Source organism: Salmo trutta, chromosome 37 (genome assembly GCF_901001165.1).
Source record: "Salmo trutta chromosome 37, fSalTru1.1, whole genome shotgun sequence".
Lineage (NCBI taxonomy): Eukaryota > Metazoa > Chordata > Actinopteri > Salmoniformes > Salmonidae > Salmo > Salmo trutta.
The window spans coordinates 31,674,183-31,818,361 of record NC_042993.1 but is presented as its reverse complement, the minus strand read 5'-3'; the positions used below and the strand labels follow the sequence as shown (position 1 = coordinate 31,818,361).

The 144,179-nt window shown below is 42.9% G+C and overlaps 2 protein-coding genes and 1 long non-coding RNA gene across 6 annotated transcripts; 1 reads left to right on the top strand and 2 right to left on the bottom strand.

The window, feature by feature from the left end:
* Window positions 1–32,754: 32,754 nt before the first annotated feature.
* LOC115177377 (2-oxoisovalerate dehydrogenase subunit beta, mitochondrial-like) lies at window positions 32,755–142,994 on the bottom strand. Of its 2 annotated transcripts, XM_029738096.1 has the most exons (11): window positions 142,761–142,994; window positions 124,796–124,873; window positions 124,575–124,643; window positions 121,862–121,995; window positions 114,378–114,533; window positions 113,210–113,318; window positions 105,220–105,317; window positions 103,714–103,824; window positions 62,338–62,424; window positions 34,014–34,175; window positions 32,755–33,230 (listed from the first exon to the last, which is right to left on the bottom strand). In XM_029738096.1, exons 1-10 carry the CDS (start codon window positions 142,954–142,956, stop codon window positions 34,035–34,037), a joined length of 1,179 nt encoding a protein of 392 aa, XP_029593956.1. In that variant the 5' UTR covers window positions 142,957–142,994; the 3' UTR covers window positions 32,755–33,230; window positions 34,014–34,034. The 2 variants fall into 2 exon arrangements, with proteins under 2 accessions (XP_029593956.1, XP_029593957.1); XM_029738097.1 differs by lacking the exons at window positions 32,755–33,230; window positions 34,014–34,175 and adding an exon at window positions 57,016–57,496.
* On the top strand, window positions 54,954–56,392 carry LOC115177380 (uncharacterized). 2 transcript variants are annotated; one of them, XR_003872395.1, is made up of 6 exons: window positions 54,954–54,988; window positions 55,367–55,481; window positions 55,519–55,560; window positions 55,840–55,881; window positions 55,919–56,002; window positions 56,329–56,392. It is a non-coding gene; the product is annotated as an uncharacterized LOC115177380 (long non-coding RNA). The 2 variants fall into 2 exon arrangements; XR_003872394.1 differs by lacking the exon at window positions 54,954–54,988 and having other exon boundaries at window positions 55,309–55,481.
* On the bottom strand, window positions 76,062–83,159 carry LOC115177373 (uncharacterized). Of its 2 annotated transcripts, XM_029738091.1 has the most exons (3): window positions 83,128–83,159; window positions 82,420–82,936; window positions 76,062–82,389 (listed from the first exon to the last, which is right to left on the bottom strand). In XM_029738091.1, exon 3 carries the CDS (start codon window positions 82,362–82,364, stop codon window positions 76,323–76,325), a length of 6,042 nt encoding a protein of 2,013 aa, XP_029593951.1. In that variant the 5' UTR covers window positions 82,365–82,389; window positions 82,420–82,936; window positions 83,128–83,159; the 3' UTR covers window positions 76,062–76,322. The 2 variants fall into 2 exon arrangements, with proteins under 2 accessions (XP_029593951.1, XP_029593950.1); XM_029738090.1 differs by having other exon boundaries at window positions 76,062–82,936.
* Window positions 142,995–144,179: the final 1,185 nt, after the last annotated feature.

Below are 144,179 nucleotides of genomic sequence, written 5' to 3'. Positions count from 1 at the left end.
AATGAACTAAATTGCTATTTGGCCGTCAAAAGGGAATACAAATTGGCAGAATATTTTTACTTTGTCAGAGATACACAACAGATACAGATCCTGACCAAATACATGCTCAGAAACCCCCAATTGGCTATAGAAAAAGAGAGACACAAAAATACATGGCTACCCAAAGAGGAGTGTCTAAGTGGTCACTGCATGACAGAGGAGCAAATATGAACATGTATGCACTCCCTACTGTAAGTCGCTCTGGATAAGAGCGTCAGCTTAATGACTAAAATGTAAAAAAAATGTTAAGTAGGAACAGATGCACTTTTTCCTCTATTGTGAGAAATACTCCCAAATAAGATTTAAAAAAAAGACAATTTTTACGCGCTACACGCTTCAGCAATCGGAGCTCACAATTCGCAGCTGAGCTGTTGTTGCTCCTAGATGTTTCCACTTCACAATAATAGCACTTACAGTTGACCGAGGCAGCTCTAGCAGGGCAGAAATTTGATGAACTGACTTGTTGGATAGGTGGCATCCTATGAAGGTGCCACGTTGAAAGTCACTGAGCTCTTCAGTAAGGCCAATCTACTGCCAATGTTTGTCTATGGAGATCGCATGGCTATGGGCTCAATTTTATACACCTGTCAGCAACTGGTGTGGCTGAAATAGCCGAATCCACTACCTCTGTATATATGGTGTATAGGTACGATTATTACTACTCCTGAATTAACTGTATTTCATTACCCTTATTGTACTGTAGTGTATTTACTGAAATGCTGTACCACTCTACTGCTTTGGCAATATCTACCAATTGTATTTCATTCCGAATGAAGCAATCTGAATTTGAGAGAGAGAGAGAGAGAGAGAGAGAGAGAGAGAGAGAGATAATGGACAGTAAGAGATAATGGACAGTGGCCCAGCTGTATTTTTTATTTTATTTATTTCACCTTTATTTAACCAGGTAGGCAAGTTGAGAACAAGTTCTCATTTACAATTGCGACCTGGCCAAGATAAAGCAAAGCAGTTCGACAACATACAAAAACACAGAGTTACACATGGAGTAAAACAACATACAATCAATGATGCAGTAGAAAGAAATAAGACTATATACAATTTATATATACAATATATACAATATTTAGTGGCATGTCACACAAGGTAGGTTGAGATGGGGAGATGCTTTCTGATCTTGAAACAGTGCAGAGATAAACATCAAACAAAGACAAACATTATGGATAATAGGGCTTAAGAAGAGAGAGCATGCAGCAGTGAAAGAACAGGAGTCATAAACAGAAAGAGAGGAAGGTAGCCTACAGTATGGACAAGATTGAGCACGGCCTAGTCCTGGACTACGAAGCATTTTTATTCTAACCCTAAACTTAACCCTAACCGTAACCCAAGCAATCGATTACATAGCAACAGAGTTGCAGTTGATCGTTTGTTGATAGTGTGAGCATGTGTAGATCATCTATACGGGACTATTCAAATAAAGCTACCAGAATTTTCCATAAAGAATCTCGGGAAACGTCCCTAAATGTATACTGCATACATACATGTTTGAGAGAGGAGATGACAGAGGCCTGGAAAGTCTGCCTGCTCCCTCAATACCTGGAACATACCAACAGCGGTTTCCCCCCTATCCAGGATTTCACCATTCCTCACCTTTCTTACAACCTCCTAACAGCCACTCTGACTTCTGAGCTGGCATTGCTGGTTAAGGAGGAAGGGGGTAATGTCCAGTGTTATTAGGAACTAAGAGGTTAGCTAACACCACTTACAGCTGCATTCTCCAGAATGCCACATTGCTTCCTGGAAGCACAGCATTCTTTGAATAACTCCTCAGGGAAAATGGGAAAGAAGCCATTCCCCTAAATATTTACCCTGCTGGGAGATGGGCTGGTCCGGGCCAGGGTCCGGGGGTCCGGGGGGTCAGGGGATGAGGGGCTGCGTGGAGAGGGTGCAAGGGGCGTGACCATCCAGTGTCTATGCCTAGTGTAAATAGCAGGGTGAGATCAGAGCCCTAATTACCCGTGTTTATCCCTAAACATCTGGGCTGCCCCGCTGCGCGCTGAGCGATGGCTTACATTACATTTTTATTATGGAAACTGTCACCACCAAACCAGTGGGAAACAAATGCTACCAAGCTGTATGGCAAGGTTCCCCTTTCACATAAAAATGTCAGTGGGGGAACGTGATCAGACCAAACAATGTTTTAAAAAGGGAAATTGAAGAACGTGTCTCAGCCAAGGTATCATTGAACTGCGTCTCCTCTTCTTATAGGAAATTAAAGCAAAGTGTAGGCGAGTCACATCCGTACTGCAGCTACTTTATAATCTTGATATAAAACCACCTCAGTCTGAGAGTGGAGACATCTATCGCCATCAGCGCTTTTGCTTTCTAAGGCGTCTGCCAAGTGAGCGAAGGGAAATGTCTCCCGGGCTCACCCACACTTCCTGTACAAGCCTGCCTTGATGGAGATAACGCCAAAACCAAATCATTATCAGGATGAAGACACAGCTTTCTCACATCAACACCACTGTAGAGGGATTCTTATTGCCTGTTCCTGTACCAGAGCTGCTATTATTACACTGGAAATCACTGTAATCATGTTACAAACGAGGGAGAGAGACTTCCACTTGGTAAATGAAGTCTTGATTACAGACAATATGCATTTAAAAAAATTCAATAGATTGAATTTTGAGAGGATTTTACTGATCTGATTCAGGGGTCTAGATATGAAAGTGTGTGTGGTAAGTCTGGCAGCTGATAGATAATTAACAATAAACATAAAACATCAATCAGTTTCTTTCTCCAAGGAGAGGTTGATAGCTTACATTAGACCTCAGATCTAGTCTGCTGAGCAGGTCTGTACGTATCGACTCAGTAGGCTAAATAAAAAATAAAAAACCTCTTCTACAGGCATCGTTTCCTCCATTGCACTTAAATAAAAGAGTCTCCCAAAAGCCACATGGTTCTAAGTATGTATTTCTGCTGTTCTAATTAGAGTCTCTCGCTCTCAGCCGGGCAACGGGCCCAGCATCAGGAAGAGCTAAATACACCCAAATGAAAACAAATCTCAGCAAATTAAAATTATAAACATTTTGACAAAATAAATCACAGGCGAAACCCCAAATAAAACAAGATGGGGATCCTTTTGAATATGTGTATCTGTAAGTTGCATTTTCTTTCTACTGAATTCGTTTCAGGAAGCAGTAAATATAGTTAGACTTAGGGCGATGGAGGTGTCCTGTGCTATGTCCTCAACTGATCTATAGGTTCTAAAAACCACACTACTTTTTCTACAATCCATTGGAGCCACCAACGATGTCTCCAATTGTTTTCAATTTCTTTCTCTTGTTTCACTGACATTCGGATCTGATGATCTGAACGAACTGGGCTGATATGCCTTTCCTCTATTGTGACAGTCGGAATGCAAATAAGTGAGCTTCTAATGTTTTTACTGAACTTTTCTAAAAGGTTTATTGGCAAACGGATCTAATGAACTGAACGAAATGGTCTGAAAACTTGCAAAGTGAGCCGATAATGAGCTGCTGTATATGAATATCTGGGCATTCCGGGTTTTTTTGCGTGTGGCTAGTACTGTACAGTTTTTCAATGATGACAGTGATGAGGATGATGATTGCATTGTTGTTGATGTTATTATCATTATTATTATTATGTTATTACTATCATTATACACTAGTTATATGATCGTGTTTATGATTAATATTAGTATTACTATTAATATTATTATTACTAATCGGTGAAGATCACAAGCGAAAAATTGTTAGGATCTTGGTAGGGATTAAGGTGTAGATGGTTATTGTCATTGTCAGTATTGGTATTGATCATATTTATACCCCAACAACAGTAATGGTGATATTTGTATTATTATCATTATTATTATTATTATTATTATTATTATTATTATTGTCAATGCTGTTAATGGCGAAGAACACAAGTTAATATGGTAGAATAATGAGAAGATGAGTACTGTTGTTAGATTATTGTTGGCATTTTTTTATTGACAATATTATTAGTATGATTATTAGAACTATTACTATTGATATAATTAGTGATTGTTATCATTGGTATTACGTTCCAGGTTTTGCTGTTATCTGGGTATCTGTTTTTAGGTCTTATTGTCCGCAGTACTATCTAATTTATTATTCTCTATTTCTATGTTCTTTTTTTATTCCCGTTTTTTTCCACTTTTTCTTTTATATGGCTAATTCCAAAAGAAGATGCACCTCTCATGGTCATGCAATAGGCCTACAGGGTTATTGGAGGTCTGTTGGAGGTCTACTTTGAGTCCGTTGCTGCTACAGTACGTTTAGCAGTGCATATATTATGGCACAGATACATGGCTAGATGTCAGGCATTGATTCTGGTAGTATTAATAAGTATGAATAAATTCAGGGTGTCTAGCAGCTTGATCATCATGGTACTGTTTGGTAGTAAGTTTACGGGCACACTGTACAGTATATTATGATAAGCATAATTGAAACTTGTATCTCATTATGGTAAGTGGTGAAATAAGTACAGCTAGTTATAATTGTAATGGTTTAGCAGATTGTAAATAAAGACGATCATTCTTTAACTGGCTAAAAGATAAGGAATATAATATCTACTGTTTACAGGAAACTCACTATTGAATTACAGATGAGGTTTGTGGGAAAATAACTGGGAGGGAGAAATATACTGTACTTGACTACTTTCTTATATCCTTTTCGATGACACCAAATTTAAAAAAAAGTGTTGATAGGAGGCAGAATGTGATCGGACCACCATCTAATTGGTATCCACATAATTCTTATCGAATTTCCACGTGGGCTGGGATATTGGACATTTAATCAAACACTATTGGATGACAAGCTGTTCTTAACCAAGACAAAATCATTTATAACTGACTTTTTCCTGCATAACACTGGTACAGCAGATCCCCTTATTGTATGGGATACTTTCAAATGTGTCTTCAGAGGCCATGCAATTCAATACTCCTCTTTAACACAAAAACTATTTAAGTCAAAAGAGATTAGAATAATAAAGGAAATAGAGGAACTAACAGCATATGGATGCATAGTTGAATGGCAATAAAAACTACCATAGAGGCACAGAATAAGTTAGAGGGAAAACAAAAAGTTTATTCAAGAATGATCAAATGTAACATATTACAAAAATAAAGCAAACTACATGGAAAATCGTGAAAAATGCACACAATTATTTTTGAATCTTCAACATAGATATGCTACCAGGGTCAACCATGATTCATCAAATTAAATTTTGAAAGAGGAAGCAAAATATGTTCTCTTTTCAGTGTCCTCCATCTCCGCTGAATGATGTTCACTGTAATGACTTTTTTCCTAATAAAAATGTAAAATGAACAACTGTATAGAAAGACTGGTGTGAAGGTCAAATTATGGATGAGGACTTCTTGGTGCAATTAAATCATTTCAGTCAGGGAAAAACTCAAGGGCTTGGTGGCATACCAGTTGAGTTATATCTAACCTTTTTTGATGTACTCTAAGATCCACTGTTAGCATGTGTTAACTACTCCTAAAACAATGGTAGATACACAGCAAGAAGGTCTGATTTCACTATTACTGAAAATGGACCCAGGTGGTACAGTGGCTCTTCCTGTAAAAGTTGCGTCATACTGCAGCACACCTTGTGTGCTGTTGCAGAATTCTACGGCACGTTATTTCATTGTCAACCATTGTTGCCATTAATGCTAGTTAGTGCTAGTTTGACCACCAGAGGGCATCTTTGAGAAGCATTTGATAGTCTTCAATATTGGCTATACTAGAGAATTTAAAACCTTTTTTGTAAGAACATAGTATATGGGAATGATTTTAAGAAATGTTGCTTAATTCATTTGATTAATATTATGGTGTTTCTATTCCAAGAAAAAAACAAAAAGAGACGAAACCCTCAGGGCTGTACAACGTGACGGCCGGGAGTAGGCTACAGTACTAAGAGCATAACATTTCCACACCCTAATTGTAGTCTAACCAATACCCAAATCTCATTGATTTATCAAGACCAGTCTCCATGCTTGTCTCAGAGCAGCACAAAACGGTGCTGCAATAGTTGACCATACGCGGGTAGGCTATTGATTAAATTCTATTGCTTCTAACTTCAATATGCTTTTTAAATAAATAAGACCTACACTTAACAGCACATTACTCAACACTAGTGAGACTCATGTCGCCTATGGTAGACCTACAGCATACCTACAAATATTTTTTCAATGACGTGACTCTCCGCCAATAATTAGATTTAGAGGATTGGAGGATTCTAAATTAATATCTAAGAGGCATTTTTCGATAGGGCAAATCTGATCTGTGAGAATATCTAAGGGGCTTTTATGTAATTCTAAATTAATTAATTAATAATAATAATCAATTTGTTTAAAAAATAACGACATTTTGGAGATTATTTAGTTTTCAAGTAACCGAAAGTGAGCAATTGTAATCTGAATAAATGCCTAAATAATATTTATAAAGACCAAAATATTTATTTATGTTTTTAGAGGGAGAGAAACCAAAGCCCAGTTTGCACTGCGATGCAGTGCCTTAGACCGCTGCACCACTCTGGAGGCCCCATCCACACATGTTTTAATGCTGATCAATTGCCGTGCACAAAGTATCTATTGTCCTGCTAATTGCCCATAATGGCGCTGTACAACGTGACCGGTCGGGAGTAGGTCAGCACTACAGTGAGAGCAAAATAATCCTAACTTTTCCACACCCTAATTGTAGTCTAACCAATACCCAAACGGAGACTCAGTGAAAATAAAAATCTCATTGAATTATCAAGACTAGTCCCCATGCTTGTCTCAGAGCAGCGCTGTCTTGACCTCTGAATGATGTCTTTTTCCCCCTTTCACTTGCCTCTTCCATTAATTTTGAAAGAATATTTTCCAGTAAGCATAATCAGTGCTCTAACTCCCCCTTGCGCTGGTCTGGAGCAGTGACACAGTGACACAGGGCAACGTACTAAATCACAAATTACCTCTAAATCCCGCAGAATAATCTCAAAACTTTTAGTTGAGCAACACTGTAAGTATAAAGATCCAGTCCATTTAAAAAAACTGGAGGACCCTCACACTTCAATGTCATGAAGAAAAAATCCTGGCAAAATGAAAAGGTTATTATTCATTCTGATCAGACAGGTTATTTAAATGGACGATACATTGGAGATAATATAAGATAATAACTTGAAACAATAGAATACTATGAAACATCGAAGAAACCAGGCCTGGTCTCTAGGAAAAAAATGACATTTTGAAAAGGCCTTTGTGTCACGACTTCGCCGAAGTCGGTTCCTCTCCTTGTTCGGGCGGCGTTCGGCGGTCGACGTCACCGGTCCTCTAGCCATCGCCGATCCACCTTTCATTTTCCATTTGTTTTGTCTTGTTTTCCCACACACCTGGTTTACATTCCCTCATTATTTGACGTGTATATAACCCTCTGTTCTCCCCATGTCTGTGTGGAATTGTTTGTTGTAAGTGTTTGGTGCATTTCTGACTGGTTGGCGACGGGTTGTTACAACTAGTATTTTGCTGTTCTGGGTGCCGTTTGTTTTTGCATCATTAAAGTGCTCCGGCTGTTACCCATATCTGCTCTCCTGCGCCTGACTTCCCTGCAGCCAGTTACGCACCGCTTACACTTTGATAAAATACAGTCGGAAGTTTACATACACTTAGATTGGAGTCATTAAAACTTGTTCATCAACCACTCCACAAATTTCTTGTTAACAAACTATAGTTTTGGCAAGTTGGTTAGGACATCCACTTTGTGCATGACACAAGTAATTTTTCCAACAATTGTTTACAGACAGATTATTTCACTTATAATTCCCTGTATCACAATTCCAGTGGGTCAGAAGATTACATACACTAAGTTAACTGTGCCTTTAAACAGCTTGGAAAAATTTTGAAGCTTCTGATAGGCTAATTGACATAATGTGAGTCAATTGGAAGGGTACCTGTGGATGTATTTCAAGGCCTACCTTCAAACTCAGTGCCTCTTTGCTTGACATCATGGGAAAATCAAAAGAAATCAGCCAAGACCTCAGAAAACAATTGTAGACCTCCACAAGTCTGGTTCATCCTTGAGAGAAATTTCCAAATGCCTGAAGGTACCACGTTCATCTGTACAAACAATAGTACGCAAGTATAAACACCATGGGACCACGCAGCCATCATACTGCTCAGGAAGGAGACGTGTTCTGTCTCCAAGAGATGAACGTACTTCGGTGTGAAAAGTGCAAATCAATCCCAGAACAACAGCAAAGGACCTTGTGAAGATGCTAGAGGAAACAGGTACAAAAGTATCTATATCCACAGTAAAACGAGTCCTATATCGACATAACCTGAAAGGCCGCTCAGCAAGGAAGAAGACACTGCTCCAAAACCGCCATAAAAAGCCAGACTACGGTTTGCAACTGCTCATGGGGACAAAGATTGTACTTTTTGGAGAAATGTCCTCTGGTCTGATGAAACAAAAATCGAACTGTTTGGCCGTAATGAACATCGTTATGTTTGGAGGAAAAATGGGGAGGCTTGCAAGCCGAAGAACACCATACCAACCGTGAAGCACATGGGTGGCAGCATCATGTTGTGGGGGTGCTTTGCTGCAGGAGGGACTGGTGCACTTCACAAAATAGATGGCACCATGAGGAAGAAAAATTATGTGGATATATTGAAGCAACATCTCAAGACATCAGTCAGGAAGTTAAAGCTTGGTCGCAAATGGGTCTTCCAAATGGACAATGACCCCAAGCATACTTCCAAAGTTGTGGCAAAATGGCTTAAGGACAACAAAGTCAAGATATTGGAGTGGCCATCACAAAGCCCTGACCTCAGTCCTATAGAATATTTTTGGGCAGAACTGGAAAAAGCGTGTGCGAGCAAGGAGGCAGTTACACCAGCTCTGTCAGGAGGAATGGGCCAGAATTCACCCAACTTATTGTGGGAAGCTTGTGGAAGGCTACCTGAAATGTTTGACCCAAGTTAAACAATTTAAAGGCAATGTTACCAAACTTCTGACCCACTGGGAATGTGATGAAAGAACTAAAAGCTGAAATAAATAATTCTCTCTACTATTATTCTGCCATTTCACATTCTTAAAATAAAGTGGTGATCCTAACTGACCTAAAACGATTGATTTTTACTGGGAATAAATGTCAGGAGTTGTGAAAAACTGAGTTTAAATGTATTTGGCAAAGGTGTATGTAAACTTCCGACTTCAACTGTATCTGATATTGGCAGAAAGCTTAAATTGTTGTTAATCTAACTGCACTGTCCATTTTACAGTAGCTATTACAGGGAAATAATCCCATGCTATTGTTTGAGGAGAGTTTGCAATTTTGAACATGAAAAGTTATTTATAAAAAAATTAGGCACATTTGGGCAGTCTTGATACAAAATTTTGAACAGAAATGCAATGCTGCCATCTAGTGGCCAACATTTAAATTGCACCTGGGCTGGAATAATACATTATGGCTTTTCTCTTGCATTTCAAATATGATGGTACAAAAAAATACAAAAGAACGGTTGGTTCTTTCTTTGTATTATCTTTTACCAGATCTATTATGTTATAATCTCCTACTTTCCTTTCACATTTCCATAAACTTCAAAGTGTTTCCTTTCAAATGGTACCAAGAATATGCATATCCTTGCTTCAGGCAATTAGATTTGGGTATCTCAATTTAGTCAAAAATTGAAAAAAGGTCCTAATCCTTAAGAGGGGGGGGGGTGGGGGTGGATAGATCAGCTTTAACATTGCAGATAGATTGTGGCTTACATCAACGTAATTGTCTGCATCATTTCCAATCCATCATAAACTCAGCAAAAAAAAAATCGTCCTCTCACTGTCAACTGCGTTTATTTTCAGCAAACTTTGTATGAAATATTTGTATGAACATAAGATTCAACAACTGAGACATAAACTGAACAAGTTCCACAGACATGTGACTAACAGAAATTGAATAATGTGTCCCTGAATAAAGGGGGGGTCAAACTCAAAGTAACAGTCAGTATCTGGTGTGGCCACCAGCTGCATTAAGTACTGCAGTGCATCAGATTTGTCAGTTCTTGCTGTGAGATGTTACCCCACTCTTCCACCAAGGCACCTGCAAGTTCCTGGACATTTCTGGGGGGAATGACCCTTGCACTCATCCTCCGATCCAACAGGTCTCAGACGTGCTCAATGGGATTGGGATCTGGGCTCTTCGCTGGCCATGGCAGAACACTGACATTCCTGTCTTGCAGGAAATCACACACAGAACAAGCAGTATGGCTGGTGGCATTGTCATGCTGGAGGGTCCTGTGAGCATGAGCCTGCAGGAAGGGTACCACATGAGGGAGGAGGATGTCTTCCCTGTAATGCACAGCGTTGAGATTGCCTGCAATGACAACAAGCTCAGTCCGATGATGCTGTGACATACAGCCCCAGACCATGATGGACCCTCCATGTCCAAATCGATCCTGCTCCAGAGTACAGGCCTCGGTGTAACGCTCATTCTTTCAACGATAAACGCGAAATTGACCATCAACCCTGGTGAGACAAAAAAAAGAGCACTTTTTGCCAGTCCTGTCTTGTCCAGCGATGGTGGGTTTGTGCCCATAGGTAACGTTACTGCCGGTGATGTCTGGTGAGGACCTGCCTTACAACAGGCCAACAAGCCCTCAGTCCAGCCTCTCTCAGCCTATTGTGAACAGTCTGAACACTGATGGAGGGATTGTGCGTTCCTCGTGTAACTCGGGCAGTTGTTGTTGACATCCTGTCCCGCAGATGTGATGTTCGGATGTACAGATTTTGTGCAGGTGTTGTTACACATGGTCTGCCACTGTGAGGATGATACGCTGTCCGTCCTGTCTCCCTGTAGCGCTGTTTTAGGCGTCTCACAGTACAGACATTACAATTTATTGCGCTGGCCACATCTGCAGTCCTCATGCCTCCTTGCAGCATGCCTAAGGCACGTTCAGGCAGATGAGCAGGGACCCTGGGCATCTTTCTTTTGGTGTTTTTCAGAGTCAGAAGAAAGGCCTCTTTAGTGTCCTAAGTTTTCATAACTGTGACCTTAATTGCCTACCGTCTGTAAGTTGTTAGTGTCTTAACGACCGATCCACAGGTGCATGTTCATTTATTGTTTGTGGTTCATTGAACAAGCATGGGAAACAGTGTTTAAACCCTTTACAATGAAGATCTGTGAAGTTATTTGAATTTTTACGAATTATCTTTGAAAGACAGGGTCCTGAAAAAGGGACGTTTATATATTTTCTTAGAAATATATACATAAAATATATATATATTTTTGTACACATTTTCCTTTATTCTTTTTCCCTAACCCTACCACCCATCCCTTAATTGGAGTAAACTAATGGACAACAACACTTGGGCTTCTACTTCCAGCTTATACATACTATATACATTTTACTGACACAGTTTATTTTACAATAGTTATCTTTTGTTTGTTTTTAATCCCATCCTTCATCTACTCTCAACACCTTCCCATCTACAGTGCATTCAGGAAAGTATTCAGACCCCTGGACTTTTTCCACATTTTGTTACGTTACAGCCTTGATTAAATATTTTTTCCCCTTCATTAATCTACACACAATGCCCCATAATGAAAAAGTGAAAACAGATTTTTAAACGTTTTTTGCAAATGTATAAAAAATACAAGAACAAAAATACCAAATGTACATAAGTATTCAGACCCTTTGCTATGAGACCTGAAATTGAGCTCAGGTTCATCCTGTTTCCATTGATTGTCCTTGAGATGTTTCTACAACTTCATTGGAGTCCACCTGTGGTAAATTCAATAAATTGGACATGGTTTGGAAAGGCACACACCTATCTATATAAGGTCTCACAGTTGACAGTGCATGTCAGAGCAAAAACCAAGCCACGAGGTCGAAGGAATTGTCTGTGGAGCTCAGAGACAGGATTGTGTCGAGGCACAGATCTGGGGAAAGGTACCAAAAAATGTCTGCAGCATTGAAGGTCCCCAGGAACACAGTGGCCTCCATCATTCTTAAATGGAAGAAGTTTGGAACCACCACGACTCTTCCTAGAGCTGTCCGCCCAGCCAAACTGAGCAATCGGGGGAGATGGGCCTTGGTCAGGGAGGTGACAAAGAACCCAACGGTCACTCTGACAGAGCTCCAGAGTTCCTCTGTGGAGATGGGAGAACATTCTAGAAGGACAACCATTTCTGCAGCTCTCCACCAATCAGGCCTTTATGGTAGAGTGGCCAGACAGAAGCCACTTCACGACAGCCCGCTTGGAGTTTGCCAAAAGGCACCTAAAGGACTGTCAGATCATGAGAAACAATATTCTCTGGTCTGATGAAAGCAAGATTGAACTCTTTGGCCTGAATGTGAAGAGTCACGTCTGGAGGAAACCTGGCACCATCCATACGGTGAAGCATGGTGGTGGCAGCATCATGCAGTGGGGATGTTTTTAGCAGCAGGGACTAGGAAATTAGTCAGGATGGAGGGAAAGATGAACGTACAGTAGCAAAGTACAGAGAGAAATTCCCCAAATACAGGTGTGCCAAAATTGTAGCGTCATGCCCAAGAATACTCAAGACTGTAATCTCTGCCAAAGATGCTTCAACAAAGTGCTGAGTAAAGGGTCTTAATACTTACGTAAATGTCATATTTCAATTTTTTTGCTAAGATTTCTAAAACCTGTTTTTGCTTTGTCATTACGGGATATTGTGTGTAGATTGATGAAGAGAAACTATTTTATACATTTTAGAATACGGCTGTAACTTAACAAAATGTGGAAAAAGTCAAGGGGTCTGAATTCTTTCCGAATGCACTATATCTCTGAAGACCAAGTTTTGATTTCTATTTGCCATCTATTTTTCAGCTGTGCTGTTTCACAAAAGTTCTGAACCTATACACATTTTACAGACACAGTATATTTTACATTAGTTATCTTGTTATTTTTAGTCCCATCCTTCAGCTCTACTCAACCCCTCCCATCTATCTGTGAACATTATCCAGTTTACTATTTTACAGTTTACTACTATCCAAACACTATTTCTATTTGCCATATATTTTTCAACTGTGCTGTGATGTTTCACAAAAGTTCTGAACCTTTCTATTCTCATAGTTTCTACAGATTGTAAATTAAAGATAACATATTTTGGTAAGAGTATTATTATATTATTAATCAATTGACTATGACTTGTTAAATCACACAGCAGTGAGTGTTGCAGCGTTAGCTCCATGTAAATGGTACAATTCTTCAGCCATTCCTAAACCTGCGACCAAAAACAAGCAACATACGGACAGTACCAAGTTTTAAAATTCAGTGTCATTTTGTGTAACAGTTCCTAAACCATGTGCCATGGAATCGGTACATAAAAAATATCTTCCCAACTATTTTGCAATATATATGGCACAGCTGTCAATGTTTTGGTCCTTAAATGAAACTGGTATACTTTTTAATTCATCACAATTTTCTTCAACCAATTTTGGTCTTTAATGAAGAGCCGACAGACAAGTTCCTTACTTTCTCCCCCTTCCACTTGCCTCTTCCATTTTTGTGGTAATGATGCAATTAGTTGGTTGTAATGTTGAGTAGAGCAGACTTTTCCATAAATGTTTCTTAGCTGCATGTGTGACACAACTCCACCAGTCTTATTTATGATATAATTTACAAAGATTATACCGTTTTTTGTTGATTTTATTTTGTATATCTTTTTCAATTAGGATATTTGAGTTTAACCATAATATTTGTTGTAATATTTTTTCTGTATTTTCTGGTGGATTAAACTGAAATTATAACCAACCTTCTATGGCTTGTTTTAAAAATAGCAATATTTTGGAGATTATTTCATTTTGAAATAACCGAAAGGTGAGAGGTTGTAAAAAAAAGAAGAAGTACTTAAATGATTGAGTGTCCATATAGGATTGCCATGGTACTGAGTAAACCTCCAACTGCCATGGTACTGAGTAAACCTGCGCCCGACTATTCCACCTGTTAAAACCTCCCCCCAACCCAAGTTAGATTGTCGTCCCAGTGACTGGCAGACCATCCCTGTCCATCCTAGGGCCTCTTTAAAAAGAGCACACAGTGCCACTCAAAGAACAGAAACAGATTAACTGCCAAAAGCATTTCCAACGCCCTCTCTTCGATTGTATTGTATACAGTTATTAAAAAAAATATATATACACTACCATTCAAAAGTTTGGGGTCACTTAGAAATGTCCTTGTTTTTGAAAGAAAAGCACATTTTTCGTCCATTAAAATACCATCAAATTGATCATAAATACAGTTAGACATTGTTAATGTTGTAAATGACTATTGTAGCTGGAAACGGCTGATTTTTAATGGAATATCTACATAGGCGTACAGAGGCCCATTATCAGCAACCATCACTCCTGTGTTCCAATGGCACGTTGCGTTAGCTAATCCAAGTTTATAATTTTAAAAGGCTAATTGAACATTAGAAAACCATTTTGCAATTATGTTAGCACAGCTGAAAACTGTTGTCCTGATAAAAGAAGCAATAAAACTGGCCTTAAGATTAGTTGAGTATCTGGAGCATCAGCATTTGTGGGTTCGATTACAGGCTCAAAATGACCAGAAACAAATACCTTTCTTCTGAAACTCGTCAGTCTATTCTTGTTCTGAGAAATGAAGGCTATTCCATGCGAGAAATTGCCAAGAAACTGAAGATCGTGTGCAACACTGTGTACTACTCCCTTCACAGAACAGCGCAAACTGTCTCTAACCAGAATAGAAAGAGGAGTGGGAGACCACGGTGCATAACTGAGCAAGAGAGTGTCTAGTTTGAGACGCCTCACAAGTCCTCAACTGGCAGCTTCATTAAATAGTACCTGTAAAAACACCAGTCTCAACGTCAACAGTGAAGATGCGACTCCGGGATGCTGGCCTTCGAGGCAGAGTTCCTTTGTCCAGTGTTTGTGTTCTTTTGCCCATCGGAATCTTTTATTTTTATTGGCCAGTCTGAGATATCACTTTTTCTTTGCAACTCTGCCTAGAAGGCCAGCATCCCGGAGTCGCCTCTTCACTGTTGACGTTGAGACTGGTGTTTTGCGGGAAACCATGTGTTTGAAGTATTTGATGCCATCCCAATTATTCCATCACGATTACCACGAGCCAGTCTTCCCCAATTATGGTGCCACCAACCTCCTGTGGCATATACAGTTGAAGCTGTTTGAGAAGGCATGCAAAATTGAGAAAGAATGGGAAGATTTCATTAACCAATGTCATGTCCTAGCTGATGGAGCTCAGATACACCACAAACACTGGTCCCCCCCATTGTGACCATTTTACCAAGCATCTCTGTGCAGTCGGAACATTTTATTATTTTGTGCCACCAGGGCCACAATAATTTGTCCCCTTTCTGTTAGTCCGAGTGTCACCTCCTCCCCATGGGTTACCGCAGCTAGTGTTGCCAGCACTGCCACTTCCTGGGTTGGGGCTCCCCACTGAAATTCCCACCGGCTAGCTACAAGGTCATCAAGGTTCTCTTTAGCAGCTTTGAGAAATTCCTTGTATATTATGCGCACCCATCCAGGAGCTTTGGCTTTGCAGGATCAACCCTGCCAGACAGGCTCAGACTCTTGAGGGGGAAGTTTTGTTTTAGTGGGTCACTGACCGCGTTTATCTTTCTGTCTTGGCTGCGCTAAGGTGGTGGAATTAAGTCAAGGTCAGAATATGGCTTATATGTAGACACACCTCCACCATTCCTTCATTTCTTAGTTCTCCACCACAAATGAATAGTGGGAGAATAGTATGCTATTCTCATGCTTAAATTCAGGGTGAGAATACGTATATAGAGAAAAGTGCATGAAAAGGGAATTGCGTTCCTTTTACACATGCTCAACTCGGGTCGGAATCGGGGCAAAAGTGAAAACATGTTTTTAGACATTTTTGCACATTTATTGAAAATCAAGTACACAAATATCTCATTTACATAAGTATTCACACCCCTGAGTCAATACATGTTAGAATCCCCTTTGACGGCAATTACAGATGAAAGTATTTCTGGGTAAGTCTCTAAGAGCTTTGCACTCCTGGATTGTACAATATGTATTATTTATTATTCTTTGAAAAATTCTTCAAACTGTCAAGATGGTTGTTGAACATTGTTAGACAGACAGTCTTGGCATAGATTTTTAAGCCAATTTAGGCCAATCAGGAACATTCAATGTCATATTGGTAAGCAACTCCAGTGTTCATTTGGTCTTGTGTTTTAGGTTATTGTCCTGATGAAAGGTGAATTTGTCTCCCAGTGTCTGTTGGAAAGCAGGCTGAATCTGGTTTTACTTTCGAATTTTGCTTATGCTTAGCTCTATTCTGTTTATTTTTTACCCCCCCCAAAAACTCCCTAGTCCATGCCAATGACAAGCATACCCATAACATGATCTAGCCACCACCATACTTAAAAATATGAAAGTGGTACTATGTTGTGTTGGATTTGCCCAAACATAACACTTTGTATTCAGGATATGAAGTTAATTTCCAATTTTTTGGAAAATGTACTTTAATGCCTTGTTGCAAACAGGATGCATGTTTTGGAATATTTTTATTCTGTACATGCTTCCTTCTTATCATTCTGTCATTTAGGTTAGTATTGTAGAGTAACTACAATGTTGTTGAGCCATCCTCAGTTTACTTCTATCACAGCCATTAAAAACTCTGTAAATGATTTATGGTAGAACAAGTCAAGGGGTGTGAATACTTCTTAAAGGGACTGTATCGCCTTTTCTAAAACAAGACAAGTGCTGTGCCTTTTATGAAGTGTTCACACCCCTTGACTTGTTCCAAATTTTGCCGTGTTACAGCCTGAATTTAAAATTGTTAAAATTGAGATTTTGTGTCACTGGCCTACACACAATATCCCATAATTTCAAAGTGGAATTATGTTTTAGGAAATTTTGACTAATTCATAAAAAATCTAATGCTGAAATGTCCTGAGTCAGTGAAAATTAACAAGTCACATAAGTTGCATGGACATATTTTGCGTGCAATAATAGTTTTAACATGATTTTTGAATGACTACCTCATCTCTGTACCCCACAAATACAATTATCTGTAAGGTCCCTTAGTCAAGCAGTGGATTTCAAACACAGAATCAACCACAAAGACCAGGGAGGTTTCCCAATGCCTCGCAAAGAAGTGCACCTATTGGAAAATGGGTAAAAATAAAAAAGCAGAGATTAAATATCCCTTTTAGCATAGTGAAGTTATTAATTACACTCAATACACCCAGTCACTACAAAGATATAGGCGTCCTCAATTGCCGGAGAGGAAGGAAACCATTCAAGGATTTCACTATGAGGCCAAAGATGACTTTAAAACAGTTACAGAGTTTAATGGGTGTGAGAAGAGAAAACTGAGGATTTTTTTTATTTAACTAGGTAAATCAGTTAATAACAAATTCTTATTTACAATGACGGCCTACCGGGGAACAAGGTTAACTGCCTTGTTCAGGGGCAGAAAGACAGATTTTTACCTTGTCAGCTCAGGGACTTGATCCAGCAACTTTTTGGTTACTGGCCCAACACTCTAACCACTAGGCTACCTGCTGCCCCAAATGGATCAACAACATTTTAGTTACTCCACAATACTAACCTAATTGACAGAGGGAAAAGAAGGAAGCCTGTAAAGAATAAAAATATTCCAAAACATGCATCCTGTTTGCAACAAGTACTAAAGTAATACTGCAAAATATTTGGCAAAGCAATTCACTTTTTGTCCTGAATACAAAGTGTTATGTTTGGGGCAAATCCAATACAACACATTACTGGGTACCACTCTCCATATTTGCAAGTATAGTGGTGGCTGCATCATGTTATGGGTATGCTTGAAATCGTTAAGGACTGCGGAGTTATTCAGGATAAAAATCCTAGAAATAAACCTGGTTCAGTCTGCTTTCCACCAGACACTTAGAAATGAATTCACCTTTCAGCAGGACAATAACCTAAAACACAAGACTAAATCTACACTGAGTTGCTTATGAAGAAAGACATTGAATGTTCCTTAGTGGCAGAGCTACAGTTTTGAGTAAATCTACTTGAAAATATATGGCAAGACCTCAAAATGTTTTTTCAGCAATGATCAACAACCAATTTGACACAGCTTGAAGAATGTTGAATAGAATAATGGGCAAATATTGTACAATCCAGGTGTGGAAAGCTCTTAGAGACTCACCCAGAAAGATTCACAGCTGTAATCGCTGCCAAAGGTTGTTGTTTTTACAAAGTATTTACTCAGGGGTGTGAATACTTATGTGAATTAGATATTTCAGCCTTTCATTTTCAATACATTTTCCAAAAATTCTAAAAACATGTTTTCCCTTTGTTATTATGGGGTACTGTGTGTAAAAATCTATTTAATCAATTTTGAATGCAGGCTGACACAACAAAATGTGGAATAAATCAAGGGGTATGAATACTTTCTGAAGGCACGTGTATGTCACATGTGCAGTTAACAAAAACATATGGACATTTTTGCTCTATCCAAAATTACAACCAACTGATTGCAGCATTTCCACAAAAATGGAAGAGACATGTGGAAGGGGGAGAAGGTAGGAAACTTGTTTGTCTGCCTTTTATTAAAGACAAAAATTGACAAAACATACCAGTTTCAGGACCAAAATGTTGTCAGCAGCGCCATACAGGTTGCAAAATAGCTGGGAAGAGTTTCTCAATATTCTGTAACACAAAGCAACACTTAATTCAAATCGTTTTTTCAACAAAATTCTTGCCACCAACAGAATGTTATGTATATAGGGCATACAACCATCTCAGATCTGCAGATTTTGCTGCGAAAATACAGAATCATTACAGTAGATCACTTATTCTGGTGTTTCCTCTATGTAGCTTGTGTCTGGTCACAAGTTCAGGGGACGCTGAAAAATCATAACATTTACCTGAAACTAATCCTACAAATAGCACTGTGGGGAGGTTTGGAAAGCCATAGTCAATCAATCAACAATTTAATAACACTCTTAGTAAAAATATTCATCTTTAATTTACAATCTGTAGATAGTATGCGATTAGAAAGGTCAGAATTGATGTGAAACATCACAGGAGCCTCTGGCCAACTCGTTGACATGTGTGACACTATTCGAAGACAATGTCCCTGACGTAATGCTGCACATACTGTACTAGTGTGTTACATTCCTGTCTCATACTGTCACTGGGTTTTATAGTAAGAGCGTAATGACATGCATTGTGTCTTCATTTCCATTTGTATGTGAAAGATCTTTGCAATGCATTGTCATTACTATGAGAATCTTTGTCAAAGAAAAGGTTGTTGATAGTATCGTGACCATTCAGTGCGTTATAATATTATAACGCACTGAAGGATCTGTATTTTGAGGGTCGTCCAGCTGGCATTGATTTCTTAAACTGATTTCCACACAGTCTACTGACAGACCTCTCCCTGACCTTGATTTGATGACTTTGTCAAATCTAGGATGATCCCTTACTTAGGGCAACAAACATGTACATGTCTTATCATCCAAACAACAGCTGTATTTGTCCCCCTGCAAATATGTCATATTTACTCACTATTTGTGCCTTCTCAGAGTCTCTAAAGTTAAGCCTCTAAAGTTTTTCTAAAAGAAGTTCCCTGTGTGGATATTGGCAGGGGGTGATAATGTAATTCTTCCCTCCAGCACAAATCTCCAGTCTTTTCTTGGGTCAATCAGTTCCCATCATTCCCAGCTGTATTTGGTAACTCTGTGTCCGCCAGTATCTGATTCGAGTGTCTGTGTGTCTCAGTCCCCAGGAAAGTGGAATGTTTGGACTGTTCACACATTTCTCTCCTTCCCTGACCTCAGATAACTCATCCCTCTCTATTCTCCTCGCAGAAATCACGTCCCTTTGGATCCTTCAGCACCGTGATCAGTAAGTTAAGTCTGACAGATCTGTGGATTGGGAGAGGATCAAGTGGTCTGTGTTTATAACAGTGTTTGAAAAGTGAAAGTACATAAGCGAGTGGCAGGAGAATACAAGCCTCATGCCACAAGCCTAAACTGGCAATGTTCTGCAGTGGTGAGAATATGTGACAAAAGCGTAGAAGCAGATTGAGAACAAAGAAATACTTTTTTGAATGCAGTAGAATGCATATGTAGGGTAATTTGGTATAGGGTTAAACAGAATAAAAAATACAGTGCCTTCGGAAAGTATTCAAACCCCTTGACTTTTTCCACATTTTGTTACATAGTATTCAAAATGGATAAAAAAATAAAAATCCATAGCAATCTAATCCTCAGCAATTTACACACAATACCCCATAATGACAAAGTGAACACAGGTTTTAGAATTTTTTGAAATGTATTAAAAAGCTTATTGTAGTTAGCTTATTAACATAAGTATTCAGACCCTTTGCTATGAGACTCGAAATTGAGCTCAGGTGCATCCTGTTTCCATTGATCATCCTTGAGAGGTTTCCACAACTTGATTGGAGTCCACCTGTGGTAAATTCAATTGGTTGGACATGATTTGGAAAGGCACACACACCTGTCTATATAAGGTCCCATAGTTCAAGGTGCATGTCAGAGCAAAAATCAAGCCATGACGTTGAAGGAATTGTCCGTAGAGCTTGGAGACAGGATTGTGTCGAGGCACAGATCTGGGAAAGGGTACCAAAAAATGTCTGCAGCATTGAAGCTCCCCAAGAACACAGTGGCCTCCATCATTCTTAAATGGAAGAAGTTTGGAACCACCAAGACTCTTCCTAGAGCTGGCCACCTGTCCAAACTGAGCAATCGGGGGAAAAGGGGCTTGATCAGGGAGGTGACCAAGAACCTAAGGGTCACTCTGACAGAGCTCTAGAGTTCCTCTGTAGAGATGGGATAACCTTCCAGAAGGACAATCATCTCTGCAGCACTACACCAAACAGGCCTTTATGCTCTAGTGGCCTGACGGAAGCCACTCCTCAGTAAAAGGCAAATGACAATCCGCTTGGAATTCAGACTGGGGCGAAGGTTCACCTTCAACCTTCCAACAGGACAATGACCCCAAGCACACAGCCAAGACAATGCAGGAGTGGCGTTGGCACATTTCAGAGGCATTTTATTGTCACCAGCACAAGGTGCACCTGTGTAATGATCATGCTGTTTAATCAGCTTCTTGATCAGGCGGATGGATTATCTTGGCAAAGGAGAAAAGCTCACTAACAAGGATGTAACCAAATTTGTGGACAAAATTTGAGAGAAATAAGCTGATTGTGTATATGGTAAATGTCTGAGATCTTATATTTCAGGTCAGGAAACATGGGACAAGCACTTCACATGTTGCGTTTATATTTTTGTTCAGTGTACATCTGTGCATATCAATCATATTCAGATGACTTTGGGTTTAAATTAAAACAATCCCAGTGAGCATGGCTGCAGATGGACATCAAAGCTTGGAAGGAGATGAGATAGCCTTCCTCCTCCATTTTTTCGTCAACATCTCACAACATCTGACTGCTTCACTTGACCTCTTACCTCCACTTGGCCACCCTTAACACCTCTGACGCAGACTGCTGGAGTGCATCAACACTGACCATATGCTGAACACTGATGCTCTCGCTACACAATGCACACACTACACACACTTTGCAAGGTTTGTTCTGTCGGAAGTTTACATACACCTTAGCCAAATACATTTAAACTCCGTTTCCACAATTCCTGACATTTAATCCTAGTAAAAATTCCCTGTCTTAGGTCAGTTAGGATCACCACTTTATTTTAAGAATGTGAAATGTCAGAACAATAGTAGAAAGAATGATTTATTTCAGCTTTTATTTCTTTCATCACATTCCCAGTGGGTCAGAAGTTACATACACTCAATTAGTATTTGGTAGCATTGCCTTTAAATTGTTTAACTTGGATCAAACGTTTCGGATAGCCTTCCACAAACTTCCCACAATACATTGGGTGAATTTTGGCCCATTCCTCCTGACAGAGCAGGTGTAACTGAGTCACGTTTGTAGGCCTCCTTGCTCGCACACACGCTTTTCCAGTTCTGCCCACAAATTGTCTATGGGATTGAGGTCAGGGCTTTGTGATGGCCACTCAAATACCTTGACTTTGTTGTCCTTAAGCCATTTTGCCACAACTTTAGAAGTATGCTTGGTGTCATTGTCCATTTGGAAGACCCATTTGCAACGAAGCTTTATCTTCCTAACTGATGTCTTGAGATGTTGCTTCAATATATTCACATCATTTTCTTCCTCATGGTGCCATCTATTTTGTGAAGTGCACCAGTCCCTCCTATAGCAAAGCACCCCCACAACATGATGCTGTACCCCCGTGCTTCACGGTTGGGATGGTGTTCTTCGGCTTGCAAGCCTCCCCCTTTTCCCTCCAAACATAATGATGGTCATTATGGCCAAACAGTTCTATTTTTGTTTCATCAGACCAGACATTTCTCCAAAAAGTACGATCTTTGTCTCCATGAGCAGTTGCAAACTGTAGTCTGGCTTTTTTATGGCGGTTTTGGAGCAGTGGCCTCTTCCTTGCTGAGCGGCCTTTCAGGTTATGTTGATATAGGACTCATTTTACTGTGAATATAGATACTTTTGTACCTGTTTCCTCCAGCATCTTCACAAGGTCCTTTGCTGTTGTTCTGGGATTGATTTGCACTTTTCGCACCAAAGTACGTTCATCTCTAGGAGACAGAACTCGTCTTCTTCCCTGAGCAGTATGACGACTGCGTGGTCCCATGGTGTTTATACCTGCGTACTATTGTTTGTACAGATGAACGTGGTACCTTCAGGCATTTGTAAATTGCTTGCAAGGATGAACCAGACTTGTGGAGGTCTGCAATTTTTTCCTGAGGTCTTGGCTGATTTCTTTTGATTTTCCCATGATGTCAAGCAAAGAGGCACTGAGTTTGAAGGTAAGCCTTGACATACATCCACAGGTACACTCCAATTATTGACTCAAATTATGTTAATTTGCCTATCAGAAGCTTCTAAAGCGATGACATCATTTTCTGGCATTTTCCAAGCTGTTTAAAGGCACAGTCAACTTAGTGTATGTAATCTTCTGACCCACTGGAATTGTGATACAGTGAATTATAAGTGAAATAATCTGTCTGTAAACAATTGTTGGAAAAATGACCTGTGTCATGCAACCGACTTGCCAAAACTATAGTTTGTTAACAAGACATTTGTGGAGTGGTTGAAAAACAAGTTTTAATGACTCTAAGCCTAAGTGTATGTAAACTTCCGACTTCAACTGTACACTCCAGACTGCTGGAGAGGGATCAACATTGACTGTACACTAAACATGCTGCTCCGATCAAGAGCCTAAAACACAAGCTACAGGTCTTCATCGACTCCTGCCTCAGACAAATCTTGCGCAAATGGTGGCCTGAGTGGATCTCTAATATAGACCTGTGGAAGAAGCCTGCCTCGAGCACCATAAAAGAGCGGAAGTGGAGATGGGTTGGTCACACGGAATCCACAAGGAAAGCGAAGAAGAGGACGTCCAACAATGACCTGGCGCAGGTGTAGACTCAGAACTGAAGAAGATCCGCTTGTCATGGCCTGAGGTAAAGAAAGCAGCCCAAGACCGGCAACGTTAGAAAACTTTAGTACAGGCCTTATGTTCCTCCAGGAATGAGACGGATTAAGTAAGTAAGTAAACACAGCTAGTCTGAACACAAACTGCACACACAATACACACACCAGCTATGACCACACTCCACACACTACACAGGGATGTCCTAAAATGTACACTGTAATGCCTCACTCCTAGTCCTAGGTCTATGGTGTATTTCGTATCATAGGCCACAGAGAGTAATGCTGCTCAGTCTGACTTTATTATGACCAGTTTCCCAAAACTTCTTGAAAAGTTTGTTTACTCACTGAAAGCATGAGTTTGTGTTTACACGGTCAAACCAGTGCTGGTGCTTCTGGCTAAACCTTTTCAAACACTATGTTGCCTTCTCAGTCCTGCACAGATGGTAGGCATTTCTATTGTATCAGCTTTCATACACAATGCTCGTTCCAGGCAAAGCTAAACATTTAAAAGCTTGTCCTTGGTGTAGAAAGATGTTACACACACACACACACACACACACACACTCTCCTCACTACTTCAGAGCGACTGTTGGAAACCTCACATTTCTTGTTTGCCATGGGGCTTAAGTGGGAAAGTGTGGAGCACGACATGCCAAGTGTCCCTCAATTAGAGCTGGAAATGATTTCATTGCCACACAAATTAGTGCCACTTACGTCATGAGACTGAGCTGCCCTCTGTCTCAAACAGGATGTCATTATTAGAAAAACAATGACACCGTCAAACGGTCAGCCAAGCCAAATGACCTGACAGTGTTTTTGAGTCCCCCTAGCAACCATTCATTATCCCCGTCAGCCGGGCATTACAGGACAACATGCAAACGGACTAGAACTCAAGAAAGGAAGAACACAGCAGTGGTGGATAAAGTACCCAATTGTCATACTTGAGTAAAAGTTAAGATACCTTATAAGAAAATGACTTGAGTAAAAGTCTAAAAGTATTTGGTTTTAAATATACTTAAGTATCAAAAGTAAAAGTATAAATTATTTCAAATTCCTTATATTAAGCAAACCAGACGGCACAATGTAATAAGTGTTTTTATTTACTGATAGCCAGTGGCACACCCTAACACACAGACATCATTTATAAACAAAGCATGTGTGTTTATTGAGTCCACCAGATCAAAGTCAGTAGGGATGACCAGGGATGTTCTTTTGATAAGTGTGTGAATTGGACAATTTTCCTGTCCTACTAAGCATTTAAAATGTAACGAGTACTTTTGGGCGTCAAGGAAAATGTATGAAGTAAAAAGTATATCATTTTCTTTAGGAATGTAGTGAAGTAAAAGAAAAACTTGTCAAAAATATAACTAGTGAAGTAAAGTACATATACCCCCCCAAAAACGAATTCAGTATTACTTTAATGTATTTTTTTCTCAAGTACTTTACACCACTGGAACACAGTAAAGAAAGAAAGACATAGACAGACAGACATGTGTAATGTATGTATTATTAGTGTGTGTGTGTGTATTCAGTTGGGGTTTGATAATAGCAGTATGCTGCTGCTAGGATACCTGTGTGCCCACTGAACCTCTTCTGTTGCTCTTTAAGTTCTGCCATCAGTGCCCTAATGGGCTGAGAGAACAATGTGTGTGTGTCCGATTTCAGATATATGTTTGATGAAGTAATGGAAGTTTAAATAATCCGGATGAGGACACACAGTAAGTCCCCTGTGACTCCAGTCAACACACGGAAAATGAGAGTGTGTGTGTGTGTGTGTGTCCATGTCTGTGTCTGGAGGGGAACAGATGAACAGCTGGTTAGCGGGTTTTCTCCTGTCAATGCTCATTTCACTGAGTTGAAATGTATTTACAATACATTCAACCCCAAGAGGTTTCAGTCTTGGATCAACATCCTTAGCCTATTGGTCTTTCTTTAGACGATGTACATTGGAAACTGATGTGTGGATTTAACGCTGGAGTTTAAATGAGTGACCTCAAGAAAATATCTTAGTGTTCCAACAGGATCTGCAACAGATCGAAGGAATCATGGGATGAATGGGAATGAGGAAGCTGAAGAAAACAGCAAAACGTCTTGGAAGAGGATGCGGTGTGAACGTCTGAGAGCTTGTGACCAATCAGAACAGGAAAGGACTGGCATCTGTGAGTTTCCTCACTGGTTCAGCTGTAGTCTGTCTGAATGCACCAACATCAATGGGGAAAGGGGATATCTAGTCACTATTGAATGCATTCAACTGAAATGTGTCTTCCGCATTTAACCCAACCATTCTGAATCAGAGAGGTGCGTTAATCAACGTCATCGGCACCCGGGGAGCAGTTGATGTTGGGGGATAAGTGCCTTGCTCAATGGCAGAACGGCAGATTTTTACACCTAACTGGCTCAGGGATTCGAAACATCGACCTTTCAGTTAAACCGCTAGGCTACCTGCCCCCAGTCACAGAGGCATCTTACTAAGGCCGAGAAATGGGGCATCAAATCAACATCAAAACGATGCCAATGGTACATGACGTGATCATCACATTGTATCTTGAGAATACTTTCAATATTGGGCTAGAGTATCTAGCTCTGCAACATTTATTATGAACCAGTCACAATTGTGACAAATTGGCTTCTAGTTAATTATAAATAATACACAGGAGGGAATATATCAAGTGTAAAGACGTGAACATGTTTCTTGAGGATGAAAGTTGTGGTGCAAGACAGACCTCATTACTCACGAGGCCATAGATAGCATGGTTTCAGTGCTTTTTTCATTAGAATCTGTTGCATCACATATGGAAATAAATGCACTATTTTATTGACTTTCTTAGTCAATTCAACTTTCTATGTATTTGAAACACTCACCAAAACTTTGAAGTGTTTATTATGTGAATAATAACACTGTAATAATACAATATTACAGTGATCCTTTGACTTTGAATGGGGTGGTGAAGGCAAGGAGGATTTATGTGACAGTTAAAATTTCACCGGATTTTGTCATAAGCAATATTTTTTATTTTCAATGACACAGAGGTCATATGACATTGTACATGAAAAGCTTGATGTTTCCCCCCTCAGTAAACACAAGATAGAGTTGAAAAGGGACCATAGTGGATCCTTTCCCCCTTGCAGTGGAGGGATACACTGAACGGTGACCAGCCCTCCACCGGGTGGTTTCGTGTTTCATGTAAATATAGTGCCTAATGACACAGTGTCAGTGCATAGATGCTATTATACCCTCCCAACCAGAGGTCATCTCTGCTGCCTGCCACGCCCTAGGGTGTGGCCACCTCACCACCGCGGTTACAGGCCTGGCTTTTGCCCTAACCAAAATGACAGACGTTATTTTATCTTAAACATTTCTCAGGGGTTTCTCAGTCGGGGAGTGCTGAGAATTCTCAGCGAAGCGACCATGAGGTTGGTAGAGGCTGGGTGATTAGTGGCATTGTCTCAATGGTTCAACGTTCGTTACTTTCTCCGTTTATTTGGTCGCCTTTGAAAGCCAAAGTCGCAGCTTCTTGTTGATGTGAACCGCAATAACTTTATGATAGGTGGTGTTGAATGGTTGCGGAAGAGGTCAAGGCATCCATCCATCTTACATTGAAGTGATTGTGAGAGACATCGCCAACAGAGAATAAATATATTGCTCTCGGCAAAGCCTTGCTTAGAATAAGTCCTAGGCACTGTAATACTGCCAGCAGCATACCACCCTGCATCCAACTGCTGGCTTGCTTCTGATGCTAAGCAGGGTTGGTCCTGGTCAGTCCCTGGATGGGAGACCAGATGCTGCTGGAAGTGGTATTGGAGGGCCAGTAGGAGGCACTCTTTCCTCTGGTCTAAAAAATATCCCAATGCCCCAGGGCAGTGATTGGGGACACTGCCCTGTGTAGGGTGCCGTCTTTCGGATGGGACGTTAAACGGGTGTCCTGACTCTCTGAGGTCATTAAAGATCCCATTGCACTTATCGTAAGAGTAGGGGTGTTAACCCTGGTGTCCTGGCTAAATTCCCAATCTGGCACTCATACCATCATGGCTGTCTAATCATCCCCAGCTTACAATTGGCTCATTCATCCCCCTCCTCTCCCCTGTAACTATTCCCCAGGTCGTTGCTGAGAATGTGTTCTCAGTCAACTTACCTGGTAAAATAACGGTTAAATATAAATAAAAATACCTCAACTAATGTCCTTCAACTAATGTTCGACCTGCTTTTGTTCAAAAAAAACAAAACAATGGGACATCACAGCAGGCAAAGAAAAGCAACACATTGAAAACATTTGCTCTCAACAACACGTCACTCCAATGTGTGGCCTACATTCGAAAAAACACAGAAAAAGCCAAAAGTGCATATTGACTAGCAGTCGCAGTCCTTTCAGAACAAAGTCCAACGCGTTGTGTTTCTGATTAAGCCCACGAGACACTTCCCCGGTGTCCAGATCTCCTAAGCCCAGCTGTCCAGGGCATCATAAGAACAAGGCAGATCCAGCTCCGTCCGCTTCATTTGATCTCATATGGTGCTGGCCATGAGGAAAGAATTACTGTACGCTAAGTGCTTGTTAGTGCTGCTTTGATGTACGATTCACCTTTCTCCTCCAAAGCGTGCCGATGGTTTGAGTTTTACACTTAGAGAGCAAATTAATCCTCAGGATGAGGCCACGTACAGTATATTTGGCCGTGGGCACAGCAGGCCACTCCTTCATGCACTTAGTCACCGTGTGTAGAGGTTTCATCGTTGCAAAGTGTTTGAGATGATTAATCCTAACAAACACACAAATTTCTTCACCCGAAAACATACATCTTACATAATCTCAGGATGCTTCACACATTCTATCCCTAATCTTTCCAAAGGCTCATACTTTACGTGTAGGGGGAAGCTGGCCCTGTTATTTGGGTCAAAGGGATAGTTCGGGATTTTGGCAGTGAGGCCATATATCTACTTCATGGATACCGTTTTTACATACTGTATCTTTGTCCAGTATGAAGGAAGTTAAAGGTAGTTTCGCAAGCCAATACTAACTGGCTTTAACACAAGGACTGGAATTCTACAGGAACAGCTATCAAGCTAGCTGTTCCCATAGAATTCCAGTAATTGCGCAATTGCTAGAAGGAAAGTTCCTTCAAACTACACACAGAAACATTAATTCCGAACTTTTCCAGGGCCGGCCAGAACGAATCAGTTGGACGGGCATTTGATTTCCATAGGGCTCGTTTTCTTTCACGGGACCTCCTCCATTTTTTAAATGGGTTTTATAGTAAAGACCTGTAATTTAACTGTAAAAATATTTGACCTTTTAAAGTGGCATGAACACAACCAGTCATGATGTTTTCATCTCACTGTCAAACAAATCACTTCAAAAAGTAGGTTACCTTCGCTCGTTTGTCCAAAAATAATTCCAGCATCCGAACAGTGCACTGTGCTCCTGCCAACTTTCTTTCAATTCGCTGAAATTAATTTCACCAGAGAAAGCATCCGAGTGAACGAAACAGCGCCCCTCTGCCTTACTATACTATATGTAGCCCAAGTAATCTGATGTTGTCCAGAAAGCATCAGCTACATTAGCTACACATACTGAGACAGAGGGGCGCTGTTTCCTTCACTCAGATACTTTATCTGAGATTGATGCGTCTTTGTTGGTGCGCATCTTGGTCAAATCAATATTAAAATATTTTATTTGGATGGGCAAGGAGATATGGAAGAGTTGGCCTCCCAAGGCCTGCCCATAACTCTGGCCCTGAGCCTAGTGAACATCTATCAGACAGTGACACACTGACCTCTAATACACTTTCACTGCTTCTCAACTAAGATGTAATTTGTAAACATAGTATCTACTGCAATCTAAATTGCAATTTTTTACTGAATACTTGAAACAATTTAAACCTAAGTGTAAAAATAATAGTAAAAATACACAAAACATTGTGTATGTACATATTATAAATCACACATTTTCATGTCAAGTTCATGATTTATGAATCAGTTTTGGCATGGACTTTATTGTACGCACAATTTAAGATACGATCTATGCATTTTATTATACTGAACAAAAATATAAATGCAACCAGCAGCAATTTCAAAGATTTTACTGGGTTCATATAAGGAAATCAGTCAATTGAAATAAATTCCTTAGGGTCTAATCTATGGCTCTTCCCATGACTGGGAATCACAGGTATGCGTCTGTTGGTCACAGATACCTAAAAAAAAAAAAAGTAGGGGTGTAGATCAGAAAACTAGTCAGTATCTTGTGTGACCACCATTTGTTTCATGCAGCGCAACATCTCCTTTGCATGGAGGTGATCAGGCTGTTGATTGTGGCCTGTGGAATGTTGTCCCATTCTTCTTCAATGGCTGGAAAACGCTGTTGTACACGTCGATCCAGAGCATCCCAAACATGCTCAATGGGTGACATGTCTGGTGAGTATGCAGGCCATGGAAGAACTGGGACATTTTCAGCTTCCAGGAATTGTGTACAGATCTTTGCAATTTGGGGACGTGCATGATCATGCTGAAACAGGAGGTGATGGCGTCAGATGAATGGCATTGACATTGATAAAATGCAATTGTGTTAGTTTTTGGTAGCTTATGCCCGAGAGTGGCCTTATATTGTCCCCAGCACAAGGTGCACCTGTGTATGAGCATGCTTTAATCAGCTTCTTGGTCAGGTGGATGGATTATCTTGGCAAAGGAGAAATGCACATAAACAGGAATGTAAACAAATTTCTGCACTAAATTTAAGAGAAATAAGCTTTTTGTGCGTATGGAACATTTCTGGGATATTTTAATTCAGATCATGATACATGTCATTAACACTTTACATGTTGCGTTAATATTTTTGTTCAGTGTAGTTTCATGAATGAGGCCTGAGCTCTTTCAGATCGTATTACTCTGTGGGTGAGACAAATGAGCACTGGAGGCCCAAAGTGAAATATGCTGCAAAGTGAGGTGCTGTTGCAACATGCACCCTGATAAGGGAAAATAGATAGAAAGGCTGAATACTCGGACTGCATGGGAGTTAACTGTACACTAGTCTCTGTGTGTGTGTGTGTGTGTGTGTGTGTGTGTGTGTGTGTGTGTGTGTGACTCTGAACACCTATGTTTGCAGTTACAGATTCTCAGGGTACTTTGTAGGAACACCTAAAAGTTATGGGATTTGGTAGTATTTAATCGAAACACCATCTCACTGTCAACTGCGTTTATTTTCAGCAAACTTAACGTGTAAATATTTGTATGAACATAAGATTCAACAACTGAGACATAAACTGAACAAGTTCCACAGACATGTGACTAACAGAAATGGAATAATGTGTCCCTGAACAAAGGGGGGATCAAAATCAAAGTAACAGTCAGTATCTGGTGTGGCCACCAGCTGCCTTATGTACTGCAGTGCATCTCCTCCTCATGGACCGCACCAGATTTGCCAGTGCTTGCTGTGAGATGTTACCCCACTCTTCCACCTAGGCACCTGCAAGTTCCCGGACATTTCTGGGGGGGAATGGCCCTAGCCCTCACCCTCCGATCCAACATGTCCCAGACGTGGTCAAAGGGATTGAGATCCAGGCTCTTCGCTGGCCATGGCAGAACACTGACATTCCTGTCTTGCAGGAAGTCACGCACAGAACGAGCAGTATGGCTGGTGGCACTGTCATGCTGGAGGGTCAATGTCAGGATGAGCCTGCAGGAAGGGTACCACATGAGGGAGGAGGATGTCTTCCCTGTAACGCACAGTGTTGAGATTGCCTGCAATGACAACAAGCTCAGTCCGATGATGCTGTGACACACCACCCCAGACCATGACGGACCCTCCACCTCCAAATCGATCCCGCTCCAGAGTACAGGCGTCGGTGTAACGCTCATTCCTTCAACGATAAACGCGAATCTGGCCATCACCCCTAGTGAGACAAAACCGCGACTCATCAGCGACGGTGGGTTTGTGCCCATAGGCGACGTTATTGCCGGTGATGTCTGGTGAGGACCTGCCTTACAACAGGCCTACAAGCCCTCAGTCCAGCCCCTCTCAGCCTATTGCGGACAGTCTGAGCACTGATGGAGGGATTGTGCGTTCCCAGTGTAACTCGGGCAGTTGTTGTTGCCATCTTGTACCTGTCCCGCAGGTGTGATGTTCAGATGTACCGATCCTGTTACCCCAGGTGTTGTTATACGTGGTCTGCCACTGCGAGGATGATCAGCTGTCCGTCCTGTCTCCCTGTTGCCCTGGCCACATCTGCAGTCCTCATGCCTCCTTGCAGCATGCCTAAGGCACGTTCACGCAGATGAGCAGGGACCCTGGGCATCTTTCTTTTGGTGTTTTTCATAGTCAGAAGAAAGGCCTCTTTAGTATCCTAAGTTTTCATAACTGTGACCTTAATTGCCTACCATCTGCAAGCTGTTAGTGTCTTAACCGTTCCACAGGTGCATGTTCATTAATTGCTTATGGTTCATTGAACAAGCATGGGAAACAGTGTTTAAACCCTTTACAATGAAGATCTGTGAAGTTATTTGGATTTTACGAATTATCTTTGAAAGACAGCGTCCTGAAAAAGGGACATTTCTTTTTTGCTGAGTTTAGATACCGTAATAACGATGCCTAGCTCCATCTGTGAGACTGTTCCACCTTCAAAATCACATAGGCCTCCTTCAAGCCCCATTAAAGCTCATCTCTAGTCTCAGGGTCTGAGCTGTGGTATGTTGATTAAAGTGGATCAGGCTGTCTACGCGCCCTAGGAGCCTTTTTAAGGTCTCTTTTCATGTGTGCATCTGGCTGGAGGGTTGGGACATCAGAGGGTGATTTATAGGGTACTTGAAGGCATTGGAGAGAACATGTGGTGACACACACTTTGTCCCAGGACCTGATTCCGTCATCCTTTTCTGTGTTCAATCCGCCGCACTCATGTTTACTATCATTTATCAGGGTCGTGTTCATTAGGCACCAAGTGTAAGAACGTGGATTGAAACAGGAGGGACTATTTGGACTTTGCCCTAATGAGCACAACCCAGATGGACTGACCATCCATTATAAAAAAAATTGTAGTAACCATGTTGAGTCTATACAGTGTTTGTTTACATTGACTGTGTTTACAAACATTGGAGTAAAATAAGCTTGTACTGTGGGTTTTGATGGGTTATGACAGTTGAACTCATAAATGTCTCATATGATATATTCTTCAAGAATCAAATGGGTACATATCATTAATTTCTAAGTAAAAAAAATGGATGTAGTTACTTCAGATTGCCCCTTTAAAGAACTGTCAAATATAATGCGGCCGAAGGTCAATTACTTTTATTTTCATAAAAAACCACAGGTCCATTATTTTTAGTACAGTCAACTTGATGTCAAACAAAACTAAGATTAGAAAGGCAAAGAGTCATTCAAAGATTAAAATTAAACGGGGAAGACTGAGGCAGACACACATTCAACTATTCTAACAGTCAGAGTTCCTATAGAATAACAATTACTGGTACTCACACTAGTCTTTGTGAAACTGTCTGTGTGGATCTGATTTACCATGGAAGCTAGAAAACGTACGAGAGACGACCAAGAGGACACCTATTCCCCATTTACAGAAAACGTTCACTAAACCAGAAGTAACAGTCTGTGCTTGCACAGGGAGGGCCAAGAGCTCCGTCTGGATGCTGCTTCCTGATTGGATGGCCGGCAAAGTGTATTTTTCTGCATGATGTCCATTGGTGAGAACAATGGCGAGAGAGAGCTCGGAGTCTAGGTCCTCCGAGAGGTGGCTCTGGGAAGAATAATGAGAAGAGAAAGGTTCAGTACGTCAGTCCAGATATCTTACTTGACATAGCAGAGGGAGAGAGAGTGAAAGAAAAGCGGGGGTTGACTCCTGTAGAATTCAATTTACCATCCCTTTATTGACTTCTTTCCAGGCTCGTTTTTACAACATGGTGCTCAAAACGACACAGGCAATTAAAAAAAGGATTAAACACAGCCGATCGAGGCGAATGACAACAGCGCTCTCCATTTCAAAGTGAATTACTCATAAATTCTGCCACAAGTAAAGATAATCATTTGCTATACACAAACTATAAAATAACAGCATGGAGCTACACAAGTTAAATTGGAGACATGAACCATAATCATTAAATCTAGATGGGTTGTCAGTCAGCCATAGTGCGATGTTTGAGGACAATTGCAAGGAGCACAGAGATCAGGATTGTGTTCAGTGGGGTGTAATGTTTGATATTTCCGATAGAAATATAACATGCAGAACAGGCGTGTTCCTCAGTCATGTCAAATATGGAATCATGTCAGCTCTACAAAATACATTTCTATTGGCAACGTTCTAGAATATTGCGACTCCTGAACGCATACCTGATAAGGCTTCTGATATAATCTTCATTGTTCTTTATCAATCCATGTTAAAAAGTGGTTGGAGGCGAACATATGGTCTTGATTTTTGATCAGATTTATTTTTGGCGGGGGGGGGGGGGGGGGGGTTCAAAAAGCTGCACAGTTAAAAACTACAAACCCCAGAGGACAGACAAACTTCCAACGTGGTACTCACCTGGGGATCAGTAGTTGGAGATCAGTAGCTGATCAACTTCTTGATAGCATCAAAGCATTTCCACTTGTCTGGGATGTAGAAGGGTTCGAAGATGTGGGGAAAGGGAGTGTCGTAGCCGCAGACTCTAGCGATGGGCGCCTCTAGGTTGAGGAAGCACTCCTCCTGTGGACACACAACGGGTACGTGGTCAGTTTCACTCTCTCTCAGCACTCATATTACATCCCTCTACATCCCTCATCCCTGGACAACAAGCTCTGCAGGTGTTTGGGTAATTGCAACAATGTGTGTTCAATAGGGCATACAGTGAGGGAAAAAAGTATTTGATCCCCTGCTGATTTTGTACGTTTGCCCACTGACAAAGAAATGATCAGTCTATAATTTTAATGGTAGGTTTATTTGAACAGTGAGAGACAGAATAACAACAAAAACAATCCAGAAAAACGCATGTCAAAAATGTTATAAATTGATTTGCATTTTATTGAGGGAAATAAGTATTTGACCCCCTCTCAATCAGAAAGATTTCTGGCTCCCAGGTGTCTTTTATACAGGTAACGAGCTGAGATTAGGAGCACACTAAATGAGTGCTCCTAATCTCAGCTTGTTACTTGTATAAAAGACACCTGTCCACAGAAGCAATCAATCAGATTCCAAACTCTCCACCATGGCCAAGACCAAAGAGCTCTCCAAGGATGTCAGGGACAAGATTGTAGACCTACACAAGGCTGGAATGGGCTACAAGACCATCGCCAAGCAGCTTGGTGAGAAGGTGACAACATTTGGTGCGATTATTCGCAAATGGAAGAAACAAAAGAACTGTCAATCTCCCTCGGCCTGGGGCTCCATGCAAGAACTCACCTCGTGGAGTTGCAATGATCATGAGAACGGTGAGGAATCAGCCCAGAACTACACGGGAGGATCTTGTCAATGATCTCAAGGCAGCTGGGACCATAGTCACCAAGAAAACAATTGGTAACACACTATGCCGTGAAGGACTGAAATCCTGCAGCGCCCGCAATGTCCCCCTGCTCAAGAAAGCACATATACATGCCCGTCTGAAGTTTGCCAATGAACATCTCAATGATTCAGAGGACAACTGGGTGAAAGTGTTGTGGTCAGATGAGACCAAAATGGAGCTCTTTGGCATCAACTCAACTCGCCGTGTTTGGAGGAGGAGGAATGCTGCCTATGACCCCAAGAACACCATCCCCACCGTCAAACATGGAGGTGGAAACATTATGCTTTGGGGGGTGTTTTTCTGCTAAGGGGACAGGACAACTTCACCGCATCAAAGGGACGATGGACGGGGCCATGCACCGTCAAATCTTGGGTGAGAACCTCTTCCCTCAGCCAGGGCATTGAAAATGGGTCGTGGATGGGTATTCCAGCATGACAATGACCCAAAACACACAGCCAAACAATGTATACGAAATGCTTCAGTCTGGTTTTAGACCCCATCATAGCACTGAGACTGCACTTGTGGTGGTAAATGACCTTTTAATGACGTCAGACCGAGGCTCTGCATCTGTCCTTGTGCTCCTAGATCTTAGTGCTGCTTTTGATACCATCGATCACCACATTCTTTTGGAGAGATTGGAAACCCAAATTGGTCTACATGGACAAGTTCTGGCCTGGTTTAGATCTTATCTGTCGGAAAGATATCAGTTTGTCTCTGTGAATGGTTTGTCCTCTGACAAATCAACTGTACATTTCGGTGTTCCTCAAGGTTCCGTTTTAGGACCACTATTGTTTTCACTATATATTTTACCTCTTGGGGATGTCATTCGAAAACATAATGTTAAATTTCACTGCTATGCGGATGACACACAGCTGTACATTTCAATGAAACATGGTGATGCCCCAAAATTGCCCTCGCTAGAAGCCTGTGTTTCAGACATAAGGAAGTGGATGGCTGCAAACTTTCTACTTCTAAACTCGGACAAAACAGAGATGATTGTTCTAGGTCCCAAGAAACAAAGAGATCTTCTGTTGAATCTGACAATTAATCTGGATGGTTGTACAGTCGTCTCAAATAAAACTGAAGGACCTCGGCGTTACTCTGGACCCTGATCTCTCTTTTGAAGAACATATCAAGACTGTTTCAAGGACAGCTTTTTTCCATCTACGTAACATTGCAAAAATCAGAAACTTTCTGTCAAAAATTATGCAGAAAAATGTATCCATGCCTTTGTTACTTCTAGGTTGGACTACTGCAATGCTCTACTTTCCGGCTACCCGGATAAAGCACAAAAAAAAACTTCAGTTAGTGCTAAATACGGCTCCTAGAATCCTGACTAGAACCAAAAAATTTGATCATATTACTCCAGTGCTAGCCTCCCTACACTGGCTTCCTGTTAAGGCAAGGGCTGATTTCAAGGTTTTACTGCTAACCTACAAAGCATTACATGGGCTTGCTCCTATCCTATCTTTCCGATTTGGTCCTGCCGTACATACCTACACGTACGCTACGGTCACAAGACTCGGGCCTCCTAATTGTTCCTAGAATTTCTAAGCAAACAGCTGGAGGCAGGGCTTTCTCCTATAGAGCTCAATTTTTATGGAATAGTCTGCCTACCCATGTGAGAGACGCAGACTCAGTCTCAACCTTTTAAGTCTTTACTGAAGACACATCTCTTCAGTAGGTCCTATGATTAAGTGTAGTCTGGCCCAGGGGTGTGAAGGTGAACGGAAAGGCTGGAGCAACGAACCGCCCTTGCTGTCTCTGCCTGGGGGGTTTCCCCTCTTTCCACTGGGATTCTCTGCCTCTACCCCTATTACAGGGGCTGAGTCACTGGCTTACTGGTGTTCTTCCATGCCGTCCCTGGGAGGGGTGCGTCACTTGAGTGGGTTGAGTCACTGATGTGGTCTTCCTGTCTGGGTTGGCGCCCCCCCTTGGGCTGTGCCGTGGCAGAGATCTTTGTGGGCTATACTCGGCCTTGTCCCGGGATGATATGTTGGTGGTTGGAGATATCCCTCCAGTGGTGTGGGGGCTGTGCTTTGGCAAAGTGGGTGGGGTTATATCCTACCTGTTTGGCCCTGTCCGGGGGTTTCGTCGGATGGGGCCACAGTGTCTCCTGACCCCTTCTGTCTCAGCCTCCAGTATTTATGCTGCAGTAGTTTGTGTCGGGGGGCTAGGGTCAGTCTGTCACATCTGGAGTATTTCTCTTGTATTTTCCGGTGTCCTGTGTGAATTTAAATATGCTCTCTCTAACTCTCTCTTTCCCTCTCTCTCTGGGAGGACCTGAGCCCTAGGACCATGCCTCAGGACTACCTGGCTTGATGACTCCTTGCTGTCCCCAGTTCACCTGGCCGTGCTGCTGCTCCAGTTCCAACTGTTCTGCCTGCAGCTATGGAACCCTGACCTGTTTACTGGACGTGCTACCTGTCCCAGACCTGCTGGAACCCTGACCTGTTCACTGGACGTGCTACCATTCCCAGACCTGCTGTTTTCAACTCTCTAGAGACAGCAGGAGCGGTAGAGATACTCTCAAAGATTGGCTATGAAAAAGCCAACTGACACTTACTCTTGTGTTACTGACTTGTTGCACCCTCGACAACTACTATGATTATTATTATTTGACCATGCTGGTCATTTATGAACATTTGAACATCTTGGCCATGTGCTGTTATAATCTCCACCCGGCACTGCTTGCTGTTTGGGGTTTTAGGCTGGGTTTCTGTACAGCACTTTGAGATATCAGCTGATGTAAAAAGGGCTATATAAATACATTTGATTTGAGGGAGCTGAAGGTTTGAGTTGCCAAACGTCAGCCTCGAAACCTTAATGACTTGGAGAAGATCTGCAAAGAGGAGTGGGACAAAATCCCTCCTGAGATGTGTGCAAACCTGGTGGCCAACTACAAGAAACGTCTGACCTCTGATTGCCAACAAGGGTTTTGCCACCAAGTACTAAGTCATGTTTTGCAGAGGGGGTCAAATACTTATTTCCCTCATTAAAATGCAAATCAAATTTATAACATTTTTGACATGCGTTTTTCAGGATTTTTTTGTTGTTATTCTGTCTCTCACTGTTCAAATAAACCTACCATAAAAATTATAGACTAATAATTTCTTTGTCAGTGGGCAAACGTACAAAATCAGCAGGGGATCAAATACTTTTTTCCCCTCACTGTACGCTGGAAAAACGTAGCAAGGGGGAAATCCGAAAGTACTTCCAGTCAGACAAGGTCAAAAAGTACGTCCCCGTTTTACTAGGTTTCTATCCCTCTTGTGCCTAAACATGGCCCAGTAAATGCAACTGTTTATCTGACTTTGCGGTACACACATAAGGCCAGAGTTTTTCTTGATCACATTCCCTATGTTCTAGACCTCAGCTGAATCTGGTAATGAATTGTGTGGCTGTTGAACAAGTTGAGGAGACCAAATATCTTGGCGTTACCTTAGATTGTAAACTGTCATGGTCAAAACATAAAGATGGGGAGAGGTCTGTCCGTAATAAAGAGATGGTCTGTTTTCTTGACACCACACTCCAAAAAGCAAGTTCTGCAGGCTCTAGTTTTGTCAAATCTTGATTATTGTCCAGTCGTGTGGTCCATTGCTGCAAGGAAAGACCTACAGTTTAAGTCAGAAGTTTACATACACCTTAAACAAATACATTTAAACTCAGTTTTTCACAATTCCTGACATTTAATGCCAGTAAAAATGCCCTGTCTTAGGTCAGTTAGGATCACCACTTTATTTTAAGAATGTGAAATGTCAGAATAATAGTAGAGATTTATTTCAGCTTTTATTTCTTTCATCACATTCCCAGTGGGTCAGAAGTTTACATACACTCAATTAGTATTTGGTAGCATTGCCTTTAAAATTGTTTAACTTGGGTCAAACATTTCAGGTAGCCTTCCACAAGCTTCCCACAATAAGTTGGGTGAATTTTGGCCCATTCCTCCTGACAGAGCTGGTGTAACGGAGTCAGGTTTGTAGGCCTCATTGCTTGCACACGCCTTTCAGTTCTGCCCACAAATGTTCTATAGGATTGAGGTCAGGGCTTTGTGATGGCCACTCCAATACCTTGACTTTGTTGTCCTTAAGCCATTTTGCCACAACTTTGGAAGTATGCTTGGGGCCATTGTCCATTTGGAAGACCCATTTGCGACCAAGCTTTAACTTCCTGACTGATGTCTTGAGATGTTGCTTCAATATATCCACATAATTTTTCTTCCTCATGATGCCATCTATATTTTTTATAGTGCACCAGTCCCTGCCGCAGCAAAGCACCCCCAAAACATGATGCTGCCACCCCCATGCTTCATGGTTGGGATGGTGTTCTTCGGCTTTTAAGTCTCCCCCGTTTTCCTCCAAACATAACGCTGGTCATTATGGCCAAACAGTTCTATTTTTGTTTCATTAGACCAGAGGACATTTCTCCAAAAAGTACGACTTTTGTCTCCATGTGCAGTTGGAAACTGTAGTCTGGCTTTTTTATGGCGGTTTTGGAGCAGTGGCTTCTTCCTTGCTGAGCGGCCTTTCAGGTTATGTCAATATAGGACTCGTTTTACTGTGGATATAGATACTTTTGTACATGTTTCCGTCTGGGATCTTCACAAGATCCTTTGCTGTTGTTCTGGGATTGATTTGCACTTTTCGCACAAAAAAGTACGTTCATCTTCCTGAGCGGTATGATGGCTGCGTGGTCCCATGGTGTTTATACTTGCGTACTATTGTTTGTACAGATGAACATGGTACCTTCAGGCATTTGGAAATTGCTCCCAAGGATGAACCAGACTTGCGGAGGTCTTCAATTGTTTTTCTGGGGTCCTGGCTGATTTTGTTTGATTTCTCCATGATGTCAAGCAAAGAGGCACTGAGTTTGAAGGTAGGCCTAGAAATACATCCACAGGTACACCTCCAATTGACTCAAATGATGTCAATTAGTCTATCAGAAGCTTCTAAAGCCATGACATCATTTTCTGGAATTGTCAAAGCTGTTTAAAGGCACAGTCAACTTAGTGTATGTAAACTTCTGACCCACTGGAATTGTGATACAGTGAAATAGTCTGTAAACAAAAATTTCTTGTGTCATGCACAAAGTAGATGTCCTAACCAACTTGCCAAAACTATAGTTTGTTAACAAGAAATTTGTGGAGTGGTTGAAAAACGAGTTTTAAATGACTCCAACCTAAGCGTATGTAAACTTCCAACTTCAACTGTAGTTAAGCTGCAGCTGGCCCGGAACAGAGCCCAGCAAAAATGGTTTCAAAAAACAGATAAAGCAACACCTCACGGCACACCGCCTCTCCCCTATTTGACCTAGACAGTTTGTGTATGCACTGATATGTAGGTTACGTTTGCCTTTCAAAAGAAATGTATGTAGTTGTGTGATTGTCTATTAATGTTCTGTATTATGTCATGTTTCATGTTTAGTGTGGACCCCAGGAAGAGTGGCTGCTGCTTTTGCAACAGCTAATGGGGATCCTAATAAAATACCAAATACCAGGTAAAACTCCAGGCCCCTGCTCTAGTGCTTGACAGCGAGACAGTGGAGTGGAATCAGTTTCACTCATGGCTGTAGCCACAGTAACACTGGAAATGCTTCACTGGAACATTGCCAACAGCTTCAGTGAATTCACTACCACCACCCTTAAAAGTTGGAGACAAATGGCTTATTTAAAATCACAGCTCAGAGCTAGCCAACGCACAGCTTGTGTTTTGGCAGCGCTGGAAAACAAGCCATCGCTCATGTCTCTATTGGCTTTTGACCTCCTCCCACAGCATCTAAAAGCAATGGAGGGGCCAATAGCCTCCACAGGAGAGAAGAGCCATCGCTGAGCCAAATTAACCATAGGGTCTTAGTAACTAGCATTCACACACACAGACAGACACACCACACATTCACACACCCCTCTTACAATGTGATGTGTGCTCACAGCCCACCCAATCAAACATACACAAGACAAAATCAGTCACAAACTTGAAAACTGAGACAAAGACGAGTAGGGAGTCATTTAGCTTTTAGAACAGATTCTGCAGACACCTAGCTAAACTAAGGCTAGCCCTACTCTGTGGACATTGTGTTGTATTTGCATGTTTCTGCAGTAATATGTTTTTCATCTCCTCCAAAACATCTGGCAGGGTTCAGAAGGAAGTCAGACTCCATGAGAAAGCCTTTGTGTGTCTCCTTATTTCATGGGCTGTAAAAACAACAGAGAGCCTGTAGATACGCGTCGGCTCCACGTCCCCAGTATCATGCCAGGCCCGCCGGGTCTAATTTACAGATACAGCTTTAGCATTGCCAGCAGCGGCATGTCTCAGGTTGCTTTGATATGTTAAAAAGGAATTAGCAGACGGACAAAATGGTCCTCTGGGTCATTAGGGTTTACTGTACCACGAGACGGGAATACATATGCAGTATACATTATTACCACAGTGGTACAACAAAGGTCATACATCAGTGTTACAAGCTGTTTTTTTTTTTTTTTTACAGGTTTACAGCGTGCAGGGAAAGTGATGGGCTCATGTGTATGGCTCATGGCCCAATGTAGTGTATCAAAAGGGGGTTGGGGGTGTCATTACTCAGCCCACAACAGGCAGCCCCGCTCTGCCTCGCTAATTAGTGGTGATTAGCTTTAAAGGATGCCCGCAGTTAGTGCCAGCCAGCATCCCCTCCCCATCCAACCCAACCCCACCCCGCCTGCCCCTCCATGGCCAAGTGGGCCAAACCGTTTCCGTGGGGAATTCCTTCTGTCCTCTCCAACAGTCTAGGGTAGAGCTGGGAGACTGGACATGATGCATTGTATGTATAAGACAATAAGTCCACATATTCTATAGTCAAATATCTCTATTCCCCTATTGCACCTAGTTGAGGCAAGAACTTGAATCAATTTAGCCTCTAAGGTCAAAGTCTTATAAGCAGAAAATTAGTTTTCACAGTCCTAAAGAGCTTTTATAGCTCTTCAACACTTGGAAGGTGGATGATTTTCTTGATGCAGAACTCTCAGAAAGGACGCTCACAATGTCTGGCAGTGGCTAAGGAAAATAAAAACATCTGAGCTGCGATGACTAATTATATTCTTTGACTAGGTTTCCTTGCCATGTTGCTCAGTGGTTAGTTATTCCTGGTCATGGGGGCTAGGAGTGTTAACAGGCAGACACTTGTGTGGCAGCTGGAGGGGGCCTACAGTGGACTTCAGTGACAGATTGACAGGACACTTAATCATGAAGATAAAGCTTAAAACAAATAAGATGAGTCTGGTCAGGCCTGCATTTTTGTAGAGTTACATCAGAAGTGTAATAAATCCTGTCAGACTTTTTGAAAGAACGGAAACATGTAGCATAGGCCATCTCTCCCAATGTACTGTCATGATAGAGGAACATCCGTGTCTCTAGAGTGCACAGCATTAAGGGAGAACGTCTCATGAGACAGTCTATGATCCACAGGGAGACAGAAAGACAGTACTAAAGGCTTTTTCCTGTAAGATTCCTAACTGTAATCTCCTCTAAATACACATACTGGAAGCAGGAAGAAAGTAGTCTGGTTGCTCGTCACCACAGCTAAATGGTGATGTGCCACAGAACTCCGATTTCAATCAAATCGCTGTTTATCTTTGGAGAAAACACATCATTATACGCAATCTGACTTAAATGTCTGCATATAAATATGACAAAATGGCAGAATAAACTACGGACTGCATCTCTCGAGGAGGCAATATAGAAAAATGTAAAAATACCAACCGGCGGGGGTTTAGATTTGCAGTTGCGCATTTTGTCTCCTGTCACACAGAAAAAGTTTGTCAGCGACAGCCACAGATTGAGTAATTCCAATATTACCAAACGGGACTGCCAACAATGACAAATCACACACTGCCCTCTGGGCACACAGTAGCTGAATCCGTATTGTGACTTGGAATCAACGTGGAAAATACATTGGATTTGAAATAAGTAATGAACCAGTTGTTTTGATCTAATTTGAACCAGCGTTGTAAACATTGACATTAGGGTAAAACTTTCACTTAAATACATTGACTTAACCTGTTAGTCAGGTTACATGAATCTAATTTCAACATTATCATCAGAACTATGTATGTTGAAATTGCATTGAAAGTTCCATGTAGAAACATAAAAAAATCTTTTTCATCCTATATTCAATTGGGTGGTTGAAATGATGTTGAATTTCATATGAACTTTGGACATTTTTAGGACTGACCCTAGTTAGTCGACTGGTCGATTGTTTGGTTGATAGGCTGTTGGTCAACCAAGATTAGTCGAGCAGTCACAAATATAGTGCCTTTGGAAAGTATTCAGACCCCTCGACTTTTTCCACATTTTGTTACTTTACAGCCTTATTCTAAATGGATAAAATAAATAAAAAATCCTCAGCAATCTAAACACAATACCCCATAGAGAAAAGCGAAAACAGGTTTTTAGAAATCTTTGCACATTTATTAAATATAAAAAACAGAAATACCTTATCTACATAAGCATTCTGACCCTTTAACATGAGACTCGACATTGAGCTCAGGTGGATCTGGTTTCCATTGATCATCCTTGAGATGTTTCTACAACTTGATTGGAGCAAAAACCAAAACATGAGGTCGAAGGAATTGTCCGTAGAGCTCAGAGACAGGATTGTGTTGTGGCACAGATTTGGGGAAGGCTACCAAATTATTTCTGCAGCATTGAAGGTCCAAAAGAACACAGTGGCCTCCATCATTCTTAAATGGAAGAAGTTTGGAACCACCAAGACTCTTCCTAGAGCTGGCAGGCCAAACTGAGCAATCGGGGGAGATGGGGCTTGGTCAGGGAGGTGACCAAGAACCCGATGGTCACTCTGACAGAGCTCTAGAGTTCCTCAGTGGAGATGGGAGAACCTTCCAGAAAGACAACCATCTCTGCAGCACTCCCCCAGTCAGGCCTTTATGGTAGAGTGGCCAGACGGAATCAAATCAAATCAAATTTATTTATATAGCCCTTCTTACATCAGCTGATATCTCAAAGTGCTGTACAGAAACCCAGCCTAAAACCCCAAACAGCAAGCAATGCAGGTGTAGAAGCACGGTGGCTAGGAAAAACTCCCTAGAAAGGCCAAAACCTAGGAAGAAACCTAGAGAGGAACCAGGCTATGAGGGGTGGCCAGTCCTCTTCTGGCTGTGCCGGGTGGAGATTATAACAGCACATGGCCAAGATGTTCAAATGTTCATAAATGACCAGCATGGTCAAATAATAATAATAATCATAGTAGTTGTCGAGGGTGCAACAAGTCAGTAACACAAGAGTAAGTGTCAGTTGGCTTTTTCATAGCCGATCTTTGAGAGTATCTCTACCGCTCCTGCTGTCTCTAGAGAGTTGAAAACAGCAGGTCTGGGACAGGTAGCACGTCCGGTGAATATGTCAGGGTTCCAGCAGGTCTGGGACAGCAGGTCTGGGACAGGTAGCACGTCCGGTGAACGGAAGCCACTCCTCAGTAAAGAAAAAGGCACATGAGAACCAGCTTGAAGTTTGCCAAAAGGCACCCAAAGATTCTGACCATGAGAAACAAGATTTTATGGTCTGATGAAACCAAGATTGAACTGTATGCCAAGCGTCACGTCTGGAGGAAACCTGGCACCATCCCTACGGTGAAGCATGGTGGTGGCAGCATCATGCTGTGGGGATGTTTTTCAGTGGCAGGGACTGGGAGACTAGCAAGGATCGAGGCAAAGATGAACGGAGCAAAGTACAGAGTACCTTGATGAAAACCTGCTCCAGAGCGGTCAGAACAACGACCCTATGCACACAGCCAAGACAACGCAGGAGTGGCTTCGGGACGTCTCTGTCCTTGAGACAAGTTTTTTTTTTTCACCTTTATTTAACCAGATAGGCCAGTTGAGAACAAGTTCTCATTTACAACTGCGACCTGGCCAAGATAAAGCAAAGCAGTGCGACAAAAACAACACAGAGTTACACATGGGATAAACAAACAGTCAATAACAATGCCCTTGAGTGGCCCAGACTTGAACCCGATCAAACATTTCTGGAGAGACCTGAAAATAGCTGTGCAGTGACGCTCCATATCCAACTTGACAGAGCTTGAGAGGATCTGCAGGGAAGAATGGGAGAAACTCCCCAAATGCAGGTGTGCCAAGCTTGTAGCATTATACCCAAGAAGGCTCAAGGCTGTAATCGCTGCCAAAGCTGCTTCAACAAAGTACTGAGTAAGGGTGTGAATACTTATGAAAATGTCATATTTCAGTTGTATTTTTTATAAATTTGCACAAAAAAAAAAAACTGTCTTTGATTGTCAATTTATTAATTGTCTTTTGTTTGGTGCGCTCCTGTCAATCTTGAGAAAGGAAACGCACCTGACTACGTATAGAAGTAGGCCTAGGCTACCTTGCCTGCGAGCAAATGTAGGCCTATAAATGTGCCCAGATCTGGGGATCTGATACCATTTCTGATTGTCTTAACTCACCATCACTGTGAGGCTTCTCAAAGTATTTTTTTCTTCGCCTCTAACAGCAAGTAAACAAAGTCTGTTTTTACATCCATTGAAAATGATAGTTGTTCCTCAACACAGCCTATTTGAAAAATCTTTCCAGCTCTCTCCCTTTCGATAACCACTCAGCATGAAAGGGGAAGAAAATGTCATGCTCTGATCGATGGAAACTTCATAAAATAGGCCTACCCGATTACTTCTTATCCCTTACGCAAATAGCCTACAGCTGTGTGTCTGGAGCTCACTGGCATGGGAAACTGAGCACCCAGAACATTTTATATAATGTTGTAAGTTTGCTAGCACAAGCTTCGGGCTGGACCAAGTTAATAGTTGGCTACACAGGCCCATGTGTAGCCAATATGATTTATAGGATATTTATTTTTATCAGGATATTGGCAGTAGTGGAAAAAATATCCAATTTCCATACTAAAAGTAAAGATACCTTAAAATAAAATGACTCAAGTAAAAAAGTCACCCAGTAAAATACTACTTGAGTAAAAGTCTAAAAGTATTTGGTATTAAATGTACTTAAGTATCAAAAGTAAAAGTATAAATAATTTAAAATATCTTATATTAAGCAAACAAGACAATTAAAAAAAAAACTTTTTTTTTTTAACGGCTAGCCAGGGTCACAGTGCAACACGCAGACATAATTCACAAACAAAGCATTTGTGTTTAGTGAGTCTGCCAGATCAGAGGCTGTAGGGATGACCAGGGATGTTCTCTTGATATGTGCGTGAATAAGACAATTTTCCTGTCCTGCTAAGCATTAAAAATGTAATGAGTACTTTTGGGTGTCAGGGTAAATGTAAGGAGTAAAAGTACATTTTCTTTAGGAAAGTAGTGGAGTAAATGTAGAAGTTGTCAAAAATATAAAATAGTAAAGTAAAAATACAGATACCCTAAAAAACGACTAAAGTAAAAATACTTTTAAGTACTTTACACCACTGGATATTGGCTACCTGCAGGCTGCTATTTTTACATATTGGCAATGGCAATAGAAAGTTACAAATCTAAAAGTATATTTTTCATTTAGAATTTTGATTAACGACATGACATTGATTTTGAGATACGAAGACTATTATTAATGAATTGAAACTGTTCCACGAAAAAATTTGCATATAAAAATCATAACTGGTATGCAGATCAGTAGAAACGGTATGATAAATATGCACTCCAAATTGAAAAAGGTTGCAGACCGCTGGTGTAGCCTTTTACCAGCAACTTCAGGAGCTTAATGGAAGGCCAGCAGCAGCGGGAGGAGAGGTCAGGAACAGATTCTCTTCTAGTTAGGCTATATTGAGCTCTGGCTCCCTCATTAGTCATTTTTTGCCTCTTCATTTTTAATTACAATGCTTAAAGCATCAAACAAGCTCAGTAGCGTACATATAGTTAATTCTATCAAAACATAGGGCGTGTCTATTATACATGGATAAATTCACGTTTTAAAATGTTGACAGAGCGATTGAGTCGGGGACAGTTGATAGCAAAATGGTATGTTTGAATCAACATCGTTTCAGTGTCATGCCTCATGAACCTAAATACAGAGGTATATTGAAATAAAATGTGTAAGCAAAATCCAACGATTCCTGACTGAACAGTGACTCCTACTGGTATACAAGGGGCAATGCACTTCAGTGAGAACAAGTCTATCATCCAGACACCTACCTCGACGTACTCTGCTTAGCTTTATACACAAGCTGTGTTCCATTCAGCAGAGCTACCCTGTCAACTCATTTAGACATTGATCAGCTTCCATACTCATTTGAGTAGACTAACCAAAATAACATTGAATAGTTGAAAGTAACTCAGCTAACTTTTCTTACACAAGTTGTATGTGAAAGTCAATTTGGAGTAAGGTTAGGTTTATGTAGCATACATTGACATCTGATTTGCCCAACAAAGGACACCATCATTTCAACGTTAGCTAGGTAAACTCTCATTCATCCATCTTTGGAAGTTTAGAAATCGCTAACCATTAGCCCTATAAATAGGATGGAAAATTCATGATACTAATAATAACAATACACTTTTACCTTTGGATATTGTCTTATAGTACGTACGTTATTCACAATATTTATTTAATACACCACCCCGTTCACGATAATGGTTTGCTCCTACACACAGTGAGTCACGTGGCCGTGGCTTGCTATATAAAGCATGCAGACTGGCATCGAGGCATTCAGTTACTGTTTGATTGAACATTAGAATGAGCCAAACGAGTGACGTAAGCGCCTTTGAGCGTGGTATGATCGTCGGTGCCAGGCGCACCGGTTCCAGTATCTCAGAAACAGCCGGCCTCCTGGGCTTTTCACGTTGATGAGAGGTCGAAGGAGCATGGCAAGAATCGTGTAAGCTAACAGGCGGACCACAAACAAGAAAATAACGGCGAAGTACAACAGGTGTGTGCAGGAAGGCATCTCGGAACGCACAACTTGTCAGTCCTCATCACAGATGACCACACCGGTTTCCACTCCTATTAGCTAAAAACATGGAGAAGAGGCTCCAGTGGACACACGGTTACCAACACTGGACAATTGAGGAGTGGAAAAAAGTTGCCTGGTCTGACGAATCCCAGTTCTTGTTGTGTCATGCAGAGTCAGGATTTGGCGTAAGCAGCATGAGTCCATGGCCCCGTCATGCCTGGTGTCAACGGTACAGGCTGGTGGCAGTGGTGTAATGGTGTGAGGAATGTTTTCCTGGCACAAGTTAGGTCCCTTGATACCAATTGAACAACGTTTTCATGCCCCAAAGTATTCAGGCTGTTCTGGGGGAAAAGGGGTGTCCGACGCTACTAGTTTGGTATACCTAATAAATTGGCCAATCCAAGCAGAAGATACTCCTTCAAAATGTGATATTTGGTTGTGTTCCCAATTCAATATACAGTTGGTCTACAAATTAATAATTGATATGTTGGATTCATGTCTCCTTCTCAACCAAAAATGTAAATGCACTTCAAATAAAGTTTGATTTGATTTAGTCCTATTCTTCAACTTTGATTTTTGGTTGAGATGGAGGCATGAATCCAACATAGTAATAACTTGTAGACTACATTTGAAATCAATCAACCATCCTTCAAATACAAGACAATATCCAAACATAAAAGTGTATTATTAATATCATGAATTTGGCATCCTATTTATAGGGCTAATGGTACATTACCAAGGTATGTGGACACCAGCTCATCAAACATCTCATTCCAAAATCATGGGCATTAATATGGAGTTGGTCCCCCATTGCTGCTATATTAGCCTCCACTCTTCTGGGAAGGCTTTCCACTAGATGTTGGAACTTTTTTGCAGGGACTTGCTTCTATTCAGCTACAAGAGCATTAGTGAGGTCTGGCACTGATGTTGGGAGATTAGGTCTGGCTCACAGTCGGCGTTCCAATTAATCCCAAAGGTGTTTGATGGGGTTGAGGTTAGGGCTCTGTACAGGCCAGTCAAATTCTTCCACACCCATCTTGACTAACCATTTCTGTATGGACCTCCCTCTGTGAACTGGGATATTGTCACGCTGAAACAGGAAAGGGCCTTCCCCAAACTGTTGCCACAAAGTTGGAAGCACAAAATTGTCGCGAATGTCATTGAATGCTGTAGCGTTAAGATTTCCCTTCACTGGAACTACCAAATCATGAAAAACAGCCCCAGACCATTATTCCACCTCCACCAAACTTTACAGTTGGCACTGTGCATTGGGGCAGGTAGCGTTTGCCTGGCATCCGCCAAACCCAGATTTGTCCGTTGGACTACTATATGGTGAAGAGTGATTCATCACTCCAGAGAATGCGTTTCCACTACTCCAGAGTCCAATGAGGGCGAGCTTTACACCACTCCAGCCGACAATAGGCATTACGCATGATGATCTTAGGCTTGTGTGCTGTGTGGTACTGCTGGGCCATGGAAACCTATTGCATGAAGCTCCCGACGAACAGTTATTGTGCTGAAGTTGCTTCCAGAGGCAGTTTTGCAACCAAGGACTGAATACTGAATACTATTGGGTCTGAATACTTATGTAAATAAGACATTTCAGTTTAGTACTTTTTATAAATTTCCAAACATTCCTAAAAACCTGTTTTTGCTTTGTCATTATGGGGTATTGTGTTTAGATTGATGTTGGGGGGGGAACGACAATTTACTGTGGAGCAGTACATAAGAAAGCATCAGTGAGATCTCACTGCTGGGGTACTTTCCTCTGCATAGTCTCTCAGCACCGTTTAAACTGTACCTTTATCAGTCTTACATAGGCCATTTCAACACTGCTCTGAAGTTGACAGCAGTACATAGATTTTTTTTATTATCAGAGTTCTTATTTTACTGGGTTTACAAGTAATACATGGTGTGGTCATTTTTTTTTTAAAGACATCTTGGAAAATGCATTTTGATCTTAAAAGTATTTGTTTATTTGCTTCCATGGTTCCCCTATGAACAATGGTTTCAGAGGGTTCAAAGACAGCCGCAGTTAGTGGGTTCATCAACACTGGAAGCTTTCAGAGACTGATTAGAGGAGTTATAGACTTCCTGTGTACTGGTACTTACATATATTACTTACTAAGCAACTTCCTGGAAGGAAAAATGAATCACATTCTCTGATCATCCTGTTGAAGGCCAAATTTAGGGGAATTCCTTGCAATTTAGATTCAAATCTACCTCTGCAGGTAAAGGACGGACCAGTATGGATGAATTAATACCCAAACTGCCCAAAGAGGGTTTCATGCTAGGCTGTGGCCATTCAACCCATCAACTGGCAAAGAGGAGAACATGGAGCTTGGAGCAATACCTCATGTCCATACTCTACCACAGCCTGTATACTATCCAATTTTACTTTCCTCAGTGTGTGTGAAGCTTAACAGGCCTCTTCCATAAACACATCCCTTTGAAGGCGATTGGTGTATCCTGTGAGGGAGAGAGACAGAAGGCATCCAGCCATGGTTTTACAGTGGAAGAAGGTGCAGGAAAACAGCGCCTGAGGAAACAAACCAGCTTTCTTTCTTTTTTATTTAACCAGGAAAGGCTCATTGGGATTTGAAATCTCTTTTTCAAGAGCGTCCTGGACTCTTTAAAACGGCCTGACAGGCAAACAAGGGTTCTGCTTCTGATTCGGAAGCCAATTACGTCCGAAAAACGCAGGCTTTCAACTTTGACCAACCCCAACTGGGCCGGAATGGAAGACGGCCATCTTTGATGTGAGGCCCAGACCAGTAGTACCACAACTCAGCAATAAGCGTTGGGTTGGTTGTTGATGCTGGACTCCGCGCCATTCCCATTACACACAAATAAAGGAAGGAACTCGGCAGAACAACCAGTGTGGATGATTCCAACGTGTCTGAAAGCTGTGGTAGGTCTACAGCAAAGGTTACGGGACCAAAGGCAGTGTATAATTAAGCAATAAGGCCCAAGGGGGTGTGGTATATACCACAGCTAAGGGCTGTTCTTAAGCACAACATAACTATTGTTTTATCAACTGGTTACCAACTTAATTAGAGAAGTAAATATATGTTTTTTTTCATACCTGTGGTATACAATCTGATATAGCATGGCTGTCAGCCAATCAGCATTCAGGGCTCGAACCACCCAGTTTTAATCTGGGATTGGTGTTTGCAGTGACTGGGGAGACGCAGCATGAACTGTAGGTACTCAATAAAAAAATGTAATCACATGGATGCTCTAGTTTTGCTTGTGTATCTCAAGTAACGCTTCATCCCTAAGTGTACTTCCGTCTATAGCGTGAAACAGAGACTATAGCGTGAAACAGAGGCGTAAGCACAGCCTCTACTGCACGATCCAATCCCAGGGGACTAGCCTATAAATACTATACAGTACCAGTCAAAAGTTAGGACACCAACTCATTCAAGGGATTTCCTTTATTTATACTATTTTCTACATTGTAGAATAATAGTGAAGACATCAAAACTATGAAATAACACATGGTTTTTGCGGCTGCACTTGAAGAAACTTTCAAAGTTCTTGAAATGGTCCGTATTGACTGACCTTCATGTCTCATTGCAACTCCCCTCCAAGTCTCCGACCACTACCTTGTATCCTTTTCCCTCTCGCTCTCCTCCAACACTTCTCACTCTGCCCCTACTCGGATGGTATTGCGCCGTCGCAACCTTCGCTCTCTCTCTCCCGCTACTCTCTCCTCTTCCATCCTATCATCTCTTCCCTCTGCTCAAACCTTCTCCAACCTATCCCCTGATTCTGCCTCCTCAACCCTCCTCTCCTTTCTGCATCCTTCAACTCTCTATGCCCCCTATCCTCCAGGCCGGCTCGGTCCTCCCCTCCTGATCCGTGGCTCGACGACTCATTGCGAGCTCACAGAACAGGGCTCCGGGCAGCCGAGCGGAAATGGAGGAAAACTCGCCTCCCTGCGGACCTGGCATCCTTTCACTCCCTCCTCTCTACATTTTCCTCTTCTGTTTCTGCTGCTAAAGCCACTTTCTACCACTCTAAATTCCAAGCATCTGCCTCTAACCCTAGGAAGCTCTTCGCCACCTTCGCCTCCCTCCTGAATCCTCCTCCCCCTCCCCCCTCCCTCCCTCTCTGCGGATGACTTCGTCAACCATTTTGAAAAGAAGGTCGACGACATCCGATCCTCCTTTGTTAAGGCAAACGACACCGCTGGTCCTGCTCACACTGCCCTACCCTGTGCTTTGACCTCTTTCTCCCCCCTCTCTCCAGATGAAATCTTGCGTCTTGTGACGGCCGGCCGCCCAACAACCTGCCCGCTTGACCCTATCCCCTCCTCTCTTCTCCAGACCATTTCCGGAGACCTTCTCCATTACCTCACCTCGCTCATCATCTCATCCTTGACCGCTGGCTACGTCCCTTCCGTCTTCAAGAGAGCGAGAGTTGCACCCCTTCTCAAAAAACCTACACTCGATCCCTCCGATGTCAACAACTACAGACCAGTATCCCTTCTTTCTTTTCTCTCCAAAACTCTTGAACGTGCCGTCCTTGGCCAGCTCTCTTGCTATCTCTCTCAGAATGACCTTCTTGATCCAAATCAGTCAGGTTTCAAGACTGGTCATTCAACTGAGACTGCTCTTCTCTGTGTCACGGAGGCTCTCCGCACTGCTAAAGCTAACTCTCTCTCCTCTGCTATCATCCTTCTAGACCTATCTGCTGCTTTTGATACTGTGAACCACCAGATCCTCCTCTCCACCCTCTCCGAGTTGGGCATCTCCGGCGCGGCCCACGCTTGGATTGCGTCCTACCTGACAGGTCGCTCCTACCAGGTGGCGTGGCGAGAATCTGTCTCCGCACCACGTGCTCTCACCACTGGTGTCCCCCAGGGCTCTGTTCTAGGCCCTCTCCTATTCTCGCTATACACCAAGTCACTTGGCTCTGTCATATCCTCACATGGTCTCTCCTATCATTGCTATGCAGACGACACTCAATTAATCTTCTCCTTTCCCCCTTCTGATAACCAGGCAGAAGGGGGAAAGGAGAAGATTGGCAGACATATCAGTGTGGATTACGGATCACCACCTCAAGCTGAACCTCGGCAAGACGGAGCTGCTTTCCCTCCCGGGGAAGGACTGCCCGTTCCATGATCTCGCCATCCCGGTTGACAACTCCATTGTGTCCTCCTCCCAGAGTGCTAAGAACCTTGGCATGACCCTGGACAATACCCTGTCGTTCTCCACTAACATCAAGGCGGTGACCCGATCCTGTAGGTTCATGCTCTACAACATTCGCAGAGTACGACCCTGCCTCACACAGGAAGCGGCGCAGTTCCTAATCCAGGCACTTGTCATCTCCCGTCTGGATTACTGCAACTCGCTGTTGGCTGGGCTCCCTGCCTGTGCCATTAAACCCCTACAACTCATCCAGAACGCCGCAGCCCGTCTGGCGTTCAACCTTCCCAAGTTATCTCACGTCACCCCGCTCCTCCGCTCTCTCCACTGGCTCCCAGTTGAAGCTCGCATCCGCTACAAGACCATGGTGCTTGCCTACGGAGCTGTGAGGGGAACGGCACCTCCGTACCTTCAGGCTCTGATCAGTCCCTACACCCAAACGAGGGCACTGCGCTCATCCACCTCTGGCCTGCTGGCCCCCCTACCTCTGAGGAAGCACAGTTCCCACGCAGCCCAGTCAAAACTGTTCGCTGCTCTGGCACCCCTATGGTGGAACAAGCTCCCTCACGACGCCAGGACAGCGGAGTCAATCGCCACCTTCCGGAGACACCTGAAACCCCACCTGTTGAAGGAATACCTGGGATAGAATAAAGTAATCCTTCTACCCCCCCCCAAAATATTTAGATGCACTATTGTAAAGTGGTTGTTCCACTGGATATCATAAGGTGAATACACCAATTTGTAAGTCGCTCTGGATAAGAGCGTCTGCTAAATGACTTAAATGTAAATGTTAAAGTAATGATGGACTGTCATTTCTCTTTGCTTATTTGAGCTGTTCTTGCCACAAGATGGACTTGGTATTTTACCAAATAGGGCTATCTTCTGTATACTACCCCTACCTTGTCACAACAAAACTGATTGGCTCAAATGCATTAAGAAGGAACATTTATGGAATTTAACTTTTAACAATGCACAACTGTTAATTGAAATGCATTCCAGGTGACTACCTCGTAAAGCTGGTTGAGAGAATGCCAAGGGTGGAAAGCAGTCATCAAGGCAAAGGGTGGCTACTTTGAAGAATCTCAAAATATAAAATCGATTTTGATTTGTTTAACACTTTTTTTGTTACTACATGATTCCATACTTTTGACTGGCACTGTATGTAGCACAGCGAGGTCCATGTGTTAATTGTCACAAAGCTGTATGCACAGCAGTATGGGAGAGGCTGTTCAACTTTACCATGGCACTCTTTGTATCCCTGAGGTCCATTGTAAGTCAGCAGAGAAGCACTGATATGAGTAGAGGTCAGCCAATGACAACACCTTTTGTGAGGTGCAGCTAATCCACCGAATGGAAACTTTCAAACCCTTAACGACGCTGTTCCAGATTTTGAAGGAAGTCAAACTAATCCATAATTGGACCGTGCTTACACTGTTCTGAGGCAGTTGGCTTTGACCCGATTATCCTTCAGTTTCACGCTGCTGTCCAGACATAATACATTGACAAAAGCATTATGTATAGCCACTCTTGGAGTCACTAACACATGGAAAGGGGTGGAAAGAGTTTTGCACATGCCTCAAAGCCAGATAACAAAACAGTTGAACATTTGCTAAGACAAAACATCTGAACCTCGGTATAAGCCTACTGACGGCCTGATTTAAATGATTTATTCTTCAACAATCCAAATTAAACAACAAGCTCCAGGGTGGGGAAATCAAGGCATACTCTCAGCTCTGTCACTTCAAATAAAATCTATTTGCGCATTGTTCAAAGTATATTTCACATAAAGAATTGAAGAAAAGTTGAGTCCTGGACTCTGACAGCTGAGCATGTACTTCGTCAATTGTAATAGTAACCCATACCAGACTATTAGCCATGAGTATCCCAGGCCTTCATTCCCGCCATGTGCCCCTGAATGGGATATTCCAGGCCGAGTCTTGCCTTTGACCCTGGTGGTGAGGTGAGGTGCAGGTCTCCCTCTCTGCTGTTGACTGGTGGTGAGGTGTGGTGCAGGTCTTCCTCTCTGCTGTTGACTGGTGGTGAGGTGAGGTGCAGGTCTCCCTCTCTGCTGTTGACTGGTGGTGAGGTGTGGTGCAGGTCTTCCTCTCTGCTGTTGACTGGTGGTGAGGTGAGGTGCAGGTCTTCCTCTCTGCTGCTGACTGGTGGTGAGGTGAGGTGCAGGTCTCCCTCTCTGCTGCTGACTGGTGGTGAGGTGAGGTGCAGGTCTCCCTCTCTGCTGTTGACTGGTGGTGAGGTGAGGTGCAGGTCTCCCTCTCTGCTGTTGACTGGTGGTGAGGTGTGGTGCAGGTCTTCCTCTCTGCTGTTGACTGGTGGTGAGGTGTGGTGCAGGTCTCCCTCTCTGCTGTTGACTGGTGGTGAAGTGTGGTGCAGGTCTTCCTCTCTGCTGTTGACTGGTGGTGAGGTGTGGTGCAGGTCTCCCTCTCTGCTGTTGACTGGTGGTGAGGTGCAGGTCTCCCTCTCTGCTGTTGACTGGTGGTGAGGTGAGGTGCAGGTCTCCCTCTCTGCTGTTGACTGGTGGTGAGGTGAGGTGCAGGTCTCCCTCTCTGCTGTTGACTGGTGGTGAGGTGAGGTGCAGGTCTCCCTCTCTGCTGTTGACTGGTGGTGAGGTGTAGTGCAGGTCTTCCTCTCTGCTGTTGAATGGTGGTGAGGTGCAGGTCTCCCTCTCTGCTGTTGACTGGTGGTGAGGTGCAGGTCTCCCTCTCTGCTGTTGACTGGTGGTGAGGTGAGGTGCAGGTCTCCCTCTCTGCTGTTGACTGGTGGTGAGGTGCAGGTCTTCCTCTCTGCTGTTGACTGGTGGTGAGGTGAGGTGCAGGTCTCCCTCTCTGCTGTTGACTGGTGGTGAGGTGAGGGTCTTCCTCTCTGCTGTTGACTGGTGGTGAGGTGTGGTGCAGGTCTCCCTCTCTGCTGTTGACTGGTGGTGAGGTGTGGTGCAGGTCTTCCTCTCTGCTGTTGACTGGTGGTGAGGTGTAGTGCAGGTCTTCCTCTCTGCTGTTGACTGGTGGTGAGGTGCAGGTCTCCCTCTCTGCTGTTGACTGGTGGTGAGGTGTGGTGCAGGTCTCCCTCTCTGCTGTTGACTGGTGGTGAGGTGTGGTGCAGGTCTCCCTCTCTGCTGTTGACTGGTGGTGAGGTGAGGTGCAGGTCTCCCTCTCTGCTGTTGACTGGTGGTGAGGTGCAGGTCTCCCTCTCTGCTGTTGACTGGTGGTGAGGTGAGGTGCAGGTCTCCCTCTCTGCTGTTGACTGGTGGTGAGGTGAGGTGCAGGTCTCCCTCTCTGCTGTTAACTGGTGGTGAGGTGAGGTGCAGGTCTCCCTCTCTGCTGTTGACTGGTGGTGAGGTGTGGTGCAGGTCTCCCTCTCTGCTGTTGACTGGTGGTGAGGTGTGGTGCAGGTCTCCCTCTCTGCTGTTGACTGGTGGTGAGGTGTGGTGCAGGTCTCCCTCTCTGCTGTTGACTGGTGGTGAGGTGAGGTGCAGGTCTCCCTCTCTGCTGTTGACTGGTGGTGAGGTGAGGTGCAGGTCTCCCTCTCTGCTGTTGACTGGTGGTGAGGTGAGGTGCAGGTCTCCCTCTCTGCTGTTGACTCTTGTTAAGTAGTGGATTAGGTCTCCCTCTCTGGTCGTTCCCTTGAGAGCACTGGATACATTGTTGTTGTATTTCCCAGAGGCTTGACCCAGGTCCGATAGCTCAGCACCTTTCTACTAAAAGCTCTATTTTTAGCGCTTTTTCCGTTTCATCGCATTATCAGCGTGGAACCCGCGCCACATCCCCGTTATTAGCGGATGAGTCACCACAGTCCGGCGAGTCGCAGTACTGACCGCCACCCTTGGCCATCTGTACAGGCTGCAAGTGGGCCCTCCAGAGCCAGCGAGGTCACGTTGCCAAGGGAACTTGGCCACGAGAGTGTGTGTGTGCCCTGCTCTTGAGGGGGGACAACGTGGCATGCGGCCGCAAACACCTGGATATACTTAGACATTAGACATGAGGTGCAAGTGCGTTTGATCATTTATTCTGGCAGTAGTGGTTGAGGATTCATTTGGCGCGAGATGAAAGCAGTCTCAACAATTCCTCATCATACACAAAGCTCATAAAGCTAATTGCTGTGCACAATAAAAATGAGGTATTAAATGCTATAAACAGTTCTATTCACCATATGCTTTCTCACATTCAACAGTGGAGCATGGCGGTCCATTTAAAACCTCGGTTCATGACTAAAAATACTGCTGGTTACTTCGGGACACAAAACATCTGAAAACATGGCTATGACTCACAGACCAATAATCCTACCAATAAGCAGGTCTGGGGATAACAACAACATGAGTGACAGCCAGGGAGATGAGAAGGACCAATTCCAATGCCCTCATCGCAGTGCTACACCAGCGCTGATGCAGACACACAGGGCATCATCCACTTGAGGTAAAGCCTACACTGAATAGCATGCCATTAACCGGATACCTTTGATTGTGGTCTAGGGAAAAAAATAAAAATAATAATTTCAACAAACACCCTGCTGACAAGGGTCATAATCATAACTCAGGAATAGCTCAAGGAGGTGAAACTATAGCTCAAACCCTCTCACGTTCTCCCTGAAGGGAACACAGCAAATACTTTGATCATGCCCTCACCAGGCCAGAGCGGAGTCTTCATTGGACAGAGGGAGGGAAAGGGGATACACTTCCAGTACATTCCATGAGCAAAAATTTATCCTCAGACAAGGTTGAGTATTAGTTTCAACTGGCTTGATCCAATATATATTACTCATTTCAACTGACAAAGTTTAGCAAGTTTCAGTATGACATATCTGACATACACTACAGGTCAAAAGTTTTAGAACACCTACTCATTCAAGGGATTTTCTTTATTTTTACTATTTTCTAGATTGTAGAATAATAGTGAAGACATCAAAACTATGAAATAACACATACGGAATCATGTAGTAACCAAAAAAGTGTTAACAATTTTTATATTTGAGATTCTTCAAATAGGCACCATTTGCCTTGACAGCTTTGCACACTCTTGACATTCTCTTAACCAGCTTCACCTGGAATGCTTTTCCAAAAGTCTTGAAGGAGTTCCCACATATGCTGAGCACTTGTTGGCTGCTTTTCCTTCACTCTGTGGTCAGGCTCATCCCAAACCATCTCAATTTGGTTGAGGTCGGGGAATTGTGGAGGCCAGGTCATCTGATGTAGCACTTCATCACTCTCCTTCTTGGTCAAATAGCTCTTACACAGCCTGGAGGTGTGTTGGGTCATTGTCCTGTTGAAAAACACATGATAGTCCCACTATGAGCAAACCAGATGGGATGGCGTATCGCTGCAGAATGCTGTGGAAGCCATGCTGGCTAAGTGATCCTTGAATTCTAAATAAATCACAGACCGTGTCACCAGCAAAGCACTCCCATATCATAACACCTCCTCCTCCATGCTTTACGGTGGGAAATACACATGCGGAGATCATCAGTTCACCCACACCGCGTCTCACAAAGACACGGCGGTTGGAACCAAAAATCTCCAATTTGGACTCATCAGAACAAAGGACAAAATTTCCTCCGGTCTAATATCCATTGCTCATTTTTCTTGGCCCAAGGAAGTCTCTTTTTCTTAATGGTGTCCTTTAGTAGTGGTTTCTTTGCAGCAATTCGACCATGAAGGCCAGATTCACACAGTCTCCTCTGAACAGTTGATGTTGAGATGTGTCTGTTACTTTTACTCCGTGAAGCATTTATTTGGGCTGCAATTTCTGAGGCTGGTAAATCTAATGAATTTATCCTCTGCAGCAGAGCTAACTCTGGGTTTTCCATTCCTGTGGCAGTCCTCATGAGAGCCAGTATCATCATAGCGCTTGAAGGTTTTTGTGAAAAGATTTACTTTAACAACTTTAACAAGGCACACCTGTTAACTGAAATGCATTCGAGGTGACTACCTCATGAAGCTGGTTGAGAGAATGCCAAGAATGTGCAAAGCTGTCATCAAGTCAAAGCGTGGCTATTTGAAGAATCTCAAATCTCAAATATATTTTGATTTGTTTAACTTGTTATGGATAGGGGGCAGTATTTTCACAGCCGGATAAAAAAACGTACCCGATTTAATCTGGTTATTACTCCTGCCCAGAAACTAGAATATGCATATAATTAGTAGCTTTGGATAGAAAGCACTCCAAGTTTCTAAAACTGTTTGAATGGTGTCTGTGAGTATAACAGAACTCAAATGGCAGGCCAAAACCTGAGAAGATTCTGTACAGGAAGTACTCTGTCTGACCATTTCTTGGCCTTCTTTGTCATCTCTATCCAAAACAGAGGATCTCTGCTGTAACGTGACACTTTCTAAGGCTCCCATAGGCTCTCAGAAGGCGCCAGAACATTGAATGATGACTTTGCAGCCCCTGCCTGAAAAACAGTAGCGCATTTGGATAGTGGTCGATCTGAGAACAATGAGATGGGCGTGCGCATGCACATGAAGAGTCCATTTTGCATTTTCAGTCTTTGAACGAAAACAACGACTCCCGGTCAGAATATTATCGCTATTTTACGAGAAAAATTGCATAAAACTTGATTTTAAACAGCGTTTGACATGCTTCGAAGTATGGTAATGGAATATTTAGAAATGTTTTGTCACGATACGCGTCCGCGCGTTACCCTTCGGATAGTGTCTTGAACGCACGAACAAAACGCCGCTATTTGGATATAACTATGGATTATTTGGAACCAAACCAACATTTGTTGTTGAAGTAGAAGTCCTGGGAGTGCATTCTGACGAAGAACAGCAAAGGTAATCCAATTTTTCTAATAGTAAATCTGAGTTTGGTGAGTACCAAACTTGGTGGGTGTCAAAATAGCTAGCCTGTGATGGCCGGGCTATCTACTCAGAATATTGCAAAATGTGCTTTCACCGAAAAGCTATTTTAAAATCGGAAAATCGCGATTGCATAAAGGAGTTCTGTATCTATAATTCTTAAAATAATTGTTATGTTTTTTGTGAACGTTTATCGTGAGTAATTTAGTAAATTCACCGGAAGTGTTCGCTGGGAATGCTAGTTCTGAACGTCACATGCTAATGTAAAAAGCTGGTTTTTGATATAAATATGAACTTGATTGAACAAAACATGCATGTATTGTATAACATAATGTCCTAGGAGTGTCATCTGATGAAGATCATCAAAGGTTAGTGCTGCATTTAGCTGTGGTTTTGTTTTTTGTGACATTATATGCTAGCTTGAAAAATGGGTGTCTGATTATTTCTGGCTGGGTACTCTCCTGACATAATCTAATGTTTTGCTTTCGTTGTAAAGCCTTTTTGAAATCGGACAGTGTGGTTAGATAAAGGAGAGTCTTGTCTTTAAAATGGTGTAAAATAGTCATATGTTTGAAAAATTGAAGTTTTCGGATTTTCGAGGAGTTTGTATTTCGCGCCACGCCCTATCATTGGATATTGGAGCGGTGTTCCGCTAGCGGAACATCTAGATGTAAGAGGTTAACCTCTATGGGACCGGCGGGACGAATTCGTCCCACCTACGTAACAGCCAGTTGAATCCAGTGGCGCGATTTTTAAAACGTTTGAAATACTATTACTTCAATTTCTCAAAAATATGACTATTTTACAGCTATTTAAAGACAATACTCTCGTTAATCTAACCACACTGTCCGATTTCAAAAAGGCTTTACAACGAAAACAAAACATTAGATTATGTCAGGAGAGTGCCCAGCCAGAAATAATCAGACACCCATTTTTCAAGCTAGCATATAATGTCACAAAAACCCAAACCACAGCTAAATGCAGCACTAACCTTTTATGATCTTCATCAGATGACACACCTAGGACATTATGTTATACAATACATGCATGTCTGTTCAATCAAGTTCATATTTATATCAAAAAACAGCTTTTTACATTAGCATGTGACGTTCAGAAAAAGCATACCCCCCGCAAACTTCCGGGGAATTTACTAACAATTTGCTAAATTACTCACGATAAACGTTCACAAAAAGCATAACAATTATTTTAAGAATTATAGATACATTACTCCTCTATGCACTCGATATGTCCGATTTTAAAATAGCTTTTCGGATGAAGCACATTTTGCAATATTCTAAGTACATAGCCCAGCTAGCTATTTAGACACCCACCCAGTTCAGCCTTCACCAAAATCACATTTCCTATAAGAAAAATGGTCTTACCTTTCCTGTTCTTCGTCAGAATGCACTCCCAGGACTTCTACTTCAATAACAAATGTAGGTTTGGTCCCAAATAATCCATCGTTATGTTCCATCAACGACGTTTTGTTCGTGCGTTCTAGACACTATCCCAATGGTAAATCACGGTCGAGCGCATGGCGCAGAACGTGACAAAATTTTTCTAAATATTCCATTACCGTACTTCGAAGCATGTCAACCGCTGTTTAAAATCAATTTTTATGCAATTTATCTCATAGAAAAGCGATAATATTCCGACCGGGAATCTGCAATTAGCTAAACAGCCGAATGAAAATACTCCACGGGGGCGAATCGCGCACGCGCCTAATTCTATTGTCACCTGATGGGACACTTGGAAAAGGAGATAATGTGTTTCAGCCTGAGGCTGCCTCGTCATCGTTCAGGTTTTTCCCGGGTTCTGAGAGCCTATTGGAGCCCTAGGAATTGTCACGTTACAGCTAAGATCCTGACTCTTCAATAAACAGAAGCAAGAACAACAACACCTTGTCAGACAGGGTACTTCCTGCATGAAACCTTCTCAGGTTTTTGCCTGCCATAGGAGTTCTGTTATACTCACAGACACCATTCAAACAGTTTTAGAAACTTTAGGGTGTTTTCTATCCAAACCTGAACAATAATATGCATATTCTAGCTTCTGAGTTGGTGTAGGAGGCAGTTAAAAATGGGCAAATAGTTTTTCCAAAATTCTCAATGCTGCCCCCTAGCTCGTAGAGGTTAACACTTTTTTGGTTACTACATGATTCCATATGTGTTATTTCATAGTTTTTATGGCTTCACTATTACTTTACAATGTAGAAAATAGTAAAAAATAAAGTAAAACCCTTGAACGAGTAGGTGTTTTAAAACCTTTGACCGGTAGTGTATCTGTCAGTGCCTCTTAAGGTCAGATTTATTGCCTGACCCCTAGGACACCCACTGACAGACATTTGAATTTCATTTCACATTTCAAACAGAGAAAGTCCAACCCAAACCCCCATCCACACAGATATAGATACCCTACTGTCCATGTGCAATCCGTCCCACATCTCACCTCTGAAGGCCTCCTGGGATTCCAATAGAACCCACTGCATGCATGACCACACACAAAACACACTTACTTGCACTGTGGAGCTGATCTCGGCAGCAAAGCCTCCAGTGATTGGAGCCTCGTGACTGATAAGCAGCCGTCCGGTCTTGGCCACCGACTGAAAAACACAACACACACAATCTGATCAATACAGTGTGACACATCACCCATTGACAAAATCTATGGTTACTGTAGACATAATGTCTCTCCCCAGCCTGCCTGTGGTGTCTAAGGCAAGCATGTGGCAGGCAATGAGACAGCATTGTATTATGGTACCATGACAAATGTACAACGGGGTAGAGGGTGAACATGATTTGAGTACGCAAATACAGTTTGCAGCATGTTCCAACACAGGGGTTCACAACCTTTTTCCCCCCCGAGGGACCCCTACTTCACATCTGATAGATTTTAGTACAGTTAGTTCAGTCAGCCCATGAGTAACAAATTCATCACACTATGAATAGCCCCCGGAGATAATAAATACTCAAACTCACTCACACACACACACACACACACACACACACACACACACACACACACACACACACACATCCCATTCTAACAACATTTGTGTGTATGTGTGCACAAACAAGTGCAGTATTTTCCATAAGCGCTTGCCTTTGGCTAAATAGCTTCAGATAGTTAGCTGGCTAATTTTTCCACTTCATTGATTAACTAGGCTTCTTTCATTTAAAAGTTTCAATTCACTAGCCAGAAAAGTCTGTATAGCCTTCTCCCAATAGAATGAACTAAACTCAGCAAAAAAAGAAATGTCCTCTCACTGTGAACTGCGTTTATTTTCAGCGAACTTAACATGTGTAAATATTTGTATGAACATAACAAGATTCAACAACTGAGACATGAACAGAACAAGTTCAACAGACATGTGAGTAACAGTACTGGAATAATGTGTCCCTGAACAAAAAGGTGGGGGGGGGGGGGTCAAAATCAAAAGTAGCAGTCAGTATCTGGTGTGGCCACCAGCTGCATTAAGTACTGCAGTGCATCTCCTCCTCATGGACTGCACCAGATTTGCCAGTTGTTGCTGTGAGATTTTACGCCACTCTTCCACCAAGGCACCTGCAAGTTCCCAGACATTTCTGGGGGGGAATGGCCCTAGCCCTCACCCTCCGATCCAACAGGTCCCAGACGTGCTCAATGGGACTGAGATCCAGGCTCTTCGCTGGCTATGGAAGAACACTGACATTCCTGTCTTGCAGGAAACCACACACAGAACGAGCAGTATGGCTGGTGGCATTGTCATGCTGGAGGGTCATGTCAGGATAAGCCTGCAGGAAGGGTACCACATGAGGGAGGAGGATGTCTTCCCTGTAACGCACAGCATTGAGATTGCCTGCAATGACAACAAGCTCAGTCCGATGATGCTGTGACACACCCCCCCAGACCATGACAGACCCCCCACCTCCAAATCAAGTACAGGCCTCGGTGTAACGCTCATTCCTTCGACGATAAACGCGAATCCGACCATCACCCCTGGTGAGACAAAACCGCGACTCATTTTTGCCAGTCCTGTCTGGTCCAGTGACGGTGGGTTTGTGCCCATAGGCGACGTTGTTGCCGGTGATGTCTGGTGAGGACCTGCCTTACAACAGGCCTACAAGCCCTTAGTCCAGCCTCTCTCAGCCTATTGCGGACAATCTGAGCACTGATGGAGGGATTGTGCGTTCCCGGTGTAACTCGGGCAGGTGTTGTTGCCATCCTGTACCTGTCCCGCAGATGTGATGTTTCGGATGTACCGATCCTGTGCAGGTGTTGTTACACGTGGTCCGCCACTGCGAGGGCGATCACCTGTCCATCCTGTCTCCCTGTAGCTCTGTCTTAGGCGTCTCACAGTACGGACATTGCAATTTATTGCCCTGGCCACATCTGCAGTCCTCATGCCTCCTTGCAGCATGCCTAAGGCACATACACGTAGATGAGCAGGGACCCTGGGCATCTTTCTTTTGGTGTTTTTCAGAGTCAGAAAAGGCCTCTTTAGTGTCCTAAGTTTTCATAACTGTGACCTTAATTGCCTACCGTCTGTAAAGAGTAGACTAGATTTAGTATTTGCCAGAGTAAATTAATTTGTAAGACTAGTTTTTCTGACTAGATTACTAATCTACCACCTTCCCTCAAAGTCCCACCCACAGTGATTGATTGACAGGTCTGGAACCCTACCAACTCTGACTCATAAACATCCTGCCCCCTCCCCTGACAATCCCACAGTGATCGATTGACAGGCCAAACTGTTAAAAGGGACAGTTCACCTAAATTACAAAGAGACACATTGGTTTCCTTATTTATTTTAGTTTCACCTTTATTTAACCAGGTAGGCGAGTTGAGAACAAGTTCTCATTTACAACTGCGACCTGGCCAAGATAAAGCAAAGCAGTGCGACAAAAACAACACAGAGTTACACATGGGATAAACAAACATACAGTCAATAACACAATAGAAAAATCTGTATACAGTGTGTGCAAATGAAATAAGGAGGTAAGGCAATAAATGGGCCAATAGTGGCGAAGTAATTATAATTTAGCAATTTACACTGGAGTGATATGTGCAGATGAGGATGTGCAAGTAGAAATACTGGTGTGCAAAAGAGCAGAAAAACAAAAACAAATATGGGGATGAGGTAGGTAGTTGGTTGGATGGGCTATTTACAGATGGGCTGTGTACAGCTGCAGCGATCGGTAAGCTGCTCTGAAAGCGGACGCTTAAAGTTAGTGAGGGAGATATGTCTCCAACTTCAGTGATTTTTGCAATTTGTTCCAGTCACTGGCAGCAGAGAACTGGAAGGAAAGGCGGCCAAAGAAGGTGCTGGTTTTGGGGATGACCAGTGAGATATACCTGCTGGAGCGTGTGCTACGGGTGGGTGTCGCTATGGTGACTAGTGAGCTGAGATAAGGCGGAGCTTTACCTAGCAAAGACTTATAGATGACCTGGAGCCAGTGGGTTTGGCGACGTATATGTAGCGAGGACCAGGCAACGAATCGGAGGTAAAGTTAATAAAGTATTCAATAATGTAGCTGTGTATTTCAGATGGAATCAAGGCATTAGAATGTACCAGAGGCCACCAAAATAGAACTCGTACTGCAAAAGAAATTAACTCGGGGAAATTCACCCCCCCCCAGCCCAGAACTCCCTTGCTACGCCATGTACTTAGGGAAAACACTGACAGTTTGTGGTGGAGTTAGTGGTGAAGGTGCTCTGTAAGGGGAGTGGGCGTATCACATACCACTGCGCTGCCATAACACTGTTCACAAGGGGGAATGAGACAGGGGTCTTAGACAGGGGGCTACTTATGTTATTGTGGGGTGACATCACTGTGTAGACTAGTGTGAAACTCTATGCTATGGAAACATACAGGCTAGCTAAGTGGCGCTTTCCTACTCCTAATTTTCAGACTTTCTTGTGCTTTCTTTCAGGGACTCTTGTCAATTGTTTCCATAAATTCATCAACCAAAAAATTGGTCCTCATCAGAAACTGGGTCAGATCATATTAGGATTATTTCATTATCTAATTGACTAGAGAAGATACAACCATTCAAAAACATATGGTTCAAAGTCTTGTGCAAATCATATAAAGCTCAACAAAGGACAATATTAGGGGTTGGAACATTTTCAGGGAACAGAACCAAAAAACAGAAAATATATATATTTTTTCAAGGAACAGAAACAGATCCTGGAACGAAAGTGATCCATACTGTTCCGGAACAGAACAGTTATTTTAAAAGCTTGGGAACCAGTTAATACTGTTATTTTACGTGCCACAACAATGTTTCCAGGCTACTGTACTGATGTACAAGCATGATTCAGAAGATGGGGAGAGAGATGTGAAACTAGCTAGAGAAGGATAAACTTTTTCAATGATAACTAGGCCTATAGTATCCCTAACTATCACGTTTCACGTTAGATTTATTAACTACAAAAAGGTAAGACGTGTTTTTAATTCTGGTGCCGCTCTGCATGCTTCTTAGCTAGCTAGCTCAAGCTTGTTAGCTAGCTAGCTCAAAAGGACATTCAAAGTTCTTCCATATAAGCCACTCCTCCTAGATAGAATTCTGTGGACCTAATTCAAATAATGCATGTCATAACAAGATGCCCAGTGCTTCAAGCCTCCTCCTCAACACTCTTCCGCCACCCGCAAAATTTCTGTTGCATCTTGTGCCAAAGTATAGACTTGTCTGTCCATCATGCATGTAAACAACCAGCTTGCCTGCTCTATCCGCACTGATTGGTAAAGTCATTTAATTAGTTAAATGTAAAAAAAAAAAAAGAATTCACAAGTTAAAAAAGGAATGATATAAACTGTTACTTTTTTTGTGGTTCGAACTGGTTCAGAAGTTTATTTTGCTGGTTGGAACAGAAGGAACAGTATGTTTGCACGGCCAGGCTTTGTGTGGTATGGATGTTGGAGAGCAGTAGGATGTGTTCTTTTGAAATGCTATTGAGGTTTGACTTAGGCTGGTAGACAACGAGCTGGATGACATGCTGAGAGAGCAGGATGAACACGGAGATCGCATCTCTCAGGCTGTTCATCTGGCTTTACTGTAAACCCTACTTTACAGCAGCAGCAGGACAAAGAATAGGTTGCGGTGGAGGAAGAGGAAGATGCAACAGACCACAATGTATAACTAACACTGTCATATAGTCTGATCTCATCCAAACCTCGTCTGTCTCTCCTCAACTCCATCTCTGCTCCATCGTCTCCAAATCACATCGCTCTATCCTCAATAGATTATTTCCCTACACTTGATTAGGAGACAAATAACAGTATAGCAATTATACTTGACGTAAGTACAGTTAGCCACTCAATTCAGTCTGTAAAAACCTGCTAGTGCTGTGTGGTAGTAATGGACTGGTTCAGCTGAAGTGTTTCTATTGGATCGTGCAGCCCTGAGCTGTGAGTGGAGAGAATTTCCTTCTCCGGTTTGGAATGAGAATTTTGTTTCTACAGAGATGATGCACAATACAGACAAAGCTGTGATTCTCTCATTCCCCTATACAAGAGGGTCTACTGCAGGCATGTGACACACCGCAACTAGAACAGACAGGAAGCAAATGATCACCTGGCTCCTCCACCTTCAAAACCACTTGGCAAGTGAAGTCCCAATGTATCCCAACATGCCCTGCAATACTGCAGCTTATATACAGCGTTATTTTTTTGCTTGGCGTGGGGACCTCTGACCTCACTCAAAGCATACCCGAGAAATACGCAACACATGGACATAGAAAAAGACAAAAACATAGCTTAATTTGTTCACACCAAAAGGACCACAGACACAGTATCAGAACCAAAAGTGTTCTGCGTCTCTGATGTTAAAGAGGTTGGTTGAGTGTTTGTTTACGTTGCTGAGAACCCTGGTTTGGTTGCGACACACCGACTCGGTCGGAGACCACATACTAATATGGGGGTCTCACCATGACAGTCTCCAGTGTCAACTTATTGGAAGAATGCCTGCTTTGACAGCCATGGCATTTCTAGGTATGGACCTCCGGTTGGGAGTAGGACTGTCCAATCACTCCGGAATACATTTTTGTACCATCTCTTTAAAATAATATATTGCCATTAGATTTGTGTCCCTGTCTACTGAGCTTGAGTAACTGGCTATAGATCTGGAAATTGGGAGAACAAGAGGGTAACGGTGCCTGGCTGACAGGTAAAACAGAGAGCAAATCAGGCAAGGGGTGAAAGAGGGCACCAATATCATGCTGTGACATGTTACGGAATATGACTCACAGGTAGAGTGAATAAGTGAGGCTACCGCCCAATTCTCTGCAGCTAAATTGAGCCCATACCTCCTGCTTGTTGTCTCACACACACACACACACACACACACGAGAGAGAGAGATTGTGTTTAAATAAGCGTTTCACTTCACTACCTCAGTTAGTACCAGGAGTGAAGCTGCACACCATACTCAACACAATCTTCAGATGCTTCTAACACAAAGAAGGCAGCGCTGTTATTTCAATTTCGTGAGATAGCATTTCACCCCCCCGGGGGCCAGGGAATCGAATCACACTCCAAATGCCTTCTGGATTTCCGCACTACTAGGTCGGACGGTGGTTTGGGAAAGTCTCTCCCTGGCCGACGAGTATTCTGATGTGTGATTGTGATTCCAGTGAATGCTGTGACAATGAGACAAGACAAAATGTAGCTATTGACGTCTGGACCACACCGCAGGGGTATTACTGAATATTGAGCAGGGGTGCCCAAAATGGTGGACTATGTGGGCTAAATAGGAATATGAGAAACAGGTGCGGCTTGGGCCAAGAGTATGTGAGATTACACTCTTATTAATAGTCACAAAAATGCAATAAAATAAACACTATCAGATTTAAACTGAGGATTATTCCAGCTCCCAGATCTCTTTCCTCAAATGCTAGATCCTACCCAGCTTTCCGTTTAAAGCTATAACCACTGCTTATCCTTCTGGATAAAGATTTTGTGGGACAGACAAAAAAAACTACAGAGAAGAAACGGCTTCATGTCCATCTAATCTCTACTTTTCTTTCAACCTCTAATACGTTCGTCTGTCTTCTTTCAGTCTATTTTCCTTCTGTTTTCTGTCTGCCTTCAGTCAGTCAGTCAGTCAGTCAGTCAGTCAGTCTTCCTTCTACCCGTTTTCAGTCTTCCATCAGTCAGTCAGTCTTCCTTCTACCCGTTTTCAGTCTTCCATCAGTCAGTCAGTCTTCCTTCTACCCGTTTTCAGTCTTCCATCAGTCAGTCAGTCTTCCTTCTACCCGTTTTCAGTCGTGCGTCTGTCCGTCCCGTCTGTCCCTCCCTGTTCGTCCCGGTCTTCCGCCTCCGTCCTCGCCTCCCGCTCGTCTGTCAGTCCGTCGGTCCCCCGACTGTCGGTGAGTGTCTGTCTGTCCATCTTCCTTCCGTATCTTTTCTTCGTGTTCCATTTATCGGTGTTCCGTCTGTCTGTCTCGCTCTCTGTGTCTGGCACACAGCGCTTTTAAAAAGGGCAAATATCATGGTGGTTGCTGTCAGACCTCAGCTTATAGTGCTGACCTCACTGGCACTGTCCTACTCACTCATCTCAAATCACTGCCTCACCCAGGGGACAGGGACAGGCCAGACACTTTTCTTGGACTTGGACACACAATCTCTGACAGTAGCGTACTGATCTACTCAAACATAGTAATTGAGGCCAGACCTTTAACCCCGAATCTTCCTCTGCAGAGGAGCCAGTGACCCTTTCTCAGAAGCACACTACCGATTTATTTCACTCATCAAAACCAATCATGGTGGTGAACATGGACCCAACGTCGTGATGTCAATTTGCCTTAAATAGACAGTGGTGGAGCCACAGCAGAGGGCCCAAATATGAGCAGTAGGCTTTATCCACATGAGAATTATACGCTTGGAGCAATGAGAGCACACAGACATGCCATGAATCTCACTGTACACTCCAGCCAGACAAAGACAGGCATGCATACTGACTGGAGGCTTTTATTGCTACAATTTAACTCCTTGGACAGTGGCCTGATGAATTAGTGTGTGTGTGAGTGAGACAGATGAAAAGGGAGATGAGGAGAGGAAGAGTGAATTAGTGTGTGTGTGTGTGTGTGTGTGATCCGCGTAATCAAGACTCAAGTAGAACTTTCAAAAACCTCTGAGACAACGAGTACGGAGCTAGGAGGCTACTCGATAAATCTCTCCTCCACCTCCTATATGAAAGAGTAAAGCATGAGAAGAGGAAGACCAGAAGGAAAAGGGGGAAATGTGGAGAAATTAAAATAAGAGGAAAGGAAGAGTGAAAGAGGAGAGGGAAAAGGAAGGGAAATCTGAGAGAAGCGATGAAAAACAGAAGTGGAAAGAGGAGTGTAGAAGGTAGGCAGAGTTGGGTGGACGGTAAGAACCCAGAGTCAGTCGGGTGGATGGGTGGGTGGAGAGCAGAAAGGAGGAGAGCAAAGAGAGAGTCCGAGTGGTATATGGTGGGAGAGGTTAATGTCCTCTCGGGAAAATATGGAAGACTTAAAAGAAAGGGTTGAAAGGGAAGAGAGAAAAGGAAGGGAAGGCAGAAAGAGATGGCAGAAAGAGGGCGGCAAGATAGAGCGTGAGAAAATAGAAATGGAATTTAATGGATGTGCATTGTAGTTATTCTATTTCAATAGGTGGGACAAAGGGGTTAATGTCCACTCTGGGTCTGTCGAGTCACAGTACCGGCCTGGGAGGAGGAAGGTCCTGGCGGTAGGATGGCGACAGTGGTGGCTGCACTTTATTGCTCATTGTGCTGCAGGGCTTTCATTAAACCGGGCCCGCTCGCCGGAGAGGGAATGTCGTGTTTACAGGCGTTCCCATACACACCCAACATAATGAGCAGAGCTCAGCTTCGCTCTACTCTGCCTTGGAGTCCCAGGCCAGGCAGCCTACGCTCCGGTCCCAACCACACTACCACCAACCAACATGCAGCCAGCCCAGCCAGCTAACCCAGTAGCCCAGCCTTCAGGCTTGACCCACTCAGTCCGACTCTGCCTCCGGGTCACTGGATCCACTCATACGGACACGGTTCAAGGCTAAAATCCCTCAGTCAAACAGAAACTTGCCAGGAAACCAATTGAAGAAGTTGAACCTCGACTGATTGACAGTTCTACTATCGCCCAAGAACTGACAATATTGCAATTCTGATGGCAGTTCAACAGATTTTCCTGGCTGCTTTGAAAATCTTCAGAAGCCGATATTGATGTCTGCGGGAAAGCAGAATGAAAGAGAGACACAAAGTACAGCCACAAACTGATCATGGACTCTCACTCTGTAGGACTGTGTGGAGTCAGAGAAGCGAAACAAACACTGCGGTTGAGTGGTACAGAAGAAATCAATGCGTTTCATATTGGCAAAAGTCCAACACAATAAGTTTTAAATTAGGAGAAACATTTTATAAATGTACATCTGAGATCTAGCCTATACTTCACACGGCTAATTTGGTACATATCTTTCCAAGAAAAAAAACAAATAGCAGGGTTCAAAAAAACAAAATGTAGCACACACGCTACACACACAAAAACATCCCGGGAGAGTCGCCAGAGCACCTGCAAGAAGAAGCTCCCAGCGTTTTCCCCAACCCTCCGTTTCCACAGGGCACTACGTCAAAACCCCAGGACAGGACGTGAAGACGGTGAACCCTGCCGCCAGCGAGGAGTCGCGGCCCCGTTGGGCTTTGAGTCGCCTTACCCACCCTGTAATCGCCGCCGCTGGGTCCTAACTCACACCACCGCCTTGAGATCTCAATGGCAAAATGGTAGTCGCGGCGCAGCTTGACTTGTTACACAGGCCTTTTAAGTGGCACTGCACAATTAGCGAGAGGGGTGAGTGCCTGGTGAATGGGAGGCCAGTTAAAGCACAGAGTGTGGGAGGAAAATGTGCACACACACAGTCTCAGCACTGGGCCCTTGGCCAAGCCTACAGAGAGAGTCAGGACGCCAGCGGAGACCTCAGAGAGAAATAACTCCCGACATCCCATAAAGGCCCATTAAACACAATTACACTACCTTTCTACCCTTAAACCATACCGCCATCAACAACTCGGAGCGCAGACCACAGGACCTAACAAACAGGCATGAGCAGTGGTCTGTAAATGTAAGAAAGGGGGAGTTTAACTTGTGCCATATGATCTCGTTCTTTTTATTTTACCTTTATTAACTAGGCAAGTCAGTTAAGAACAAATTCTTATTTTCAATGACGGCCTAGGAACAGTGGGTTAACTGCCTTGTTCAGGGGCAGAACGACAGATTTGTACCTTGTCAGCTCGGGGATTTGATCTTGCAACCTTTCGGTTACTAGTCCAACGCTCTAACCACTAGGCTACCGTTCTCTGTAGCCGATGTGAGTAAGACCTTGAAACAGGCTGCATGGACAGACGGATTACCAGGATGCGTGCTCAGAGCATGTGCTGACCAGCTGGCAAGTGTCTTCAATTACATTTTCAACATCTCTCGGACCCAGTCTGTAATACCTACGTATTTCAAGCAAACCACCATAGTCTCTGTGCCTAAGAATACCAAGGTAACCTGTCTGAATGACTACCACCCCATGGCACTCACATCTGTAGCCACCAAATACTTTGAAAGGCTGGTCGTAGCTCACATCAACACCATCATCCCAGAAACCCCAGACCCACAGATGACGCAATCTCTATCGCAATTCATACTGACCTTTCCCACCTGGACAAAAGGAACACCTACGTGAGAATGCTGTTCATTGACTACAGTTCAGTGTTCAACGCTATAGTGCCCTCCAAGCACATCACTAATCTAAGGACCCTGGGACAAAATACCTCCCTCTGCAACTGGATCCTGGACTTCCTGACGGCCGCCCCCAGGTGGTGAGGGTAGGTAACACATCCGCCACACTGACCCTCAACACTTGGGCCCCCTTTGAAAGGCTGGTCATGGCTCACATCAACACCATTATCCCAGAAACCCTATACCCACTCCAATTTGCATACCGCCCCAACAGATCCACAGATGTTGCAATATCTATTGCACTTCACACTGCCCTTTCCTACCAGGACAAAAGGAACACCTACGTGAGAATTCTATTTATTGACTACAGCTCAGCATTCAACACCATACTTCCCTCAAAAGCTCATCACTACCCTGGGACTAAACACCTCCCTCTGCAACTGGATCCTGGACTTCCTGACAGGCCACCCCCAGGTGATCCTCAACACGGGGGCCCCTCAGGGGTGCGTGCCCAGTCCCCTCCTGTACTCCCTGTTCACCCATGACTGCATGGCCCAGCACGACTCCAACACCATCATTAAGTTTGCCAACGACACAACAGTGGTAGGGCTGATCACCGACAACGATGAGACAGCCTATAGGGAGGAGGTCAGAGACCTGGTAGTGTGGTGATCAAGACAAAGTTGAAGATTGTGGACTACAGGAAAGGGAGGACCGAGCACGCCCCCATTCTCATCGACAGGGCTGTAGTGGAGCAGGTTGAAAACTTCAAGTTCCTTGGTGTCCACATCACCAATTAACTATCATGGTCCAAACACGCCAAGACAGTCGTGAAGAGGGCACGACAAAGCCTATTCCCCTTCAGGGAACGAAAAAGATTTGGCATGGGTCCTCAGAGCCTCAAAACGTTCTACAGCTGCTCGGCATCAGACCGCAAGACACAACAGAGAGCAGTGCGTACGGCCCAGTACATCACTGGGGCCAAGCTTCCTGCCATCCAGGACCTCTATACCAGGCGGTGTCAGAGGAAGGCCCGAAAAAATTTCAGACTCCAGCCACTCTAGGCATAGACTGTTCTCTCTGCTACCGCACGGCAAGTGGTACCGGAAGGCCAAGTCTAGGTCCAAAAGGCTTCTTAACAGCTTCTACCCCCCAAGCCATGAGACTCCTGAACAGCTAATCAAATGGCTACCTGGACTATTTGCATTGTCCCCCCCCCACCCCACCCCCCCATTTTTACGCTGCTGTTACTCTGTTTATTATCTATGCATAGTCACTTTATCTCTACATACATATTACCTCGACTAACCTGGTCCCCCTGCACATTGACTCTGTACATAGCCTTCGCTACTTCTAATTTTATAGTCGCTCTTTAAATAAATACTTTAAGTTATTTTTCTTAAAACTGCATTGTTGGTTAAGTGCTTGTAAGTAAGCATTTCACTCTAAGGTCTCTCTCTCTCTCAGCTCCTGCTGTTTGTGCCAACTTATGAAATCAAAAACAGAGAAAAAAACAGCAGTTTAGTGTTATGGGGAATTGGTGGCTCATTATTGACTAGGCCTATTCTCCATCACTGTGTGTATCTTTGCCAATGTGTGTGTGTGTATCTGTAAGGTGCCAATGGGTGTGCATCACTCATACAGTAGGGTTGTCTCACAGCACCAACATGGACTGTATGTCAACCCTGGCCGTAAGCTTCCTCAGTGGCCAGTTAGACCACTTTAGATTCAATGTGTACCACATCCCTGAATCTCTCCAGGAAAAAGCACCTCCAAAAAGGATAAAGAGCTCCTTGTTCCTCTCACCCCTTTTTTTGAATGCCTCTGTGTGGATTTAGCAAATGTAAGCCTGGCCTCCGCTAGAAGGTGACACAGAGAGGAATTCTAGAAATGTCCAGTGCCGAGGAATGTGGAACGCTGGCTGCAGCCTGGAAAGTCAAGGAGAACGCAGTGTGAGTGAGTGATAGAAGGAAAAAGGCGATGAGAGAGAGCCTGAATGAAGATATGGCGATCAAGAGACACCATATTAATCTCACAAACAGTGTTGAAACAAAAGGCAGTAATAATCAACAATGGCTAGCCTCGGGCAGTGTCGGGTTACACACCATACTTTCACCAGGCAGCGGGCGATAGAGCGGGGGGGGGGGGTTCTGGAGCTACCACCGAAAAACAACCATGAGTCATTTTCCACTGATATAACCGCCGAAACATCACCACAGTAAGGACACATGACAAAGTTATGACATATTGGCCAATAAGCACGCAACCCCACTGGGCCAGACCAGAGTACTGTGTTAATATTGTAATTACAGACATCGGCTACAACAATAAATATGTAGGAGCCAGACCCAAAACCACTGGGCTCTTTCTTCGTGAGACATTTTCTCTAGGGATTGTTTCCAGTGCCTTTCGGCCAACAACGGACCAAAAATATTACAGAATAAGTGCGACTCAGTAAGCAGATACAGGCTCTAACCTTGAAATTAAAAAATAATAATAATAATAAATTAAAAACTTTTGACTGGTACCGTGTGTAACACTGCTTGCCCCCATTCAGTCGACTGTAATAACCGGCGGTTTGTGAGTATTCTGAACTCAGACTGAGGTGCTTGCTGAGGACATCTACAGTGCATTCAGAAAGTATATTTACACTTTTACTTATTCCATATTTTGTTGTGTTACAGCCTGAATTTAAAATATATGAAATATTTGTTTGTCATCCATCTACACACAATACCCCATAATGACAAAGTGAAAATATGTTTTTAGAAAAGTTTGAAAATACAGAAATATAATTTATAGGGAGGTGTAACAGATGTATATCGTACTCTCCTTGCGTTGTGTTTTCTCCTAATAAATCACATCAGCCAGTGGTCCCAGTTGAGCATCATTTATTCCTGTTGTTAAATGAGAAACAGCACGGTAGTTGTGCAGGGCTTAATGATACCGATGGCTGTCGATGGCAAAAGCCCTTGCATCACATTTTCATACTGGGCCACAAAATACAAAAATACAATACAAAATATAACATGTGTAAATACCTGTTGTTAAATGAGAAACAGCACGGTAGTTGTGCAGGGCTTAATGATACCGATGGCTGTCGATGGCAAAAGCTGTAGCATGAAGACAACTGTGTTAGCAGTGGGCTTATGTGACCATTACAACGGTGTATGCTAGCTAACACTTATCTACAGCAATCATATGCCAAAGCACATTCCATAAAGCCCCTCAATCCCTAACAGGTACCATATACCCACACATGTATAAATCAGTAACGTACAGCAAACTTGTACACATTGTAAAATATAAAATATAAAACAGTATTCAGAACGTGACCTACCCCTTGCATCACATTTTCATACTGGGAAGACCTGACGTTCGCGATCTCCCCCTATCTGCAAGCGGGGCCAATCACAACACACCTTATTGTCATCAGTTGAACCAACCAATGCGAATGCTTGAACATTAAGTACACATTGCTTTAGAGGCAAGTGGAAACATAACCAACCCTGTTAAATTCTCCCCTGCTGAATTACACTTGCACACTATAAAGAAACAAAATGAGGTACGCAATACCTTGCAATACATATGTCACCAAATATTCCAGTGCAAAGACTATTCTCCAAAGAGAATTAGGGGAATTCAAAGACCCCGTAGGAAAACATGCCTGTTACATGTTCAGTACACTCAGTGACAATGAGAACCTCACAGAAAAACCTTGGTCTACTTGACCTCTGACCCATGACCTCCATGGGGTCTCTTGAATGAGAAAAAAAAAGAAGAAAAAAAAAAAAAATGGACTACAGACTTGGATTCTAATCCTACACCCACACAGGTATTCTAATGAATTCTGTATGAAAAACCCTCTGTGTCTGCATAGTCTCTATGAGTCTCACTGGGCGTTTCTTAACCCGACCAGCCGCTGACCTGACAGGCCTAACAGAGTTAATACGTTTAACCTGTTCACCTACAACCACCACTGGTGGGTCACTTTCCACAGTCGGTGGATAGTCAAGGTCAAGGGTTCCGTGACTGTTGCTGGAGCTTGTGCTACCAGCGGCATCTTCAGAATGCCTTTTTTCTTCAGAGGGTTCGGACATTTCTTCCCCAAAGGTTAGCTCTGACACGCTTGTGCCACCAGTGGCACCCTCAGAATGTGGTGAGTTCTGAGGGTCCCTCGCCAGTGGCCCATCTTCCAGCACATCTGGGGTTTCTTTTTCAGAGTGCTCCGGCTGTCCTTCCCCCGAGGTCTGTTCTGATACCCACACACTAGTCCTCTCACCAATGTCCATTTCTGGTATATCGTTCACGGATGAGTCCTCCATCTCCTCACTCGGATCCTCACGGTCTCCCATATTAGGTGTCTCCAAGGCAGTGTCAGGTAGAGGCAAGAAGTTTACAGGCATTATCAGATTACGGTGGACCGTTTTCTCCTGGCCAGTCGACATGTTCTGTATCTTGAAGATGTGGATGTCCCTATTCTTCTCCGTAACAATATAGAGGTTGTTCTCCCAACGATCCGCCAGCTTCCTCTTTCCACGTTCACCCTTATTCGCCAGCAGCACCCGATCACCGACCTCCACTGGAGCCCCCCTGATCTTCCTGTTGTAGAGGCCCGCATGCCTCTTCAGCTGTTTGGTTGCCGACACCTGTACCGTCTCCATGGCCTCCCTCAGGTCTCTCGTCAGGGACTTTATGTACTCGTCATAGTCTACAACCTCTGAGTCTTGCAGCACCGTACCAAACATCATGTCGACAGGCAGACGTGGGGTTCTCCCAAACATCAACTGGAAAGGGGCGTAGCCCGTGGTTTCATGGACCGTACAGTTGTAGGCAAAGGTCAATGACTTCAGCTTCTGGGGCCACCTGTGCTTCGCTCTTGTAGGTAAAGCCCTGATCATGTTTCCCAGCGTTCTATTGAACCTTTCGACTCCCCCGTTCCCCATTGGATGGTAGGGAGTTGTGTGCGACTTCTGGACTCCTGCAGCACTCAACAACTCAGCAATCAATTTACTTTCAAAGTTGGCCCCTTGGTCAGAGTGGATACGACGAGGAAAACCATACACACAGAAGATGTTGTTCCATAGCTGAAGGGCCACTGCTTTAGCTGATTGGTTCGGACACAAGAAGGCATGGGCCATCTTAGTAAAATGGTCAGTGACGACCAGGACATCCAAGGACTTGTTGTTGGAGTCTTCAGCAGACCAGAAGTCCACGCACACCAACTCGAGGGGCTCAGTCGTGATGATGTTCTCCAGTGGAGCTCTGGCCTCTGGCTCGGGGGCCTTACTGAACACACACCTCTTGCAGGTCTTGACATACTCTCTGACATCCGACTCCAGACCATGCCAGAAGAACCTCTGTCTCGTCAAGTACAACGTCCGCTGTTGCCCCTGATGACCGGCTTCATCATGGACACCCTTCAAAACTGTCGCCCTCATTGAGGTGGGTACTACATACTGGTACGTCTTCTTCTTTGACAGCAAACTTTTGGTAACGCGATACAGTACACCCATTTTCAGAGTGAGCTTCTCCCAGGTCTTCAGAATCCGCAGAGCCTCGAGTGGTTCATGGCCACGTTCCCTCCTAGAAGGTCTACGGCCCCTGTCCACGTAGAAGACAACTCTGGCGAGAGCGTCATCCTGGCGCTGCTTTGATATCAGGTCGTCACGGGATAGCACTCTCACATCTGACATCTCAGACGGCACCAGTGACTGAGTGAGCTGAGGCAGTAGCAGCGCACAGTTCTGTAGACCAGCCTCCCCTTGCGACCTCAGGACTGCTGACACCGCTTCCTTTGACAGAGAACCAGGAGAAGGATAGGAGGAGGTTTGGCAGTCCATGACAATTTCACAGGCACCTGCCTCAATTGACGGTGAGCAGCTTTCGAGGTCGAATGGGTGGGTCGACCAGCGGAACACATCTTGCACCTTCTCAGCACGTACTCCCGCAGCTTCTTCCAGCAAGGCCTTGTATGGAACCCTTGTGATGCGGTGGAGAGCACTCGGCTGCACAAATGGCTGTCTACTGAGTGCATCAGCAATGACATTTTTGGGACCGGGAATGTACTTGATGTCAAACTCGAATGGAGCAAGTTTAGCAACCCATCTCTGTTCACAGGCGTCCAATTTAGGTTTGGACAGGATGTACGTTAATGGGTTGTTGTCTGTCCATACAGTAAAAGGCTTGCCCCTTAGCCAATGACTAAATTTCTCACAGACAGCCCACCGTAAAGCAAAAAACTCTAACCTATGGGCAGGATACTTTGACTGTGCATAAGTAAGTGATTTGCTAGCGAATGCTACCGGTCTGGCTGCAGACCCATCCTCTGGCACCTGGGAAAGGACAGCACCTAATCCATTACTAGATGCGTCTACAGACAGCAAGAAAGGTCTACTAAAATCAGGGTGGGCTAGCATGACCTGATCGAGGAGAGCTTGTTTCAACTGACTAAAGGCCTGTTTGCACTCACCAGTCCAGTCTGCTGCTGTGAGTTTCCTATGTATTCCTCTTTTCCTCTTGCCTTTCCCGTGGCGTGGTGCCTTCGTCCCCGTTGTCAGCCCATGCAGCGGCTTAGCGATGGTGGAGCACCCCTCAATGAACTGCTGGTAATAGACTATCATTCCGAGAAAGGACCGAATCTTCCCCTGGGAAGGCACGTCCGTGTTATCCTCCATGAGATCCTTCTCTGTCATCCCTGTAATAGCCGTCACTTTTTCTGGGTCTGTGGCCACACCTCCTTCACTGATGACATGCCCCAAGAACCGCACTGACCTCTTCATGAAATGGCATTTCTTTGGAGACAATTTCAGATTATGGGCTTTGAGACGCTCAAAAACTGACTCCAAGCGTTGCAATCCAAGTTCTTCAGTCGGGGCAAAAACCAGCACATCGTCCAGGTAGCATAGGAGGCTAGAAAAATTTTGATCCCCAAAAATGCTCAACATCATCCTCATGAATGTAGCTGGGCTGTTGCATAGTCCTTGTGGAAGACGGTTATATTCATATAACCCAAAAGGAGAAGTGAAGGCTGTAAACTTCTTGTCGTCTTCATGCATCTCCACATTGTAGTAGCCGGAGGTCAAATCCATTGTAGAGAAGAAAGCATTGCCACCCAGGGCCGCCAGAGCATCAGCTTGGTGAGGTAGAGGGTGGGCATCCTTTACGGTGCGAGCATTGAGCCATCGGAAGTCTGTACACAGTCTCAGATCACCAGACTTCTTCCAGACCAGCACGAGCGGGGAGGCATACTCACTGCTGGATTTCCTGATTATCTCTCGCTCTTCCATCTCATCCAAGGCCTGCCTGAGCTTGTCATAATGGTTAGGGGAGAGCCTACGGTAAGGTAGCCTAAAAGGCTTAGTGTCACTGAGTCTGATGCGATGGACATATCCCGTAGCCTTCCCGCAATCTAGTTTGTGCCGGGAGAAGATAGACTCGTAGCGGGCTATAAGCTGAACTAGCCTGGCCTTACACTGTTGCGACAACTGAGTGGACTCAATGTCAATGTCACCTAACCCTAACTCGTGCAACACCTCACTTGTCACTCTGTGCGGGTTGACGGTACTGTCAACGGTCAAGCTATCTCCACTACCATTGTCAAAGTCTGGATTGTCATCCATTTTGTGTACCTGCTGCACCAGGGGGACCGGTTTGACAGTGGGCCCATCCATATAGTCAGTGTCAAAGTCCTCTAATGCCATGCAAGGAAAAACATCCGCTATCTTGGCATTCCGTCTCACCGTTACTGGCTTTGGTGAGGGGTTGATAACTTTGACAGGGACCCAGCCATCGCTCCACAATGTCGCTACTGTTCTCCCCACTAGAATGTTTTTTGGCCTTGAGCGTGCCCTCGTAGGCTCAATAACGACAGCACTGCCTGCGGATACATTTTGAGGCGTACACAGCCGGCCCCAGACTAAATGTTCCTGCATAGGCTCCAATGTGACCGCCCGCTTCAGCCTTACTGTGCCCACTCTTTCTGGCACTTCAGTCCCTTTCCATCTCTCTACATTAGCCAGCAGACGGAACAGTTTGTCATCTCCATTGTGTTCAGATGATGACATCTTCTCCCAGAAGTCACCAGTCGTCTTCAGCTCCCTGATGAGGTGTTTAATCACGTTGCTGCCCAGGATAAGCTCATCACGTTGGCCATCCACTACTAGAACAGGGACAGAGACACTGCTGCCATACACAGACAGATTCAATTCACACACACCTACCGGCTTGGTCTTCAACCCCCCGCAGCCAACCAACACCACTTCAGTTGGACTGAGGGAGCCACTCTTGAGCACACCTGCTTTCTCAAGGCGTGGCACCACTGTTGAGCTCAATGTGCATGCCATAGAACCGCTGTCAATCATAGCGCTCACCTCTATAACATCCCCCAGTAACACACTAGTATAGAAGAGTTCATCGTTGTGGAGCACTCTCTGTGTATTTTGCATAACAACTTTTTCGTTCGACTTGACTTCATCACAAACATTTGAATATACTGACTCTAGATCTACACCACTAACTGATTGGGGCACCTCACAAGGCCCAGCACTTCCCCCCATCCCGTGCGGGCCAGCTAGTTTTCCTGCCGCTGTGTCGTTGTTTGATGGAGCGACGGGAGTTACCGATGAAGTGCGAGGGCATTCTTGACGTGTGTGCCCAGCTGCATAACAGAGGAAGCATAGGTGGTTAGAATAACAATGATCCATTGTGCTGTGATTCGCATCACCACACACTTTGCATTGCAAAGACGGGTTCACCCTTCTCCTGGGCCTCCCCTGGAAACGGTTATCATAGCCGCCTACAGGTTGCTGTGGCCTCTGCTCCAAGACCCGTTCAAGCATGCCAATCACCCGATCCAATGCCTCGGATGAGCCAGTTGTGGGCTGCTGCAAGGGGTCCGGACAGTTTGCAACAGCTGACCCTGGCCTACTTACTTCCTGCGTCAGTGTGGTGACCAGTGGGGCCAGCCGCAAGGGACGTGGAGCCTTGCACTTCCTCTGGTACTCCTCCAGCCTGCCATGGACCTCCGCAACCGTCCACTCATGCAATGGCTTGCACATGAATATCAATGACAGCTCTGGGTTCGGACAGTGCTTGACGAACATGACAGTCAGAACACGTGATGGATTGTCTAGCTCCTTGTTCTGCCTCTTCAAACAGTCCTCTGCCACCTCTATGGCCCTGTTCAGTCTGATCCAGTAGTCAAATGGAGTCTCCCCTTCCATTGGCAACGTAGAATAAACATCAGCTAGGGGCATGTCGGAGTTGACTGTGTCGCTAAAGTGACGCTTCAGAATGTCAAAAACTGGTCTAGGGCCCTGGCTTAAGTCAACTGGGTTACTGCGAAGGCTCACTCTTACCACGTCACGTGCCCGCCCTGACAGTTTACCCAAAACTTCATCTGACCTCTCCTGCCCATCATAGCCCTTCCTCTGCATGTACGCCAACAGGGTCTCCTCCCACTCATGCACTGTGCATTTCTCTGAACCATCCCCCCTGAAACACACTGGTTCCCTGACATCATTTTTCACCACTACATTTAGACTAGAACTGGCCCCAGCCATGGTACCACCAACATAATCGACCTTCTGTCCTACCCCATCTCCCATAGCCTTTGATTCCAAACAAGAGGCAATATTTTCACCTATGGAGTGACCTATCTGCTTAACAATGTCTGCCAGGAAATCCATAGAGACATCCTCCTTCCTAGGACTAGGTGAAACTGGCTCGAATGCACTGAGTTGAGGTAGCTCTAAATCATGTGGAAAGCGCACACTTGCCTGTGCAGTTGGCCTGGCCAGAGGTGTGGAAGTAACTGGAGAAATAGCTGCCCCCCTACCCACTGGCGGTGAAGGGTTAAACATGAAAACTCCCCTACCTCTCCCAAAACCTTCCATTTTTAAAATAAAATAAAAATAAAATTGTTCTTTTTTTATGTAAATATTTAGACAAAAAAATCACAATCAATATGAACAATTCTATCAAATCAAAATGAACATAATCCACTCAAAACAACCGTCCAGTAGTAGATGTCTAACAAGACCAAGAATCAACACAGAAAAGTAACAAGAAACGCCATCATAAATATTTGTCGCCACCGTGTGGTAGAAAATGGCGTTGCCCTCACGTTAATTGGCTTCAGAAGGTTACTAGCATAACAGCACAATTACATCACTAAATAATCATAGCATCACCACATACAAGTAATAACCAGTACATTATATTTCCCCCCACTCACTCATGCTACCAGGAGCTCCCTGAGAATTCCACTTGTGCAGACTGTGAAACCCAGATTTCTGGCGTGCATCAGCAACCGCAGTACTTCTTGAAGCCGGGTCTCGGATCCCTCCACGTGACGTCCGGCGAAGACAAGAAGACGAGTCACGGCACCAGTGTAACAGATGTATATCGTACTCTCCTTGCGTTGTGTTTTCTCCTAATAAATCACATCAGCCAGTGGTCCCAGTTGAGCATCATTTATTCCTGTTGTTAAATGAGAAACAGCACGGTAGTTGTGCAGGGCTTAATGATACCGATGGCTGTCGATGGCAAAAGCCCTTGCATCACATTTTCATACTGGGCCACAAAATACAAAAATACAATACAAAATATAACATGTGTAAATACCTGTTGTTAAATGAGAAACAGCACGGTAGTTGTGCAGGGCTTAATGATACCGATGGCTGTCGATGGCAAAAGCTGTAGCATGAAGACAACTGTGTTAGCAGTGGGCTTATGTGACCATTACAACGGTGTATGCTAGCTAACACTTATCTACAGCAATCATATGCCAAAGCACATTCCATAAAGCCCCTCAATCCCTAACAGGTACCATATACCCACACATGTATAAATCAGTAACGTACAGCAAACTTGTACACATTGTAAAATATAAAATATAAAACAGTATTCAGAACGTGACCTACCCCTTGCATCACATTTTCATACTGGGAAGACCTGACGTTCGCGATCTCCCCCTATCTGCAAGCGGGGCCAATCACAACACACCTTATTGTCATCAGTTGAACCAACCAATGCGAATGCTTGAACATTAAGTACACATTGCTTTAGAGGCAAGTGGAAACATAACCAACCCTGTTACAGAGGCACGATATAATATATATATTTTTTAATGGATTTTTTATTTATTTATTTATTTATTTTATTTTTATTTTTTTTAAATCGGTGAACATATCAGAATTGGTCGATATTAGCTAAAAATGCCAGCATTGGTATCAGCTAGTTTAACGCTAATGTTAAAACTGATGTCAAAGCTAACGTGCATACCTATATAACGTAGGTGCATGACGCCATGTAAAATTTTGCGCTACACGTGCAACACAGCATTCCTAACCTAGCCCACAATGTCTGCTGTGTGGATCGAGAAGTCAACAAGTCGAGCAGTCATTTGAAAAATAACATTTCAGCGAGACAACTCAAAGGCGAATATCATTAAAGCCAAGATAATGGAATTCATTGCCCTTGACAATCAACCATTCTTTGTCGTGGGTGATGTTGCAATAGTGTCACTGCTATTAGCTTCACGACATACATACATACATACATACATACATACATACATACATACATACATACATACATACATACATACATACATACATACATACATACATACATACATACATACATACATACATACATACATACATACATACAACTAGACAACCATTCTCAGGTCTTGCCATAGATTTCCAAGTAGATTTAAGTCAAAACTGTAACTCGGCCACTCAGGAACATTCACTGTATTTTTGGTAAGAATCTTCAGTGTAGATTTGGCCTTGTGTTTTAGGTTATTGTCCTGCTGAAAAGGGGAGTTCAGACTGAACCAGGTTTTCTTCTAGAATTTTGCCTGCGCTTAGCTCCATTCTGTTTATTTTTTCTCCTGAAAAACTCCCCAATCCTTAACGATCACAAGCATACCGATAACATGATCCAGCCACCAATACGCTTAAAACATATGGAGAGTGGTGTGCTGTATTGGATTTGCCCCAAACCCAGCACTTTGTATTCAGGACAAAAAGTGAATTGCTTTGCCAATATTACTTAAGTGCCTTTTTGCAAACAGGATGCATGTTTTGGAATATATTTATTTCTGTACACACTTCTTTTCACTCTGTCAATTAGGTTAGTAATGTGGAGTAACTACAATGTTGTTGATCCATTCTCAATTTTCCCCTCTCACACCCATTAAACTATGTAATTGAAATCCCTGAGCAGCTTCCTTCCTCACTGCAACTGAGATAGGAAGGACACCTGTATCTTTGTAGTGACTGGGTGTATTGATACACCATCCAAAGTGTAATTAATAACTCCCCATGCTCAAAGGGATATTCAATGTCTGCTTTTAAAGTTTTTACCCATCTACCAGAAGGTGCCATTTGCAAGACATTGGAAAACCTCCCTGGTCTGTGGTTGAATCTGTGTTTGAAATTCACTGCTCGACTGAAGGGACCTTACAGATAATTGTATGTGTGGGGTACAGAGATGAGGTGGTCATTCAAAAATCATGTTAAACACTATTATTGCTCACAGTCCATGCAACTTGTGACTTACGCATATTTTTACTACTGAACTTATTTAGGTTGTCATAACAAAGGGGTTGAAAAATGATTGACTCAAGATATTTTAGCTTTTCATTTTTCATTAATTTGCAAAAATGTGTACTTTTACATTATGGGGTATTGTGTGTAGGCCAGCGACACCATAATCATTTAACACATTTTAAATTCAGGCTGTAATGTGGAAAATGTAAAGGGGCGTGAATACATTCTGAAGGCACTGTGTATGGTATTATTAAATATATTGATATAAGCCTACTAACTTGACTGAAGTGTCGAAACTGCAGTAGTCAACAGTGTGCGTTCGGTGTAACAAAGCCCATCGCAATTTAATCACTTTTAAATTCTAGCTGTAACAACAAAATGTGGAAAAAGTCAACGAGTGTGAATTCTTTCTGAACGCACTGTAAGTATAGAACAGGGGTAAAGTCTCGACCCCTTTCCAGAAGCAGGAAATACCGGCTGTACCAGCCGTCCTGGATCCGACATAGAAACCACTCTGATTGCCCACACCTGCAGACGGGAGGGTATTATCTGCCTCAAAACGGGCACTGAATTCTCAGAAACAGTTGGAGGTGATGACCCTGCAGAAACGTGGGGGACGCGCAACAAATTGTAGCCTGTACCCCAAATCAAATCAAAGTTTAGTCGCGAACAAAGATTTGCAGATGTTATCGCAAGGGCAGCGAAATGCTTGTGTTTCTAGCTCCAACAGTGCATTAATACAATACACACATAATCCTAAAAGTAAAATGAAAGAAAAATCAGAATGAGCAATGTCTGGAATATAAATATATTCTACCCCGGCTGCCACCCCAAACCTTGTCATAGTAGTATTGTTGTTTTGTTTATATTGCATATTTTAACATTGTATTAAGTGTTTTGCTAGTTTAGGATTTTACTATTTGATATTTATATATGATGTTATGATTGTAAATTGGTTAACAATTCAGTCTGACTGAGAAACCAATAAAACCTTCTACTACTAGAACTACAACAAATCTTCCAGAACATTCTCTATTGATCCCCCACCCATGTCACTTTGGAGGAAGATTTTAACCCACTTAACCCCAAAAGTTTTCACCACCATTGTAAAGACCCTACCTATATTAGTTGCTTTGACAAAGTCATTTCTGAAGATTATTTATTGCGTGTGATTAGTGATACATTTACATTTGTCCTTCATTTTAGGTTAAAACCTGTGAACTGACCACTTGTTTTAATATGGTGAAACTATTCCTTGATAAAATATTTTTTTCAAAAGAAACATTGAACATTAATAGTCAAATCATAGTGTAAAAGCAGGTGAGCCGGTTTTACTCTTTTTGTCCAATTTCTGGGGTTTTGTGGTAGAAAACAGAGAGTAACCCATATAGATAGGTTGGCTAGGCATGTTTTAACAAGTCACTTTTTTGTTAAGCTTGCATTAAATTGCCCCTCCCTGTTGCACACAACATGCTTTCATTCCCTGTCACTTGGGGAGTTATGGCTGATTTAAGATGAAATCGTCAACCCTTTTACGGTCAACCCTGTTACTTTAATTGGCACTTTTCTTAAATTTGAGCTCTTGAAATGGGAAAACATGATTTATGAAGTGGAACGTGCTCTTTATAGCAGAATATTAAAATTTGGTTAAATATATATATTTTTTTTACAGCATTACACTACCCAAAATGCACGCTTTCGTGGAACAACCCATAAATACAGGATGAATAAAATATTTTAAAAACTCATTGAACTTCATTTACTGGAAGGCATAGTCTTCTGTTGGAGCAGGCTCGTCATAAATCTACTTTAATTGAAAAGCGATGTCCTTGACACAATACTAGGGCCATGTTCTGTGTTTGTTATTGTTTGTTTGAAGTCATCTTTTCGATGCATATGTAAACTAATGAGAGATGGGTTCCTGCCAGTGGAGTGGAGAGATGCTTAGACAAGTCAGCCTCCTTTTGTTGAGCACTACTTAACTCAAGCCTGCTGTGTCCCAGTCCCCCACTACGCAGTCTCTGTCTCGGACATAAACACATGCTCGCACTGTCACCTCGGAACCTTACGACAGTTCAATTAATTCTTATATTAGTGTTCTGCGATGCCGTTTGCCAACTGACTCGTTTCGAAACGTTCATGTAGCCGCTCAAGGACCTGGTGTTTGGATGCAGTCCATGTTATGTCCATAAATGAACAGAATCACAAAAGAAACATGGTTCGGCTCCTGAGACCCCAATGGAACTGGGCAAGCAGTCAGACAGCAGTACAGCCTGCTTAAAATGAAATGGTACTCACATTCTAAATCCAAAAAGGCTTTCAGGACCAGTTTAACAGTTCAACATATTTTTGGGGTATTTAAGGAGCTAACATCATTGCGCCAGTACTCATCCTGTACAAGCCAAGACCCTTCTATCAAAGGTGTACCTTTTGAGTAATGATAAAGGGAAGCAGCACAGCCCAAAATCAACAGAACAAATTGAGTTTAATAAAATATCTGGTTCTACAGGTCCAGTGTCCACAAGGTTTCTCTTCGAACTTCTCTTCTAGAAAGAAGTATGGCGCTAACTAGGGCTGGGCGATATGGCCAAAATCTCATATCCTGATATAGGTCATTTCATATCCCGATAATGATATATATCACAATATAGCACATTTTCTGTAAATTCAATGAAAAATTAGTTTATATAAAATGACCACATGTAAAGGCCTATTTCTTATTACATTCAGAATTATACTCAACAAATAAAAATCATATTTGATTATTTCTCCTTTTATTGATAACCTTTGCGCAGATTTTCAATTAAGCATGTAACAAAATGTATGTATGTATGTATGTATGTATGTATGTATATGTATGTATGTATGTATGTATGTATAAAATCTAAAAAGGTAAATAGAAAACACTTCAACTATAGTTGCAAACATAAATAAATAAATATTTATTTCTTTATTTATTTAGGGGGCTTGCCTGTTTCGCATGTTATTTTGGCATTAAGACGTGTCACATATCAATTTGAATTTGGTACCTTGGGTCGAGTGTTTGCACCAACTCATGAAACCCCCGTTTCTCGACCGTGTAAATTGGGGCCATGTCTTTGCAGATGTAAGTTATCTCCTTCCGTCTTCGTGATATTTTGCCATATGGTGTGCCGCGGGCAAAAGCCTCTTGCAACGTCTGAGTCGGGGGGTTTGTTTTGAGCACTCGACTGTACTTTTTTGGGTCTCATCCGTAGACTCTCTCCGTACTGTTTCACATGATTCTTGCGCAGGTGGTAAAAGAGGTCAGTGGTGTTTGAGCCGGTTGTTGGGACCGGCCTGCGGCATATTTTGCAGAGGGCGGTTTTCTGGTCTGTGTCAGACTTTTCATACCCAAACCACGTCCATGCGACTGAAGTAGCCCCTCTTTCAGGTACGATGTCTCCGTGCTCTGTGTCACGTTCACTCTCCTCCATGTTTGTTTGTGTTGCAAATTTCCTTCCACATGCAAATCGTTATCCAAATGACAAAACAGTCGTAAAGAGTGTGATTTGCGACACAACGAAATAAACGAGAGCATAATACGTTTTTCTATCGTCACACGATATATATATATCGCCCAGCCCTAGTGGTAACCTGAGGGAAATTCTGCCCATTGATGTTCTGATCAATTTGAGTTGAAAATTATAAATACAAAAATATGTGGACACCCCTTCAAATTAGTGTATTCGGCTATTTCAGCCACACCCGATGCTGACAGGTGTATAAAATCGAGCAAACAAGCATGCAATCTCCATAGACAAACATTGGCAGTAGAATGGCCTTACCGAAGAGCTCTGTGACTTTCAACGTGGCACAGACATCGGACGCAATATTAACAACTCAGTTCGTCAAATTTCTGACCTACTAGAGCTGCACCGGTCAACTGTAAGTGCTGTTACTGTGAAGTGAAAAAGTCTAGGAGCAACAACGGCTCAGCAGCAAAGTGGTAGGCCACACAAGCTCAGAAAGGGACTGCCGAGTGCTGAAGAGCGTGAAAATTGTCTGACCTCGGTTGCAACACTCACTACTGAGTTCCAAACTGCCTCTGGAAGCAATGTCACCACAATAACTGTTCATCGGGAGCTTCATGAAATTGGTTTCCGTGGCCGAGAAATCGCACACAAGCCTATGATCAAAATGCGGAATGCCAAGTGTCGGCTGGAGTGGTGTAAAGCTCGCCGCCATTGGACTCTGGAGCAGGAGAAACGCGTTCTCTGAAGTGATGAATCACGCTTCACCATCTAGTAGTCCGACAGACAAATCAGGGTTATGCATAGTGCCAACTGTAAAGTTTGGTGGAAGAGGAATAATGGTTTGGGGCTGTTTTTCATGGTTCGGGCTAGGCCCTTTAGTTCCAGTGAAGGGAAATCTTAATGCTACAGCATACAATGACATTCTAGACAATTCTGTGCTTCCCCAAAATGTTGCCAAAGTTGGAAGGCCCTTTCCTGTTTCGGCATGACAATGCCCCTGTGCACAAAGTGAGGTCCATACAGAAATGGTTTGTCGAGATTGATGCGGAAGAACTTAACTGGCCTGCACAGGGCCCTGACCTCAACCCCATCGAACACCTTTGGGATTAATTGGAACGCAGTCTGCGAGCCAGGCCTAAGGTCTATGCCAAACCTCACTAATGCAATTGTGGCTGAATGGAATCAAGTCCCGCAGCAATGTTCCAACATCTAGTGGGAAGCCTTCCCAGAACAGTGGAGGCTGTTATAGCAGCAAAGCGGGGAACCGACTGCATATTAATGCCCATGATTTTGGAATGAGACGTTTGACGAGCAGGTGTTCACATACTTTTGGTCATGTAGTGTAGATTTGTTTCAATGTGGGTATTTACTGAAAGATTGACCTATTAAGCAAAAATTATGAGGTCATGGTTTGGAAGTTTGAAACTAACCACAGCAGCGTGGAGGCTTCTTGTTTACCTCACCCTCATAATATGGTTTCCTTCTAAACTGTCAACAACAACAAAAAATCACAGTTGTATAAACATGATACAATGCAAATAGTCCAGGTAGCCATTTCATTACTTGTTCAGGAGTCTAATGGCTTGGGGCATAGCAGGATTTCTTGTAAATGCTGTTGAGAAGCATTTTGGTCCTAGACTTGGTGCTCCAGCACCGTTTACCATTCGGTAGCAGAGAGAACAGTCTATGACTGGTGTGGCTGGGGTATTTGACCATTTTTAGGGCCTTCCTCTGACACCGCCTTGTATAGAAGTCGTGGATGGCAGGCAGCTTAGCCCCAGTGATGTACTGGGCCGTTCGCACTACCCTCTGTAGTGCCTTGCGGTCGGAGGCCGAGCAGTTGCCGTACCAGACAGTGTTGCAACCAGTCAGGATGTTATCCAAGGTGTAGCTGTAGAACGTTTTGAGGATCTGAGGACCCATGCCAAATCTTTTTAGTCTCCTGTGGGGGAATAGGCGTTGAAGTGCCCTCTTCACGACTGTCTTGGAGTGTTTGGACCATTCTAGTTGGTTGGTGATTTGGACACCAAGGAACTTGAAGCTCTCAACCTTCTCCACTACAGCCCCGTCGATGAGAATGGGGACGTGCTCGGTCCTCCTTTACCTATAGTCCACAATCACCTCCTTTGTCTTGATCACGTTGAGGGATAGGTTGTTATTCTGGCATAACCCAGCCAGGTCTCTGACCTGCTCCCCACACACTGTCTCGTCGTTGTCGGTGATCAGGCCTACCACTGTTGTGTCATCGGCAAACTTAATGATGGTGTTGGAGTCGTGGCTGGCTGTGCAGTCATGAGTGAACAGGGAGCACAGGAGGGGACTGAGCATGCACCCTTGAGGGGCCCCTGTGTTGAGGATCAGTGTGGCAGATGTGTTGTTACCTACCCTCACCACCTGGGGGCAGCCCATCAGGAAGTCCAGGATCCAGTTGCAAAGGGAGGTGTTTAGTCCCAGTGTCCTTAGCTTATTGATGAGCTTTGAGAGCACTATGGTGTTGAACGCTGAGCTGTAGTCAATGAATAGCATTCTCACATAGGTGTTCCTTTTGTCCTGGTGGGAAAGGGCAGTGTGGAGTGCAATAGAGACTGCATCATCTGTGGATCTGTTTGAGCGGTATGCAAATTGGAGTGGGTCTAGGGTTTCTGGGATAATGGTGTTAATGTGAGCCATGACCAGCCTTTCAAAGCACTTCATGGCTACGTACGTGAGTGCTACAGGTCTGTAGTCATTTAGGCAGGTTACCTTAGTGCTCTTGGGCACAGGGACTATGGTGGTCTACTTAAAGCATGTTGGTATTACAGACTCAATCAGGGACAGTTGGTCAGCACATGCCCGGAGCACACGTCCTGGTAATCCATCTGGCCCTGCGGCCTTGTGAATGTTGACCTGTTTAAAGGTCTTACTCACATCGGCTGCAGAAAGCGTGATCACACAGTCGTCCGGAACAGCTGATGCTCTCATGCATGCATGCCTCAGTGTTGCATGCCTCAAAGCAAGCATAGAGTTGATTTAGCTCGTCTCGTAGGCTCGTGCCACTGGGCAGCACGTGGCTGTGCTTCCCTTTGTAGCCTGTAATAGTTTGCAGGTCCTTACCACATCCGACGAGCATCGGAGCTGGTGTAGTACGATTCGATCTTAGTCCTGTATGGGTGCTTGCCTGTTTGATGGTTCGCCGGAGGGCATAGCAGGATTTCTTATAAGCTTCCGGGTTAGAGTCCCGCACCTTGAAAGCGGCAGCTCTACCATTTAGCTCAGTGCGAATGTTCCCTGTAATCCATGGCTTCTGGTTGGGGTATGTACGTATAGTCACTGTGGGGACGACGTCCTCGATGCACTTATTGATAAAGCCAGTGATTGATGTGGTGTACTCCTCAATGCCATCGGAAGAATCCTGGAACATGTTCCAGTCAGTGCTAGCAAAACAGTCCTGTAGTTTAGCATCTGCTTCATCTGACCACTTTTTTAATAGACCGGGTCACTGGTGCTTCATGCTTAAATTTTTGCTTGTAAGCAGGAATCAGGAGGATAGAATTTTGGTCAGATTTGCCAAAATGCGGTCAGTGAATAATTAAAATGCCTTTAAATGCACGCCCCCATCCACATTGATGGGACATCAGTGGAGCAGGTAGACCGCTTCAAGTTCCTTGGTGTCCAAATCACTAAAGACTTAAAATGGTCCAAACACACACGCACAGTTGTGAAGAAGGTGCGACATTGCCTCTTTTCCCTCAGGAAGTTGAATAAGTTATAATACATTGTTACTGATTATTGCATTGTTGGGTTTAGAGTTTGCAATAAAGGCATTTCACTGTACTTGTGCATGTGACTTTAAAATCCCATTTTGAAACACAAGTAAAACAGTCAAAGTAAAAATGTATTCAAAAGTTTAAAAAAAGTATTACCAAAAAACTATTAGTACCACTACACCCACAGCCATAGACTGAGGAAAAGCCTGTTACTTGTGACATTGTATCCAAAACACTCTAAAAAAGTGTTTGCATTTCGCATTGCTTCCATCCCAGTTCATGACAAACAAACAAAGTCTGAACACTCCATTCCACTGCAGGTACAGTATATTTGCTAGATTTCTTTGAGTAAGACAGCACTTAGTGGGCAAGGTGGGCCAGATTGGTAAGTGGTCTAAAGTCTAAAGCAAGTGAACAAGCTCTAGAGCTCCCGATACAGTCAGCGGCACCACTTCCCAGAAACACAGTCTTGGAGAAAAGGCCACGCTGCCGATATTGCATGTGTCCCTCCGTTCTCATACCATCACCTACTTCTCTCTCACTGGCTCTGACGATAGACACATCTTCATTTAGCAGAGAGATCGGCAGGTGCAAACACAAAAATCTAGTCCTTAGATTACTCTTGCCTCTTATGGGTTCAGCCAATGGGTTGCGTCACCTCAAGAGACGAGGCCCAACACTTTGAGTCAGTCTAACTGAAGGAAACACACAATTTTATTAAGCGGAACCGATTTTACAGGAAGTATACACATTAAATCAACACAGGAGCATTATGACCTTTTCACACCATCGTACCAAAAAGGGTAGGCCCATACCCGTGTCACCAGCGGACCTGTAGGCAGACAGACCTCTCCACTGTGCATTAGGGATAACGTATAAAAGTCTATGTGAGGGATGTGCTAAAAATGTCAATTCTAGGCCGATACTGATTTAAGTGATATTTTCTTTTTCAAGATATGGCCAAAAACCATACAAACAGTCTTCCATTCACTGCTACAAATAAATCAATTGACAAATGGAATGACTGATGCTAATCCACTAAGGATAATATACAGTTTCAGTAGTGACAATCACACCATTCATATCCACGCCTTTAATTACCCATGCAACCCTGGGGCTTTTAAAAGAATTTTTTTTTTCCCACTCCCTGTGAACTTTGAATAAACGAATGAAACAGCCAGCCAGCACCTGCCCACCTGCCACACTACACCACCTGCCAACACGTCTGTGTTACCATGGCAAGTGTTAGCCTTCAGTGTGAAGTCTGACTGCTGGGAACACCAGCCCCTCGGGTAACCAAGTTCAGCAAACATGCTATGCCCACACCACTCACTCAGAGCAGACAGGGAGAACATGTCACTGGCCGTTTCATGTTTACACATCCCTTTCTACTTGTCAAATAGGACACACCAGCAGCTATCTGTGGCAGCAGTGCTCTGATGAAGCAGAAGGATAAAGTAGAGGAGTTTCCTCCATGTTGCGGAAAGTCAGAGTGGTCTGTTCGGTCTTTGCTCTCCTTTACTTTTTGCTCTGTTACAGTGGGTGTTCTGGCTTTTCTTTGGCAAAGTCGTACATATTTCTGGAGAGGAGGAAGGTGAAGTGAGCACACAAACATTTCCAGGGGTCATTAAGGGACACCATATGATGTGGCATGTGTGCTGGGGCTGGGGAAATGGGAACGGTGTGTTTTATGGGAGCAGATAGGACTTGCAGATTCCCAAACCAGAATGGACTTGCTGCCCTGCGAGGAGGACAAACGCCAAAGCGAATAAATATTGTGTGCGATGACAATAGCAATGTCGAGAGAGGTGAGAGTAGGCAAGTAAAAAGAGGATATCGATGACCAAGAGAGAGTTAACAGACCGTGACCAAGTGTGAGGAGAGATGGGTGACAGGGAGATATCTAAAATAGCATTTCCCAGCCGTGACCTAAGGGATACGCCATCTTATTAGAACGTCAGCTCCGTGGCGCACTCTGCTGTGAGATCAATCCCAGGTGAAATAAGCTCATCTTGACAGTTCATAGCGAAACAACGTATTTCATCAGTGCCTTGGTGACCTTAAAATGAGCCTGAGAAGAAGTCTTTAAAACATCTTTAAACCCACTGACTGAAGGAAATTGAGGACACAATGAAATGAAACAGTACATGACCTCTGCCGTCCGGATACTAAAGAATAGTGCATGAACGCTCCAGATGCCTACCACACGAACCTGGGTACAAAACGCCTTTACAAGTCTCACTGCAAAATCAAACAAACACATAAATTCACCGTGAATTGTCTCAAATGCATTTTATAGGGGACATGCGCGCGTGGAGCTTGGAACCTCAAAGCATGAGCCCGAGCCACATCTTGATCACGTTAGCCAGTTTCTTTGCTTTGGAAAGACCCAGTCTGGAAGGGTATTTATTGTGTGTCATGGGAGGTCGAAGCAGTCAAAATAGCTATTTTGGAGAGAGCTGAAGCTATGGGTGGAAAGTAATAAGAGCTTCATTGTAGGGAGAGGGCCTAAGGTCTTCCAGGACCCAGGCCTTTTGGCTGACGGGTCTGGTTTGTGAGGCATGGGAAGTGCCATCTCCAATCACTGCTAACTGAGCCACTGCTCTATTACTGACTGCACTCCTTCAACAAACGGTTTCACACTGGCCAGATCGTAGTCTGACCAGGACTGGAAAATGCCTCTGAATCACTGACTAGGCACCAATACGAATCTGGACTAGTATTGAATATGGACAAGGAGCTGTACAATGAGGTACAATGAGTAGAAATGTCTGATCAAAATTAGATTGTACAGGAGCCAGCTCAAGAGCACTTAAGATGTAGGCCACTGAAAACAACAAGAGACTGAAGGTCTGTCAAAGAGGATGATATGGATTTTTATATAAATTACCACACTGGCTTTTGACCCAGGAGCAAGAGAGAGGGAGACTTTCCACATTATATCATTTGAGCCTGGTGGTCTGGCAGGGCCAAACCAGCCATTTTGTTTATCCCTTAAATGAACGACTATTACATTTACTGGACTGCCGCAGACAGCGGCACAAAATACAGTTTTCCCTCCATTTCTACAGCAATTTCTGTCTATTCCCTTTGTCAACAAGAGACTTGACTGTATATTTAGATCCCTGTGTCGCCGCCGGTTACCACCGGGCTGGATGGCTGCGGATGGAGGGAACAGGAAACCCAGAGCTACCGTGTTAATGATCACATGTACTAAGAGACACACATCTATAAAGACCCACCAGGATCAAACAGATAAGAACTGATTGAACTGACTCATATGAACATCATGGACAACCTGGGCATGGATGTCCGCTGTTCAAAGACGCTGAGGAGAGATGCAGGAGCCGACTGTGACTCAGATTTATATGAAGTCCTAATTGAACTCCAGTGTTCGGATGTGCGGCCATGGATCAACAAGCTGAGCGTGTGCACACACACACACACACACACACACACGAGCCCATCAACCCATTTAATGCAAGACTATGTTAGCGCACGTAGGTATTCCTAGAAACGCTGGAGATCAAGCGAACAACCACTGAATTAAAAAGCAGAATGAATTCTTTCTGACATGTAGTTGAGGCCAAGAACAGCACTGACAGCCGAATTCAATGGATCGGAGAATAATACTATTTACTAGCCTCTGATGGCGCCAATTGTGCCAGTTTTTTTTTGTTTCCTTATGTCAGCATATAGACTGGCACATAATGAATCCAAGGAATTCTCAACGGAGTCGGAGAAACACAACTCAGATGGAACGGGATAAAGATTGAGGTTACAATGCTCTGTGAGTTATTCCTCTGAGCAATCGTTTGATGAAATGTCACATCGCCCCTTTAGTAGCAAAAGATCTAAGGCTCTGAGGCCAGAGAGGGCTGTGTGACTTGGGTAATTATGGCCAAAATAGCATGGTGAGTCAGAGGGATCGGCGGGAGGGTGAGTCAAGAGAAGGAAAGAAGAGGTTTGTGACAACTGTGCCGGCCCTACACGTGTAGGACTTGTTTCAATAAAATGTAAATTCATGTGGAAATTCCTGCAATAGCTGCCTTGTGTGAATGCCCCCGTGTCTGAAAAAGGCTCAGCATCAGCAGTAGTTCTAGCCACAGAGCCAGGGCAGGCAGGCAGGGAGCACCCAGGACTGGCCCTCAGTCAGTCAGGGTGACCAGGGGCACCAGGGTTTGACCTCACTCTCCACCTAACCTTTGAATATTAGGCCTACTTTAGGATTGGAAGTGGAGGATTCTGGGTAGTCAGAGGGGTGACAGAAAGAGTAGCGTAAGCATACATAAGGGGTCTGGTTCACATTAGAGATTAAGCAGGGACTTGGACTAGATTGCACTTTTAGGTAGGATGAATGATGATTTTGTTTCATAGACGTATTCCTGGACAGCAGTTCATTTGATTTAAAAAGGATCCACTCACACTCAATAGTTCTGGGCTGGTGTCTGAAATCCCAGTTACGTCAATGCTAATGAAATAACATTTTTAGTTCTCTGTTACTCTTGGATTTATTCAATATGGGTTAGTGAAACCAACCTTAAAAGTTCAACATTTTCCCATATCGTCAGGCAGCTATGCAGCCTAAATTTCTATGCAACGTGAGTACAAACAATCTAGCTCTTCAAATGCAGATATGGAAAGGTAGAGTAGTTTCAAAGGCGACCTTTACGTGCTGTACATTGTAGCACCTAAGGGGACCGACACTGGTCAAAACCTGTAATTCAACCGCCCAGCAGCCAGCACTTCCCAACTAAGACGACAGGAGTATTTCACACAAGAAATCCATTATGGCACTCAGTGGATGAATACTTGTGTCTAGTCTTCACACACACACACACACACACACACACACACACACCTCCCACTGCAGAGGCAGACCATTGGCCACAGGGGGGGAAACAAAGTATACACGCAGTCAGGGCAGACCATTTGCAATGATGATACTGAACCATGGGGCATTTGGTTTTCTGTGCGTTGTGACCAAAACAGGCACTGCTAAGACAGACAAATAAAAAAATAAAAACACAGTACTTCAGCACAGCCATTTCTGGGTAACCAAACCCACCTTTCGTGCATAAAAGGAGCCAATATTCTATTTCATGTTAGGGTTGTTTTCATTAGCTGGCCCCACTGTCTGAAAACATTAAACATTTGAGAAGAATCAGTAGTCTTACGTAAGCTTTTTTTTAAAACGATTTTTTTTTTTAAACAGACACCCACATTTGTTCCTAATTTAAATCTGGACCATGCTTCACATTTATTAAAAGATAAAACAAAATATTTTAACGTTGCATTCATGGCGAATCGGGTACAAAGAACATGGTGATTATTTAGCCTGTGGTTAATTCATCCTCTCAAGTTAATTGCATGATTAAAAGGTTCTCTACTCATCCACAACCACCAAATAATGCCACATGGGGCATATAGGGCAACACACAGAGACTGCTGCACAACAACACATTTCCTGGCAGTGTTGTCGGCTTTTGAATTTCACGGCTATAGGACTGAGTGAGGACATGATACCTTACCAAGAGAAAACAGAATAACATGTAATAAGAGAATGAGGAGATAGGGGGCTATAAACTGACAAGGAAATGGGAAATTAAAAAAGGTATGAGGATGGATAATCCACAACACGTTTAGCTGAAGGAGAGGAGAGAAGAGAAAACAGTGGAGAGGAAGACAAGTGTTGTTGGCAAGGTGAAAACGGAGGCCTTGCCCCCGAGAACCATAAGCGGTGTATAAACACACTATTCAATTTCATAGAGCCGGTTTAATGGGGCGGCCGTTGCTGAAAATCACCCCGTTTATTTGAGAAAATAGTCTCTGAACAAGCGGCCCATAACAGACTGTTGCTGACTTCATTTGAAGCGTCCCGGTGCCAAGACAATAACAATATATGCCGTCGATTCCAATTGGGGTCCCTATTAAATTACTGGCCTGCGACCACAATTTTGATCTTGTGCCTTAACTGTCAGTTATAAGATTTACTTGGCAGCGGCAGGCCTCGCAGAGCTTACCAACTGTGTCATGTGCTGCACCAGAGGGACTTTAAAATTGCATGATAAAACAGGCAATATAAAAATCCATCCGGCACTTTTGCCAGAGTGCTGTGTCCCCAGCTGTTTGCCACGTTCACAACAAAACAGTATGTGGCGGCACGTTTGAAGTGGACCATTTAAAATGCGTGGCATTGGCACATCTCGGGAGGTGACAAAATACAGTGCCTTCAGAAAGTATTCGTACCTCTTGACTTATTCCAAGTTTTGTTGTGTTACAGCCTGAATTCAAAATGTATTATATATTCAGTGGATTTAAAAAGCCTACACACCCCTGTTAAAATGGCAGGTTTTTGTGAAGTAAAATAATGAGACAAAGATAAATCATGTCAGAACTTTTTCCACCTTTAATGTGACCTATAACGTGAACAATTCAATTGAAAAACAAACTGAAATCTTTGAGGGGGAAAAATAAAAAACTCACAATAACCTGGTTGCATAAGTGTGCACACCCTTAAACTAATACTTTGTTGAAGCACCTTTTGATTTTATTACAGCACTCAGTCTTTTTGGGTAGGAGTCTATTAGCATGGCACATCTTGATGTGGCAATATTTGCCCACTCTTCTTTGCAAAAGCGCTCCAAATCTGTCAGATTGCGAGGACATCTCCTGTGCACAGCCCTCTTCAGATCACCCCAGAGATGTTCAATTGGATTCAGGTCTGGGCTCTGGCTGGGCCATTCCAAAACGTTAATCTTCTTCTGGTGAAGCCATGCTTTCGTGGATTTGGATGTGTGCTTTAGGTCGTTGTCGTGCTGAAAGGTGAACTTCCTCTTCAGCTTTCTAACGGCCGCCTGAAGGTTTTGTGCCAAAATTGCCTGGTATTTGGAACTGTTCATAATTCCCTCCACCCTGACTAAGACCCAGGTTCCAGCTGAAGAAAAACATCCCCAAAGCATGATGCTGCCACCACCATGCTTCACTGTGGGTATGGTGTTCTTTGGGTGATGTGCTGCGTTGTTTTTGCGCCAAACATACCTTTTGGAATTATGGCCAAAAAGTTCAACCTTGGTTTCATCAGACCATAACACATTTTCCCACGCGCTTTTGGGGGACTTGATGTTTGTTTTTGCAAACTTCAGCCGGGCTTGGATGTTTTTCATTGTAAGAAAAGGCTTCCGTCTTGCCACCCTACCCCATAGCCCATTCATATGAAGAATACGGGAGACTGTTGTCACATGTAGCACACAGCCAGTACTTGCCAGAAATCCCTGCAGTTCCTTTAATGTTGCTGTAGGCCTCTTGGAAGCCTCCCTGACCAGTTTTCTTCTCGTCTTTTCATACATTTTGGAGGGACGTCCAGTTCTTGGTAATGTCTCTGTGGTGCCATATTTTCTCCACTTGATGATGACTGTCTTCACTGTGTTCCATGGTATATGTAATGCTTTGGAAATTCTTTTGTACCCTTCTCCTGACAGATTTTTTTAAATAATGAGAACCCTCTGATGCTTTGGAAGCTCTCTGCGGACCATGGCTTTTGCTCTGAGATGCAACTAAGAAAATGTCAGGAAAATCCTACTAGAACAGCTGAACTTTATTTGTGATTAATCAGAGTCACTTTAAATGATGGCTGGTGTGTAATGACTTCTATTTAACATGAGTTTGAATGTGATTGGTTAATTCTGAACACAGCCACATCCCCAGTTATAAAGAGGGTGTGCACACTTATGCAACCAGGTTATTGTAAGGTTTTTATTTTTAATTTTTCCCCCTTTTTCCCCCTAATTACACTTTGGATGGTGTATCAATACACCCAGTTACTACAAAGATACAGGCGTCCTTCCTAGCTTAGTTGCCGGAGAGGAAGGAAATCGTTCAGGGATTTCACGAGGCCGCGTTTTAAACAGAGTTTAATGGCTGTGATGGGAGAAAACTGTGGATGGATCAACAACACGTCCTCCACAAGTACAACAAAAAATATCAATATTTCAATAGTAAAAAAAGAAAACGTTCACCTTGGGTTTTTCAATTGAATTGTTCACATTATAGGTCACATTAACAGTAGAAAAAGTTCTGACATGATTTATCTTTGTCTCATTCTTTTACATCACAAAAACCTGGCATTTTAACAGGGGTGTGTAGACTTTTTATATCCACTGTATTTATTTCTCACCCATCTGCTGGTGAAGTCATCTCCCAGTGTCTGGTGGAAAGCAGATTGAGCCAGGTTTTCCTCTAAGATTTTGCCAGTGCTTAGCTCTATTCCGTTAATTTTTTTGCCTGAAAAACTCCCCAGTCCTTAACGATTACAAGCATACCCATAACATGATGCAGCCACCACTATACTTGAAAATATGGAGAGTGGTACTCAGTAATGTATTATATTGAATTTGCCCCAAACATAACACTTTGTATTCAGGACAAAAGTAAAAAAATGTGGCAATGCAATTCAGTTTAAGTGCCTTGCAGCAAAAAGGATGCATTTTCTGGAATACTTTTATTCTGTACAGGTGTTCTTTTCACTTTGTTAATTATGTTAGCATTGTGGAGTAACTACAATGTTGATCCATCCTCAGTTCTCTCCTATCACAGCAATTACACTCGAACTGTTTTAAAGTCACCATTGGCCTCATCGTGAAATCCCTGAGCGGTTTCCTTCCTTTCCAGCAACTGAGTTAGGAAGGACACCTGTATCTTTGTAGTGACTGGGTGTATTGATACGCCATCCAAAGTGTAATTAATAACTCAAAGGGATATTCAATGTCTGCTTTTTATTTTTTCCATCTACCAACAAGTGCCCTTCTTTGCAAGGCATTGGAAAACCTACCTGGTCTTTGTGGTTGAATCAGTGTGGTTGAATTTGAAATCCACTGCTCGACTGAGGGACCTTACAGATAATTGTATGTGTGGGGTACAGCGATGAGGTAGTCATAAAAAATAAAAAATGTCCATGCAACTTATCAAGGGACTTGTTTAGCAAATCTTTACTCCTGAAGTTTAGGCTTGCCATAACAAAGGGGCTGAATACTTATTGACTGAAGACATTCAGCTTTTCATGGTTTTATTCAAATAAAACCACAGACCTCACTTACCTCCTCTCCTACTGTTACTTTAATCGTGCGACAATGTAGAAATACAGCCCTAATGAAATCATACCAGCTGTGGGAGAATGAAGTTGGAATTCAATCAATCACGAATGGTAGAAACTGCACTGTAGAGAAAAATAACATGGTTTCTGTGCCACATTGAAGGGCAATTTAAGTGCTAAATTAGACAGTCTACTGCGGGGATCATCAACTACACTGAACAAAAATAAAAACGCAACATGCAACAATTTCAAAGATTTTACTGAGTTACAGTTCAAATATGGAAATCGGTCAATTGAAATAAATAAATTAGGCCCTAATCTATGGATTTCACATGACTGGGCAGGGGCGCAGCCATGGCTGTTCCTGGGAGGGCATAGGCCCACCCACTGGGGAGCCAGGCCCAGCCACAGGGGAGCCAGGCCCAGCCAATCAGCAACAGTTTTTCCCCACAAAAGGGCTTTATTAGACAGAAATACTCCTCAGCAATTTATTTTTTCAAGTTTAAGTTCACTATGATGACACACCAAATGCGTTTGATGGATCGCAGGAATAGGATTTTGAAGCCTACAGTCCAAGCCATGTCTTCCAATAGTGCAACAGCTGTCGGCATCCAGAGATTATCCAATCTAAATAAACGCTAAGGGTAAGGACGATAGCAGTGATGTAGCCTACGCGCTACATATTATTGATACCTACATAGCGCATTGATGTCAATCACACTGCTGCCCTCTCATTTAGTCATTTGCGCCTTACGGATTGTGGTCATTGTACACAATTGGGTATGTGTAACACAATAAATGGTTGAATTTAAGAAGTTTAAGCTGCCTATCAATCAGTGGACAGGCTGTGAAAAATGCACTCTTGCAACAGTTGCATAGTGTGGATCCCAGCCTATGGAAAAAAAGTTGAAAAGATTTGACATGGGATCTCAGATCTGCAAAACCTTGTACAGCTGCACCATTGAGAGCATCTTGACTGGCTTCATTACCGCTTGGTATGGCAACTTCTCAGCATCTGACCACAAGGCAGTACAGAGGGTAGTGCGTAGGACCCAGTACATCACTGGGGCCGAGCTCCCTGCCATCCAGGACTTCTTTACCAGGCGGTGTGAGAAGGCCCTAAACATTTTCAAAGACTCCAGCCACCCAAGACCCAGACCAAGTCTGGAACCAACAGGACCCTAAACAGCTTCTACCCCCAAGCCATAATACTAATCAATAGCTGCACAGACTATCTGCATTGACCCTCTTTGCATTACCTCTTTTGACTCGTCACATATGATGCTGCTACCAGCGTTTATTATCTATCCTGTTGCCTAGTCACTTTACTTCTACCTACACTATCGTTCAAAAGTTTGGGGTCACTTCGAAATGTCCTTGTTTTTGAAAGAAAAGCATTTTTTTTTTTTATCCATTAAAATATCAAATTGATCAGAAATACAGTGTAGACATCGTTAATGTTGTAAATGACTATTGTAGCTGGAAACAGCAGATTTTTGACGGAATATTTACATATGCGTACAGAGGCCCATTATCAGCAACCATCATTCCTGTGTTCCAGTGGCACGTTGTGCTAGCTAATCCAAGTTTATAATTTTAAAAGGCTAATTGATCATTAGAAAATCCTTTTGCAATTATGTTAGCAAAGCTGAAAACTGTTGTTCTGATTAAAGAAGCAATAAAACTGGCCTTCTTTAGACTAGTTGAGTATCTGGAGCATCAGCATGTGTGTTCGATTACAGGCTAAAAATGGCCATAAACAAAAAACTTCTGAAACTCATCAGTCTATTCTTGTTCTGAGAAATGAAGGCTATTCCATGCGAGAAATTGCCAAGAAACTGAAGATCTTGTACAATGCTGTGTATTACTCCCTTCCCAAAACAGCGCAAACTGGCTCTAACCAGAATAGAAAGAGGAGTGGGAGGCCCTGGTGCACAACTGAGCAAGAGGACAAGTACATTAGAGTATCTAGTTCGCCTCACAAGTCCTCAACTGGCAGCTTCATTAAATAGTACCCGCAAAACACCAGTCTCAACGTCAACAGTGACGAGGCGACTCCGGGATGCTAGCCTTCAATTGGGAATTCATTTGTCTTCTTATGCCTTAAGGGGAAAGCAATCTAAAAGTAATCAGATTACGTTACTGAGTTAGGGTAATCCAAAAGTTAAACTACTGCTAACAATTTTGGACAGGTGCTAGTAACTAATGTATTACCTTTAGAGTGTAACCTACCCAACCCTGAGTGTGTGTGTGTGTGTGTGTGTGTGTGTGTGTGTGTACACACACACACAAATGTTATAGCCTAGCATGCGTCTTACCTTGCAAATGGTCTCAGTGTCCCAAGGTAAGATGGTCTGTAGATCTATGAGTTCGCAGGACACACCCAGTTTCTCCTGAGCCATGTTGGCCACTTCCCTCAGCACATGGATCTGCAAGGCAGGAGTCAGCGATCAAGACCGTGTATTCCATTGTAATCCACAATGGATATTATAACATTTTATAATACCAATCAAAAAACCCTTTTAGAATCAGCAGAAAACCACTACACAGCACCCCGTATTAACTTTCAAGTCAGTTTGAACAAATGAAGAAAGTTGCTTGGATAGACTCCATGTTTATTGGCAGATTAGAAAGCTGTATGTTTCCAGTAAATGACTGCTGTGCCTGTGAATCATCGGCAATCTAACAGCAGAACATACTCCATCGTCATTATCCCCAAGCTGTGCATCAGGGCTTTGAGATTGTCTATGAATGTATGTGAGGGTTAATGAACAAAATCTATTCATGTGTGGGTCTTGGGTGATAGTCATGAGTCATAACCAGACAGCCAAATTGATAAAAAAGAAACACAGCAATCTATGGACTTCTAACCCATCTAGACAAGATTCGACAACAGGCATAGTAAAAATATAAATATTCTGGTTTTAGTCAACCATGCTAGAGATGGCTACTAATATACTGAATATTGCTGAAGCAACGACAGAGCCTAGTACTTCTGTCAAGATATGAACAGGTTTAAAGTGTGCAATAAAATGAAACTTTACAATATAAACAGTAGGACAAGCAAAATGAACCCTTCTGTTTCGCTCATTAGCAGGCCTTCACTGCAGGTCCCAGGCGCGGTTCCGACCTCTCCACTCGCTGGGAGTTGTTTTCTTTTCGCTCGTCCATGGAGGGCTGATGGATTACCGGAGTAATGGGGTGGCGTTTTAAAAAGCCCAGATTTCGACTACTTGGGTGGATATTTCATCTTTGCAAAGTGACGGATTTGATGGAGTTGATTTCCCAGTCATTCCCAGCACTCAGACTTAGACCCCCCTCTGCTTTTCAGCTGTACCTAAATTAGTCTATTTCTCTGGGTGGGTTAAGCCCGTTAAGTGGGCGAGCAGAATCTTTGTAAGGGGCAACGACACCAAGAGCGCTATAGAGACCATAATCCTCTCCGGAGGAAAATAAATCAGGGGGACAGGAGTTGAAGACAATGGAAGGCCTTGTGTAGACGTGGACTATTAAAACCATGGAGCAGCGTCGGTCCAACGGAGACGTCAGTGTAGACACGATAAACCACCAACCCCTGGTGAGAAAGCCCCTGTTGAGAGGCGTGGGCTTGTGATGGAGCTAGGAGGTAATCCATGGCTCGTCCCTGTCGGCTTAAAAATGTCACAGACCGAAGACGTCCCTACTCTGCCCGCCTCCAAACCATAAACAATGACTTCTGGCTAAGGTCATGACTCATGCACAGTCATAAAAATATATATAGCTCCATCTCCTCTATGGCTCGAGTATGTAGACTCAAACCCACGGCTCCTTCTTCCACGTCTCACCTGTGTTCCCCAGGCGACCAGAGTGACATCACTTCCTTCCTGTATAACCTCGGCCTGCGAAAGTGGGATGGTGTAGGCCTCTGTAGGGACCTGCTCCACTGCAAAACAAACAAAAGAAAAAAAAAAAAAACTCAATTGTTTCAAAACCCGTAGTCTCATCTCCTCCCCTTCATCTGCACTGATTGTAAATGACTTGACAGGTGAAAACCCTATGGTGGAAGCTAACCTTGCAAATTCTTGCAGATCAGTGCAGTGAAGGAGAATATCTTATACGTACGGCCAACATGACCTGATACACATATGCAACTACAGAACTACACACGACAGGAATATGATTGGGGGTCAATCCCGAACACACATTAATCTCTCTGTTATGGCCAACTGTGGTTGCGCTGTCAAACGATGGTCCATAACCGCCCGTAGAGCTCAATGATGGAGAGGATGACAAGGGAAATGACCGGCACACTCACAAATGAAAGCCTACAATCTGTGCTTCCAGTTAGGAACAAAGTCTCTGGCCCATTTGAGATGCTTTTTCCAGACCTCATCAATCACGAGGAGCCTTGTGTGCGCCTCTCTATGGTCCTCTGTAGCTATGTTTGTAGAGCATGACGCTTGCAACACCAGGGTAGTGGGTTCGATTCCCGGGACCACCAATACATAAAATGTATGCACGTATGACTAAGTCGCTTTGGATAACAGCGTCTGCTGAATGGCAAATATTATTACTTTCATTATTAATTATTATAATAATAAATAATCCAATAAATCTAGTCATCCTGATCAATGTGGACAACAAAACATTTGCGGGATGGGATATAGTTCAAAATGTGTTCCGCAAACAATGGACATTATATTCATGCATCAGACTTTCTCTTGGATCCTTTTCCAAAGAGACTAACCCTTTAGCATCCTATTTGTAGAAATCCTGGAGTTCATAAACACTTGGTGGCAAAAAAACTGAGACACCAACATAGCCTATTATGTAGTTATGTGGTAACAACATTACACAGGTCTTTGGCGCTCATCATGTTTGACCCTGACAAGCAAGATAAGGCCTTCTGAAAGTGTGTGTGGGTGTTAAGTGGGGAGACTGGTGCTCTTTAAAGCTCTCTTGTATCGTAACACATGAACTGCAACTGTCATTGGGCGTACTATTGATACTCAAGGGAGACATGTACGGTTTCCGACTCCACAATACACTTCCCAGAACAGTCGGGATGACTTCCACCCATTCCCCCTCTAGAGGTTAAGAAACAGGCTGCCGACTTCAAGTTTCGTCAGCAATTTCAAATGAGTGAAAAGAGCTACCTCTGGCAAGCCTTTTCCCAACCCAATCCTGAAGTCAGTGTGTGTGCTGGTACATGGTTCCAATGAATCACATTTATCTACAATTAAATGGCTTCCAGATTGAAGTGATGTCAGGGATGAGAAGGTGTTTATTTTGGTTAATCAGTATCTCTCAGAGCAAGTCATCTGATCATCAGGGTGATTCAGAAAGATGTGGAATTGGAAAAAGAAAAATGCACTCGTTCAAAATTAAAATAAACTCCAGTGACGGAATTTCAAACGATTACTCTCTCTCGGAACATCTTGAGATACTTATAATATGCAAGCATACAATAAGCTGAAATTCGTAGGTTTTTCCTAAATCTACTCAATTAAGCTTACACAGAAAGCCACAACAAGCATCACGTAAAACTCCTGCCACCATCGAACAAACCAGTGAGCTGCTGGTAACTGGATTCAGTGGAATTTCATCAACAACCTCTGGTGTACATAGCTTCCGCGTTTCAGACCGTGACACGGCAGTCATTTCACAGTAGTTGTGACCAATCTTACTCAAGAAGACCAATGTCAGGTGGTGATCGCCTTTTTCAAAATCAAGTACCCAATTCACTTAAAGGAAGTCCACTCAACAACCAGCTGTGAGATCATAAGCTCACGTGACAACGGTGATGTATAACAGTCATAAAATATATTCGCAATCTTTGTCACTAACAAGGCTACATTTACAGTTGAAGTCAGAAGTTTACATACACCTTAGCCAAATACATTTAATTTCAGTTTTTCACAATTCCTGACATTTAATCCTAGTAAAAATTCCCTGTTTTAGGATCACCACTTTGTCATAAGAATGTGAAATATCAGAATAATAGTAGAGAGAACGGTTATTTCAGCTTTTATTTCTTTCATCACATTCCCAGTGGGTCAGACGTTTACATACACTCAATTAGTATTTGGTAGCATTGCCTTTGAATTGTTTAACTTGGGTCAAATGTGTCGGGTAGCCTTCCACAAGCTTCCCACAATACGTTGGGTGAATTTTGGCCCATTCCTCCTGATGTGGAAAATAGTCAGGTTTGTAGGCCTCCTTGCTCGCACATGCTTTTTCCAGTTTTGCCCACAAATGTTCTATAGGATTGAGGTCAGGGCTTTGTAATGGCCACTCCAATACCTTGACTTTGTTGTCCTTAAGCCATTTTGCCACAACTTTGGAAGTATGCTTGGGGTCATTGTCCATTTGGAAGACCCATTTGCAACCAAGCTTTAACTTCCTAACTGATGTCTTGAGATGTTGCTTCAATATATCCACATAATTTTCCTGCCTCATGATGTCATCTATTTGGTGAGGTGCACCAGTCCCTCCTGCAGCAAAGCACTCCCACAACATGATGCTGCCACCCCCGTGCTTCACGATTGGGACGGTATTCTTCGGCTTGCAAGCCTTCCCCTTTTTCCTCCAAACATAACGATGGTCATTATGGCCAAAAAGTTATTTTTGTTTCATCAGACCAGAGGACATTTCTCCAAAAAAGTACCATCTTTGTCCCCATGTGCAGTTGCAAACAGTCTGGCTTTTTTAATGGCGGATTTGGAGCAGTGGCTTTCAGGTTACGTCGATATAGGACTCGTTCTACTGTGGATATAGATACTTTTGTACCAGTTTCCTCCAGCATCTTCACAAGGTCCTTTGCTGTTCTGGGATTGATTTGCACTTTCCGCACCAAAGTGCGTTCGTCTCTAGTACACAGAGGGTACACTGAGCGGTATGACGGCTGCGTGGTCCCATGGTGTTTATACTTGCGTACTATTGTTTGTACAGATGAACGTGGTACCTTCAGGCTTTTGGAAATTGCTCTCAACAATAAACCAGACTTGTGAGGTCTACAATTGTTTTTCTGAGGTCTTGGTTGATTTCAAGCAAAGAGGCACTGAGTTTGAAGGTAGGCCTAGAAATACATCCACAGGTACACCTCCAACTGACTCAAATGATGTCAATTAGCCTATCAGAAGCTTCTAAAGCCATGACATAATTTTCTAGATTTTTCCAAGCTGTTTAAAGGCACAGTCAACTTAGTGTATGTAAACTTCTGACCCACTGGAATTGTGATACAGTGAATTATAAGTGAAATAATCTGTCTGTAAACAATTGTTGGAAAAATTACTTGTGTCATGCACAAAGTAGATGTCCTAACCGACTTGCCAAAACTATAGTTTGTTAACAAGAATTTTGTGGAGTGGTTGAAAATAAATAGTTTTAATGACTCCAACCCAAGTGTATGTAAACTTCCGACTTCAACTGTAACTACGGTCCTGATGAAGCCAGTCCTTGTGGTTCCATCCCCTCTGGCTGGTAAGAAAATAAAATGACTGCTTCAATGAAAAACATTACATGACCTCATCATCCAAACAAGCATCGCTCAGAGGGATTTAGGACCCGGCACGAGGTAGTGCTTTCTGCGCTTTCGGAAATGAAAGTCATTCCCTAACTGCTACCAGTTCTGAGAGCCCTGTGGGAAACAGATGAGCGATTGTTGGGGGGGGGGGACAAAATGTAGTCATTTTGCTATGGGAAACATAGCTAGGAGATATTTTGAGAAGAGGAAAGGAGAGAAATATCCATTAGGTGGTATACCATGGAACTATTTTAGTCAGACAAGAGTGCGTCTTTCTCCTCACAGAAACACATCGAATCTCTCCCTCTCTGACGTAGTTTGATTAAGTCTCACTGAGTCATAGACACTGTACACAATTTGGACCTGCATACCCCACTGTACTTCCAAGTAACTGGGTTTAGTCCATCTGAAAATGAAACAAACCCTACAGAAAGAAAGATTTGGGGTTTTGTTGAGGGATATAACTGGCGTTATTTCATTCACATTTTGAGAGACTGAGACAGTAAGTGTCATGACTCATGATTTACTCTGCAGTAGGAAAAAAGGCTGCTCTTGACTTCCTGAGAAGCATCAAACACAATTTGACATCCAAAATAATGATAAGGCGTGGAAAAATAAATGTGGCAACTGATTTTCTGTGCCAAGAACATTGCAAAACTGAAACATTATATCCTTGCAGGCCCTAAAGAGGCGGAATTCAACTTGATTGTTAAACCATATTACTGTGACTAACAGCTCACCTCACCATTTTACTGTCCGACTAGAGCTGGGTTTTCCAATAGGCTGCCCACAGGCCAAATTTGGCCCTCGGGTGATTTTATTTGGACCCCCAAGTTCTTTTTGCAAAAATAAAATATTTGTCTTTGGACATAAAGACTAAAATCACCAGGAAAATCTGAGTTATTTTAATTTAGGAAGCTCACTACTATTCCCACGCATAAATAGAGAGGCATATGTGATCGTATCGCAATGTAATCAAGGTTGGAAATGATTCTGTTTTTGTCAAATACTATATCTGTTTGGGATACTTGCGGTCAATTTGCAGTGTAGACATTATTTATAACTATGTACTCACCCTCCGACCATCCGCTCAAGGAAATATCAACCCAGGGTTGAATGTAATTGGAGACCCCTGCACATGAGGCAATAACACTTCAGACATGCATAGAAATGGCAGAGGTGCAAAATGAGTCAACACTGCCACATATCCTATATTCTACCATTTGGAAGCATACACTCACGCTAACGTAATGACAACATCAAACTGCACATTGATGACAGCATAGCTATCCGCATTTAGCAAAATGTAGCATAGTGTTCTGTATATATTAATGATGTTGCTCTTACTGCTGGTGATTCTCTGATCCACCTCTACGCAGACGACACCATTCTGTATACTTCTGGCCCTTCTTTGGACACTGGGTTAACAAACCTCCAGATGAGCTTCAATGCCATACAACTCTCCTTCCATGGCCTCCAACTGCTTTTAAATGCAAGTAAAACTAAGTGCATGCTCTTCAACCGATCGCTGCCTGCACCCCCCGCCCATCTATCATCACTACTCTGGACGGCTCTGACTTAGAATATGTGGACAACTACAAATACCTAGGTGTCTGGTTAGACTGTAAACTCTCCTTCCAGACTCACATTAAGAGATCTCCAATCCAAAATTAAATCTAGAATCGGCTTCCTATTTCGCAACAAAGCCTCCTTCACTTATGCTGCTAAACATACCCTCGTAAAACTGACTATCCTACCGATCGTTGACTTTGGCGATGTCATTTACAAAATAGCCTCCAACACTCTACTCAGCAAACTGGATGTAGTCTATCACAGTGCCATCCGTTTTGTCACCAAAGCCCCATATACTACTCACCACTGCGACCTGTATGCTCTCGTTGGCTGGCCCTTGCTTCATATTCGGCGCCAAACCCACTGGCTCCAGGTCACCTATAAGTCTTTGCTAGGTAAAGCCCCGCCTTATCTCAGCTCACTGGTCACCATAGCAACACCCACTCGTAGCACACGCTCCAGCAGGTACATTTCACTGGTCCTCCCCAAAGCCAACACCTCCTTTGGCCGCCTTTCCTTCCAGTTCTCTGCTGCCAATGACTGGAACGAATTGCAAAAGTCACTGAAGTTGGAGACTTATATCTCCCTCACTAACTTTAAGCATCAGCTGTCAGAGCAGCTTGCACCTGTACACAGCCCATCTGTAAATAGCCCACCCAACTACCTCATCCCCATATTGTTATTTATTTTTTTCTCCTTTGCACCCCAGTATCTCTACTTGCACATCATCTTCTGCACATCTATCAGTCCACTGTTAATGCTAAATTGTAATTATTTCGCCACTATTGGCCTATTTATTGCCTTACCTCCCTAATCTTACTACATTTGCACACACTGTATATAGATTTTTCTTTTTCTATTGTGTTATTGACTGTACGTTTGTTTATCCCATGTGTAACTCTGTTGTTTGTGTCGCACTGCTTTGCTTTATCTTGGCCAGGTCGCAGTTGTGAATGAGAACTTGTTCTCAACTGGCCTACCTGGTTAAATAAAGGTGAAATAAAAAAAATGTTACGAATTCCGTGACAGTGCCTCTTATCAGCACCCCACAACCCTTTCAAGTTGCACACTCCACTCCCCATCCAACCAGGAGTGGTGTCTGAAAGTCTATGGGTACCATAAACTGACCTCTCAAACTCTGACCTGTGTGACCTGGCCCTGATTGGTTGTCAAGCAAGTAGCTAGGGCAGTTGCTAGGGGGCCAGAAACCCTTATGACTCTCCAGGGCTCACACTACAGTCTCCTTCAAGCAAGCTCCTACACCTCAGCCCTGCCCAACACAACTGGACTCCTCCATATCTCTGTGGACTTGTAAAGGTGTGCGTGCGCCAAGTGAGTCGCGTGACGTGTATACTGTTATTCATAGTTAGTCGTATAACTACTGCCTATTGTGTGTTGCCTCTGTTTACTTTGTTACGTAATCTAGGGTTGGGCTAAGTCAACCTTTGTCCTATCGTGACTATGTACATGATATACGACGGTATCGCTCCCCTATTGCCCGCCTCAAATGATATTTTTTTTTAAATAAACGTGTAACAAAAACTCAGCTAAAACCACTGTCGGGCTATAGTGCGAAATCACATGCTACAACTGGACGAATCATGACGAAAGATAATACTGTTGAAAACCTGGGCAGAGGCTAAGTAAAGGGAAATCTTTTCTAATATCCATTTCTGGTGGAGGTTCCTCACGCCACCGGTTTGTTGGCGTCTGTGTCTGTGTGTCGTGCATACCACGATGGAGCAAAGTGGCAGTCACACAAGCCGTCTTGCCATGTTCACTCTGTGAGCCGCTCCACGCGACTAGCTGTTGAGAGCTGCATGCTCTCACTACCAGACAGATTACTCCGCAGGGCTGTGTGTGGCGTGCATGTCATAAATAAATCGACATAATGAAGTAACAGCGTCGGGATATGTGTCCGTTTCGTCTGTTTTTTTCATCAATTATGTAGATTTAAAATAGCATTATTACAATATTTCTTTCACTGGACCAAGTGGGCCACTGACGTAGATGACTGACTGGCCCGGACGGTCTCCAAAACTTCCTAGGCCAGTGGGTAGCCCTGTATGTAGAGCCCTGTATGGTAAAGGGAGATTTGATTAAACAGAGCTTAACACAATCCCAGAAGAGACGGAGGGAAAGACGGACATAAGGCTTGTTTGGACCGAGTGGTTTCAACACCTGAGAAGACAAATAATGTTCCGGGCATAATCACTTTCTAATGCCTTAATCAAAACAGTCAACAGTGAGCTTGAGTATCTCACAACTTGATTTATTTGACTCTTATCACCCAAAGCTATCAATGTGTGGAACTTATAGGCTTTGTTAAGAGGACATTCAGTTGTGAAGGCCGTCTATCCCTGCTCTAAAGGTCTAAGAAAACGATGTAGACCAGAGGCAGGTGCCCGAGGCCAGAGAGGACAGCCAACCAGAGGACAGGACACAGGCCAGGCCAGAGGCTGTCAGCAGTTTACGGCCCATTTGGACCAGCTGGTTCACACTTGCGATTGAATCTGGTGAACTCACTCACACTCAGTCCAGAGCCAAGCGGCCAGGGCATAGTTTGTTTGCCGTTCTGTTCTCACACAAAAATAACAATCCATATGTCACCAAGGAGACGAAAAGGCTGACAGAAGGCCATTGAGAATGCTTGAGGAAACTGAGGAAAGACGTGTTGTTGTAAACACACCTCGCCTACAAACACACATCACCTGGGTCAGATGGACTCCTTCACTCACCCGCTGCTCTATAGAGGATCTTGGGCTCGAAGAATATGCAGGGGTTCTGATCTGCGATGCACGACAGCAGCAGTCCCTTACACTGGACCGGACCTCTGGGTATTACAACCTGGAGTGAAATACATAGATAGTACATTACCCTTTCACACTATCGTGCCAACCTGAACTGTTCGGACATTTTCTTATAACGTTGTCCTTTTTCAGCACGCTTCCAGCAACTGTTAAGGGAGTGTACCCAGGACAACAGTCCAGCTTGCCTTGACTTAGTAGTGCAAATAGGGCGTTTCTGTACCAACACAGACCATACTATTGAACTGGTACGCAAACAAACGACACAGATGATGTGCAACTGGGTGGAACGCAGAAGCCGGCTTCCTCTATATCCGAGCTAGACATTTGAGCCTTCTCTGGACCCCTTGCAGTGTTTATTACCTTGACCTTTGAAAAAGACAACGGAGGATGTTTACTGTACTGACAATGGCTGTAAAGCGCTAACTGATGCTGTGGTGCTTGGCTGCGTAGGAGAACTTTAGGCTTGTATTCCTTTGATGATGGTGGGGGGGGGGGGGGTGAATCATATTTGACATTTTTAGCACGCACTCCCTCCGAGCGTACGTGCATTAAATGCCAGCTTAATCACACGCGCTCACAGATCAGCCGGTTGAACCCCAGGTGACAGCACAGGGCGCACAGTGAGTCAGGGATTTATTTGAGAGAGTCCACGTGCATCATTTCCCCTTTCATTTCTGTGGATGTAAAGCAATACGCAGCAGCCACCTGGGTTTGGAAATTAAGGGAGTGGGCGCATGAATGGGTCAATAGCAATTTGAGGTAGATCTTTTTCTACCCTCATCAAATCAACAATTCAAACAGTCCAGTAGGTGTCAAAGCAAGGTACATACACGGAGATAGACTACACCAAAAATGTGTGTAATAAGTGCAGTGCAGTGAAGCGAAGAGAGAGGTTGGCTAACTGACACAGGGAGAAAGACGTGTGTGCCTTAGATCATAAAGACAGGCTCATTAAGGAAGGGGCAAGCAGTGCAGAAGTAAATAGGTTATAAGGTGCTTTAAGAGTACCGAGTACAGGTGAGGTGGAGAAGTGAGCGAGTGGAGGATGGGATGGGGGGGAGAGAGGGGGGGAAGGCGATAGGGATGAGTGTCTAACCTTGATGCCTGGGCAGTGGGCGAAGAAGGCCTCTGGACTCTGGGAATGGTAGAGCGAGCCGTGGCCCACGCAACCCCACGGCGCCCGGATGGTGAGGTTCCCGCAGTCAAATAGGTTGCCGGAGCGATAGCGGTACTTGGCTGCTTCGTTTACAATCTGAAGACAGACAGACAGACCGAGAGACATGAATAATAAGATCACCACTCATTCCGTTGGTCAGTCAGAGCTAGACATTCATAACAATACCTCAGTCTCCCACAACAGAAAGACTTGGACCTCACATGATCGTGTAGGCTCGGCCTTCATTTACGGCTCTCTGTCACCTTCGGCTGCATGGCAAATGGCTCAGCAAAACACAAAAAGACAACGCCCAAGGACCAGTACGCCCTTCCCACCTCCGAGGGGCCAAACCTCTCCAACAGAAACCAGAGAATTGACTACAGAAATGTGTGTAAGGTACCAAACATGGCTGCAATAGTGTTATTCTATATACAACTTAGCTTCAGAGTTGTATTCAGATGACATCTATATGGATGTCTGATCTCTATTGTTACTTGTAGTTGCTCAGTGTGACCTCTGTTGACACTATAAAAATTGTCCTACCCAGCCCACCCCCTCAGGTCATCACACATAGATGTGACCCACTTCCTAGAGGATGTTGGCTGGTTTGATGCAATATCTCGGTTTAGTCAACAATTGATTTTTGAATAGATCTGGTAATAAATGGGATGAAGATCTGTTGTTCTTGCTCTTCTCCTGTATCCTGCCCATGGAATAAGGTTGTATGGACTTTGTGAGCTACCCAGGCCCATGCCCTGAGTAGGTCTGCTTAGTTCATGCTTTGTCTCGTAAGTTAGTTAACCTCAAGATGTATATGACTAGAATTATGCTTTGTTAATGTCAGTATTGCCTTGTATGTGACTCTATTCATTTTACACAGCTATTAAATAATACTTGCTTTGATATTCGCTTATCATGAGTTCATGACCATTCCATAATACTTGATTTCACAATAAAATGTTAAACGGAGTCAGATAAACACTTGAATTAGGCCAATTGCATTGTCTTAATACAGGGTCGCATGTGAGGTAAATATTGAGAACACCTGCTCTTTCCATGACAGACTGACGAAGTGAATCCAGGTGAAAGCTATGATCGACCCCTTATTGATGTCACTTGTTAAATCCACTTCAAATCAGTGTAGATGAAGGGGACAAGTTAAAAAATATATTTTTAAGCCTTGAGACATGGATTGTTTGTGTGTGCCATTCAGAGGGTGAATGGGCAAGACAAAATATTTAAGTGCCTCTGAACGCGGTATGGTGGTAATTGCCAGGTGCATCGGTTTGTGTCAAGAACAGCATCGCTGATGGGTTTTTCACGCTCAACAGCTTCCAGTGTGTATCAAGAATGGTCCACCCCCAAAAGGACATCCAGCCAACTTGACATCTGTGGGAAGCATTGGAGTCAACATGGGCCAGCATCCCTGTGGAACACTTTTGACACCTTGTAGATTCCATGCCCCGACAAATTGAGTCTGTTCTGAGGGCAACTCAATATAAGTAAGGTGTTCTTAATGTTTTATACACTGAGCATATTCACAATGCATTCAGAAAGTGTTCAGACCCATTGACTTTCTTCACATTTTGTTACGCTACAGCCTTATTCTAAAATGTATTAAAATAGTTTTTCCCCCTCATCGATCTCAAATCAAATTGTATTTGTCACGTGCGCCAAACATACAGGTGTAGACCTTACCGTGAAATGTTTACCTACAAGCCCTTAACCAACAACGCCGATGGGGGAAAAAAAAAAGGAGTTTATAAAATATTTTCTAAATAAACTAAAGTAAAAAATAAAAAGTAACAAAATAAAGAGGCTATATACAAGGGGTACTGGTACTGAGTCAATGTGCGGGGGTAAAGGTTAGTTGAGGTAATTTGTACATGTAGGTAGGGGTACAGTGACTATTTATAGATAATAAACAGCAAGTAGCAGCAGTGTAAAAACAAAGGGAGTGTCTATGTAAATAGTCTGGGTGGCCATTTGACACACAATATCCCATAACGACAAAGCAATAACAGGCCCTTTTTTTTTTGCAAATGTATTAAAACATTTTAAAAACTGAAATATCACATTTATATAAGTGTTCAGACTCTTTACTCAGTACTTTGTTGAAGATCCTTTGGCAGCGATTACAGCATCGAGTCTTCTTGGGTATGATGCTACAAGCTTGGCACACCTGTATTTGGGGAGTTTCTGCCATTCTTCTCAGCAGATCCTCTCAAGCTTTGTCAGGTTGGATGGGGAGCGTCACTGCACAGCTATTTTCAGGTCTCTCCAGAGATGTTCGATTGGGTTCAAGTCCGAGCTCTGGCTGGGCCACTCAAAGACATTCACAGACTCGTCCCGAAGCCATTCCTGCATTGTCTTCGCTATGTACTTCGGGTTGATGTCCTGTTGGAAGGTGAACCGTCGCCCCAGTCTGAGCTCCTGAGCAGGTTTTCATCAAGGTTCTCTCTGTACTTTGCTCTGTTCGTCTTTCCCTCGATCCTGACTAGTCTCCTAGTCCCTGCTGCTGAAAAACATCCCTACAGCATGATGCTGCCACCACCATGCTTTACCGTAAGGATGCTGCCAGGTTTCCTCCAGACGTGACGCTTGGCTTTCAGGCCAAAGAGTTCAATTTTGGTTTCATCAGACCAGAGAATTTTGTTTCTCATGGTCTGAGAGTCCTTTAGGTGCCTTTTGGTAAACTGCAAGCGGGCTGTCATGTTCCTTTTACTGTGGAGTGGCTTCCATCTGGCCACTCTACCATAAAGGCCTGATTGTTGGAGTACTACAGAGATGGTTGTCCTTCTGGAAGGTTCTCCCATCTCCACAGAGGAACTCTGGAGCGTTGTCAGAGTGACCATTGGGTTCTTGGTCACCTCCCTGACCAAGGCCCTTCTCCCACGATTGCTCAGTTTGGCTGGGCAGCCAGCTCTAAGAGGAAGAGTTTTGGTGGTTCCAAACTTTTTCCATTTAAGAATGATGGAGGCCACGGTGTTCTTGGGGACCTTCAATGCTGCAGAATATTTTTGGTACCCTTTCCCAGAAAGCTCGGAACTCTAAGGACAATTCCTTCGACGTCATGGCTTGTTTTTTGTTCTGACATGCACTGTCAACTATGGGGCCTTATATAGACAGGTGTGTGTGTGCGCCTTTCCAAATCATGTCCAATCAATTGAATTTACCACAGGTGGACTCCAATTAAGTTGTTAAAACAGCTTAAGGATGACCAATGGAAACAGGGTGCATTTGAGCACAATTTCGAGTCTCATAGCAAAGGGTATGAATATTTATGTAAATAATGTATTTCTGGGGTTTTTGTACGTTTCCAAAAATGTCTCAAGGCGTGTTTTTGCTTTGTCATTATGGGGTATTCTGTGTAGATTGATGAGGAAAAATATATATTTTCCATTTTATAATAAGGCTGTAACATAACAAAAATGTGGAAAAAGTGAAGGGGTCTGAATACTTTCCAAACGCACAGCAAATACTAGAGGTCGACCGATTAATCGGCATGGCAGATTAATTAGTGCCGATTTCAAGTTTTCATAACAATCGTAATTGGCCTTTTTTGAAGCCGATTATGGCTGATTACATTGTCATCCTCGAGGAGACACCGTGGCAGGCTGACCACCTGTTACACGAGTGCAGCATCAAAAGAACCTTGTGGCTGCAAGGAGCCAAGGTAAGTTGCTAGCTAGCATTAAACTTATTTTATAAAAAACTATCAATCTTCACATAATCACTAGTGGACTACACGCGGTTGATGATATTACTAGGTTAACTAGCTTGTCCTGCGTTGCATATAATCAATGCGGTGCCTGTTAATTTATCATGGAATCACAGCCTACTTCAACTTTTCCAAACAGGTGATGATTTAACAAAAAGCGCATTCGCGAAAAAAAGCACAATCGTTGTACAAAAAAATGTACCTAACCATAAACATCAATGCCTTTCTTAAAAGCAATACACATAAGTATATTTAAACCTGCATATTTAGTTAAAAGAAATTCGTTAGCAGGCAATTTTAACTAGGGAAATTGTCACTTCTCTTGCATTCAGTGCAAGCAGAGTCAGGGTATATGCAGCAGTTTGGGTGCCTGGCTCATTGCGAACTGTGTGAAGACCATTTCTTCCGAACAAAGACCAATTAATTTGCCAGAATTTTACAAAAATATGACATAACATTGAAAGTTGTGCAATGTAACAGCAATATTTAGACTTAGGGTTTGATAAAATACGGAACAGTTCCGTATTTCACTGAAAGAATAAACTTTTTGTTTTCGAATTGATAGTTTCCGGATTTGACCATATTAATGACCAAAGGCTCGTATTTCTGTGTGTTTATTATATTATAATTAAGTCTATGACTTGATATTTGATAGAGCAGTCTGACTGAGCGGTGGTAGGCAGCAGCAGGCTCGTAAGCATTCATTCAAACAGCACTTTACTGCGTTTGACAGCAGCTCTTAGCAATGCTTGCTGCACAGCGCTGTTTATGACTTCAAGCCTATCAACTCCTGAGATTAGGCTGGCAAAACTAAAGTGCCTGTAAGAACATCCACTAGTCAAAGGTATATGAAATACAAATGGTATAGAGAGAAATAGTTGACGCGTCATAATTCCTATAATAACTACAACCTAAAACTTCTTAACTGGGAATATTGAAGACTCATGTCAAAAGGAACCACCAGCTTTCATATATTCTCATGTTCTGAGCAAGGAACTTAAACGTTAGCTTTTTTACATGGCACATATTGCACTTTTACTTTATTCTCCAACACTGTTATTGCATTATTTAAATCAAATGGAACAAGTTTCATTATTTATTTGAGACTAAATTGATTTTATTTATGTATTAAGTTCAAATAAAAAAAAAATATTCATTGTTCATTCAGTATTGTTGTAATTGTCATTATTACAAATATATCTATCTATATAAAAACTGACCGATTAATCGGAATCAGCTTTTTTTGATCCTCCAATAATCGGTATCGATATTGAAAAATAATAAAATCGGTCGACCTCTAGTAAACACTTATATCAAATATTACCACACAACAATTGACCTTACCCACCACGAAAAACTACACTGCTCAAAAAAATAAAGGGAACACTAAAATAACATATGCTTGATCTGAATGAATGAAATAATCTTATTAACTACTTTTTTCTTTACATAGTTGAATGTGCTGACAACAAAATCACACAAAAATAATCAATGGAAATCCAATTTATCAACTCATGGAGGTCTGGATTTGGAGTCACACTCAAAATTAAAGTGGAAAACCACACTACAGGCTGATCCAACTTTGATGTAATGTCCTTAAAACAAGTCAAAATGAGGCTCAGTAGTGTGTGTGGCCTCCACGTGCCTGTATGACTTTCCTACAATGCCTGGGCATGCTCCTGATGAGGTGGCGGATGGTCTCCTGAGGGATCTCCTCCCAGACCTGGACTAAAGCATCCGCCAACTCCTGGACAGTCTGTGGTGCAACGTGGCGTTGGTGGATGGAGCAAGACATGTCCCAGATGTGCTCAATTGGATTCAGGTCTGGGGAACGGGCAGGCCAGTCCATAGCATCAATGCCGTCCTCTTGCAGGAACTGCTGACACACTCCAGCCACATGAGGTCTAGCATTGTCTTGCATTAGGAGGAACCCAGGGCCAACCGCACCAGCATATGGTCTCACAAGGGGTCTGAGGATCTCATCTCGGTACCTAATGGCAGTCAGGCTACCTCTGGCGAGCACATGGAGGGCTGTGCGGCCCCCCAAAGAAATGCTACCCCACACCATGACTGACCCACCGCCAAACCGGTCATGCTGGAGGATGTTGCAGGCAGCAGAACGTTCTCCACGGCGTCTCCAGACTCTGTCACGTCTGTCACATGTGCTCAGTGTGAACCTGCTTTCATCTGTGAAGAGCACAGGGCGCCAGTGGCGAATTTGCCAATGTTGGTGTTCTCTGGCAAATGCCAAACGTCCTGCACGGTGTTGGGCTGTAAGCACAACCCCCACCTGTGGACGTCGGGCCCTCCTACCACCCTCATGGAGTCTGTTTCTGACCGTTTGAGCAGACACATGCACATTTGTGGCCTGCTGGAGGTCATTTTGCAGGGCTCTGGCAGTGCTCCTCCTGCTCCTTCTTGCACAAAGGCGGAGGTAGCGGTCCTGCTGCTGGGTTGTTGCCCTCCTACAGCCTCCTCCACGTCTCCTGATGTACTGGCCTGTCTCCTGGTAGCGCCTCCATGCTCTGGACACTACGCTGACAGACACAGCAAACCTTCTTGCCACAGCTCGCATTGATGTACCATCCTGGATGAGCTGCACTACCTGAGCCACTTGTGTGGGTTGTAGACTCCGTCTCATGCTACCACTAGATTGAAAGCACCGCCAGCATTCAAAAGTGACCAAAACATCAGCCAGGAAGCATAGGAACTGAGAAGTGGTCTGTGGTTATCACCTGCAGAACCACTCCTTTATTGGGGGTGTTTTGCTAATTGCCTATAATTTCCACCTGTTGTCTATTCCATTTGCACAACAGCATGTGATATTTATTGTCAATCAGTGTTGCTTCCTAAGTGGACAGTTTGATTTCACAGAAGTGTGATTGACGTGGAGTTACATTGTGTTGTTTAAGTGTTCCCTTTATTTTTTGAGCAGTATATTAAAGACCACAGGTTCTGAGGGGTCTTTTTGGTCTGTAGTTAATATATTACTTGCCAATACATTCCGACTATAATATAAAGTACCTCGGAACTGGATTTCAGAACTATTTTCCCCCTACGTATTCACGGTTGACAGAACCTGACCCTTCCACTGATGGTGTCCAAGGCTCTATCTCATCCAATATTCAGAAAGACAATTCTTTCTGGATTTTATGCATCTCTGGGGGCCATTTTGGACTCCCTCGTTTTAACTGAGAGTAAAGAGCGAGAGGAGAGTAGTGTGTGTGTGTGTGTGTGTGTGTGTGTGTGTGTGTGTGTGTGTGTGTGTGTGTGTGTGCTATTTAGAGTAGAAATGCGTCAGCAGATAGCGTTAAAAGCTAATGTGTGGTTGGCATCTGGCCAAATTGCACCTCAATTATAAATGTTTTGCTTTTTTTGACAGCGTTTGATTACAGCGTTTGATTGTGGAAGCCTAATCACATATGAGCAGAGAACTCACTAGAGAAAATAGTATATTTACACTAATAACACAAGATTGACATGGATGCAAATGAGGCAGGTGTTTGTTGGTGGGTGAAAACATATACGCATGAGAGAAGCAGAAATGGGAAATGGATTCCAGTAGTCCCTGATCAAATCTGTTCCCGTCACACGAGAGGCTGGGCTATGATGACAACAAATAAGACCATCTGTGTAATCAAACAGGCAAACAAGTGACTGAGAAATTACACTTTATGAACAGAGAGCACTCAGACTGGCTGACCTGGTCGAAGGCAGGGTAAATGTAGTCGGCAAACTGGATCTCAGCGATGGCCGTGGCGCCGGCAACCGCCGCACCGATTCCAAATCCTACAATGCCTTGCTCACACAGAGGAGTGTTGAAGACACGGTCTTTACCTGGAGAGAGAAAGAGGGGAGAGGGTTACTCAGTTATCATCTACCAAGGGGGCTGATGAGGACAAATAAGAGCACACCCATATCAACCAACGGAGAGAGTTTGTGCTGTGTACTTCTGACTAATTGATTCAAAAACATCCACTCATTCATTTTTAATTAGGGATGAAATCCAAGCAAAATACAGTGTAATAGGGCCAGGGCACATGATGGATGACAAGGTGTGTCTGTCACCCCCCCCACCTAACCAACACTTGCTTCATAAGTGTGTTTAATCATTGCAGTGTCTCCTTAAAATAGCATCTGGACTTAAAATAAGTGAAGTGATACACAGAGACAGAGGACTCCTCCTCAACTGGAGCAAAGTCGGCTGTGACGCACTAAAAAGCCCTAGTCTGAAAAATAAACACAAAAACTATTTTTCCATCCTCCACTCTATAATCTTGACAGCGAGCCGCAGGACTGGGGCTCTACATTTGGGGAGGAATGTTATTTTGGTTCTCTTGCTTTGTTTAATTGCCAAGAAGCAAGTTTTTTTTTTTCTTTGATCCCTCCGAACCTGGTTTCTGTCCCGTCCAGGGAGACCTGACCTCAAGCGCCCTCCTCTCACCACAGACCGGACACCATTAGAGCACCGCAAGCCCCTCAGAAATGAATAATTAGGCCAAACCATCACAGTCCAATCAGAACCTTGTGTACTTGTAAAACACAGCCAGAGTAAACAACAAATACATCTGGTGGTCAATGAGTGACACAGTGAGCTCCAAACGTATTGGGACAGTGACAATTGTTTTGTTGTTTTGGCTCTGTACTCCAGAACTTTGGATTTGAAATGATACAATGACTGACTATGTGGAGTGCAGACTGTCAGCTTTAATTTGAGGGTTTTTTCATCAATATCGGGTGAACCGTTTAGAAATTACAGCACTTTTACAGTCTCCCAATTTCAGGGGACCACAAATTCACTTGTGTATTAAAGTAGTTAAAACTTGAGTATTTGATCCCATATTCCTAGCACGCAATGACTACATCAAAGCTTGTGACTCTACAAACGTGTTGGATGCATTTTCTGTTTGTTCTTGGTTGTGTTACAGATGCTGTATTATGTCATTTTGGAGTCACTTCTACATGAATGTGGATGCTAGCTACCACGATTACGGATAGGCCTGAATGAATCGTGAATAATGATGAGTGAGAATGTTACAGACGCACAAATATCATACCCATAACACATCACCATCACCACCTATCAACATTACAATAAGAGGGGAAGTAAACATTTTGTAAAAAAAAAAATTGTGGGGTATGATATTTTTGCATCTGTAACATTCTCACTCATTAATGTGGAAGTGTTAATAAACATTCTATTCTTAGTCAAAATGACACAATACATTATTTACCATTCATTTCAATTGGGCACAAACTAATCTGAAACACCACCAAAACAAAAACAGCAAATGTAGTCGCAAGCTTGATTTAATCGTTGTGTGCTAGGAATATGGGACCAAATACTAAACTTTGACTACTTTAATACACATAGGTGAATTTGTCCCAATACTTTTGGTTCCATAAATATTGTGTCACTGTCCCAATACTTTTGGTTCCAAAAATATTGTGTCACTGTCCCAATACTTTTGGAGCTCACATTAGATGAATATGCACTGCATTCGCACACGTTTGAGGCATCTATTGGCTACTCATTCACGACTGACTAATTTTCATTTCGGAGAGAAATAGAAAGACCGAGGCCGAAGTGGCTAGTCGTTGCCAGGTGAACGGCGCAGGAGACACTTCCTGTGCGCACGCTACTCAGCGGCGGAGTAATGCATCACTGAGGTGAATGAGTCAGTCAGCCACACAAATAGAGATTAGCATACTTCCCATAAAGCTGCATGTATTATAATGGTAGAGAAAGAGGGGATTTAATAAAAATCTCTCTCCGCCATCTATCTACCTAGATGAGATTAAAAATAATGATCCCTAGCAGAAGGTCAACACATCTGACGTCAAATACAACAAAAGAAAGCACAAAGAGGGAGATGTGCATTGACTTTATAAATCTAATCATATTTACACCTAGCAAGGGGTGAATCACGACTGGTGTCCACATTATGGAGAGAAGGGTAAAGTATTCTACATCAGGAGGCAGCACACAAAATATATAACGGCCATTTCAAAACCTGCACATTTATAGCAGCAGTACACCCGCACTAGTTAATCCACTCCAAAAATAATTTTATATTAGGATAATAAAATGAGGAATTCAAGTGTGCAATGAATAGCCTAACAGCATGCACGGGCATAGCTGACAAAAATGATTACTACTATATGAAAAACGACGCGATTATTATTAAAATCAAGTTTCTATTGAAAATGTGTCTCCTTGCAATCAACATTTGTAAGCAAGCACAGCTATAGCAGGACTATCACACACAAGTTTGGAGTTTTGACCAATAGGTGTATGCATGAAAATGGTTCTCTGCTGCCATCTGGTGGTATCACAATGTCATTAATATTAAATCAACACAAACATACTGATAAATTTGTCCAAAATGGTAAGGGGAAAGTATTCAGCCTCTTACCATATTTGTCTCGGAGACCCACGGTGCAACGAAATACTCCACCAAAGGCGACATCTTCCCCAAAGATGACTGAAGGACAGATACAGGTACATCTCATATTGATTGACAAAGTAACACATATGCAATTTAGAAATATTAGGCCTGTCTTATTCACGCATATCTTCCAAAACATTGATGAATATATCAACACATTAAATGACAATCCAGACCAGTTTTATTACCTGCGGTGGGGTCGCTGGCGAGAGTGTTGTCCAAGGCACTGGTCACAGACTGAAATAAGTTCATCTTTGTAGTGGGGCCTACAAGAAGTTGGGAGAATTTTATGGAGCGATTAAAAAGTACCAACAGAAATTATTTGAAATCCACATTTTTTAATTTGTATATAGATATTGAATATGTAACGAACAGATGGAATCGTTTAATTCATACATTTTACTTATTTTCATTTGAAACTGAATTGAATGAATATTGCATTCAGATTTCAAATTCAATTTAGGTTTATATTTAAATTCTATATCAGTTTCAATATGATAACTAATCGCATTCATTGCATGTGTATCAAGTCTACAAACTATAATTTCCAGTTTTAGCAAAGATACATGCAGGCATGTCATGGCTTTAGAAGCTTCTGATAGGCTAATTGACATCATTTGAGTCAATTGGAGGTGTACCTGTGGATGTATTTCAAGGCCTACCATCAAACTCAGTGCCTGTTTGCTTGATATCATGGGAAAATCAAAATAAATCAGCCAAGACCTCAGGAAAACAATTGTAGACCTTCACAAGTCTGGTTCATCCTTGAGAGCAATTTCCAAACGCCTGAAGGTACCACGTTCATCTGTACCAACAATAGTATGCAAGTATAAACACCATGGGACCACACAGCCGTCATACTGCTCAGGAAGGAGACGCGATCTGTCTCCTAGAGATGAACGTATTTTGGTGCGAAAAGTGCAAATTAATCCCAGAACAGCAGCAAAGGACTTTGTGAAAATGCTGGAGGAAACGGGTACAAAAGTATCTATATCCACAGTAAAACGAGTCCTATATCAACATAACCTGAAAGGCCGCTCAGCAAGGAAGAAGCCACTGATCCAAAACCGCCATTAAAAAAGCCACACTATGGTTTGCAACTGCACATGGGGACAAAGATCATATTTTTTGGAGAAATGTCCTCTGGTCTGATGAAACAAAAATAGAACTGTTTGGCCATAATGAACATCGTTATGTTTGGAGGAAAAAGGGGGATGCCTGCAAGCCGAAGAACACCATCCCAACCGTGAAGCACGGGGGTGGAAGCATCATGTTGTGGGGGTGCTTTGCTGCAGGAGGGACTGGTGCACTTCACAAAATATCATGAGGAAGAAAAATTATGTGGATATATTGAAGCAACATCTCAAGACATCAGTTAGGAAGTTAAAGCTTGGTCGCAAATGGGTCTTCCAAATAGACAATGACCCCAAGGATACTTCCAAAGTTGTGGCAAAATGGCTTAAGGACAACAAAGTCAAGGTATTGGAGTGGCCATCACAAAGCCCTGACCTCAATCCTATAGAGAATTTGTGGGCAGAACTGAAAAAGCGTATGTGAGCAAGGAGGCTTACAAACCTGACTCAGTTACACCAGCTCTGTCAGGAGGAATGGGCCAAAATTCAGCTTACTTATTGTGGGAAGCTTGTGGAAGGCTACCTGAAACATTTGACCCAAGTTAAACAATTTAAAGGCAATGCTACCAAATACTAATTGAGTGTATGTAAACTTCTGACCCACTGGGAATGTGATGAAATAAATAAAAACTGAAATAAATACTCGCATATCTGGTGTATATGCGAGTAAAACAGTCACACCTTAGCATTCAGATTCAGTTTGCAAATTCAGATCAAACGCGCCGTGTTAAATAGGTTTCTGGCAGTTTCTGAAGCCAATGTTGCCAATCATTTTAATGATTAATTAATTGTCAAAGTGGGCAAACTTAGGCAGGAAATGTCAACAACGAACAGTGAGCCATCATACTCAAACATAAAAAGACAAATATTGAAAGAAAAGCAATGTAAGTTGGGATTTTGTAAGGTTAGTGTGGGAGAGGTGGAAACAATATTGTTATCGATCAACTATAACAAACCTCCTGGCATTGACAACTTTGATGGAAAGCTGCTGAGGATGGTAGCTCACTCAACAGCCAATCCTGTGTCATATCTTTAAAATCAGAGCCTAGAGGAAAGTCTTTGTCCTCAGGCCTGGAGGGAAGGCAAAGTCATTCCACTACCCACGAGTGGTAAAGCGGCCATTTCTGGTTCTAACAGCAGACCTATCAGCTTGCTACCAGCTCTTAGCAAACTGTTGGAAAACATTGTGTTTGACCAAATACAATGCCATTTCTCTGTAAACAAATTAACAACAGACTTTCAGCATGATTATAGAGAAGAGCACTCAACATGTGCCGCACTGACGAATGGCTTAAGATTGGTTGAAAGTAACTGACAATAGGAAGATTGTGGAAGCTGTACTGTTAGATATCATTGCAGCCTTTGATATTATTGACAATAACCTTTTGAGAAAACATACAGTACCAGTCAAAAACGTTAGGACACACCTACTCATTTCAAAGGGTTCTCTCTATCAAGACTGTTGGAAAAGCATTCCAGGTGAAGCTGGTTGAGAAAATTCCAAGTGTGTGCAAAGCTGTCATCAAGGCAAAGGGTGGCTACTTTGAAGAAACTCAAATTTAAAACATATTAAAAATAAACAAATATATTTGTTTAACACTTTTTTGGTTACTACATGATTCCATGTGTTATTTCATAGTTTTGATGTTATTCTACAATGCAGAAAATAGTACAAATAAAAACCTTTGAATGACTAGGTGTGTCCAAACTTTTGACTGGGACTGTATGTAGTATGGCTTTTCAACCTCTGCCATATCATAGATTAAGAGCTATCGAATAGAACATAGATGGTTACCTTTAAATAGAAGCTCCTCTAATATCAAACATGTAAAGTGTGGTGTACCGCAGGGCAGTGCTCGAGGCCCTCTACTATTTTCTATTTTTAGCAATGACCTGCCACTGGCATTAAACAAAGCACATGTGTCCATGTATGCTGCTGATTCAATCATATACGCATCAGCAACCCCAGCTACTGAAGTCACTGAAACCCTTAACAAAGAGTTTGTCTGTTTTGGTATGGGTAGCCAGAAATAAACTGGTCCTGAACATCTCTAAAATGAAGAGCATTGTATCATTACCTACAGTTGAAGTTGGAAGTTTACATACACCTTAGCAAAATACGTTTAAACTCAGTTTTTCACAATTCCTGACATTTAATCCTAGTAAATATTCCCTGTCTTAGGTCAGTTAGGATCCCCACTTTATTTTAAGAATGTGAAATGTCAGAATAATAGTAGAGAGAATTATTTATTTCAGCTTTTATTTCTTTCATCACATTCCAATTGGGTCAGAAGTTTACATACACTCAATTAGTATTTGGTAGCATTTCCTATAAATTGTTTAACTTGGGTCAAACATTTCAGGTAGCCTTCCACAAGCTTCCCACAATACGTAGGGTAAATTTTGGCCCATTCCTCATTACAGAGCTGGTGTAACTGAGTCACGTTTGTAGGCCTCCTTGCTCGCACATGCTTTTTCAGTTCTGTCCACAAATTTTCTATAGGATTGAGGTCAGGGCTTTGTGATGGCCAATCAAATACCTTGACTTTGTTGTCCTTAAGCCATTTTGCCACAACCTTGTAAGTATGCTTGGGGTTATTGTCCATTTGGAAGACCCATTTGCGACCAAGCTTTAACTTCCTGACTGATTTCTTAAGATGTTGCTTCAATATATCCACATCATTTTCCTTCCTCATGGTGCCATCTATTTTGTGAAGTGCACCAGTCCCTCCCGCAACAAAGCACCCCCACAACATGATGCTGCAACCCCCGTGCTTCACGGTTGGGATGGTGTTCTTCGGCTTGCAAGCATCCCCCTTTTTCCTCCAAATATAACAATGGTCATTATGGCCAAAAAGTTCTATTTTTGATTCATCAGACCAGAGGACATTTCTCCAAAAAGTATGATATTTTCCCCATGTGTAGTTGCAAACCATAGTCTGGCTTTTTTAACCTGTTACATCTAGGGGGCAGTAATTTCACGGCTGGATAAAAAACGTACCCGATTTAATCTGATTATTAGTCCTGCCCAGAAACTGGAATATGCATATAATTATTAGCTTTGGAGAGAAAACACTCCAAAGTTTCTGAAACTGTTTGAATGGTGTCTGTGAGTATAACAGAACTCCTATGGCAGGCAAAAACCTGAGATGCTTCTGTTCAGGAAGTACCCTGTCTGAACATTTCTTGCCCTTCTTTATTATCTCTGTCGTTTACAAAGGATCTCTGCTCTTACGTGACACTTCTCACGTCAACAATGGAGTCTCACAGCCCGGGAAAAACAGGAATGATGTCATTCAAAGCCCTGGCTGAAGCACACGAGAGCAAATGCTGAGTGGTCAGTCAATGGACTAAGCCTTAGGCGCGTGACACGCCCCGCCCCCGGCTTTTGGTTTTTTCCTCAGTTTACAGACAGGCAGATTCCCGGTCGGAATATTATCGCTTCTCTACGAGATAAATTGCATAAATATTGGTTTTAAACAGCGGTTGACATGCTTCGAAGTACGGTAATGGAATATTTCGAAATTTTTTGTCATATTTTGCGTCATGCTCGTGGCCGAGATTTAGCGTTGGGATAGTGTCTAGAACGCACGAACAAAACGTCGCTGTTTGGATATAACGATGGATTATTTGGGACCAAACCTACATTTGTTATTGAAGTAGAAGTCCTGGCAGTGTATTCTGATGAAGAACAAGCAAGGTAAGAACATTTTTCTTATAGGAAATGTGATTTTGGTGAAGGCTACACTGGGTGGGTGTCTAAATAGCTAGCCCTGTAACGCCGGGCTATGTACTTACATTATTGCAAAATGTGCTTCATCCGAAAAGCTATTTTAAAATCGGACATATCGAGTGCATAGAGGAGTTCTGTATCTATAATTCTTAAAATAATTGTTATGCTTTTTGTGAACGTTTATCGTGAGTAATTTAGTAAAATCACCGGAAGTGTTCGGTGGGAATGCTAGTTCTGAACGTCACATGCTAATGTAAAAAGCTGGTTTTTGATATAAATATGAACTTGATTGAACAGACATGCATGTATTGTATAACACAATGTCCTAGGTGTGTCATCTGATGAAGATCATCAAAGGTTAGTGCTGCATTTAGATATGGTTTGGGTTTATGTGACATGATATGCTAGCTTGAAAAATGGCTGTGTGATTATTCCTGGCTGGGTACTCTGCTGACATAATCTAATGTTTTGCTTTCGCTGTAAAGCCTTTTTGAAATCGGACAGTTTGGTTAGATAAAGGAGAGTCTTGTCTTTAAATAGCTGTAACATAGTCATATGTTTGAAAAGTGTAAGTTTTCGGATTTAGAGGAGTTTGAATTTCGCGCCCCGCCCATCATTGGATATTGGAGCAGACGTTCCGCTAGCGGAACGTGTAGATGTAAGAAGTTAATGGTGGTTTTGGAGCGGCCTTTCAGGTTATGTCGATATAGGACTCGTTTTACTGTGGATATAGATACTTTTGTACCCGTTTCCTCCAGCATCTTCACAAGGTCCTTTGCTGCTGTTCTGGGATTAATTTGCACTTATAGCACGTTCATCTCTAGGAGACAGAACGCGTCTCCTTCCTGAGCGGTATGACGACTGCATGGTCCCATGGTGTTTATACTTGCGTACTATTGTTTGTACAGATGAACGTGGTACCTTCAGGCGTTTGGAAATTGCTCCCAAGGATGAAACAGACTTGTGGAGGTCTACAATTCTTTTTCTGAGGTCTTGGCTGACTTTTTTTGATTTTCCCATGATGTCAAGCAAAGAGGCACTGAGTTTGAAGGTAGGCCTTGAAATACATTCACAGGTACACCTCCAGTTGACTCCAATTATGTCAATTAGACTATCAGAAGGTTCCAAAGCCATGACATCATTTTTTGGAATTTTCCAAGCTGTTTAAAGGCACTGTCAACTTAGTGTATGTAAACTTCTGACCCACTGGAATTGTGATACAGTGAAATATAAGTGAAATAATGTCTGTAAACAACAATTACTTGTTGTAAACAAAATTACTTGTGTCATGCACAAAGTAGATGTCCTAACTGACTTGCCAAAACTATAGTTTGTTAACAAGAAATTTGTGGAGTGGTTGAAAAATGTGTTTTAATGACTCCAACCTAAGTGTATGTAAACTTCCGACTTCAACTGTAAGTTCTAGACCTCAGCTGAATCTGGTAATGAATGGTGTGGCTGTTGAACAAGGAGACTAAATGAATTGACGTTACCTTAGATTGTAAGCTGTCATGGTCAAAACATAGATTCAAAGGTTGTAAAGATGGGGAGAGGTCTGTCCAATGATAAAGAGATGCTCTGCTTTTTTGACACCACAAGCCACAATGCAATTCCTGCACGCTCTAGCTTTATCTTATCTTGATTATTGTCCAGTCATATGGTCAAGTGCTGCAAAGAAAGACCTAGTTAAGCTGCAGCTGGCGCAGAACAGAGCAGCATGTCTTGCGCTTCATTGGAATCAGAGGGATAATATTAATACTATGCATGCCAGTCTCGCTTGGCTAAGAGTTGAGGAAAGACCGACTGCGTCACTTCTTGTTATTATAAGAAACATTGTGTTGGAAATTCCAAAAACCAGTGGTGGGTTAGGCGTCAAAATAAGGATGCATAAGTAGAAAATAAGCCTATACCTACTGTAAAGTATGGTGGTGGATCTGATTTTAAATGGGGCCATTTTACTTCCACTGGTCCTGGGGCCCATGTTAAGGTCAACAGCATCATGAACTTTACCTAGTACCCTGATATTTTTGTCAAAAAACCTGGTTGCCTCTGAGGCTGAAACTAGGTCGGAGGTGGATCTTCCAAGTCAATAACCCAAAGTGACCCAAAATCCAAAGAAATTGTTTATTGACCACAAAAATCTACATTTTGCAATGGCCATGTCAGAATATCAAGGATCTGGAAATATTATGTATGGAGTTCTCCAATCTCAAAAAACATTTTAGAAAAAGGCTCAGTGCCATTATCCTCACAAAAGGTGAGGTATTGAAAGGTATATTAAAAAAAAATATTAAAAACTGGGGAGAAAATCATTTTGACCCATATCTTTTTAGAAAAAATATTTTAAATTGTTAAACAAAATCTTTCTCTGAGCAATTGTTTTAGTATAAAATATACATTTCGTATTTTTTTGTTGTTGCATTCAATAAAGCACAGGATTTGTATTATTTATTTTATATTAAAAAAAATGCCAATAAGGGTGCCAATAATTTTGGACATGACTAACTGGGTTCAAACTCAAATCTACTGCACAACAACACTTTCTATGGCAAACAGAAGCAAAAGGTTCTGTGTACCCCAATGAGACTGCAACAGAGGTGCATTAGTGATCTATGCACATGATGAGCAACATTACTGCCTTCAACCTGAAGACATTAGTTTGACTGATGGGGTTTTAACCCAGGTCTCCTGTGCACCACACAATGTAACTTTTCAGGTCTCTAACCAGTTACTCATCACGCAAGCGTCGCAAGTCACAGAACCAATGCCTAGGCCTTAGCTCCGCAGGCTAACAAAGTCTTAACCCAGTCAGTCATGTTTTTTGAAAAAACATTTAACCTTTATTTAACTAAGCACGTTAGTTAAGAACAAATTCTTATTTACAATGACGGCCTACCGAGGAACAGTGCTGCCTTGTTCAGGGGCAGAGTTACAGATTTTTACCTTGTCAGCTCAGGGAATCGACAAGTACCCTTGCCAGAGACATGAAACTAAAGTAGTCAGCATGCTTCAGTTTGGCTGGCGGCTAGCCAAACCGAACGAGTGTGCTCGAATACTCCCTTAAAATACCTTTACTTGCCCTTACGAGTGGCGCAGCGGTCTAAGGCACTGCATTGCAGTGCTGAGCAGTCACTACAGCCTCGGATTCGATCCCAGGCTGTGTTACAGCCAGCCATGACCAGGAGACCCATGAGGCGGCGCCCAATTGGCCCAGTGTCATCCGGGTTAGGGGAGGGTTTGGCCGGACGGGATTTCCTTGTCTCATCGTGCTCTAGCGACTCCTTGTGGTGGACTGAGCGCCTGCAAGCTGACTTTGGTCATCATTTGGACAGTGTTTCCTCCGACACATTGGTGTGGCTGGCTTCTGGGTTAAGCAGGCAGGGTCATATTTCGGAGGACGCATGGCTCTCGACCTTCACGTCTCCCGAGTCCGTAGGGGAGTTGCAACAATGTGACAAGACTAACTACCAATGTGACAAGACTAACTACCAATTGGATACCACAAAATCACAGAGAAAATGGGGTAAAAAAATTATAATTGAAAAAAATCATTGAAAAACAAAAAACCGCAATAGTGCAGTTTGTCCCTTTTGAGACGCCGTAGCAAGTATGCACTTCCTCAAATAGTCAGAATTCTAACAAGATATCTGTCATTCATTTTGATGTTTTTGCAAAGGAGATCTTAGTCATGCAATTTTACATCCAACTAAGATGTTTGGTGCAGTATTTCTCAATGAAAAAAATGTGCATGAAAACGAGTCGTCCCAAAGACTTTATTGAAGAATCCCTACTGTTGACCAATCACCTGATTAAGGGACGTAGACTTCGACTTGCCTCTAGAAAAAAAAACGGTGTCCTCAAACAGCTGAAAAATTAACAAAAACAAGAAAATATCGTCATAATATAGTATATGCACAAACTGTTTCGGCTGGGAAGCATGCGGACACCTTAACATGTCAAACAAACACGTCTTCAGGTCTCAGGCAAGGTTCTCATCACATAAGCATGGGTCACTAAACCACATTCTTTTGATGAGTAACCTTGCTGGATCTTGAAGACTTGTATTAGTGTAGCAGATGGGGATTTGTGAAACTCACTCCTCAGCCTGAAGCGCCGCCCCTTTGAAGGAGGCCTTTTGTAGCGCTTTCCTGCAGTCAAATTACCTAGTGGCCTCATGAGTGGAATGTTAATATTTTTCATAATTTCGGGGGGGGGGGGGCAAAAAATCCGATGTTTCTATGTCAAACAGTTGCGTTATAATTCTTATAATACAAACTCAAAATTTAATACATTTCAACTCTATATCTGACATGGTACAGGTGTCTTTTTTTTTTAAAAGAACAAAACCATGTGTGAGAGGTGTATACTTTTGTTTCAAAGTAGATTTGTTTAAGACTACCAAGAAACACTGTGTGACCCTGATTGCAGTAAATGGTTAATAGCCTGATGGGATGGAACACTTCAAATGTTTTGTATATTTTATTGTATGGGCAGTCACATGTGTTTGAGGCAGAGGTCCTGAGTTCAACTTTCGATATAAGAGGAATTAGGGGGGGGGGGTCGCGGTACTCAATAAGCAAGCAGTATGTCATCCTCTACATTAACTTCCTCATCTCATCCCTATGGGCTTCAGCTAAGTGGGTTAACCGTCTTGTGACATCCAGGATATATTCCGTTCAATCTTTTACCCAGATTTCAGCAGAAATGTAGAGAAGCAAAATATGTTTTTGTTTTTTTAAAGAACCACCAGTCAGGAAAATACAGACAGCTGATACTACACTGAGCAAAAATCTGCTTTTAGTTAGTTGAAAAAGAACATTTCAGAAATGTTCCATACGCACAAAAAGCTTAGTTCTCTCAAATTCTGTGCAGAAATGTGTTTACGTCCCTGTTACAGAGCATTTGTCCTTTGCCAAGATAATCCATCCAGCTGACAGGTGTGGCATATCAAGAAACTGATTAAACAGCATGATCATTACACAGGTGCAACTTGTGCTGGGGACAATAAAAATCCACTTCAAAATGTGCAGTTTTGTCACAGCACATTGCCACAGATGTCTCAAGTTTTGAGGGAGCGTGCAATTGGCATGCCGACTGCAGGAATGTCCACCTGAGCTGTTGCCAGAGAATTGAATGTTCATTTCTCTACCATATGCTGCCTCCAACGTAGTTTTAGAGAATTTGGCAGTACGTCCAACCGGCCTCACAAACGCAGACCACATGTAACCACGCCAGCCCATGACCTTCACACCCGGCTTCTTCACCTGCAGGATCATCTGAGGGGATGTGGGGGGTGCTGAGGCGTATTTATGTCTGTAATGAAGCCCTTTTGTGGGGGAAAACTAATTCTGATTGGCTGGGCCTGGCTCCCCAGTGAGTGGGCCTATGCCCTCCAAGGACCACCCATGGCAGCACCCCTGCCCAGTCATGTGAAATCCATAGTTTTGGGCCTAATGCATTTATTTCAATTTACTGATTTCCTTATATGAACTGTAACTCAGTAAAATCTTTGAAATTGCGTTTATATTTTAGACCCACACAGAGAGAGAACTGCTCCTTAAAGTAACTAACTTTGGCCTTCCGGATAGCCTGAGTGCACTTACTTCTAATTTGCCTGAACAAGAGCCAGTCAGCCTGAGTATGCGTGTGCCGAGGCTTTCGCCAACTGCAATTGTTGAGGTGGAGTAACTCTGCAACATCACGGTCGAACCAGTGGCTGAACCTGTTTTTCATTCTCATTTTCTTTATGGGGGTGTGTTCGTTAACCATACCACTGAAAATATAAAAAATAGAAGGTCCAAGCATCTTCAACAGAGGGGATCAAGCTGATTCTATACCATTTTACAGAAAACAACTATTACGCAGAATTATTGAAAAACCCTGTTAAATGACAGTATCGATGTGTTTAATCATATTAAAGTACGTCTTTATGTTTGAAGAATTGAATTTTTTGCAATCACATACATTATTTTGATGTGTGCCCATGAACTGTTCACGCCGTAAGATAGGGAGATACGAAATGTTACGAGGTTACAGCACACTTCTGAGGTCTCCATACAAAAGTGAGTCACAGCAATATCCAGGAATTTCACAGGATCAATGTATAATTCAATTATTAAATGCTTAGTATATGATAACAAACAGTATCATAAATGTAGGAAAGAAAGGTTGCGTTTTATGTCACACGATTTTAGCCAAATCTGTGAAGACTCCAAGCACGAGAAAGGTGTTGATTCAACTCATTAATAAATTAGCTGTAATGAATATATCTATGTTCCCCCTTTATATCTTAATGTATTCACATGAAAAAAAATTGTAAAAAAAAGGCACATTTTGAATTACTTTGTTAGAAAGTTTGCAACAGCTCCAAACAGCTGTCCACGACAAGAAACGCTCACTGGTACCCTAGAACAGCGGTCCCCAACCACCAGAACGCGGCCCATTCACTACAGGGCCACACGAAGGATAAATTATTATTTATTTTAAAAAATAAAATAAATTTTTTTTTAAAAAAAATAAAAAAAATAAACATAAAAAATCAAATAAATAAATAAATACAAAAAATTTAAATAAATTTTAAAAAATAATAAAAAAATTAAAATAAAATAAAAAAATTAAAAATAACAAAAAACAAAAAAAAAAAAAAAAAAACAAAAAAAAAAATTCGGTAAAATAAAATAATTGTATACAACTATAGGCCATTTGTGCAGCAATTACATTGACTTTGGTGCAGTCTCTTGGTCCTTTTCTCACCACTCTAATATCTCTGTCACGCCCACAACAGTTTACAGATTTTGAACTTGAGTAATGCGCGCTCCGCGAGTGCATCATGGTCTGTGTGAGCTGTGTTGCCCGCCAACTTTGTACTAGCTAGCTACGTTAGCTGACATGAATAAAAACAACCGTCGCTGTAGAACTTCTTCTGAAGGGGTAAGAGAGATAAGGGCCCAACGACGATTTCGATAATGCAGAGACAGCAGTGCCCGAGAATGCCATTTTTTTTAACCCTCATTCAATATTAAATATGATGAGTCCAACCTAAAATATGGCTTTATTGCGACAGGTGACTTGAATGCTCCAAGTCCCCTGTGCGTAGTATGTGGAGATAGGGCTTCATTGCCTCGTTAGATTACTGCTTCGGCAAAGCAAATCCAAGCACCCGACATTGAAAGACAAACCTGTTGAATTCTTTGAGTGAAGAAAACGTGAACAAGGACAGAAGCAAGTCTTGAAAGCCACCGCATCAACAAACGTGGCTGCACTGAGAGCATCATACTTAGTGGCTAGCCGTATTGCTAAGGCCAAGAAGCCTTTCACTACTGGCGAGGAGTTGATTCTACCTGCTGCTAAGGACATTTGCCGTGAACTCTTAGGGGAGACTGCAGCTAAAAAGACAGCAAAGGTTCCTCTTTCGGCCATCACCGTCAGTTAGCTAATTAATGAAATAGCAGAGGACGTTGAGGCACAACTGTTTAGAGGCTTAACGAGTCACCGTGGTATGCAATCCAGGTTAACGGATCTACCGATTAGGACAACAAGGCAATACTGCCTGTTTATGTGCGATATATATTTCAGGATGATGTGCATGAGGATATGTTATGTGCGCTGTCCCTGCCAACTAACACAATGGCCGCAGAACTATTCAAGTCTTTGGATGATTACATGTCAGGAAAATTGGATTGGTCATTCTGTGTTGGCGTATGAACGGATGGGGCTGCTGCCATGACTGGATGGCTGTCTGGTTTCACTACCCGGGTTAAAGAGGTTGCGCCTCAATGGGAGTCTACGCACTGTCATTCACAGAGCTGGCTAGCTGAAAAATGTCACCTGAATTTAACGTCATATTGAATGATGTTATTAAAAAGTTAACAATCACATCAAAGCACACGTCCTTAACTCGCGTCTGTTTGGGCAGCTTTGTGAGGAAATGGACGCAGAGCACAAACGGCCTCCTCTTATACACACAAGTCAGATAACTATCCAGTTATTAAAGAGACTATGCATAGATGATAACAACAGCGAGTAGCAGCGGTGTAAGAGGGGGCAATGCAAATAGTCTGGGTAGCCATTTGATTAGCTGTTAAGGAGTCTTATGGCTTAGTGTAAAAGCTGTTTAGAGGCCTCTTGGACCTAGACTTGGCGCTCCGGTACTGCTTGCCGTGCGGTAGCAGAGAGAACAGTCTATAACTAGGGTGGCTGGAGTCTGACAATTTTTAGGGCCTACCTCTGACACCGCCTGGTAGAGAGGTCCTGGATGGCAGGCAGCTTGGCCCCAGTGATGTACTAAGCCGTTCGCACTACCCTCTGTAGTGCCTTGCAGTTGGAGGCCGAGCAGTTGCCATACCAGGCAGTGATGCAACCAGTCAGGATGCTCTCAATGGTGCAGCTGTAGAACCTTTTGAGGATCTGAGGACACATGCCAAATCTATTTAGTCTCCTGAGGTGGAATAGGTTTTGTCATGCCCTCTTCACAACTGTCTTGGTGTGCTTGGACCATGTTAGTTTGTTGGTGACGTGGACACCAAAAAACTTCAAGCTCTCAACTTGCTCCACTGCAGCCTCGTCGATGAGAATGGGGGCGTGCTTGGTCCTCTTTTTCCTGTAGTCCACAATGATATCCTTTGTCTTGATAACGTTGAGGGAGAGCTTGTTGTCCTGGCTCTACACGGACAGGTCTCTGACCTCCTCCCTACACGCTGTCTCGTCGTTGTCGGTGATGACACTGTTGTGTCATCAGCAAAATGAATGATGGTGTTGGAGTCGTGCCTGGCCATGCAGTCATGAGTGAACTGGGAGCACAGGAGGGGACTGAGCAGGGGCCCCTGTGTTGAGGATCAGCGTGGCGGATGTGTTGTTACCTACCCTTACCACCTGGGGGAAGCCCGTCAGGAAGTCCAGGATCCAGTTTCAGAGGGAGCTGTTTAGACCCAGGGTCCTTAGCTTATTGATGAGCTTTGAGGGCACTATGGTGTTGAATGCTGAGCTGTAGTCAATGAACAGCATTCTCACATATGTGTTCCTTTTGTCCAAGTGGGAAAGGGCAGTGTGCAGTGCAATAGAGACTGCATCATCTGTGGATCTGTTGCGGCGGTATGTGAATTGGAGTGGGTCTAGCGGTATGTGAATTGGAGTGGGTCTAGGGGTTCTGGGATAATGGTGTTGATGTGAGCCATGACCAGCCTTTCGAAGCACTTCATGGCTACAGACTTGAGTGCTACAGGTCAGTAGTCGTTTAGGCAGGTTACCTTAGTGTTCTTGGGCACAGGGACTATGGTGGTCTGCTTGAAACATGTTGGTATTACAGACTCGGTCAGGGACAGGTTGAAAATGTCAGTAAAGACACTTGCCATTATGTCAGCGCATGCTCGGAGCACACGTCCTGGTAATCCATCTGGCCCTGCGGCCTTGTGAATGTTGACCTGTTTAAAAAGGTCTTAATCACATCGGCTGTGAAGAGTGTGATCACACAGTCTTCCAGAACAGCTGGTACTCGCATGCATGTTTCGGTGTTATTTGCATCGAAGCGGGCATAAAAGTAGTTTAGCTCATCTGGTAGGCTTGTGTCACTGGACAGCTCTCGGCTGTGCTTCCCTTTGTAGTCTGTAATTGTTTGCAAGCCCTGCCACATCCGACGAGCGTCAGAGCCGGTGTAGTACGATTCGATCTTAGTCCTGTATTGACGCTTGGCCTGTTTGATGGTTCGTCGGAGGGCATAGCGGGATTTCTTATAAGCTTCCGGGTTAGAGTCCCGCTCCTTGAAAGCGGCAGCTCTAGCCTTTAGCTCAGCGCAGATGTTGCCTGTAATCCATGGCTTCTCGTTGGGTAGATGCACTATTGTAAAGTGGTTGTTCCACTGGATATCTTAAGGTGAATGCACCAATTTGTAAGTCGCTCTGGATAAGAGCGTCTGCTAAATGACTTAAATGTATGTACGTACGGTCACTGTGGGGACGACGTCATCGATACAACTATATAGAACTATTGTCAGATATGCCAAATGGAGGTCGAGGGAGAGCTTTGTGTGCGTCTCTGTGTGGAGTGAAGGTGGTCCAGAGTTCTTTTCCCTCTGGTTGCACATTTAACATGCTGATAGAAATTTGGTCAAACGGAGTTAAGACACACTGCATTAAAGTCCCCGGCTACTAGGAGCGCCACCTCTGGGTGAGCGTTTTCTTGTTAGCTTATGGCGGAATACAGCTCATTCAATGCTGTCTTAGTGCCAGCCTCTGACTGTGGTGGTATGTAAACAGCTACGAAAAAAACTGATGAAAACTCTCTAGGTAGGTCGTGTGGTTAACAGCTTATCATGAGATACTCTACCTCAGGCGAGCAATAGCTCGAGACTTCCTTAGTAACACCTGGTGCACGATATCTAACAAAAACACAGTCTGTCGCCCCTTGTCTTACCAGACGCCGCTCTTCTATCCTGCCGGTGCAGCGTATAACCAGCCAGCTTTATGTTGATAGTGTCGTTGTTCAGCCACGTCTCCGTGAAGCATAAGATATTACAGCTTTGAATGTCCCGTTGGTAGATTAATCTTCCGCATAGGTCATATAATGTAAAGCTACAGTTGAAATCGGTAGTTTACATACATTTAAAAACTCAGTTTTTCACAATTCCTGACATTCAATCCTAAAATAAATTCGGTCTCAGCTCAGTTAGGATGCCCACTTTATTTTAAGAATGTGAAATGTCAGAATAATAGTAGAGAGAGAATGATTTATTTCAGCTTTTATTTATTTCATCACATTCCCAGTGGGTCAGAAGTTTACTTACACTCAATTAGTATTTGGTAGCATTGCCTTTAAATTGTTTAACTTGGGTCAAATATGTCGGGTAGCCTTCCACAATAAGTTGGGTGAATTTTGGCCCATTCCTCCTGACAGAGCTGGTGTAACTGAGTCAGGTTTGTAGGCCTCCTTGCTCACATACGCTTTTTCAGTTCTGCCCACAAATTTTCTATAGGATTGAGGTCAGGGCTTTGCAATGGCCACTCCAATACCTTGACTTTGTTGTCCTTAAGCCATTTTTCCAAAACTTTAGAAGTATGCTTGGGGTCATTGTCCATTTGGAAGACCCATTTGCAACCAAGCATTAACTTCCTGATGTCTTGATGTTGCTTCAATATATCCACATAATTTTCCTACCCCATGATGCCATCTATTTTGTGTAGTGCACCAGTCCCTCCTGCAGCAAAGCACCCCCACAACATGATGCTGCCACCCCCGTGCTTCACTGTTGAGATGGTGTTCTTCAGCTTGCAAGTCTCCCCCTTTTTTCTCCAAACATAACAAAGGTCATTGTTTCATCAGACCAGAGGACATTTCTCCAAAAAGTACAATCTTTGTCCCCATGTGCAGTTGCAAACTGTATACTGGCTTTTTTATGGTGGTTTTGGAGCAGTGGCTTCTTCCCTGCTGAGCGGCCTTTCAGGTTATGTCGATATAGGACTCGTTTTACTGTGGATATAGATACTTCTGTACCTGTTTCCTCCAGCATCTTCACAAGGTCCTTTGCTGTTGCGCTGAGATTGATTTGCACTTTTTGCACCAAAATACATTCATCTCTAGGAGACAGAACACGTCTCCTTCCTGAGCTGTATGACGACTGCATGGTCCCATGGTGTTTATACTTGCGTACTATTGTTTGTACAGATTTACGAGGTACCTTCAGGCGTTTGGAAATTGCTCCCAAGGATGAACCAGACTTGTGAAGGTCTACAATTTGAGGTCTTGGCTGATTTCTTTTCATTTTCCCATGATGTCAAGCAAAGAGACACTGAGTTTGAAGGTAGGCCTTGAAATACATCCACAGGTACACCTCCAATTGACTCAAATGATGTCAATTAGCCTATCAGAAGCTTTAAAGCCATGACATCATTTTCTGGATTTTCTATGGTGTTTAAAAGGCACAGTCAACTTAGTGTATGTAAACTACTGACCCACTGGAATTGTGATACAGTGAATTTTAAGTGAAATAATCTGTCTGTAAACAATTGTTGGAAAAATTACTTGTGTCATGCACAAAGTAGATGTCCTAACCGACTTGTCAAAACTATAGTTTGTTAACAAGAAATTTGTGGAGTGGTTGAAAAACAAGTTTTAATGACTCCAACCTAAGTGTAAGTAAACTTCCGACTTCAACTGTATTTTATTGTCCAAAGATTGCACATTTGCTAGCTGGATGGAAGGAAATTGAGGTTTATTCGATCGCCTACGTATTCTCAGAAGGCAGCCCGCCTTCCGGACCCTTTTTTCTCCGCCGCCTCTTCACACAAATCACGGGGATCTGGGCCTGTTCCTGAGAAAGCAGTATATCGTTGGCATCGGCCTCGTCAGACTCGTTAAAGACAAAAAAGGATTCTGCCAGTCCGTGGTGAGTAATCGCAGTTCTGATGTCCAGAAGTTATTTTCGGTCATAGAGACAGTAGCGGCAACAATATGTACAAAATAAGTTTTAAAAAATAAGTTACAAATAATGCAAATAAACGAACAAAAAAACAATCCGTTGGGGGCACTTGAAACGTCTGCCTTCTTCTCCAGCGCCATCTTACAATTACGGAGAAGGCTGGACATAAGGAACACCCTTCAGGTGTCACTGTCTCCCATCACCCCTAGATGGGACAGTCTTGTTGGCACGAAACAAGCTCAGGGCACCCACTGATTCAGCAACATGTTGCGTTGTAATGTTATATATATATATATATATATATATATATATATATATATATATATATATATATATATATATATATATATAGAGAGAGAGAGAAAAATATGCACCTTATGTTTTTATAACATTAGACCTATTAAACTAAACTAAAATGTTATGAAAAAGCAGCTATACTAAACCTATAGGCCTAATTGATATTCCTGTCGTGTCCCCCCCACAACAAATAACAAATATATAGTCTATATGAGACCTGTCCATGGAGCAAAAAAGGTTGGGGACCGATGCCCTAGAAAGACTCATGTGACAGCCGTCTACATCTGCCAAACAAAAGTCTGGGCATGCAACACAGCCAACCTGCCAACAACAGAACAAAAAAAGCAAAGCATAAAAATAAAATACAAATACAAATAGAAAAAAAATAAAACAGAAAAAGCAAAGCATGAACGCAGCTGGAATAACGTTAACTAGCTAGCTAATTGTATCATGTTAGTTAGAAAGCTAAAAATGTACAGATCACGAATTGAAGATATTTTCAAATGATCTTTACCTTTTCAGCAAAGATTGTTGTCTGTATGACAAATTATTTGAGAACGCAAGGGCATTCATTCACTTACCATACTCTGTGGGGACAGGGTCCGGGTGGTAGGTGAAGTGCGCAGCATTCCTTCTTTGTGTTTTTGTTTGGGATGAGCAATTCGGGGATAACCTCAGCAGAGTGATCCCAAACAAGCTCTGATCACCGATATTTACATTCGCGATGGAGGCTTTCGAGCCTGCACCTCTGAGCAGAAACCGTGCAGCAGCCGCCATTGCTGTTGTGAGTGTTCTGAACAGGAAGAAGAGAATGATGACAGAGTCCCTTTCAGTCGAAAGGGGCTGTGATTGGTTGAAACAGTGGGTGGTGTCAGTGGATTCAGCCTCTTGTCCAATCGCCCTACATCGACCCTGAACACTTGAGGGAGTTATTTTACGCTGGCCCACGTTGACGTGTCCGTCACGTCGTCTGGCGAAAGCGGGAAGGGAGTAGCGCCCTTCTCAAATCGAACAGTAATCTGCGCCGCTCGGTCATGTTATCATCAAGACAGCATGGCATCGTCCAGAAAAGTACAACATATATTTTCCATAAAATAAATGTTTTATATGTGTTTTATTGGGAAGGCAGATAAAGTATTTTTAACAAAAGCAATCACTTTTGCATGGGAAAACACACAATCCTACTCATTACTACACGTGCTTATTACATCACTTTTATTTTGAGTCGACTTCGCCGTTGGACAGAGCGGGCACCCGACTCAAGTGCGGGAGGCAGCAATCAACTTTCAGCCGGTGCAAAACACGCCTACACGGGCGCCTGAGCGAGATTAATCGAACTCCCTCCTTGACTTTTGTCACGTTCGACATTGCAGCCCACCATAAAAGCGAGTCGAGACTGACTGATCTACAAATGACTTTACAACCTAAATAACTACTCAATATTATTTGTAGATCAGTCAGTCCATGGAGTCAAAGGCTGTGTTCGAGAGCGTCAAAACCGTGATGTATCATGGGTAAATTGTGACTGACTGACTGATCTACAAATGACTTTACAACCTAAATAACTACTCAATATTATTTGCAGATCAGTCAGTCAGTCACAATTTACCCATGATACATCACGGTTTTGACGCTCTCGAACACAGCCTTTGACTCAGGTAAAGAAGTTGTGCCAAAGATTATGGATATACTGACAAGATAATCTCTCGCCCTAACACTGGGAATCGTTGTCCACAAAGCGACACGGCGGGCTGTCTAGCCCCCGCCCATCCTTTCTTTGGATTGGTGGATACATCTCATTATTGTAAATCTGTTTTTGAATATTCGATGAGGGTTGTTGATGCTGCACCACCTGCATCATTCAGTGAATATGCATAACTATCTCGAGACAACTCCCGTATAGTGTTTTTCTCTCAAAGTTGCTGTCACATGTCCTACTTATATAAGAACTTAAGCATTACGAAACTTATATCTGATCAAATAAACCTCACGTAGCAAAT

Bases quoted from the DNA above. Each gene is read 5' to 3' on its own strand.
- LOC115177377 (XM_029738096.1), bottom strand. From the start codon at position 142,956: ATGGCGGCTGCTGCACGGTTTCTGCTCAGAGGTGCAGGCTCGAAAGCC. The intron at 105,318-113,209 runs GTGAGTGAAGGA...TTTGTTTTGCAG, and splicing joins GATCCTCTATAGAGCAGCGG to TGGAGCAGGTCCCTACAGAG. The intron at 62,425-103,713 runs GTAAGACGCATG...TGTGTTTTTCAG, and splicing joins ACACTGAGACCATTTGCAAG to TCGGTGGCCAAGACCGGACG.
- LOC115177373 (XM_029738090.1), bottom strand. From the start codon at position 82,397: ATGGAAGGTTTTGGGAGAGGTAGGGGAGTTTTCATGTTTAACCCTTCA.